Raw genomic sequence first — 144179 nt, 5'->3', positions numbered from 1 at the left:
CTCACGTAAGCCCTAAAACCTGCTTGGAAGGGGGATAATATATTGTTCTCCGTAATCCATGAATGAATTCTATTCAAACCCAATCTGGCCATGATCTTTTGCGTAGAGTCAATCAAGCTAACAGGCCTATAGTTGTTGGGGCTCGAACGGTCCCCCTTCTTGTAAATGGGGAGGATTTCCGCCCCCCGCCAGGAGTCAGGAATAGATGCTCCGCTGGCAATTGCATTTACAAGAAACAGTATATACCTAAACCAGTTTTCTTTGTCAGACATAAATAAAGCAACTGGGACGCAATTGGGACCCAGGAGCCCTACCTATGGGGGCCGAGGTCACAGCTATTTCAACTTCCCTTGAAGAAAATTTTGCCGGTATCTCTACACTTGGGGCTAAGAATGGGGATACTTTTCCCGTGACAGCAAATTGGCCCTCAAAAAAAGATACCCATTGATCAGGGGCAATATGATTTGACGGGGTATTTCCTTGGCCTCCTCGTCCCCATTTAACAAGCTGCCAGAATGATTGTGGGTTTTTTCCTTTGCTTGCTATCAGAAGATCCTTCCATCTTTGTTCGTCCCAGGCCCGTTTTGCAGAGTGTTGGGTAGATTTATACTGCTTGCGGGCTAGTCTTATCATATTTATATCTTTTGATTTAATCGCCCAAGACAGCTGTTTATATGCTAACCTGCATGCCTTGTTGTACCAGTGGTCACGCTTTAAGTATGATCTCTTTGGGGTTTCGTATGGTTTGGTAAAAAAACTCCTAATATTTTCAAACAGGGCTTCATGTATATGTGTTATATTTTTGCACCTCAACATTCATACTTATGATGGAACTTTCTTTTTCAATTACCCGGGACCAATTAACCCTCCTCATATCGTTACTAATAACAGCATTGGCAGTCTCAGTTAACTCTATTGGTGGCGAGGGTCCTACTTTAGCTAAACCTTTTACGTCTAGCAGTAGTGGATTTTGATCGCTTTCGATCCTGGTACAAACCTTCATATCTACTACAGAAGACCAATACTCTCCCTTTATAAAGATATAATATAATCTATGCGGCTACTTCTCAGGCCGTTGTTATATGTGTGGGATCCTAGGCGATCAGATGAAGTACGACCATTTACTGCTCGCACACCTCTCTCCAAACTAAAAGCTTTCAACTGGAGGGCTGCCTCAGTCCATTTATAGATTGGTGGAATTTCCAGTTGGGGAATACCCCATTGAGCGTCTTCATCTACACTTAATTGGCTGTCCTCATAGTCCAATGGCTCAAAAGTAGTGTTAAAATCACCAGCTATAATTATGTTATACCCTTCTCCTTTACTGGCTAAAAAGATATTAAGATCTGTAATAGTCTTTGAGGACCTACCACCTACCAACCCCGAGCATAAACGTTGACTATAAGAGTTTTAGGCGGATTTTTAGTTCTAATGAGCAACGCCATAATATCCATATTATCAGTCTCAAGTTCAGTTATCTTAAAGGCGGCGGTCTGCCTTACCTAGATAGTTAGGCCTCCAGAGGGCCTTCCCTTGTGTCCGCCCAATGCGGCTTTATGGAAAGTAAGATAGCCATGGTGAAAGACCGGCGCCACCGCCCAGGTCTCCTGAAACGATACAATATCTAGCGTGTCAATAAAATCAATCCAGTCGGATGAGTTAATCTTACTAGTCAACACAGCTATATTCCACAATGCAAATCTCATTAGGGATGCATCGTGGTTCCCCAATTTGTTGCCTGAGCTAGCCACAGATGGTACACTTATTACAGTAGTGGCTAAGACTGAAGGCTGCTTAACTTTTGGGTTTAGATTTCCCAACTTAGAATGGTCTACTCTCAAAGTGCTCAAGTTTGTCAATGGCGGATCATCTTCACAGTCCACCCCTGCTGAACTGATGCCAGTGGGACGGCTCATGCAAGAGCTTACTGTACTATTTCTAGTGCTGGCCCACACGAATCCTCCCTGTAAATTCATACCAGTTGATGGTCAGTCAATATTTTGGAGGGATGAATCCCCGATTGGCATTCTTTCATGGGTATTGGATGAAAAATGAGTAGAAAGATCTGGGGGGTTCAGTTTCAATCTAATATTTGTATGGATAAGATGTGAAGTTCTTAACTCAAAAGTCAACAGATTCTCTACCAGCAATGGTGAAACAAAAGTAAGGCACACATAATCGGTGTCTCCGTCCTTTGAACAATATCTTGTGGCAGAGGATATATCCTCCCTAATTAATGATCTACACTTACGAACATGTCGTAGCCAGTGAATGCTCTTATTAATCAGGGACTGTTCGTCCTCTCTAGTTAGACTGGGCTGGATCTTGGGAACGTTGGTTAAAAAGATATGTGACTTTGTAGGCCCGGGGCGAGAATACTCAATAGGACTTGCTCTTATGAGGGGACTTGACCTAGTCTGACTTGAGGGAGAGTACTCATTTTGGATTTCCCTTCTATTTGGTATATTATACATTTTACCTGTTCTACTTGCTACTTCATTCGTAGCTACATGTTTCCATATAGGTTTATGATCACTAGATGGAGTTTTGGGAGCTCTTTCCATTTGTACGTTAATTACATTCTTATCAGTTGGACAATTTAAATTTCCTTTATTGACATTTGATACACTAATCTCTTGAGTGTGGGACAGATCTTGGGTAGCTAAGTGCTGTTAATTAATACTTGATTTTAGTGCTAGATTAAGGCTAGCCAGCATTTCCTTAAGTAACTTCCACCATAAGATGCTTAGTCTGATCTTTTAGGTCGTTTATCTGGTTTTTAAACTGAGCTGAACAAGAACATTTTACAACCTTATTCCCTGGAGATACTGACTGAGCAGTCTCTTCCTGGGGAATTTGTAGTAGAGGCAAAAAGCGATTCGAACAGGAAATAGTGAGCTCGTCTGCACAAGTTGGCGCAAGGCAGGGACCAAGCAGGGAAGAATTGGTACTTTCTACGTGCGAACAATGGGCCATGTTAGGGAGCTGCTTTTTGAACATATCTGGTATAACTGAAACTGGTTGCTTTTTACTTGTGATTGGCATAGGGGAGAGTTCACAGGCCACAGCAGGGGAACTACACAACCCTGTTTGAACAAGAAGAATTTCCTCACATTCTCCAACAAGGTTGGCAATGCGGTCCATGACAGCGTGAGGTTTATTCAGTGTTTTTTTTTTTTTGCTCTTTTGCCTTTCTTTAAGTGACCGCTCTCCCCACTATCCACAGCTTTCCTTTTCCCCATTCTAATGCACATAAGGTTACACTTGTTTATATTGACACAAACTTACAATATTACAATAAACATTTGTATCAAATGATCACATCACTTTAAGAACTTACAGTTTTAACCAGTACACCTATTGGTAGTACTTTGATAATTTACACTGTTGTAATGTGGTACTTTAGCCACACACTCAATTAATCAGGGAAACAGAGGATGTTAGTCCAATAATCGCTGCACGTATAACAGAACCTTGTAACCTAATAACCAGAGGCTCTGGGGGTGGTGGCCCTGCCCTACCGCGACCTAGCGCGGACGGGCACAAGCAGGCCTGCCCTATATACTAGATAGCGAAAGTAACAACCAACAAGTATTATCTATCATATATGAGCAGGAAACACAACTTGAGAGCTCCTAACAGACCTTAAATCTGCGTTCTTACTTTATACAATGATATCAATAGGGTGGCCGAGCCCGGCCTATTATGGCCCCTGACGGCCTCAGACGGTCCCGCCCTTGTCCCGGACCTCTCCCGGCGCGTCCCGAGGGACCCAACACACCTTTATGCGCCTCCAGGTACTGGCTGATGATGGCCGCGGCAATCGGGGGTGATGGGATTTGTGGTCCCGGTATGGCGGAGTCAAGCCCGGCCAATAGCAGCGGCGGAGCGAAGCCCGGCCCGGAGTTCTGATGTAGGCTGAGCGTTCTATTGAAGGCAGAGGGCAAAAGGCAGGGAGGCTCGGCGGAGAAGGTCCCGGCCAAGCAGAGTGGCGAAGCAAAGCCCGGCCAGCAAATCCGCCCCCCAGCAAGGTAGAAGGTTGCCCCTTTTCAGTAAAGGTATAATTCAGAATAAAAGCTCAGACTAAAGTCTGAGAAGTAAACGGTGATGAACTTGGAAATGTAACACCTATTTATTTGCTGATGTAAAGATGTGATCCATCACTACAGAACCTTTATGTTTCTCCATGGGGAGGCAACTTATCCCAGGGAGAAACCACTCCTACAACAAAGGCAGAAACCTTTGAAGTGTTCCTTGTTTTTTCCTTCGATGGAGATGGATTTATTGTGACTACCTTCAAGGGAGGAAACTATCTGCAGATGCCCATTACCTGGGTTTTGCTATTGTTTGCTGGTGTCCCTGACCTGGAACACCAGCAAACACACCCATGATAAGATTTAGTCAAACATAAAGTCACACATTATTGGCATAATTTAAATGTAAATACATCTATTTGTTAGTCTAAATTTCCATTTTGTGAACCATTAATGTGAATTCTAACCTGGAAGTGAAAGTATTTGTTTTACATCTAAATGAAACGTTGCTATGCAAATTCCCTATTTTATTGGCCCGTTAATTTCGATAAGTTGACTTACTACCGGCCTAAAGATAAATGACTTCTCATTAGTCAGCTGAACTAAAACTTGGAAATTATGATCAAATGTGCTATTTAGCAAGGGACAAGTTAAATATGTTGACATTTTACCCTCCTCTTAAAATAAGATTCTCTCATTGAGCTACAGAAGTCAAGGAACAGCAACTACTTATTTTTCTCTATTTTATTACTTTCATTCCATTTGATGTCTCAACCTTACAATTATTGAGTAATAAGGAAGCGTTGATGGTAAAACTCAGTAAATTCTAATTCATGGAAAGAGAAATAAACACAATAAACTATCTGTCAGCAAGCGTGGTGGAGAACATGTTTAAAGAATAACAAAAGACCCTCTCCCGTGAACAATACAAGAAGGTGGTTCATAATACAATGTGCAATTTAATGTGGCAAGGGACAATTTAAATAGTTTGACACTTTAACGTGCTTTTAAAATAACCCACAACACACATTATTTATGTTCTGTAAAAGTGGCGGTAGGACATTTAAAGTCATGTTGAGAGAAAAGCCTGGCCCCTTAGAGTGCAGACGCATGACAAGTGAACACCTTCCAGGCTGGCAGCTGTGACCTGGGAGGGGAGGACTGGGAATGTATTTCAGAGCTGCCTTGAGAAGCATAAGTCAAGGAGCATGTTGGGTGAGTAACAGTATGAGAACCTAGTAACATATCTGGTGCTACATGGATGCAACAGCTTGTTTCTGGGAATTATTTGCCATTTGCATCCAACCAATGTTCCTGCAGTGACATGTCCTTTCACATGCTCATCACCATTACTAAATGATGCTGTCTGTGATGACCATTTGCCCCCCATGACTGAGGTCCAGGGTTGTGGCTGTTGATAGGGAGCGTAACATATGATTTGAACAGTTGCGATGTTTAAACATTCCATCTCCCAAGAATGACTCCAAGCAGAAGTGCTGCTGCTACATTGCTGATAAGCATCCCTGCACTTGCAAAAGGGCCTCCATAGCAGCAATCCAGGATAATTTCAGACCTGTCAGAGGGAGCCGGTCCACCATAACATTAGTCTAGGAACGTTCTGCGCAGAGCACTTCAGCCACCCCCCCCCCCCCCCCCACCTTCACAGTTACTTATAAGATCCTCAAAATTACAGCAAACGCGACTATTGTCCCAGGCTCTTTAGGCTCCTTGATCTCTATGAGTAGCTGAAGGGGAGAGTGACGAATTGAGGGAAATTGATTTCCTTTGCAATTTCTTATTACTCTATGAATTCTTAAAGTTCAGCCTCAAAATACCTGATTCTTATGCATCCCCGAATGTAATTAGATTTTTAGCCTCATAGATACTGTATTTACACCTCCTTTCTAGGGACATCAATATGTAGCCCAATATGAGCTTTTTTCTCATGACCCCAGGGGTCACAATTGTAAATTCTATGGGCCTTTTTTTAAACTCAACATTTCTTTGGAAGATCACTTCCAATGTTTTTATCACTTTTCACATTAATCGATTAGCAGCATGCACTTGTGTCATTGATACTAATTTACAACAACAGAGGGCCAGATGTACGACCTGTTTTTGCATGCACCAACGGGTCTGCTACCCGTTAGCGCATGCAAAATCCCTATAGGGCCATGTACAAATAACTAAATAGCGTTTGCGAGTCCTTATTAGGAAGGGGCGTTTTAAGGGCGTTCCTTCCTAATTGTGACTCTGAGCCCTATGAATGACTATTTTTGGTTGCAAATTACCACCTACTTCAAGTAGGTGGTAATGCAGTCGCAAACGGGAAGGGGTTCCCAGGGGACCTCTTGCCCTTTGTAAATACATGCGAAAATATTTTTTAAGAGAGGCCAGTGGTCTCTGCCCTTAAAAAAATGAAACAAAAACGTTTCATTTGTTTTTTTAAATGCATCCCATATTCCTTTAAGAAAACAGGCTGCTTTTAAAAAAAAAAAAGCTTGCTTTATTTAAAAGCCGTCCCAGCCATGGGGGTCTGCTGAGCCCAGCAGGCCACCTTCCCTAGGAGGGCCAGCCATTCTCAATGGGGTCGCAAAATGTGAGTGCCTCATGAAAATTGATGAGCCTTGCATTTTGCGACCCCAATGCGAATCGCTAAAAGTGTCTCTGACACTGTTGTACATTTGGAAATGTGAGTCGCAAATTGCGAGTGGCAATTCCAAATGGTCGTACATCTGGCCCCTACATTTTTATAAATTATTTGGCACCAAACTGAAAAAAATTCAATTTGTAGAACCACACATGAAGTTTTTTCAAGATTTAAGTGAAAATAATGCTAAAAAGCACAAAGTGGCACTCGCAGTTACCTGATAGTGCGGAACCGGGTGAAAGTCATAAGTTCAGGCCAACCACGATGGAGTGGGTGGGATACAGGGAGCCTGTCAGTTCCGCTCAAAGAGTTATCTTCACAGTCTAGTTCAAAGGGTTCTGTTCATGGTGGAAGGGGCCTGGAATCCTCATGGGTGACAGGTAGTGCTAAACAAATCCACCTTGCATTACACTACATACATTACAAGGGGCCAAGAGAAGGAGGGAGAGTGTTGCAGGTAGTCATTGTAGTAGCATGAAGAGCAGACCGGGCATCACAGGCGGTTGTCGCTGTACTGTGAAGAGCAGGCTGGGCATCGTGGATGGTTATTGCTGGAGCTTTGCATTGCCAGTCACTGTAAACGGTCAATGCTGTAGTGCAAAGAGTTGGTTTGCCAGAATTTTGCTTTACCAGGTGGCATGCACGATAAGGTCTTGGCTCGAATGGGCCCATTTGCATTTACAAAGAGCCCTACAACTTCAGGAGATCTCAACTGAGGCCAAACCAAGGGTCCTGGATCTGAGGGATACCACTTAGGGGTCAGGAACTCACTCCAGCTCGGGCTACAGACCATATGAAGCACTCATCTAAACCTGAAAACAACTGGGCTCCTCTCCGTTGGAGAGTTGTAGCCCATACCAGGTACCATTTGGTCCTGGTATGCAGAGGGAACCCAAAGATGAAGCATGCCACCCTCGGGTGGGTGAAAGGTCTTATCCTGAAGAAAGCATTTTCTCATGTACAATAATCCCCTCTGTTAACCAGACCTACTCTTGTGTGTTCATATCCGCAGCTTCCCTGTCATTCCTAACCTCTACTACCATCGTTTCCTGTATCCTGGCACATGACAAGTGATTTACAGTGATAGATTTGTGTTCCGCCTTCTTTTCCATATCCATCTGTGAACATAGTCAATTTATGTCCATGTTATCATTTGGAAAATCTCAGCTGCTGTGGTGGAGACTCTTTCATGGCCTTTTAGAGTCTTCTTTGGTGTTTTACCAAGCTTTAAAGAAAGTTGTAGACACCTTAGCCTTTCCAGTGAACTCTGGTTTGGTTCAGTAAATTGATAACCTTCTGTTTGTCTCTGTTACATTACACCAATGCAAGAACAAGGCTGACCATCTCAAGATACCAGGTCAGATAACCATCTCCTACATACAAACTGTCTTGGATGTGACTTTCTATTGTAAACAGTAGATTCTTGGGTATACCACTATGGAAAAACCTTTAAAAAATGATGTTGAAAAGGACCTTTGCAGTGGTCTAACGAAGCTAAACCAACAGCTTTCCTCTGTACCAGTTTGGAACTTCTGGATTAAGCAAAACTGTTTACACTGTGCTGCAGTGAACAAGATGGATTTTCCCCTGGAGTTCTGGAGAAGGATCATGGTGATCAGAAAAAGCTCAAAGCTTATTATTCCTCTTCATTAGACCCCATAGTGGCAGGACTCCCTCCGTGTCTCTGCTCCATAGCAATTGCTTCCCACCTTGTTGAAGCCTCTGAAACCTTTATATTGAGTTCTGCTTCAACCATGGCTGTTCTCCAATCTGTTGTTGCTCTTTTCCTCATTACCTAGACCCAACCTCTTTCCACTGCCAAATTGTTCCGATATGAGATTCTTTTGACCTGTAAATCACCCCAGTCTACTGTCCAACTCTCAACTCTTCATCCTTATTGCTGACTGGTGAAGAGGGAAAAGTTTATGAATGTCTTGTGGCAACCAACTCCGTAACAAAGCCCAGCATTGATCTTACAGATACACCAATACCAAATTATGAAGCAATCTATCTCCCCAATAGGTTAACATGGGGGAGGTTGAAACATCTTTTAAGTGTCATTTCCTATTGGGGTAAGGTAGAAAATTGGAGCTTGGTGTCTCTGGACTCAAAATTTAAGACCACATATTTTGGTAAAGGTGGTTTTTAAATTTAAGGTATGAAAATGCTGCTTTTAGAAAGTTGGCATTTTCTTAATTCGACGATTCTGTGCCTCTGGCTGTCTATGAATACGTGTCTTTGTCAGGATGACAGTTGGGCTTTGTGCATTCACTCTGGATAATCACACAAAGGGAGCCGAGGTGTGTCCTGCATATCCTGGTGGCCCATCACCAGGCGGATGGGTCCTCCTGAGCTAGATTGGTGGGAGGAGCTGACTCCTGTACCTTAATAGGGCTGTGCCTGTCTCTACACAAAGAGCTACCTACCCCCCCCTAGAGTGTCTGGAGACAGGGCCAGGAAGGGCAGGGTAAGTTAAAGACTTTTCATTGAAGTCTCCCTATTTCAAAGGCTAAAATGGTTATAAGGACCGGACCTCTGACACCATATACTCAGAACACTTCTGGAATGAGGGCATTCTACCAGGAATATGATCTGTTGTGCTGCTAGGAGGGCCTGCCACTTTGCTGGTTGCTTTGCTGTGTTGGCCCAGCTGCTTCTGTCCTGGGAGTGAGAGGGCTGGACTTTGCTCTGAACATCCTGCTTTCTAAAGTTTCTCCAAGGGCTTTATTTAGGCTTTCCTCCCGTTGGAAGTCTCAAGGCTATCATAGATTTAATCTGCAGTCCCTGGGCTCTTCCGCTGAGAGCTCTACTCTGCCAGTGGTGCCAAATCCAGTTCTGGGTCCTTGCAGGTGAGTTTTTGTGCTGCAAAAAGAGACCAACGCATCAACTCCAAACTTCACTTCGGATCCGGTACATCTCAGTGAAACCGACGCATCACCGCTGCCTGCATCTAAGAAGTGGTCCCCGCTCGCTGAGCGTGTGATGCAACAACCGTGAGTTAAAACGCAAGCCCCGACTTTGCCGCAGCACTGCAGAAGAGTCACCACTGTGTAAGTCTGGAGAACCACTTCATCAAAGTCTGTGACGCACCACTCCGATTCCGATGCAGTGCCTGTGGCCCAGTGGTTTGACATCAATGCCATGGAATCAACGCATTGCAATGTGAAATTGACACATCATCGAAACCACAATGACTTCTGGAACTGAGGTCTCACACCTGTAACTGCCGCATCACCTACTCTGAGCAATGCAACGTCCTCGGGCATTAGCGGCTCAATGATTCAGCACCACCTCCAGGCACCAATGCTTCACTTGTTACAGTGACATATCACCTCCTTTGTGCAATGCATCACCCCCGAGCACCAGCATTCCAACAACCCTGCCCTGCCTTCAGGACCTGACACATCAACTGCCTTTGCCATGCGACACTTCCTCTGCATTCCGCATTGTGTTTGAGTTCTAACACATCCAAGGTACTTTGACCGGGGTCTGCATGACTCCTGTATCCGGCCCGTGCTCCATCATGGTCGGACTGAACTTGTGGATTTGTCACGGTCAGATGCAACCAGATAGTCCCAGTTGGAGCTACAGTTTTCTAAGCACTATCATTTTATTTAAGCCAGCAAAATTCCTATCTTGACTTGTGTATGTTAGATATTTGTCGTTTTTATCAGATAAAACTTGACTATTTTTCTAAACTGGTGTGGAGTACTTTTGTGGTGTTTTGACTGTGTTACTGTGTGAGTGCTCACAAATAATTTACAAATTGCCTCTTTAGTTTAGCCTGACTGCTCTGTGCCAAACAACTAGAGCATCAGCACAGATAAACGTTTAGTGTGTACTCCACTTACCCTGACCAGAGTGGTGGTTCCTGCGTGTACAGGGTATATACTCTGACAACAAGAAACCCCCTTTTTTACCATCAAACTTTGGTGGCAAGTGGCATCCCCTGGTAGTTGCAGCCTATTCAGGGGCCTAAATTTATATCATTCTAGTCTGAACTTTGTTTTATCACTTACAGCATGTAAACCCCTCGATCCCCTGCTGTCCCCTCTTGATTATCCTCTTTCTGCCCCCTCCCAGGCCCCAACTTGATGGATGTACTTTATTATGTCATTTACCCTATGTCTCCCTCCAAGACCCTCCCAACAGTAAGTACTATGACCGTCAGCCCCTTGAGTTATTTCTTATCTGATGTTCACCCACTAATGCTTATTTCAGAGAGGTTTTCCTACACGTTCAGAAGGTCAGAGGAGACTGCTACTAGTGCAGTCTCCATACTATGTAATGCTCGTAAACATTATTGTGAGCGGTCCAAAGTGTTGTAGACCTTCTGGAAGGCAGCTAGTTGTTTATATACATGACTTTCACATGCTTTTCCTAGTGCAGAATGCAAAGAAATAAGAAGGAGATTAGAAAGGATGCTGCAGGTTTCTTTAGTTTAGTAGACACTTGAGTGGAATTCCATTCTGCCGGAAATTTGGCTGAGGCAAATGATAAGTTATAAAGAGCCATCACTGAAGGGGCAATAGTGTGGGCAAGGCACATAACAATCCTTGGAGGACATAACTCCACAGGAGTTCCAGATTTCACATGAACCATCATATTCTGAAACTGTTCCAAAGAGAATGGTTCAAATCTTTCCAAAGTATTGGCGGCATTAGGTGGAAGCTGGTTAAAATCAGCTACATCCTCCTGCTAGTCATGGTTGACTGAAAAATTAAGAAATATAGCATCTATTTTATCCACATAAAAGTCAGCCAGAAAGTTACATAATGCTTGCAAGGCCAGGATGGTGTGATTACAGGCTTGAGGCTCCATGAAATCATTCGGTGTCTTAAAAAGTTCTTTAGTATCATTTCTTAAATGGTCAATTATTTTTATAAGATTGATAGGAGAAATAGGACAATTAGAAGTGCAGTCTATGGGGGACTTTGCTGGTTTGCGAATAATGACAATTGTCGCCTCCCTCACGTCTCCTCAGGTCATTCCCCCATTTGGGGTGATTCTTTGCAAATCACATTTAGTTATTCTACCAATACACTGGCAAATTGCTTATAAAATTCAGGGGTGAATATGTTCATCCCAGGGGCTTTCTGGTTGATCAACTTACCCCCGATGGGCATGGCATTAATCGCTGTGTATATCCCTGCATCAGAAATGGGCAAGCCCAGTGTGTCTCATAATATGGAGATGTCATGTTCAGTCACAGGAATTGGAAGCACTTTGTGTAACTTGCTATTATCTGCAAATGTGTCAGCCATGTCTGTGTACTTAAGGTCTTATTTACAAGAGGCCTGCACCACTGTTGAGTCACTTTTTTTGAGGCTGCTGTGGTGCAGGCCTCTAAATCATATGTAGGAGGCAACACTAAGCCGCCCTGTGTGGCTTTGCATGCCCTCATAGATTTGGAGTGTGCTGCCTTGCCTTACTCTGCCTCAAGGAGGAGTTAATTTACAAAATCACATAAACCTGGGGCAGGGCCAAAAACTTACCCCTCCCCAGAGCAGGTGTAATGAGGTGAAATATTTTCATTTCTCTGAGGGGCATATTATCAAGCCAGGCGATAAAATTATCGCCGCTTTAGCGGCAGGAAACTGCCGCTAAAACGGCGATAATGGGCTTGATAATATGCTCTATGGAATTCCAATTGAAGCCCATGTTAGATGTGAAGGACATCTAACCTGAGCTTCAATTGGAATTCCATAGCGCATATTATTAAGCCCCATTATCGCCGTTTTAGCGGCAGTTTTCTGCAGCTAAAGCGGCGATAATTTTATCGCCTGGCTTGATAATATGCCCCTTAGTTTTTTCCTCTTTCGTCTTCCTGCACAAAACCAATGGTGCCACCAATGTAGTCACCCTTGCACTATGGTGCAAGTGTGCATGCGCTGGCACTAAGCTGCAAATTGTGCGCTGGCTGAAAGGATTGGAATGCACCCTATCTTGTAAATATGTTGCATTCCTGCTCTTTTGAATTGGTGTAGGGCAGCGCAGCAAAACGACTTGTGGAGCTGCCCTATGCCAATTCATTGGTTTCTGAAGCCATGCAAGGACATTTGTGTTGAGTATTGCAACGCAGCACAAATGGCTGTTTTGCATTACTCTGTACCAGGGAGAGGTTTCCATGGTCATTGAGTGGATTTGACACATTCCTAGATTTTCCAGAAGTAGAAGACATGGGAATGCAACAAAAACCTACGCCTCTATAGGTGAGGCGTAACAAGGGGAAATATGTTTATTTCTCCTCCTTTTTTCCTCTTTCTATGTGTGTATGCAGCACACATAGAAAAGGGAAAAGTATCAGGATTGTTTTTGTGCAGGAAGGTGCCCCTTTCTTCACAAAAAAAAACCTCCCTACAATGCAGGTACCCTTGCAGCATGGTGCAAGGGTGCCTGCTTTGGCGGTAGGCAGCCAAAAGGGTGCCAGCGCAGGAGAAAAGGTGGGAATGTGCCATATTGCCCTACATAAGGTGCATTTCTGTCCTTTCCCAGTCACGTAGTGCAGCTGAGCAAGATAACTTGCTTTACTGCACTGCATTACTTGGCCTTAAATATGTATTTACCAGGATATGCAGATTTTAGTGCGATAAGCACCAGCATCTGCATGTTATTCCCCAAAAACATGAAATAGGTGAATATTATCCTGTTTAAAACATTTTGAACACCTCAGGGACCAGTTTTATCATATGTGATAATTATTGCAAATGACACGGGGAAGGTTTGATTAGGAATGCCCAGTGTTGGATGGACTAATTATTGCGTTCAATAAAATCTGATATTGAGGCACTTCTCAGCAGAGGGGTATTTTAGGGACAGGTTTGTCCACATTCTTGTTTAGCCCTGCCAAATGATCCAGGCAGCTGACAGAACATTTTCGGAAAACTCTGGGGCCTATTTATAAGCCCTGTGCCCCTCCAGAGTCTACATTTATTTGATGCCCTTGCAGCTCACACTGCAAACCCATATCTACAAGGCCACACACAGCCACCCTGCATGGCTTTTCATGTCCTCATGGATATGGTGTAAGGCAACGCAGCGTAAGTCACTGCGTTGCCTCACACTGCGTTGGGGAGGTGTGTCATGGGCATTGCGGTGGGTGGTCCCTGCAACACCTATGGGTTTTGGCACATACCCAGATTTGCAACATAGCGTAAATCTGGGAATGCATCCCACGGGTGGCGTAATGAGAAATAACTTTATTTCTCCTCTTTTTTCCTCTTTCTATTCTGTAGCACAAATAGAAAGAGCAAAATTGCCTCCAATTGTGTTTTTGTGCAGGTAGGTTTCGCTTCCTGCAACAATTATTCCTACAACATAGACACCCTTGCGCCATAAGGAAAGGATACCTGCGTTGGCTCAAGCCAGCCATTTGTGCGTCAGCGCAGTGGAAGAGGACAGGAATGCCCTGTATCTCATAGATAAGGAGCATTCCTGCCCTTTTCTTTTGACACAGGGTAACACAGCAAAGTAGTGTGCAGTGCTGCCCTGTGTCAAAAAAGATGTAAATGAGGCCCTCAGTCACCACATTGCCTGGGGGGTTTCGGATTCCCACTACCACGCTGAGCTCCTGGTTGCGATGTGCTAACCAGTCAAAGAGCGAATTTTTTTAATACTCATATCGTATAGGCAGTGTTGGGATGTGACCCACAGTCTCTTACCCTTCGATAGTAGTAGTTCTAACAGCCTCTGTATGGTGGTGCAGTTCGTCCATCCTGCAGTGGTGTGGTGTTGCCTCAAGATTCAAGAGCTATGTAGTCAGCTCATTAATGTCACCTTCCACATCATTATGGTGTCTGATAGTTATGGAGATAATATATCCCCATATAGTTGCCTTCATCGCCTTCCATAATATTGTGGATAATGGGGTGGAAGTGGTGTTCACGGACCTGAAGTCCTCAATGCCATGCCGCATGTGGTCAGTGAAGCTACCATCAGTCAATCTATTGGTATTTACTCATCAATGATGGTCACACATTCTGGGGAGCCGCCTAAGAGTCATTTCCACTGGAGAGTGGTCAGAAATATACCTGGGGAGAATGTCTGAGTATCATGCATGAAGAAAAAAATGGTCTGGTCTGGAATGTGAGACATGTGCACCGGAATAGTAAGTGTATACCCAGGTGTTGTACTGTACACATGTCTGAGAGCTCCAGGGAGGTGGCCCAATTCAACAGCAGGATAGTGGCAACACGGTTGCCTGGGGTACGGACATCTAGTGTTAGGATATTGCCTATTTAGCCGCAGGATGTTCCGTGATCAATTCCGAGAGTGTATGCAGTGTGCTGTCTATCAGTGCAGGGAGCAGGTATATACTTCAGAGGACCAGGTGGTGCCTTCTAACTGTCCAGACACCCCTATATAAATGTCCAAGGGGTCAGCATGCATTGTTGTAACTGTGAAGGAAAATGAATGATGTAGTAGACCTGCTACCCCTCTAGAGCCTGAAGTAAATCCTACGTGGTTTACGCAAGAGAAGCCAAATCGACCAAAGCACCCACATTTGGTAACCAACAAGTTGGTTTCCTGCAGAAATGCGCCTGGGGATTCAGCTTTTTAAAGTATTGCAGCATAGTTCCTCTTTTATTCTTATTATTCAGCCCATTAATGTTCCAAAGAGATTATTTAAAAGTTGGCCAACATGGGAATAGTGGGTGCAAAGCTGTGTGCTGTAGTGGGTCAATCCACTCGGTGAGTTGCAACCTGGGACATCTTGTAGCTGGGTTAAACACAAACTCCCTCACCTTTCCCCTCAAATCCCCATCCCATGCTACCTAACTTGAAGATCTTTTGCCCCAAAACTCAGCTTTTCTCTGGTCTCCAACGTGGCCGTCTAAGTGGATATATGTTCATGCAGCCTGGCATACTTGCTATTAACTGTGGCAGCTCCATAGTTCATGTCAGTTGCAACCTGTTGATCCCTCTACCCTTACCCCCATACCAATTTCTGGGTTTCCCACCCATGCCCTCCCTCGCTTCATGAGTTCCTTCATCACCGCTGGACTTGTTTTTGTAAAATAAAAGACAATAGTTTCTTCAAGTTACCCAAAGCATAAATCTCATGTTTTTAATAGGCCAAAAGATGTTTCTAATATCATTTCCAGCCAGAGGATTGAAGGTCTTTCCACAGCACTGTATTGTTTCCAAAACAAATACCAGGTCTCAAGCCGAAGCAAGTAACATTTGTTAAAACCAAATAGGAGCCGTTATTTAAAAGTTCATGATGTATGGGAATGAATACAAGGGGGTAAACAGATAAGACAACTTAACCCTGGCATTAAAGTGCTACACATTCATTTTAAAGATATGGGCCACACAGAATGGAGTGTCCAAAAGGATTTCTGCAGTTTGCTATACTGATATACACAGGCTCATTCTCATTTTCATTTAATTAGATGTGGATGGAAGAGAATTTCCGTCACTGTAACAGTTATGAAGTGTGCATGGTTTCATACCAACCAATGGAGTTATATTTTTGACAGTCATGAAAATGAAAAGTAGTTATGGGTAAGGAAATTATACCATGTATAGACCAGGTAATAAGCGGTGTGCCACTGACTGTAAATGGTGCATCTTCAATTTATTCCATATTTAATAGGGTGTATGTAGATTCTTTCTTAGCCATTGTCTTTTGAGTGATTGTCGAGTTCAAATAAAGCTGTTTCATTAAGGAGTGGCCAAGACAGAAACCTTCTCTAATTTTTGTAATGCCCAATTTAATTGAACAATTGCTCTTAACCGAATCTGCCCATGCTGTAGCAACTTCAGCTCACCTTTCATGAGGTCTAAGGCCGAGGACAGAATTTTATATAGTGAGTATACTCTTTTAGAAACTGTGGGCATGACATTGTCAATATATTTGAAAAAATGTATGTTTTCCTAACCTATTTGCCTAATTCTTTTTGCAGCTTCTTTTTCAGAATATATTTGAATTCATTGTATGTAGAATACACTCCTGTGGCAAAGAATCTTTTATCTCGTAAAAGACATGGCCTTAAAAGAAAGTCGGAAACATTCATATTTTCATTAATGGAGGAGAAGAGTTCTTTTACAGCTAGGAGACAAGAGTGTTCTAGCTATTTGTGGCATAACTTGCCTACACTGTATGTGGTAACCACTACAGGTGTTTGTGTATTATAACATGTATCAGGGCGATTAAGATTAGGTCCAAGACTGTTGGAAAGAAAATGCTGCATGGATGTATTAGAATGAGGGGGCCATAAGACCAATCCCTCAACAAAGAATTGTGTTGAGTTACAGGATTCATTCTATATCATATTTTTATATCTGATTCTAATTCAGATATATTCATTAGAAATTGGCAATTAATAAACATAGTCAGATTGACTTTTGGAATAGAAGGTTTGTTTAAATCCTTAATCGTTTGGAATCCTAGACAAGTAGCCTGCTGGATAATTTTGTTTAGAAAGACCATTTCTTTTGGTACTACTCAGGCTCAAAATAAGACTTCCATACCTTCAACACACCCACCCCCTCTGATGGTGAGCCCTGGAATTCCTCTAACAGTTTCAGGACTCAAATGAGGTGCTGGTGTTGCTACTGATTCATGTTTAAGACTACCATAGTTCATTTTGCACATCTTCATTTTCTATTTTCGATTAATTGAAAACAGCTGCTGGCATATTTGATCGAAAATGATTCACAGCACCACATGGTAACACACCAGCCTGATATTTACAAGCCTTGGCTGGTGGGGTTACAAGGCTTTAGCCACCCAAAAGCAAATTTCTCCTATTTCCCAAAACAACAAGCAACAACTAGACCAAACCTGGCACAATGCCATGATCCTGTCTAGATTCAAAGCCCAACTTTCGAACAGAGTCAAGTCACTTGGCATCACCCTTGACACAAAGCTCTCAATCAAGGAACACACTGTCAAGAAAAACAAAGACTGGTACCAGTGCTCGAAGTACCTTGACACCAAGCTCTCCCTCAAATAACACATTGCCAAGAAAAAGAAGACTGCTTGGTACCTGCTCTCAAATAAATCTTAATACTAAGCTCTCCCTCACTGTACACATTACTTGGTACCAGCACTCGCTACTAAAGAAATTGAACCCGATCCTTCCCGAAAGCAACTTCCGAACTTCAGTTCACGCTATTGTACTCTCACATATGGATGTTGACAATAACCAGCTCTGTGGACTCCTGTGGATCTAAAGTCTACATTTAAACTTCAGGTCTAAACTTAGACTTCAGGTCTAAACTTAGACTTCCGGTCTAAGTTTACCTTTGTGAATCAGGCCTTGTGACTCTTCACTGGCCCCCCCTTAAAGGTTTCATCCTGTTATATTTTGCCTTAGACCCATTAGACTGCATTTTATTAGTAAGTTTACAAGTGCGGAGACACCGAAATCGGGGCTGAGTACTCCGCACATACAAAGCTAGGACAGGCCAATCTTTTTATGTGTGAAGTTCTATGTCCGGATTGCAAAGTCTCCGCACTCGTAAACTTACTATTAAAATACAGTTTTGTGAATACTGAAAAAGAGTAAACTTACATAATAGTGTAAGCTTACTTTTGTGAATTAGGCCCACAGGGCTTACCCCTAGGTAGGATCAGGTCTCGGCAATAAAAATACCACCAACATGAATAACTGAATTTGCCTGTAGATTCTTGTGAACCCAACCAATCTTAGCTAAGGTGGTCAAACCTGAGAGACAGAACTCCATACCTGTGATGGGCACGTGTAACTGTAACAACTACATGAAAAGTTCCCAGTCTCATTAAAATCAAATCCCATATCTCACAAACAGTGCAATCTGCCAACAGAGAAATGTATTAACACACTTGGCATTGTCTCTCTCATATCATTCAACAAATACAGTGGACTCTCACAAGTAAGTGTTTACTTTCCAACATCGCATAGCATTACAACTTGCTGCACATTTACTCATAAGGTAACTTTATTACTATTTGATAAAGTTCTAGCAAGTAGTGTAACATTAAAAAGTCATCTTATATTAGGGCTAATTAAAATCTCCTATCACATCATATTGTTTACTTATGTAAACATAACAGCCCATTAAACTTCTATTTTATCTTATGCTGGGACAAAATCCTGATCAATAAAATCAACAAAAAATCTACAGAACAAATTAGTAAATTGAATCAGAAGAAACCAGCAACCTGCAATATTGCAATATGGAAAGCAGCAAGATACGGGTATCTTAAATCATGTCCACAAATGTTGCTACTGCTTACGCTGAAAAGGTAACTGTCACTGTAAGAAATGCATCATTCACACTATGACATCACCAAACATCACTCAAGCTTCTGACTAGCAGTGCATGTGCGCTAATCTCATGACAAAGAGGGAAGACTAGTGCAATTAAGTTCACCTATTCCTAATCAATAATTAGACAGAATTTTTCTTCATATCTTTTGTCAATTTATAAATCACTGTGCACTACCCAAATTAATTCAGCACAAAACTGTAATACATGTCTCTTAACCCCCGTTAGAGTTGAGGAACCTGCCACCCGCCAGACTATCTATAGCCGTCAGTACCTTCTGCAGCATGATGGGATGAGTAAAAATTCCTGCTTACCTCCCACCGCCCATGGTGGGGTTATGTCATCCATAAAATTGTCTTTGTGGTCCTGGGGTAGTGTTATCATGTGGGTATATAATTTGTGGTTAAGAAACAGGAATGTGTTGTAATCTCAAATAGACACCATCAAAGTAGTTGAAGTACCAAGGTATATGTACTTTATTGCGAGCACAGGAGTAGCGTTGGTGTTCCCAATGCAGCCAGCAAACAACTGCCTGAGAAGGAACACATCTACAATACATGCCATGGCAACCTTGGAACATGAAACTAGAATGTGCATTTAAAGCACCATACCCCAGAAAACATTTAAGTAAATGCCAAACATAACATATCCTCTTCCCTTTATCACTTTTCCCAAAAGCTATACAACAAACATCATGTGAGCTACTACATAAAAAAACAAAGACACAAGTAAATTGAATACTTATCTATCCCCACATACATAGTCTTTAAGGTACCTCGGTGGGCACCTAGATCTCTGCAGCCCCACTCTATTATTGATACCCTCACCCCGATCTTGATTAGTCAGAGCAGATTGATTTTTACACATTTCCTCATCATTGATGAATAAATAAGGATTTAAATCACTATTATTTTCAACTGTCTCATCTTTTCCCTGAGTGACATCCTTCTTGTACAGAGCGACTCTTCTCAGATTCCAATTCTCTCCATTGTACAATGTAACATGCCTACTGTGCACATTTTTAACTTTATATGGACCTCTAAATTTGGCAAACCCAGCCCCAATCTGTCCAGGCTTAACCTTTACCCAATCATTGGGTCTTATAGAAATATTATGTGGAGATGTTTTACTCTCCACCCCTTTGTCATAATCTAGATTAGCTAAACCAATACATTCCTTCATCCATGCTGGAGTTAATTTGGTACTGGCAGGACGCCCTCTCATGACAGCAAACGGAACTTTCCCTGACACCGTATTCACTGTTGTGCGATATGCCCACACCAAATCATTTACCATAGATTTCACATCCTTCCTGTTTACTATTGCCATTTGAATAACACCTTTCACCATGCGGTTTGCTCTCTCCACCACCCCATTTCCCTGTGGGTTATAAAAAGATGTTCTAGTGTGGACTATCCCACAAGACTTCAAGTAATGAGTCATCTCATGAGACGTCAATTGTGTGCCATTATCCGTAATTAACCTAACAGGGTTATCCTTCTTCTTTGAAAATATTGGACAAAACACTAATGGTATTCTTCGTAGTGATCTCCCTTACAAACTCAGCAATTAACCATTTGGACATCACATCAACAATCATTATCCCAAATTTTAATTCTGTACTCAAACCAACAAATGGGCCAATAAAGTCCAAACAAATAGTATGCCACAGTAACTCTGGAACATCTATTTTACCTACATCATGTTGAATGCCTACTTTAAACCTTTTGTCACTTTCTACACAGTCAGGACACCTCTCAACCCAATCAGATACTTGCTGGTCCATTACAGGCCACCAAAAATGTTCCCTTAACCTTTTCTTTGTAAGAGTTGCCCCATATGACCTTCGTGAGCTAATTTAAACAAAGAAAACCTCAAACCTTGTGGAGGAATACATTTGTCATCCTTCATGATGATATGACCTTCTTTATCAAACACCGAAAGCTCTTCCAAAACCTTCACAAAAGGCCTCACACCAATTGGAACTGTGCTCTCCCTCCTATTTCCCTTGGTAATTAAATCTTTAACTCCTTGAAGGACTCCATCCTTCACCATATTGTCATTCCATTGATCCCTATCTATAGCACCATTACATAATTCCACTAGCTCGTCAACAGCTGCAACCGCACCTTCATTTTGGAATGCCTCAACCTTCATTTTGTCCACTTCATTCCAAGGTAAAGGCAGTCTGGACAACCCATCCGCCTGACAATTTCTCCATCCCGGAATATACTCAATCCTGTACAAGTATTCCTGTAAACGAGCTGCAAGTCTAGCTAGCCTTGCCGATCCCTTGCCTGCCCCACCAGGAGATAAGATCTTAATAAGAGGTTTGTGATCTGTCTGCAACGTAAACTGAAATCCCCACAAATACATACGAAAATATTCAGCACCCCAGGCCGCCGCCAAAGCCTCTCTTTCAATTACCGAGTAATTTCTTTCAGAATTAGTCAGGGATCTTGAAGAAAATGCCACCGTTTTAATACCAGATGTATGTACCTGTGCCAATACAGCTCCTACACCCACCGCACTAGCATCTACCGTGAGAACTGATTTTAATTTTGTGTCAAATGGAGTTAGAATCTTTGCTTCACAAATCTCTTTTTTAATCATATCAAAGGTTCTTTGTTGGTCTATATCCCAAACAAATTTGTGACCCTTCCTTAGAAGTATTTTAATTTTCTCTGTCTTCTCTGCAAAATTCTGTACAAATTTTGCATAGTACTCAATGAGTCTTAAGAAGGATCTAAGCTGATCTTTGTCTGATGGTGCTGGAGCTTTCCTTATAGCCTCCACCAAATCACGTTTTGGTTTAATACAATCACATGACAAGGTAAACCTAGATACTCCACTTCTTCTACACCAAATTTGCACTTTTCTTTTTTAAGTGTTAAGCCCGCATTATCCATTTTGTGCAATACCTCTTTCAAGAACAAATCATGTTGTTCTTTTGTTTCCCCAAATACCAAAACATCATCTTGAAAATAAACAACATTTTTTGTATCTTCCAAAACTGAACCCATCATTCGTTGGAACACTCCAGCAGCGGATGCCAACCCAAACGGCATTCTCGTGAACTGGAAAATCCCCTCAGTCGTGATGAATGCTGTCAGTGGTTTCGATTCTGCATGTAGTTTTATTTGGTGATACGCACTGCGCAGATCTGATTTTGAAAAATACTTCCCTCCTTTAAGAGATAGAATAAGTTCATTTATGTTTGGTAACAGGTAATTATCCACACAATATTCTGATTTAGTGTGCGCAAGTCCACACAAAATATGTATCTTCCATCAGGCTTGCCTGTGATAACAACTGGTGAAATCCATCTTGATGTCTCAATCTGTTCTATAATAGCCTGTTCTACCATCTCACCTAGCATTCGTTTGACCTCTTGTCTCGCAATGATAGGTACCTTCCTAACCTTGTGTTGCATTGGTATAGCATCAGGTTTCAATATAATTTTGTGAACATACCCTTTAAGTTCACCAATCCTATCTGCAAATATACTACTCATTCCTTCCACAATGGTATTCGTTGTAATCTCATCCACAATCATCACTTGGTGTTCAGCTCTCGGGTTTAAAATTATGTGTAAGTCGTACTGGTGTGCCCAACCCAAGATAGGTGGTCCACTGTGAGCCACATACACTTTCCCCTTTACCCATCTTTCATGAAAGTGAATATCCGCAACCATAAATCCAATAATATCTATTTTTCCCCTTGGTACCCCCCTGGGTTGATATCTTTTGGGAGTAATTTTTTATCAGGCCAATTTTGTTCAAACAATACCCGGGGAATAATCGTCCAGAAAGACCCTGAATCCACCATTAATTCCACTTCCCTTCCGTGAATTGTGAATAATGCCTTTGGTCTTATTCTTCTTCCTACCGGGTCTACAACATTCTCGTCATCTACACACAGGATTTTATTTTTCCCTTCCACATCGCATAGTGATGTAATATTTCCTACCTCACTCTGCACTATTGACACCTTGGGTTTGTACGTTTTGCACATCTTATAGAAATGACCTTTATGACCACATTTCTTACATTCCTTGTCAATGGCATAGCACCTCTTATAATCTGCTGTATGGTAAGTGCTTCCACATCTAGTACACATTTTTTCATTCAATTTGCTAGTGTCCGAGTTTGAACTCGAGCTATTAGTGTATTTCTTCCCATATACACCCTTTTTACTATTGACATCAGTATTTTTATTAGCACTTAGTGCTGCCACCTCATCCTTATCTAAGTACGTCACTTCCACCGAGTTTTCTTTCTTTTCCATCTCCTTCATGCATGTCTCAGATTGCTCTACAACTTTAGCTATATCAATAGCATTGGACAATGTAGGATTCTTAGCCGCCCATAACCTTTCTTGCATTTTTTTGTTCCGACATTGTACAATAAATTGATCACGTATCATCTCTTCCCTCATGCCACCAAATTGACAATATAGAGACAATTCTCGTAATCGTGTTACAAATTGGTCAATCGTTTCATCACATTTTTGTGGTTGCGTATAAAATTTGTGCCTACACATTACTATGTTTATTTCTTTAGCATACTGTTTCTTAAGTCTTTCTTTCGCTTCTAAATAAACATTAGTTAAAACCCTTCCTTCTGCATCCACGCCAACTGGCAAAAATTTAAAAGCATGTTGTCCCTCTTTTCCTAATGTACTTAATAACAAAGCTTTCTTCCTTGAAGCACTGAAATCCTTACCATCAAGAGCTTCTATATAATTTTCAAATATTTCTATCCACTCATCCCACTCGATAGGAGGATCACCAGGTTGTTGTAGGAATAACGGTGGCGCTATTACAGTGGGATTATCCATTATACTGTATGATAAAATTCAATTCCAACTATCACCCCGTATAATGGTTTGAAACAACTATACACTCAAGGAGAGAAGAAAGAAAAAAAAAAATAAATAATAATAATTTCCTTTGCCTATGCTTTTTTTTCTTAACACCAAGAGTATTCGATATTCATTTCAACCAGTTATTTCAATATACCCATATGGTGGATGTCAAACCAATTTACACACTCTCGACAGACTGTGCAAGCATCGATGACTCAATGTTCTGAAATTCAGGCTTGAATACGAGCAATATCTGCGTAGTACTGTTTCTTTGGTAGAAGTTTGTTTTCTTTTAGTCACACCAATGTATCCGTAACGCTTGCGTGAATGCGCACAAAAGATTTGTTTCCTAGGATACAGCACAACAAATATGGCCGCACACCTTACGTGATCACGTATTCACGCTTAAACGTATGCGTTCCAGTGACTCTCTATACGTCACAGTAGCTTGAGAACTCTGGCATGAAGACACTCATCAGATTCCTCCCGTCGAACTTTCAATCCGCGCGCCGATGTTATCTTTCAGAAATTCAGGTAACGGTTGCACTCGTAGTTTTTTTTTTTTTTAATCCACGAAATCACCACACCAATTGCTTCCGAAAACTGAGCCACTTCTATAGTATCAAAGTCACATTACTCACTCCGATTTCCTTCTCGGATATACACCAAGTTAGTAAATCAGTCACGGTGATATGTTGGACATTTTCGTTTCTGCGAATACTTTCAACGCCTTCACCTTCCACTCGATTCACTTATTTTCCAAGAATTCGTCGTGTTAGGTCGATTCCTTAACACCGCGTGAGTTCGAATCTACCAACGCTGTTTTCGCTCCGTGCACTACTTGCTGGCCGACTGTCGCCAATGTTGTAATCTCAAATAGACACCATCAAAGTAGTTGAAGTACCAAGGTATATGTACTTTATTGCGAGCACAGGAGTAGCGTTGGTGTTCCCTATGCAGCCAGCAAACAACTGTCTGAGAAGGAACACATCTACAATACATGCCATGGCAACCTTGGAACATGAAACTAGAATGTGCATTTAAAGCACCATACCCCAGAAAACATTTAAGTAAATGCCAAACATAACAGAATGCCTGTACTATCAAAGCATTTCCCATAATGGGTTCTCTGTTGGCTGTGCACAGGGATCGAAGCACCATTCTTGGTTGCACACATTTCAGTATCAGCAAGAGGACATTCCCCCCTCCACATACATCCCTGCTCAGGTATGTTTCCCAAGGTAGGCCATTTCTCTAAATTTTGCAAACAGGAAATCAATTGGGCAAGTGCGGAGGTATTGGGAGAGATATTGTATCATTGTTAAGCTACATGTAACTCCCTCTTGAGACTCCGAAGCCAGGTCCACATGGATTTAAGGACTTCTAATGCTCTGAGATTGCTGTACCTCATATGTAAACTTTAAATGCTTCCAATTGATTGTAAGAGGCAAGTGACCCTACATTCTCTCCAAAATATTCATCTATGGCCTGAACCCTTTGCTCGGAATACCTCGTCCCTTAATGCTGCTGATGGGAACACTCAAGGTTCATGTCTTTATAGTAAGTCGGGTAATAAATGGCAAGTACAATGGATAAGTGGTCATGGGATTGGCAGGGTTAGTACTCAAGAGACTGGTCCCAGGGGACCTCCTTGGGTGACTGAAGCAAGAAATCAGTCCTCAAATACGTGTTGGTGGCAGCTGAGCACTATGAGTAGGCCTTTTCTTCCCCCCGTAGCTCACACCATACATCCACTAAACCCTCATGCTAAAAGATTTATTGCAAGGCATAAGCTTCACTGGCGGGCTAGCCATGTCTCTGTGTCCGCTATCGAGTTCTGAATTAAGAACTAGGTTAAAGTTTTAACCCCAAAATAACACCTATGTCACCATGTCTATGATAATGCTGCATAATGTCCTCGAAAAACTTTAGAAAGTGGAAGTTAGGTGTGTAGGAGTTTATGACTGTGATGGCAAAGTCACAAACTAAGCCAGATAGATAAATTAATCTGCCCAAGGAGTCTCAATGAATATAATTAAATGAGAAAGATGTTTTATGAATTAAGAATGCAACTCTAGCCATGTATGAACTATAGGAAGCAAAGTGATGTGTGGTACTCCTGTGATGCACAAAGCTAGCCCTGTCTTTAGGTATCAGGGGCATTCCTTGAAGAAAAGCTACTTCTGCCCGTGTCTTTCAAAATATACGAGTATCAATCTACATGTTTAGGGTTACCAAGTTACTGTACATTCCATGTCAAACACTTGATTATATGTGCTACCCTTGAAAAGGAGAAACATAGCGCACAAATATCCATCAATTACAGACGGCTCGCACCTCAGTGAATGCCACCAATCCAAAACTGCAAATAAAACCAAACCCCTTTTATCCCAGTTCCCTTACTGATAACACAACTATCAGTGACAACTGAAAAACTCAGCAACTCAGTTCAGAACAGCATATCTGTGCTTAGCACAGGAGACAAAAAAGTTAGAGCCAGCTACCCACACACAGCTCAGTGAAGCACAACTGTGATTTAAGATTAAATACTTGGGGCATATTTACAAGCCCCTTGCGCCACTGGAGTATCACTTTTTTTGATGCTCCGGTGGCGCACAGTGCAGGCCCATATCTACAAGGCCCCGTAAAGCCACTCTGCATGGCTTTTCTTGGCCTTGTAGATAAAGTGAAAGTCCATGCAGCACAAGTTTTATTCCGGAAAGGAGGCGTGCCATGGGTGTTGCTGTGGGTGTTCCCATGCAACACCCATGGATTTTGTCACTGCCCTAGATTTACAACATAGCATGAATCTGGGCAATGCCAAAAAAAAGTATGCCTCCCCAGAGCAGACATAGTGAGAAGAAATGTTTACATTTCTCCTCGTATTTTCCTCTTTCCATGTGCATTCTGCAGCACACATAGAAAGAGGAAAACACCTCTTGTGATTGTTTTTATACAGGAAGGTGTCCCTTCCTGCACAAATATAATCATGCCAACAACACAGGCACCTTGCACCATGGTGGTGCAAGGAAGGAAGGAAGGAATGAAAACCCTGACCAGCCACCAGCAAAAAAACGCAGCCAAAACAAATAACTTCATCCCTGCAGTGGATTGCGGTGAATGCAATCAATCTCAGCAAAGGTGGTCAAACCTGAGAGGCAACATACCACACATGCAATGGACATATGTAACTGCAATAACTATATGAAAAGACCCCAATCTCATAAAATTGTATCCCATATCCCACATAAAGTGAAATCTACCAAAATAGAAATGTGCCAGACATTGCATAATCTCTCTAAAATCAGACAACAAATACAGTGAACTTTCACAAGTAAGAAATTACTTTCAAGCAACAATTAGCATTAAAACGTGCAGCACATTTTCACAAAAGTAAACTTTCTAGCTATTTAAAAAAGTAGTGTAACATCAGAAAGTAATTTCATATCAGGCCTGATTAAAATCTTCTAAAACATGCAGTTTTCAGTTAGGTAAATATTACAGCCATCTGAACTTCTATCTCATCTTGTGCTGCAACAAACTCCTGATCTATAAAATTGATGTAAAACCTACCTATCAAATTTGTAAAGTGAATCCAAAGAAACCAGCAACCTGCGACCTTGCTCTATGAAAAGCAGCGAGACACTGGTAACTTGAATCACATCAACAGGTATTGTTACTGCTTATGCTGAATAGGTCACAATGAGGAACCCATAATTCATACTATGACATCACCAAACTTCATAGAGCTCCAGGCTAGCAGTGCAGAATGCTTAATGCCATGGCAACAAGGGAGCACTGGTACAGAAAAATTCACCTATTTCTAATGAACTATTAGACAGATTTTCTTTTCATATTTATTGTCATTTTATAAATGAATGCCCACTACTTAATTCAATTTAGAATGTACCTTAAAAATAATTTAGTAAAAGGAAGACCAGTGGATAAAAACAAAGAGATTCTAAGGGCCTCATTTACAAACTTTTGATGCACTGCAGCACTGCAGGCCTTTCTACTGCACTGCTGTGCATCAAAACAAAAGGGCAGGAATGCGCTGTATCTACAAGATACAACGCATTCCTGCCCTTCTCCCCTGCGATAGTGCACAAACTGCAGCCGTGCGCAAACACAGACACCCTTGCGTCATGTTGCAAGGGTGCCTGCATTGCAGGTGTGTTTGTTTTTGTGAATGAAAGGACACCTTTCTGCAAAAAAACAATAATTCATGTCATTTTCCTCTTTCTATGCGTGCTGCAGAATGCATCAAGCATAGAAAGAGGAAAAAGCTAGGAGGAGTAAAAGTATTTCTCCTTTTTGAGCCACTCCCACGCCTCCCATGGGGAGGTGTAGGATTATGACGCATTCCCAGGTTTGCGATTCCTCGTAAATATGGGAATGCTTCAGATTCCATGGGTGTTGTGTGGGAACACCCACAGTAACACACATGGAGCACACCTTTAACGCAGTGTCCTGCATGAAAGGGGCACATATTTGCAAGGCCATGAAAAGCCATGTACGGTGGCTTTGTGTGGCCTTGTAAATATGCTGTGGCACTTTGTGCCACCAGAGCATCAAAAAAGTGATGCTCCAGCGGTGCAAAAGTGCCACTGGGGCCTCGTAAATGAGGCCCCAAGTGTCCAACTAATACACCCACAGAAGATGTAATAATCACTTTTCATAAATAACACTGTACACCGCGCTGTCATAGAGACATACCCAAGAAGAAAAAATCCTTACATTTTCAAGTGCTACTTTTCATTCACAATTAAGCACATGCAGATTTATACTTCATTCAATGAAGTTCCTGATATATTTTTTAACTATCGTACGGCTGCCGGTAGCACCGCAACAGCTTGACTTCCTAATCTGGTGCTCATGTAAAGCACACTAATCCCATTGGGCCAAGTTTGCACAATATAAAACTTCAAGAAAATAATAATTTAAAAAAGCATAATAGGATTTTATCCCAAGCAGGAAAAGCCAAATTCAATGACTCAGTAGAAGTCAGTGGTGAGCAGGTGCACTCATCCCACTCTGAACAAGCGGAAGGGGCATCAGTACCCTAGACATTGGCAAATAAGGCTCCCAGGAAAGGCATCTGTGTGTTGTCTCACATGCCACCTAGTTTCAATCTGTGATCTTGCCGAAGTTCCTGACAGACTGTGGGGCTTTGTCGGCTTACATACTACTGTCCACATAGGATCACTTCAATTCTGCCCCTCCACAGCCCATCTCACAGTGGTCGCCAATAGGTTTCAGGCCTGCTAGTTACCAACCTCAAGTCATCAATTACCTGGTGGGACTGTGAAACACAACAGCCACACCATGGGAGAAGGGGAGCATCAGGGGCTTCTACTCTTTGTTTCCTCAAGCAAAGAAGAACATCAGCAGGACCTAGTACTCATAGTAATAATACCACCCGTCTGTCTACCAGTGTCCTGCTGTCAATTACAAAAATGAGACTGCCGTCACTCCTAGCTTGTGAAAGTGCAGCAAAGTTGAACCAGTGAAGAGGTAGGAAAGTGAGAGCCACAATGCACCCTAGTATCAAATAAGAAGGATAGGCATGAAATAGCAAAGACAACATTGTGTGCTTGAAAAAGGTGTGAGAAACTAATTCTCATTTAGAAAAATAATGCTTAACATAGGTTTGGTTCAGTTAGCATAACTAGGCTCCAATGAGCCACATTCCAGAATATTGGTTGTTTATTTGTTGTGTACGAGCTGTGCATATGCATGTTTTACATTGCCTTTCAGAAAAACATTGACATTTAACTGCAACCACAGTTTCTATCTTTGAGTTTTGAAATGTAAAACTGTAACTCACTTCTACCTTCCATGGTTGAAGCTTTATGATTTGCCACATTACAAGGCTTTGAGCTAAATGTCTATTGTTTTGTTGATGTCATAACAGTTCAGAACCAGTCCACTGTATTCTACTCTTTTGCATTAATAAAATGTACAATTTATTAAGTGCAACATGTTCGTGTTGGGGGCTGTGTGAGTGACAAGGTTTAGACACTAACGGGCCAGGTCGCAGTCGGGAAGAGCCCAAGAACATCAATTCATTTCCACTGAGGCCCCACCAAGGGTCCAGGACTTGAAGGGCACCACTGGTAGGTCAGGGGCTTGCTCCAGCTTGATTTGGGTGCTGGTTCAGGCGGTTGTGAGCCTGTTATTTCCCTGTAGACTAGTTCTTGGAGCCACTTTGGGAGTCCTAGGTTCAGATGCAGGTCCAATCAGTCTGACTCACACAGGAGGGCAGCTGGGCAATAGAGCAGCAGTCCAACAAGGCAGCAGTCCGGTAAGGCAGTAATCCAGCAGGGAAGCAGTCTAGCAGAGTAGCAGTTCTATCAACAGCCCAGCATTCCTTCTTCCTGGCAGAGCCTCCACAGGTCAAAAAATGTATTGAAGAGTTGGTGTGTCTGAGGTCCAATATTTACACCTGGTGCCTTCTCTGAAGTGGAAACAACGTCTAGAGGTTTCCCTTTGGAGTGCCAGGCTTCCTGCCTCCCCAGCCTTGGCTGTAACTAGCTTCAGGGGTATGTAGCTCTTTGTGTGGAGGCAGGACACAGCATATTCAAGTGGATTTAGGGCTGTGGCCAGCTCCATCCTCCTATCCTGCCACTGATGGCCCGTCCAAGCACACCTAACCTTTTTTTGTGTGTGGAGAAATACACAAAGCCCAACTGTCTGCTACACCCAGTCATGTGACCCAGAGACAGGCTGCAAAAAACTAAATGGTTAAGGCAGGAAAATGCCAACTTTCTTAAAGTGGCATTTTAAAAATTGTAATTTAAAATCAATCTTTAATGTACAAGAGGATCTTTCATCACAATTCCAAAGACACAAAACATGAACTGGGTACCTGTTTCCATTTGGAAGTTACAGCTAATTACATGTAATAAGGTAAGTCCAATGTTATCCTGTGGGAGAGGTAGGCCTTGCAGTGCCGAAAAATGAATTTAAGAGTGTTTTACTATCAGGACAAGCAACAGAACGTGCCAAAATTTTAAATATACTTCACCTTGCCCTCAGAGCTCTCAAGGGCCTACCCTAGTGGTGACCTATGTGCATTAAAAGGGATGGTTTGGGCCTGAGGAATTACAAGTAAATTAAATATTCCAATTGTGGATAAGCCAATCTGACCATGTTCTGGAGAGAGAGCACAAGCACTTTAGCACTGGTTAGCAGGGTAAAATGTACAGAGTCCTGAGGCCAGCAAAACAGGATCAGCAAAAATGGAGGAGGAAGGCAAAAAGTTTGGGAGTGATAATGTAGAGGGGGCCATTTCCAACACGTTGTCTCGACACGTTTTTCTCTGCCCCTCCCATCTTGTTTCTGTCCCCTTGTGGCTTCCCCTGTCTTCATGTTGGTCTATCTCTCTATAACCTTCTGTGCTCTCTCAGTGTCAGTGCTGCTCTGTCTTGCCGTGTGCTTCAGTGCTCCCCTCTATGTTCCTTGGTCTCATCATGTGCTTCTCTGCTCCTCCCATGTTGTTTTGTCGCCTTGTCACTTCCCCTTTCTCCATGTTGGTCTATCTCTCTATGAGCTTGTGTGGTCCCTCAGTGTCTGTGTTGCTCTGTCTTGCCGTGTGCTTCAGAGCTCCCCTCAATGTTCCTTGGTCTCATCATGTGCTTCTCTGCCACTCCAATCTTGATTCTGTCCCACAGGTTGCTTTCCCCTGCCCTCATCCCCAATTTCACTTCTGCATCAGGTCCTGTTTGCTTCCGCACCCCTCCCTAGCATTTCTTTCTTTTTAGTAAGTCTGTATATATCTAAAAAATCATTTTGTGGTACGCACAACTTCAACATGACGTGGCTATCCACATCCAAAGTTATCCCAAGCAAGTTCCCACCAAGTCAATTTTTCAATGCATTTTTGGGACTCCTGAATAATTATTGACAATATTAAATTATTTGGCAGTAGGCACAGAAGGTAATACCCATCAAGCCCAACTCAAGATAAATTATTTCAACAGAGCAGAAGGAGCTTACACCAAGGTAGCTCTTCCATGAAACAGATTCAATTTTGGAGATAAACAAAGAAAGCGACTTTGCTTCTATTCCATATAAAGCAACAGGAACCACGCTAGCAATATACACCTTAGACAGCAAAAAATGTCCCTCCTTCTTTGTACATTAAAAAAATGTGTAAGGCCAATTCCTGTAGGCTTTGATTTTACAGCCTGAGAGGTATTATATGGGACCCAAGACAAATTATTTGAGATGTTTGCACCTAAAAATGTGTTTGCTTTCACCACCTCCAATTCTTTTCAATAAAAAATATATCTCTGAGACTTTTTTAAAAAAGTCCCAAATCCGGTAGAATTGAAAAAAAAGATGTGTACAGAGCACAAACATGAAAATATAAAAGATTTTCATTGACAGAAGTGGGAGTTTTGATGTGATCTCTACCCAAACTTCTGGTTATTATGAGCCAGAATTTACGCATATTGCAAGAAGAATCCACAGACTGAAGATCAGACCATAACTTTGCGTCTTTTGTTGATTTATTAATTTTCCTTTCTAACTTAGAACATTTGGTAGCTCTAGATCTCTGAGAGATATCCAGATGCCTAGGAGTCCCGGTACACATTTTTTGTTTCATTGCAAAGGTATCAAGAATCAAGTACAGGAAGCGACATAGAAAGAATTCTGGTGGTATTACTTGATCTGCACCTTAACTATAAGCAATATTTGGTATGGTAAACAGTCATAATATCCAAAAAAAATATTGACTGGACAGAATATCGAGTTTTTAATATAGAATGGACAGAATATCGAATTGCCAAAATATAGTGGTGAAGAATATCGAAAATCAGGTAAGAAATATCGATTTACATAATATAGAAGTAAGTAATATCGACAGTCATAATATAGTTGTTAAAAATATCGATTTTTTTTCATTGTGTTTTAAGTGTTAGTATATGTGTTAAAAGTATGAATTAATTTGGAATGTATGTTTGAATATTTTTAAAATAATGAATTTTATGTTATTTAATTTTTGTGTAATTTAATTCCGTAGCGGGTTGTGGGTTTATAGGGGAATAGGGTGGGAAGTAATTTATTTATAGTACATTAAATAATAATTTTTAGGAATTATTAATTATTTGTAATTTAATTTTGAGTTTTACTTCTGTAGCGGGTTGTGGGTTTATAGGGGAATAGGGTGGGAAGTAATTTAATTGTTATTAAGTAATTATTAATTGGTATTGAACATTATTTGGTTGTTGATTAGTTATTAATTGGTAAATAATTTGTATTAATTGGTAATTAATTTGTATTAATTGTTTAATTGATAATTATGTTAATTGTATTAATGTATTATTTGTAGCGGGTTGTGGGTTTAGAGGGGAATATGGTGGGAAGTAATTTAATTGTAAAGAATTAATTATTGAAATAAATTTTGTATGTTGATAATAATTTATTATTTATTGGTATTATTTGTATTTATTAATTGTTGGTATTGAAAATTAATTGGTTGTTAATTAATTATTAATAGGTAAACGATAATAAAAAAAATTATTGGTATTTATAATTAATTAATTATTAAAGATTGTGTGAGTGGTAATTAATTGTAATACTTTTTTGGTATTAATAATTAAATTATTTTTAATAAAATATTAAATTATTATTTTCCCTACAATTGCACTCACTGGAGTGGGAATAATAATTTTTACCCCTACGCTATCCAACGCTTTCCCTACTATTGCACTCACTGGAGTGGGAATAATAATTTTTACCTCTACGCTATCCAACGCTTTCCCTACTGTTGCACTCTTTGGAGTGGGAATAGTAGTTTTTACCCCTATGCTATCCAACGCTTTCCCTACTCTTGCACTCACTGGAGTGGGAATAGTGAATGTTACCCTCCCGCTATCCAACGCTTTCCCTACTGTTGCACTCTCTGGAGTGGGAATAGTAATTTTTACCCCTACGCTATCCAACACTTTCCCTACTGTTGCACTCTTTGGAGTGGGAATAATAATTTTTACCCCTACGCCATCTGACGTTTTCCCTACTGTTGCACTCACTGGAGTGGGAATAGTAAATTTTGTCCTCCCGCTATCCAACGCTTTCACTACTGTTGCACTCTCTGGAGTGGGAATAGTAATTTTTACCCCTACGCTATCCAACACTTTCCCTACTGTTGCACTCTCTGGAGTGGGAATAGTAATTTTTACCTTCCCGCTATCCAACGCTTTCCCTACTGTTGCACTCTCTGGAGTGGGAATAGTAATTTTTACCCCTACGCTATCCAATGCTTTCCCTATTATTGCACTCTCTGGAGTGGGAATAGTAATTTTTACCCTCCCGCTATCTAACGCTTTCCCTACTGTTGCACTCTATGGAGTGGGAATAGTAATTTTTACCCTCCCGCTATCCAAAGCTTTTCCTACTATTGCACTTACTGGAGTGGTAATAGTAAATTTTACCCGCCCGCTATCCTACGCCCAAAATATTGAATATTTTTAAATAATATTACGTTAATATAGGTATACATTTTTTTTTACTTACATTAATTATTTATTAATTTTAAAGTTTTTAAAGTATTTTTAAGTATGTTATAGTTAATTATATGTATTATTTCATTAACTTTACATTACTTTTAAGACATTCAAAAAATTCGACATTTTGACCAAATATATTTTTTACAACTATATTTTGGATTCTATATTTTTGTACTTACCTGTTTGTAGATAGGGATTCGATATTTTGGCATTCTATATTTTTTCTTCGATATTTTGGCAGGTCGATATTCTTCTTCTCAATATTTTGTCAGTGATCCGTTTGGTATCAAGGCAAGTAAAAGCAAACCAGCTGCTACTTGCATTTGAAATCTTACAAAAAAAACTCAGTGATAAATCATTTGCTGAAAGTTGTAGCAGCTAAATTCTTGCCCTCAATCTCGTACGGATCGAAACTGCTTAAAACTAATGATGCATCAGGTTTGAACACAGCTCAATCAAGCTTTTTCAAGAAATTATTTTTAGTCCCACGATACACTTGACAAGCTCACATCAGGCTGGAGTTCGGAGTAAAAAAACAGATTCAGGCAGGACAAGTCACCCTCATAAAATTTTACTTGAGAATGAGGGCAGCAGAGGCAAACTTCCTTCGCACATCATTGTTGGCTGGAAATCGAAAAAAAATCTACACAACATAACTCAGTTCACTATGCTCTACTGCAATCACTTTCATCTCTAAAGTTAGAAGAGGCCTGGCACACAGTATCGGTCTACTCCGAGTTCAAACCAACTATAACAAAGCCATCAGGTTACAATGACTTCTAATAATAAAAGCAATCTTGACGAAAAAAAGCTATGCGTGGGTGGTGATACCAACATATAGAACTCTAAAGCCTCAACTGTACTTCCTGAACCACTTCTCAAGATCAAAAAATTTCAACCTGATGTTAGTGAGGCTCGGAGTCTACCCATCGAAAGGTTTACCACCAAAGTTGAAAAGGTTTTTGCCAACCCTAGAATGTCACCTCTGCTGTTGCAGTAACAAATCATTGCTCCATCTATTATGCACTTACCTGGCGTTACTACCCCTCCAGAAAACTCTTTTACAGCCACCATAGAAGCAACAACAAATAAGAACCTGCAGATCCATCGTTATAAAATCATTAGGAGAATTGACTGTCCAACTGGCATGCAAGGCTATGAAGTTTCTGAGCTTTGCAGCAAAGGAACTAGAGAAGAGAGCCAGATGAATCAAGTCTGCCCGCTAGGACCAGCATTAAGCCTCGTAAAGTGAAGTTTTTAAAATAACAAGTCAGTTTGAGCCATGTAAAAAATGAGGTAATTCAAATACAGCAACCCTATAGTCACTGAATAGAAAAGGAAATGCAGAGAGGCACACTTTTCACACAACCAACGTCAAACTTAAACAAACCTAACACAAAATCAGAGAACTGACACAGGGACACAATCAGCCAACACATAGGCACATTGCCTACTTCGGACAAACATTTTCAGTCTATGTGATTATTGCATCAGCACTTTATTCCCTATTTACGTCACAATATCACCTGTAAGCTTTCACTTAAACTCGTACCCATTAGATGTGTCGTCTACTGACTTCAGGGCTGGTAGCCCTAGGCTTATAAAGAAGTCATAGGAAAGTTGTTGCATTATCAGCTTTAGACCTTATATTAACTAGATTGTAACCTAATATTTTAAACTAGCACAAATGTCTAATGATTTTAAGTACATCTTTGGCTGTATCGCATTGCTTTTATAATTTTAAATGAAATCGAACAAAGCATATTTTTTCATCTTCTTCATGTTTCTCACCTCTTCTTTCACTTCCAACTGACTTTTCTTATTGGGTCCTTTACTATTCTGTTGGCATTTTTCACCTGCCATTGGGTGTAGAACTCTAAAGCTGTGTCCTCACATGTTTGATGCAATGCTTACCCAAGAAATCTCTCATCCGGTTAGAGATCAACTGTGTTCCACTGTCCATAATCAAGTACTGGGGTACACAAATATATTCTTGAGTACTTTGATAGTACAGTTGGTAGTGACAGTCCTCATAAAAACACATTCCAGCCATTTGGAATGAACGTCTACAATGACAGCAGCATAAAATTGGTAATTAAACAGACATGGGAACATGTAAACGGTTCAATGAAATCTAGACATACCTTCACCCAGGGTGCACCCGGTTCACCAAGATGTTGCTCTTCCCCACCCACTGCTACCTTTAACCTTTTCCCACTCTCTCTGCATACCAGATATCTAATCACATACCCGGATACCTCTACCTCCATCCACCAGACCCTCTCCTTCAACTTTTTCTTTGTCATTGGCTGTCCCAAATGACCTTGTTGTGCTTATTTAATCAGGTTCCCTCTCACCTCTTGAGGAGGTACAGATATTTCTCCTCTCATGATCAGTTCTTTACCACATATTGTCAACTCCTCCACCACCTTGCGATATGGCTTGACGTACTCAGACACTGGACCCTCTCTCAATATACCCTTGTGAATCGTCTTCCTGGTTTTGTCCTTATCCATCACTGCTAACCATTGAGCATTAGTGACAGCTTTATACACGCCATCTTTTCCATCACCCAAACATGTTGTTTTAGAGTACTCAAGCCAAAAGGGTTAAGGAGTGGACGTGCAAAGGTTGTAGACATGATTAGCCAATGATCTCCTTACCCTAAAGGTAAGGAGATCATTGGCTAATAGCTTCTGATCCCAGTAGTGCCCCTAAAATTGGTATTGAATCCTTAATCCTGAGATTACTGATGACTTTTGTAGAAGAGGTCTAATGAGGGCCATGCAGCCATGAAGACAGAAGGCCACAACTGACTTGGCCCAGGCCTACCGGCCTGCCTGCAGTCCTCAGAGTCCCTGCAAAAGAAGAGTGACTCATCCCGCAGCCCAGCAACCCCCAGAACCCTCTGAGGGGTGCCTGCCTTTTAAAAGGACTCCTAATCTCCCGTACACAGAGGACCTTCCAGAAGAAAAACAACTTTAAATACAAAGTGCTCTGCCTGCGGTACCATGAAACCGACTACCTCTGTACCCGACGCTCACGGCCCAAGTTCCAGTGGCCCACCGATCCAGCAATGGTTCTCTAGCAATTTAGAGCAAGAGTCCACCATGGGTTGACACCTTCCAAACTCTACTACGACACCTGCAGCCTCTGCACGACAACCCCCCAACTGCGACCTGCAATGGTAAACTGATTTCCGAAGTCAAATGACACCCATGCACCCGGAGTCCCTGGGCTTTGGGGAGATCATATGATGGTGTCCTGAAGCTCCAGCACAACCAAACATAGCTGTGCAGCCGTAGTTTTCTGTTGATGGGTCTCCTGGCCTGAGCCTGCAGCCTTTTTCCAACTTTGAGATTCTCTATTTGATTGCATCGGGCGCCTGATGCTGTGTTGGCCCTCTAGACCCAGCTGCCCCTGTGGGTGTTAGTTTGGTGCTACCTTGTGTTCCCCCCCCCTGTGCTTACCTTGGATTCCGAAACTGTGCTACTCACCTGCACGTAGTACCACTTTCATTGCCCTTTCTCCGTGAGGTCCTAAGTTTGACCTCTGCACCCAGTCGCCCCAGTGCCGCTGGTGGTGCAGTTTTCTCACAAACCTGAATCTTGTCTGGTACTGATCCATCCTCCAAAAGCTCAATAACACGGTCTGCCATCGCACCATAAAAACACGCCTTCAAGAAGCCGGGATCCATGAGAAAGCACTCAGCTGGACCACATCCTTCCTCTCCGGCAGAACCCAGATAGTCTGACTCCCACCCTTCCTATCCAAAGCCACCGACATCATCTGCCGCGTACCCCAGGGATCATCACTCAGCCCGATGCTGTTCAACATCTACATGGCCCCCCTCGCACAAGTAGCCCGTCAGCACAACCTCAACATCATCTCCTACACTGACGACACCCAGCTCATCCTCTCCCTCACCAAGGACCCGCACACGGCCAAAACAAACCTCCACGAGGGAATGAAGGCCGTCGCCGAATGGATGCAGAGCAGCCGTCTGAAACTGAACTCGGACAAGACGGAGTGTAGAAATCAAAACCTAATCTGGGGCTTTACTGATACACCTGGTCCTTTTAAAGCAACAAAGAAGAGATTGGCACAGAAGCTGTAATATAAAAGACACCTTTTTATTTAACCTCTAAAGAGGGAAAAATGCGTCATACAGAATTCTCAAATCACTGTAGGAGAAATTTCTAAGGAGTACAGAGAACAGGGGCATTATATACCCACGTAGGGGCTGAAAAAAGGCAGTACAAGTACACATGAGAAGAGTTATGCACATAGATGGTCATACAGAAACTGCACAGTCAACAAGTAGGAGGAGTAATAAGTTGCCGACATCAGTTAGAACAGCCTGACAGTTCTATACTAGGAACAGGTGCACTCTACTAGCTAAGCACATCTAAGCATGTGCAAGAATCTGATAGAGGGAAACAGCAAATGGCCAGCACATAGCTAACTAAAATGGCTGCCAAGTACAAAATGGCTTTCAGCTCATGCTAAGAGATTAATGCAATCTTCAACAGATGGTCCTTTTAGCATGTGCTAAAGACATTCCTATAATCCAGTAGGAAATATGCATATTAATGTTTATCATAAAATTTATCAATATCCTAATTCATTGCTAGGTGGGCATTTCTCATTCTAAATATTGTTAAGCTGGTATGCATAAGGTATAAGCAGGAGTACAAAGGGAACAGAGAATTGGGTCATACAGATAGCAGGAGAGAGTAATTACTATTATCAGAAACAGAACTATTAGCTTTCTAGTCCTAAGCAAATCCTAGAACCATCCAGTAAAAACATTTTCAAGGCTCCTATGCATTTCAGTGACCATAAATTTCAACTTCAAAATAGCCAACAGCACATATCTAATAAAAACATTTTCCCTAGACTTTTCCAGTGTTTCCTTTATCAGGGCTAGAGTATCAATCAAGGAAAGGGTAAAGTAACATTTGTCAATTGCTCAGATGAACTTTTCTCTCGCAGAATAAACATTATTCCTAATACAATTATGAAAGCAGTCAGACATATTATTACAAAAATGATCCTGGATCCAGAGTACCAGGAGGACCACACAGGACCATGAGGATTAGGACGAAGAGCTGCAAAGGGCTGCTCCTCCTCAAAAATGGGACGACCAATGGGGTACATTTTCAACAAAAAAGAAAAAGAAGTCCTTGGGAAATTAAAGCCGCTGTACAACCAACCAGAGGGGAGTCTTCTCCCTGTGTCCGTTTTAGCCTCACAGGCAGGCTCTTGTTGTTCCCACGGTGGAGCTACACAACTCGCAACTCAGGAATCACGGCCCAGTTTCAAGGGAAAAGTTTATTCTTTCAGGATAGGGCAATCACCCACCAGGGCAAAGGCTCTCAGCGATCCTGTCCAGTGTCTCAAGCAGTGCACCAGTTTTCTTCACTTTAATCTAACAGGCACCAGAGACACAGCACCTGTACCTTGAACTCAAGTCCTTCCCTAACTCCTGTATTGCTCTGCTGGTACACTGCGCTTTCGTTGGGGCAATAGATTGCATTCAGTGTGCCCAGGTATCTCTTGACCAACAAAGGTGAAGACTTTACAGCCACTTTGGGACCAGGATTCAGAGGCCTGATGCTAGGATCTCTGAAGCAACCCTTGTTTCAAAGGGGGTTACCTCAAGCAAAAACTTTCTCTCCTTCCTGGTCCGTCTGTGACTCTCGGCTGGGCATTGAAACTTGATCCACGATTTCTCCTTTCTGATTTGGGACCCCGTCTTTCGCCCAAGACAGTGGCAGGGGTACACACTTCACATCCCAGTGCTTCCGGCCTTCTACCTTCACTGAGGTCCTGGTTGCCAGCAATGCCTGTGCTGGTTACCTTCACTTTGACTTCAAGCTGGACTGGTGCTGACTCTCCAAGCTGGATCTGATGTCCGCGCCCCTCTGGCAATGGTTGTAAGGCAGCTAATATCTATTGGTGGACAGAACAAAACGTCTTTAGACAAGGCACAGAAATAATCTATCAACAGAGAGGTTAGTCTCAGAATACTTCCTAGTCTAGGGACGCCCCATATATTAGCAAGGCACCCAAGAACCACTTTCATCTATGTGAGAGTAAAAAAAACAAGAGCCTCGACCTTCACTGAGGTCCTGGTTGCCAGCAATGCCTGTGCTGGTTACCTTCACTTTGACTTCAAGCTGGACTGGTGCTGACTCTCCAAGCTGGATCTGATGTCCGCGCCCCTCTGGCAATGGTTGTAAGGCAGCTAATATCTATTGGTGGACAGAACAAAACGTCTTTAGACAAGGCACAGAAATAATCTATCAACAGAGAGGTTAGTCTCAGAATACTTCCTAGTCTAGGGACGCCCCATATATTAGCAAGGCACCCAAGAACCACTTTCATCTATGTGAGAGTAAAAAAAACAAGAGCCTCGACCTATTGGCACTCTTTGGTGAACTGACAAGAGTAATACGTCACCCAATCCCAAGCAGCCAAGGAAGTCTGTATTCATTTACTAAATTCTGAGGAAAAGAGAAAAACAATACAGACATCCTTACATCTGTATATTCCTATCTTAATCATCTAAAGACCCTCAAGAAAAAAGGAAATGTTCTACACTTTTACTCATAGACTTTGCATTACTTGTACAGGACTGCAGACACTTCTAAAATGATTTCTCTTAATAAAAGCACCTACATTGTATGCTTAGGACCATGCTCTCATGTTATAGGAGCAACAGGCAAATCTAAAACTGCTAATTTAACAGGGATTCCTATTACATAAAGAACTAAAAACTTCAACATAATGGGTACATTTTCTCCAGCAGAACATCTTGTGACAAACAGACTCCTATAAAACAATATTTTCCTCAAAAATGTTTGCTAAGGATCACATGGGCATCTTCCCTGCATTCTGTTTTTCACAATCCAAACTATGCAACATCAGCTCTAGTAAGAACTATCAGTTTATTTACACGGACTAGCTAATACAAACTAGCAATGCCCTTGCAAAACTGTATGTAGCATGAGAATAACAAACAATAGTGGTGTTATCACCTGAGAATTTCAGAACAAAAACTACCCACAGCTAGTTCCCCTTAAAGATCAAATAAGGAAACCACAATCTAGACTACTCATCCTTTCATAATTTCATCAGACAGGATGGGCAGTAACATAGCAAATTTATTTATTCATTTTATTAATGCTAATAATGTTTAAAACAGTATTACTGAATAGCCAATTAAATGTCTCATGGCTATTTCACAGACAGTTTAGACAGGCTCAAAAGAAATTAAGAAAAAGAGAGAGAAAACATAAATTTGCCTACCCTTAATTTGTAGAGGAGCTAGCCTCCTTCCCCCATTTTTGACAGTAGGAAACCTGTAACAGGTTTCATTCTGTCAACACTATCAACCCCAATTTGTAGCAACTGGGCATAAACAAACTCTGAGGAGCTAAATAGCACATTGAGCTAGCTAAAGAACATATTGCTTTAGCAAATGTACAAGTGTAACACAAGGGCACATGAATTCAAACTAAATCCTATTGCTTCCTTAATTCAGCCCTAAAAGCATTAGTGCTATACATATGGCAGAGCCATTGTCTTAATAAGAGCTCACATATACCATTATTATTCAATCTGTTCATATCAGTGCACAAAAACTTGCTTTTGCCAAAAAAAGTAAGCAAAACCTCTTTCTGTCCCTGCCCTGCCATTTCGTCTTTCAAATGTCGAAATGTCAAAGCAAATGTTGCGCTGAGCCCTGCTTCTAAATGTAGAACTTTGACATTTAACCTATTCGCAGCTGTCCCATCTTGCGTGCAAGGTTTTCATGCAGTTTTACCTTTACCAATTCAAAGTGACCCTGGAGACTGAGAGCTCAACAACCCACTCCAATCCTGTCTACCAGCAATTCAGAGGTAAGCTTAATAACTTCTGCCAGTTTTTTGTACATATTTATATTTGTAAGCAGCGTGCTGAGTGCTTGTCTAGCAGTATAGATGTCAGCTATTGATTCTATACTTACATATGTGCATTTACTGGAGCCTAAGGCAGTTTAAACGCTGCTCTGATTGGAATAACCTCATTTAAATAGTGAATTTTACTCAATTTCGACTTTGATGTTGGGGCACTTAAAAATGAATATCCTACAATGTTTTTGCATAATAGTCATCCCCAGAATGTCCTCTACATATCCCAGAGATGTGGCATCAGAAATGTATAATGTATACCCTTATAAAAATAAGTGTTGTATGCCTGGGTAAAGTGACATTTCACATGTAAGTGACCCTCTATTGCTGTATTGAACGGCTTAAATTCAATTTGGATGCTAGGAGGTCACAGCATCATTAGTAGGCATTATAAATATTAAAAAACGAATTTAATGCACCTATTTTAAATAACATTTTTTATATAATCAAAATAATAATATATATTTTTTAATAAATCCAAACATTTTGATGAGTCCACATATGAAAGATGCATCCCTTTGCCTATCATATTTAAACACATTCATTCTTAGCCCTAAGCACAGAAGCTTAACTTGAAACATCTTAAGTCTGCGCCACTTTTAAATGAAGGACAGTCATTATTATTTAACATCAAAAACCACTCTTATCCTTATTTAAAAAGGCATTAAGAAAAGAAATCCCTACTGTCAATCTATCCTCTGTTTATCAAAAATAATGAAACTATATTTCTAACTTTTAAAACAGCAGTCTGAAATGCAGGATTTTACACCGTGCTTGCACTGACTTAAGGGGTAGTGACGTCAGCTGTTTTCTGTGGCCGGAGTCAGAAATAGTCTAATGTTTACACAGCTGCTTGACACGTAAAGGCGTCGAATTCATACACCTTTCAAGTTAGCCTTTCCACAAATCTGTCATTCTGTAATGTGTATTCAGGTCTGCAACAACCAACTCACTCAGATAATGTGAATGCCTGTTAATACCTAATACAGAAAGATAAATGCTGTGACATTTTGTATCTTAATTTTATCTATTGCAAAACACACAATTTCATTTTTTGAAGCTTTTTTATTCCTATTAAATGTGGATTCTAATTGTATCTTTAACATTGTGGCAATTTGCACACATGTATAGTGTCTTACTCGGTCAATTTAATGATAGCGTGCAGCTATTTAGCATATATTATATGATTCATTGCTGGATTCTTTTAAAATATATTTTATTTTAATGATGTTTTGCATAACAGAATGATGACAAAAAAAACATTGAGCTCATTCCAGACATTTTCAAAACGGTGTCAAATACTCAGAACACATAATACAGGGCACTTAAGGCTAGCCATTCTTGCACCAAGAGCGCAATCGCTACTTACAAGTACCACTAATGACAAACCATAGACATTGAAACACACATTTAACCCACAGATCAACACTTAGGACAGAAACAAAAGACAGCCCACAGACTGTACTTAAACCAAACTATTTGTAAATACTAGTTGCAAGTCATATTCACTAGATTTGGCTGGCAGAACACCAAGAAAAAAACGCTCTGCATATCACCACTTATGAATGTTACTAAGTGCACAGACCAGGATCCTTTCTACGTACATATTTAGTTCCTCGGGGTACTAGTCACCAAGGAAGAAATACGTTTCTATACCTTAACCTAGTTAAGTATCCCCTCTAGGGGAGCCGGCTAATTCAATACAAGCTCCAAGGGTACCTACACAAATGCAACACATTCTACGATGTGTGCTAAGAACAGGCATGCCAAAAATATTGCAGCATATACAATATTATACACAAAGTAGCACTTAACTCAAAGTGTGGCATTCAAGTTTACAAAAGTTTCTCATTACCTGCCTACATAAACTGCAGTTTACATATTTCCAAATTCCAAATATTGGCCAATTTCCATACAAATCCAAGAAGCGTCGTAACAAACGACCTTACCAAGCACAAGTATCCAGATTCTAACTGCCAAGTTCTGAGTGACCAAACAGTCATTTTTAGAATACTCACGCCAAAAAGGTTCTCAGTCAGGAGTGGTAAGCAGTTGGAGGAGTCCAATCAGGAAGACCAGAAATATACTGGGCTGCAGAGACAGAATCTCAGTTTTAGGGTACCTTTTTACTAGAGTCCTGTTCTGTCCTCCTCAGTAGATTCCTGTCTCCCATCAGGATCACTCCCTTGGATAGCCACTTCTCTGATGAGCCTCACAGAGGGCACCAATTGTAGAAATCAAAACCTAATCTGGGGCTTCACTGATACACCTGGTCCTTTTAAACCGACAAAGAAGAGATTGGCACAGAAGATGTAATATAAAAGACATCTTTTTATTTAACCTCTAAAGAGGGAAAATGCGTCATACAGAATTCTCAAATCACTGTAGGAGACATTTCTAAGGAGTACAGAGAACAGGGGCATTATATACCCACACAGGGGCTGAAAAAAGGCAGTACAAGTACACATGAGAAGAGTTATGCACATAGATGGTCATACAGAAACTGCACAGTCAACAAGTAGGAGGAGTAATAAGTTGCTGACATCAGTTAGTACAGCCTGACAGTTCTATACTAGGAACAGGTGCACTCTACTAGCTAAGCACATCTGAGCATGTGCAAGACTCTGGTAGAGGGAAACAGCAAATGGGCAGCACATAGCTAACTAAAATGGCTGCCAAGTACAAAATGGCTTTCAGCTCATGCTAAGAGATTAATGCAATCTTCAACAGGAGGTCCTCATCCTCAGATCCACCCCCTCGGCCTGGGACTACTCGTGGTGGCCTACAACGCTGGGAACGGCACCCAGACCTACCGACCACACACGCAACCACTGACTCGTCCTCGACTCCTCCCTCTCCATGTCGAAGCAGATCAACGCCGTCTCCTCCTTCTGCTACAACACCCTCTACATGCTCCGCAGGATCTACAAGTGGATCCTGTCCGAAACAAGGAGAACTGTTACACAGGCCCTCGTCAGCAGCAGGCTGGACTACGGCAACGCACTCTACGCAGGAATCCCAGCCAAACACCTGCATCGACTACAACGCATCCAAAACCCCTCCGCACGTCTGATCCTCGACGTACCCCGACTCAGCCACATCACCCCCCGCCTGAAAGACCTGCACTGGCTCCCCGTTGACAAGAGGATCACCTTCAAACTCCTCACCCACGCACACAAAGCACTCCACAACACCGGACCAGCCTACCTGAACGACAGACTCAACTTCTACACCCCCACCCGCCAGCTCCACTCAGCAAACCTCGCCCTCGCGGCCTTCCCCCGCATCCAACGAAAGACCACCGGCGTCAGATCATTCTCCTACCTTACCGCCAAGACCTGGAACACCCTCCCCACCCACCTACAGCAGACCCAGGACCTGCTCACCTTCAGAAGACATCTCAAGACCTCGCTCTTCGAGCAGTAGCGGTTTCCCCCTCCCTTCAGCGCCTTGAGACCCTCATGGGTAAGTAGTGCGCTTTACAAATTCCTTGATTGATTGAATAACGTACGTTGTTTACTTACCTGAATATTGCTGATTATGTTTCCTCCCATAAGATAAGACTGTATTGATTGAAAAATTCACTGTGCCCACTTTTTACTTTGAAAAACAGAGATATTGGAAAACGTATTTCACTGCAACAAATTTCCTTTGGTTCTATGAAATAAACATAAAAAAGGTATTATTTTTACAAACCATTGGTCTCAGATTTAGTCATGGAGTTTGTGTAATCACTTCTTGCCTGTGTGTGTACAATAAATGCTTAGCACTGCCCTCTGATAAGCCTAACATCTCACCCACACTAGCACAAAAGAGAACATTAGTATTATCTGGTAAAGTATAAACGGAGCCAGCTTCCGACATTGGTGGATCAGCTCTGGGGTCTACGACTTTGCATTTGCTGAACCACTCTGACACAAAGTGGGCACATGACAACAATCCAAAATTGCCTCTAGATTCAACTGTATTTTTGAAATTACAATTTTTTCAGACTTTTCAAATGAAGTCCCTTTCGAATTTTTAAAAGTTAAAAGCCCACTTTAGGTAGAGGATAAAAGTGCCTAGAAGATTTTAGTAATTTTATAAAAAAGGACCCAACTTTAGTAAAATAATGCGAGATACAGAGTATGTAGTTGTGGAGCTCTAGCTCACCCCTTATTTCCATCTTGGCATAGAAGAGCTACGGACCCTCTGTAGACTCACAAACCTCCTCCCAGCAGGAGAAGGTAGTGATGAGGGGTACCATACCCAACCTCCTCACCTAGACGGAGAAGTTATGGTCCCTGTACAAAATAAGACATAACAGGGTCCCTGAAAATGTCACTATTAAGGGGAGAACCAGGGAGAGGAACAACAAGGAACTAAAACAATTTGTTACGATATCAGGAATGGCAATGTCCCACAGAGTTTACTTCATTTATTATCAAAAAATATATTATTCATTTAAAAAAAATCACATCATACTTATATATAGTGAGCATATTGCTGAACAAATGGACAAAATACATACGTAACATAAGAGCCCTATGCATGTAGAAAGATACAGAGTCTGTACATGTCTCCAAAACATAACATACACAAGAACAACCATTCATTGAGAAAAAACAACACAATATTACATTAAACAAAAAAGACAGGTTACAAATTACAGACAATATAATATTTAATACATAGACAACGGGGAAATAAAATAGTTGTCTATGTATTAAATATTATATTGTCTGTACTCACTGTATATATAAGTATGATGTGATTAAAAAAATATATATATAATATATTTTTGATAATAAATTAAGTAAACTCTATTTCTGTGGGACATTGCTTACTCCTGATATCGTAACAAATTGTGTTAATTATTAGATAAGGGGTAGTTTTTGTTCCTTGTTATGGTCCCTGTATCCTTCATTTCAAGAGTAGTGAAAGAGTACCTAGCTCCCACACAGGTGGGGCAGGCACTCCAAGCAGTGCTGAGGACAGCCTCAATGAGGAGGACATCCTTTTAGCAAGAATGGCTCATAGTATTACCCTGGAGGATACACTCCTAGCAATAGAAAGAGAAAGAACAGAAATAGGCCTAGTACCCATAAATGGTGGCTGCAACATAATTTCTAAGGACAGAGGGAACATTTATGAACCTAAAATCCCCAAAGAGATTGTCCCCAAATATGAGAAAGGTGATGACATCACAAAATGGTTCACAACCTTTGAGAGGGCCTGTGAATGGAGACATTTGAAGAAGTCACACTGGAGAGCATTGCTTAGGTAACTGTTCACTGGGAAGTGCAGGGATACAATACTGACACTCACTGTGACAGATGCAGGGTCCTATGACCTCATGAAGGGTGCCCTGATTGAGGGGTTTGGACTCACAATTGAAGAGTATAGGATCAAGTTCAGGGCGGCTCACAAAACCTCAGTCCTGGGTTGACTTTGTGGACTACTCAGTAAAAACACCAGATGGCTAGTTAACGGGAAGTAATGTGCATGATAGACTTTATAATTTGATAATGAAAGAACATCTATTTTTGCAGGAAAGGTTGAATCAAAACCTAGTAGACCTAGGGCCAGTCTCTCCCCAAGAGTTAGGGAAGAAGGCTTATCATTGGGTAAGTACCAAAGTGTCCAAAACTAGATATGGTGGGGGTGACCAAAGGTTTGAAGTCAAAAAGCCCCCCCCCCAAGAAAAGACAGTAGTGATCCAGCGGGTTACCAACCTGAGGTACTCAACTACCATATACTCCCCGGGGCCCATAAACACACACACATTCACATAGGCTAGTAGATACTGCTGGGGTCAATTTGTTGTACTAATACAGTATCTCTGTATCCTTTCATTTTTAAACTTCTCCTGCGACGCTTGGATTTTAACTTGTGTGTTTTAAAAAAAATAAGCAATCTTTAGGCACTGACACGCTCACCTGCACACCTCTGACACCCTGTAAACGCATTCTCCCCGGTCGACCACAGGATTCCTTTCCCGAGTGTTGTGGAGGGAGGCGCGGCATATTCTATCTCTTCCGGGCTAGAGGTGAGGGGGGCAGAGTGTCATTGACTGCTAATCACCTGTGCAGCACAAATTGGGAATGACACACCCCTCGCGCAGCAGACACGCGCTCTAGCGAGAAACAGCATCTCTGTATTCTTTCATTTTTAAACTTCTCCTGCGACGCTTGGATTTTAACTTGTGTGTTCTTAAAAATATAAGCTATCTGTAGGCACTGACACGCTCACCTGCGCACCTCTGACATCCTGTAACCACATTCTTCCCGGTCCACCATGGGATTCCGTTCCTGATTGTTGTGGACAGAGGCGCGGCATATTTTATCTCTTCCTGGCTAGAGGTGAAGGGGGGCGGAGTGTCATTGGCTGCTGATCACCTGAGCAGCATAAATTGGGAATATCACACGCTTCGCGCAGCGGACGCACGCATGCCAAAAGCAAGCTCGTCTGCGCCTGCCCGCGGCCGTACGGGGCCAGAGGTCACAACCCCTGCCCGTTTTTCCCTGCATCTCAGGAGTTACAGCCCCCACTCCCTTCTTAATCTCAGAGCAGCGACCCCTGCTATCTGCTAACATTCTTGGAATGTGGCAGATGAACACAACTCCTGCCCACACTGTGGATTCCATTTCCAACCCACCCACCATACCAAAAACACCCAGCGAAGTATGCACCTTCTAAATTGGAGATCACTCCCCAAACACTCCACTAAAATCGCTATGCTCTTAGAAGAACTTACACCAGATGCCCTATTCCTGACAGAGACCTGGCTCAATGCAGAGTCAGACCCTGATCTCATCCCAACCCTCCCCCATGGGTATCACATACAACGAGAAGACCGTAAAGAGGGTAGAGGAGGAGGCCTAGCAGTTATCTTTGAGGATTGCTACAAGTGCCTCAGCTCTCCCAACCTGGTACCAGACTGCGAAAGTCTCTCCTTTGCCATTGATTTCTCCCCCATAAGTACCTTCTCTGGGCTACTTATATATCGCCCACCCGGGGCTCTGAGACAATTTCTTAATACCCTTCCCCCCATCACAGACGAACTGGCTTGTAGGCCGTCTAATTTTACACTATTAGGGGATCTTAATTTAATATCCAATTTGTCGATGCCACTGACCTCATCGGCAAAGAACTGACCATGAGCCTCTCCGCACTACAACTTAAACAATTATTGTTCAAACCCACGCACACTGAAGGCGACTTACTCGATCCTGTTTTTAGTAACTGGGCAGATCTCACAGGGGAACCCCTTTCCCGCTCCCGTGGTCAGACCACTTCCTGATCCCTCTCTCCTGGGCCATCCTTGAACCCCACTTAGCTACCAACACAACCACTCGTAGGGAACGGAATTGGTCTAAACTTCTCTTGGATTGCTGGTTGACGGCCCTTGAAATCTCAAGACCACCCAATAACACCAATCCCATCCTAGCCAATGAGGACTACAACAGCTGGATCCATAACTCCTTAGACTCCATACTCCCCATAAAATGCTCTCAATCAAAGCGCAGCAGAACAACTGCACCCTGGTATTTCCCCAAATTACGGGAAAGGAAACTATATTGCAAAAAATTAGAGAGGAAATGGCGACTGGATTATTCCCCTTCCAGCAAAACCGCATACAAGGAGGCAATAAAAGCTTACCAAAATGAAATGAAAGCCTCTCAATCAACTATCATCGAAGAAAAAATTAAAGCAGCTGCTTTCATGCCCAAAGAAATCTATCGTATTGCAAAAACTCTCCTCAAACTCCTTGAGAAGCCGCCAAACCTATCGATGCCTAAATTTGCTGCAACAACCTGGCAGATTTCTTTTTCCAGAAAATCCAAACAATTTACACCTCCTTTCCCCCCATTCAGCCCGACACAACTTCTGCCAACTGCTCAAGTGCAGGACCCCGATCTTTGGCCACCCTGGACACCCTCCCCTTCTCAATCCCACCACATTAGAATGCATTATGCACCAGGTGAAATCTGGCTCCCCCAAGACCCGGCACCCCCACGCACTCTGCTGCCAGCTAATGGCAATATTCTTCCCACCACACTTGACCTGCTCAACACCTCTACCTCCTCCTGCATTGTCCCTCCCCCCTGGAAGCGCGCCAAGGTTAAGGCTCTCTTAAAAAAAAAAACCTAGACCAACACAACCCCAGCAATTACCGGCCAATTTCCCTGTTACCATGGCTGAGCAAGATCCTGGAGAAATATGTCAACTCATTACAGGTAGAGTTCCTGGAGAACAACCATTTACTTGACTTCTCCCAGACAGGATTCCGTCCCATGCATGGGACTGAAACCGCTCTCCTCACTGTAACTAAGGAGGCCAGGAAGATCCTTGATCAAGGAGGCTCTGCAGCAATCATCCTCCTTGACTTAAGTGCTGCATTCGACACTGTAAATCATGACCTACTAATCCACCAACTTTCCAAAGTAGGCGTTTCAGGAAATGCAATCATTTGGTTCACATCCTTCTTGGCAGACCGTTCCTTCCAGATTTTTGAGGGCGATATCACCTCCCCAGCAAGCCACTCAGCTGTGGTGTGCCTCAGGGCTCCTGTCTGAGTCCCACGCTATTTAATGTTTATATGAGCCCCCTAGCTGAGATTGTCCGTACTTTCGCCATAAAAATCATCACTTGAATACATAATCGTTATTTAGATATAACACAGATATCTTTAAAAGAAATTACAAAATTACAAAATTTCACATTAAAAACCAACTAAAGTGGAAATTTTCTAAATCCTAAACCGCCTGAGTCAATTACAGTTACATAATAGCAAGCGTTTAAAAATTAATGTAAAAAAAGCTATTCAGACATTGCTTGTTACGATGACTATAAAAATACAACATACAGATTAAAACAAGAATTGACCTATTAGATTGCAAAGCATAATAGTATTTTCATTTCATTTTCCATAAAGTTTTTGTTAGCAGGGCCTATTTTACATAAAAATCATCACTTATGCCGACGACACTCAGCTAGTGGTGGCCCTTAACCAACCAAACACCCCCTCTAACAACCTGAGTGGAGGTCTGGAGGAGGTGGCCAAATAGATTTCACTCTCCTGTCTAAAGTTGAACGGGCACAAAACTGAGCTCATGCTCTTAGGCAAAACCCTCAAGCTTAATATAAACTCACTATGGCCCATCTGCCTAGGTCCTGCCCCAGCGCCATAGGACACAATCAAGAGCCTGGGAATTTGGATGAGTAACTCCCTTAACTTTAACCATCAAGCAGCTAAACTCTCAGCCACCTGCTATGGTCTACTAAGGCTACTTCGGAAAATTCTTCCCCTACTTTCCAGGCAAAACAGATTATGGTCCAGGGTCTCATTCTCTCATGCCTGGACTATGGGAACGCCCTCTATCTAGGGGCCCCTCAATCCACCTTGCACAAACTCCAGGTCATCCAAAACTGCGCAGCCCGAACACTCCTTCAGATCCCCTGCCGACTCCCAATCAATCCCCGAATAAGGAGCCTCCACTGGCTCCCAGTTAGGGAATGAATTGAATTCAAGGTCCTGTGCATTGCCCATACGGCTTTTTGGAAAATGGGCCCTGTCATTAGACAATCGCTGATTACTTCCTACCACCTGAATAGACAGCTCAGATCAGCATCTTCCTTCCTCGCCCTAGTGCCCAAGATCAAGAGAACTAGAAGTGGTGGCCTCTCCTTTGCTTATAACTGGGCTAAACTCTGGAACTCTCTCCCCTTCCACCTGCGGGCAGAGCCCAATCTGCTCCCCTTCCATAAGGTTCTAAAAACTCTGCTCTTCAACAAATCTGTATAGTTTCTAACTTTCTTTTTGCACGCGCTTGTCTGCAGCACTAGGACGCTTCAGGGTAGCTATCGCGCGTAACAAATGGTCTTTTCATTTCATTCATACCTGTAAGATGAAATTATCTTTTTATTTCTTACCAAACCTTTCTGACCGAATGTACTTTCCTCTGGTCAATGGATCTTTTAGTTAACTGTGTAGCTAACAATTGACATAGAATAAAACCTTCTTTAAATACCCACAGACTCAGGAGAGTTTTAAATGTTTATCTAGTTAAATTCATGTGAGCCAAGAACCAAAATACAATTAGAACACCATTTTCCCCAAGTAAGGAAATAACATTTAAAATAGAATAACGGTTAAGCAAAGTTGTTACGATGACAGTACCTGAATAGGGCGAAAACAGAGAGAGCTGTTGAATGATAAACTATAAAGAATTATTGTTACCTAGGATGGTGCAGAAACCAACCCCTTGGCCAAGGAGCTAGAATGGGTCCCCAGAGACAGATCAGGTGACCAAGGCTCAGGACAGGATTCAGGGACAGGATAGATGACCTCTTCTAGATACGACACCTGCGTGGCACCCCTCTCTGACAATATCTTCCTCCTCGATTCTTCTGCGAACTTCTTCTATTATGTGCCTTCTTGGTTCTTCCACGATGTTCTTCTAATTAATTGGCTAAAAATTCTAAGTCTGGAAAATGGTCCTTCTTCAGCATTTATTCAGTTCTCGAACAGCATCCCGGTCTTTCAGCATTCTGGTCTCGCTGCGGTCTGTTTTGTGATTTTAAAAAAACTGACTAACTAAACTACCTCAATTATACCTTTCTAATGGCATGTACCACCCCTAAATGTTTCGAATTAATGAGAATCCTAACTCTGATTGGACAGGAAAGGGGAGATGATCATCACACCATGCTAAGTTTAATACTTTTCTTTTAGCCCATTGTTCATTGCTCCCGCCACTTAATTTTCTTTCCCAAGCTTTATTTCCCACCCACATTCACATTTTCATCGATCAAAAATATACATTTAGTATTTTCTTTATTCATCAGTCAGGAAGATAACTTCTTTCCCAGGACATGTAGCGGTCGTGTCCTTGGCTGAGTTTCAAGTACATCTTTATGGTTCCTGCCGGGTTACAAGTGCGCTTGTGCGGAGACCACGTGGGGTATGGACATCGGTCATCCTTTGAGGCCCAAAATACAAACTAGTAAAGAAGTCAGAAAAGACATTTTAAATTCAAAATAAAATGATTTGACTGTATAACACCTATCTCTACTCTAACCCCCTTTACTTTTATAAATCTTTCGCATTAGCATTTTATTACATTTGCATGGTTTAGATTCAGCAAAAGCATGCGCTTTACCATGTGAGTTCCAAGCGGCCATCTTGAAAGCGATTGCGCTGCTGCAAAGATTTCCCTCCAAGCAAGAACTCGTCATTACTACGTAGATGTAGTTGACGCATGCACAGTACAGAATTTTGCATTAGCAGCCATTTTAGTCGCACTTGGGTTACTTGTTAGTACGACACATAGGCAAGCTTCCCCTAAGCTTAAATGTACGAATTGTAATACATTATTAGTATGTACAAACACAATTATTATGGTATTACGAGTTATCTGAGAAGAGTGCATCTGAGCAAGTCTCTTTTGTACGAGTCCTTGCTCCATCAGTGGGTTACCCTGAAAAAGATAAAATTATGATGTCCCCTGTAGGCCCCCAAAAACCTGTCCAAGAGTGGGCCCAGAGACTCTTCACAAACTGGAAATGGGTACCATGGTAAGAACTGGGGCCCAGGAAGATTTGGTGCCTTACATGTAACAGGACAGGGCACCTAGGCAAGGACCCTTGCTGTCCTAAAAACTAAACCCCTAGTGTAACTTCAGCGGTTGATAGCATAGCCTTTGAGGATTGTTCCTCTGATGAGGTAGTCCTCCTAGGCTTCAACTGGAAAGGAGGCCCAAAAGGTGAGTTGGAAATTCCAGAGGGGAGTAGACACTTCCATCATCTACTGGTGAATGGAACCCCAGCCATTGCCCTGAGAGATATCTGTGCCAGATGGTACATGACAGGTTGGGACTCTCAAGCTAGTATGTCCCAGGGGAGACAAAAAGAGTAAGGGGTATCTCAGGGGAAGTCACTGTTAGACCTGTGGCTGTAGTGCGCCTAGCCATGACTGGGACCCATAGATAGAGAAGGGTGGGAGTCAGTAGAGACCTTCCCCTTGACTGTCTCCTTCTGAATAGCCACCCAGAAGTTGGTCTGAGCCAAAGTGAGGTACTCGTCTAATGCCAGTCCTCACCCAAGGAATCTGGGGGGTTGAATCTGCAACTAGTGTAGGTAGGATCCAAAAGAAAATGAAGAGAAAGTGCAGGAAGGGTAGGCAAATGTTAGCCACAGTTCCAGTGAGCTAAGGAGATTCTATACCAGTAGGGGAGTCCTCCAAGTTGGCACTGGTGATAGAGTTGGTGGCTCTTCAACTGACAGAAAAGAGAGTGGAAGTAGGGTGCTCACCACCGGAAGTCATGACTCCCTAATCCAAAACAGCAGGCAGTCAACCTGAAACCAAAAAAGACTGTACATTTTCCCCTTCACCCATCAGTGAAGGTATGGTTTTGGGCACTGACAGCTGACAGGGGCCACTGCTGGACGTTAGCCTTTATGGCTACACTACTCCTGGCATGGTGGCCTAACCTCATGCCAAATAGCAAGTTAGGTCCCCTGACCCTGTTGCTCATAGTGGGGTTGCTCAATTTGTGGATGACCTCTTTGGGTAAGCTGTGTTTTGTCCTGGCTAAGTTAGAATTTGCAGAGGTGGACACCTCTGACCCCAAACTAAAAAGAGTGAGTAAAGATACTAATGAGTTAGAAAAAGGGCATTGTGAGTAAGGTCTTGAAACTGTTGAGGTTGGCCAGCTCCCCACAGGAACTGACCTGCACAGAAGGACGTAAGTCAGAGTAGGCCCTACAACATTCAAACCACTTCATCTACTCTTCTTCACCTGATAGATTAGGAAGACTCTTCCAGGTTTGGCTTAGTCTCCTGGCCTGTCGGGACTTGTGAAGGAATGGGTTTTTCTGTTGCAGCACCCTCAAACACTTTTTGCTCCATTATCTGCTGATTAGTACAGTGACAATACCTTGTAAGTGAATATTTATACATTCTCTCCACTTTGGCGGTAATTATCATTCCCATTATTTCCAACTCCAGGTTGAAGGCTTTAGCATTCAAAAGGGTTGAAGAGGAAAGTTGATTGATTAGATGCGATGCCTGAATGAGGTCCCAATGTGTGGCATTTGAAAGAAGGTGATTAACATGAAGGATAGTGCACAACAGAGGTCATTTCAGCTGCTAAATCTGACCTCCACACATGCCACTCAACTGGAGAAGACCGTTATCCAGGCGAATTTAACAAAACAACGAACTCTCTGCTAGTCCCAATGCTCTACAAAGTTTTCAAGGAAGCTCAAACCTCTGACTCCCTGAGTGTCCTCTCAAATGAAAATATATATTCCTACTACCTGAAGCTGGTAATGATCCTCTCAGATGCCCCTACTGTAGCTCAATATCCTTCATTATTGTGGACATTAAAATTCTTGCAAAGAGCGTAGCTACTAGGCTTAGTAAGGTGTTACCACTGGTAATCCACAGATCACATATTGGTTTCATAGATGGTAGGGTTCCTAGGAACCACTTTGCATGCTATCACATCTCCGTCAGGACATCATGGACCTCTGGATAGAGGTTCTGGCTTTGTCGACTGATGCGAAGAGGGCTTTCGGTAGGGTCAAGTGGGTATACCTTTTCCACACCTTCGAGAGTGTGGCTGTCAGTCATCATTTTATCACTAAAGTGCACTAGTTGTTTAAAGCAGTTTTTTTCTAATTTATAAAGTACTGTATAGCGCGAACATGACTCAAGCGGGTATCAGAGCGCTTCACATAAGAGCAAGGATAACAGAGAGGGAGACAAGTAAGTAAAACTAAAATCTGACAGTGTAGGATAAATGAGTAAACAAGAGTACCGTTATGTCGGAACAAAACATAAACACAGTAAATGAACATATGTGTGAGGAGGGAGCCTCAGATCATTGTTTCAGGGGAGAGTAGGTACATAACAAGTTCAGAGAGTATGCATAAGATGTGCTTTGACTCCTTTTTTGAAAGAGGACATTGAGGGATTCAATCTGATTTCTGGAGGCAAGGCGCTCCAGATTCTGGGGGCAATACCGGAGAAGGCTCAGTTATAGGTTTCTTTCTTTGAAAATGTTGTAGTTTCAGCAGCAAAGTGCTAGAACACCTCAAAGATCTGCAACCACTCGAGAGTAGCAGTTTCCGGGCGATTCACTGAGGAGTGTTTAGGTGAAGGGCTTAGTGGGACATGCAAGCAATTTTAAGATGAATCCTAGCCTCAAAGGGAAGCAGGGAAGCCAGTTTAGAGATTTCAAATCCGGCGTGATGTGGCTATTTCTTTTGGATCCTGTGATGAGCCTAGCCCTTGAGTTGAAGAGGCCCTAAGGGGTGCCAGCTTGTAGCTCAGAAGACCACAGAGAGTTGAACTCCCATTCTCCAATCTGGAGATGACTAGTACTTGAACAGCAGACTTGAAATCTTCCGGAGGAAGGAAGGGTTTTAACTTTCTTAGTATGCTCATTTGGAAGTTCTCTTCTTTTCTGGCAGCGCTGATGTGCTCCTGCATGTTCAGAGCATTAACAAGTATTATTCTGAGAGATTTAGTAGCGTCAATGATGTGTGGAACACAGTTGAGAGCCGTAAGTTGTTTAATGTATTCCACAACAATACTGTTTAGGAGGAACGATAAGGAGGAATTCCATTTTAATGGATTTTATCTTGAGATGGTTGGAAGTCAGCCAGTGTTGGCTTTTGAGTAGGGTTGAATTGAGTAAATTGATATTATCGGGGGAGGACATTTTCAAGTACAGATGGGTATCGTCAGCGTACATGTGATAGACTATATTGGATGATTTGAGCATTTGCGTTAAGGGCTCCATGAACAGGTTGAAGAGAGTGGGTGAGAGAGGGGACCCTTGAGGGACCCCCAGGGTGATCGGAGTAGAGTTGGAGAGGGAGTGATTGATTTAAGTCTTTGTGATCTGTTGTGAAGTAATGAGGCAAACCAGTTCAACACTGATCCTTAGAGACCCATCCTGCGTTCCAGTATATCCGGGAGGTTGTCATGTTTGACCGTATCAAAAGCCAACGAGAGGTCAAGGAGGATTAAAAGGCAAGCTTCACTCCGATCCTGCAGTTTTGGAGCATCATCCATTATGTGGGTAGTGGCTATTTCAGTGCTATGACCCTGGCAAAAAACCCGATTGGGATTAATCAAGAAGCTGGAATCGAACAATGTGGCTACAAAGTTGGACATGGACATATTTCTCTAGCAGCTTCGATAGAGTAGGAATGTCAGTGATTGGACGGAAGTTGTTAAGGTCGTCTGCTCAGTAGTACGTTTTTTGAGAATGGGTTTAACCTGTCCAGACTTTAGACAATCAAGAATCACACCTTGCTGTAGAGAGGCATTTACAATCTTGGTCCAGATTGGAACTCGGGACCTCTTCATGTCATTGAAGAAAATGGGGGGTAAAGGGTAATTGAAGTGGTTGGAGGGTTTAAGTGTAGTACGAATGTTAAGTATGGAGATTTCGTCAAAGGGAGTGAAAAGGCTCCAGGAGGCGTAATCTTTGGGAGTGCACCCTGGAGCAGGGGGTAACTAGGGGATGAGGGGTAGCTAGGGGATGAGTCTGTCAGCTGGTTCATTGATGTCTGGAGCCTAGTTTTAATCTTATCCATCTTTCCAAGGAAGAAGTCAGCAAAATCATCACAATTTGGCTGTATAGCTGAGGCCGTTGGCGAAAGAATGGGAAGATTGTTGGATTGGAGTTTAATTAGTTCAAAAAGCATTTTGGGCCTGTTTCTGGTTATCCAGTTAGCTTCTGACGAAGTTCGCTTCAGCACTGCTAATGTTTTTATTGTAAGTGCTCCTCCTAGATCTCAGGAGTATAAGACGTTCAAGAGATGGCAAGCCTCTCCAGGATAGTTTGGCAGGTCACAGTTTGCGTCTATCTGTATTTAACCCCTTGTTGAACCAAGGTTTGAAGTCTTTGGTGGACCTAACTTTTTAGTTTCAAGGGGGAAATAACGTCCAGAATAATCAATCAGTCCAGTCACATTGAATAATCAAATCAAGTTGAATGAAGTTGGGTTTAGCGATAATAAGGTCCATGATCAAGCCCAAGTTGTGAGGGGCTGTCTCATATTTGAATCATGTTAAGGTCAACTAGGAAAGTTTGGAGGCTATTCACTGCGGGGTCATTAAGGTCATTCCAATGAAGATTGAAGTCACCAAGGAAGTCATGATCCACATTGGAGGAGATGGCTTCCACAATTTTATCTACAAAAGGGAAGTTATCACTCGGCGGATGGTAGAATGTGTGCAAGGTGCATAGAGGCCTGAGGTTGTTTGAGATGTCAATGCACATGAATTTGCAAGATGGGAGAGTGGCGGTAAGTGCCTGTTTCACAGTAAGACTGTTCAGATATGTACAGGTGATCCCTCCAACCGGTTTGACTGATCTATCAAGTGTGATTACGTTATGGCTTGAAGGGACGAGGGTGTCAAGGACTGGACCAGAAGACTCCTTTAGCAAGGCTTCCATAAGAATTAGAAGGTCAAGGTCCTGCGCCAAGATGAGATCAGCGATAGCCGCGGCGAGTTTCACAGCAGATCTCCAATTGATAAGTATTCATTTCAAGTGGCTAGTTGAGTCGGATTAAGTAGATTGCATGATGAGAACTTTTTTGACGTTGGAGGTGTTTATAGTATTAGGGTTGTGTCTGGGTCTTCTGAGAGAGTTAGGGGGAATAGACTGAATATGGAGATTGACTGCATGGATGGAAGGAGTTATATGTAAGAAGGAGGGAGTGAATGTCATTATCCGTTAAAGAGATCGTGAATCTACAAGGTCTGGAGGCAGCATTCTAGCAGGGAATGGTTCTCTACCTTTGGGGGGGGGAGAAGCTGAGTAGGGCGTTAATCCCATAAATTAAAGGGGCAATGACAGTGTAGCAGTGCAGTAGTTAGTAGCTGGTGCTTTATTATGTCTGTTCTTCCCTAACGACCTGTAGGCCAAAAAGTCATTAGCCAATTCCGAGGTGATGATAGTAAGCTTTTGTAGGTCAGCTCTAAGTAGTAGAAGATCCCACAAGATCTCAGCTAGGCAAGAAGCGGGGGCGAGGTGATGCTCAGATCACAAGGTGTGTACATGGGAGCCCACTTGTGGGGAATAAGAGCTGATAGCGGAGTTCGGCTGATGCTGGTCTGTGAGATCCAGAAAAGGGGAGGTTGAGTTGGAAAGATAATCAGCCTCGCTAGGGAGTGATGGGAGACTTGTCAGCTGACTTTTAAGTGATACTGGCGTCGTATGAGTACTGCTGTATTTAGGGAGGATACGTTCAGGATTCAGATAGGTCATCCTGTGAGCCATGGGACGTGTGAAGGTTGGGACATATTAGTATGGAGTAGGCCGGGCTAGTGCAGGATGTGTGTGTAAGTGTAGTGTCAGAGGGAGAGCCATTGCTGTGACTGCCAAGATTAGGGGGTGGGCAGTGAACTGGGTAAGATTACTGATAATCATGAGAGAGTCAGGCCCAGTAGACAGAGAAGGGAAGATGGGAAGGTGGGAACTGCTCGGAGTGAGGGTGCTGAGGAGGGCACGGGGAGGGGTGAAAGGGTGGGAGGAACTATGTAACAGGATCACTTGGGGGAGCTGTGATGGGGATGTGGGGCTAAGTCACCTATTTGCAGTATCGAGATCGCTGTTAGTAATAGACTTCCTGATGTTGTGAAACGTTTCTTCAAAAGTACCTAAATGACGGTCAGCAGCTTGGATTAGGATTATCCTATTATTTTATAGTTTTATATGGTGATGGTAGCGTCAGCATTGAAAATGGAAGAGGGGAATACCAAAAGCCTTAGTCTGTGTGCAAAGTTTGTGGAGGAAGTGTTCATGAGTAGCGAGTGGAACGCTTTCCTCTATTTAGCTCTTCTCTCCGAGTAGAAGATGAGGTCATTATGGCAGCTATAAACAGTGGCAGGCATTGATCTCAACCATCACGATCCAAAGGGACAGCAGGCAGGGCTACCCATTGTCCCTTCTCTTTTTTGCATTAGCCCTGGACCCGCTGTCTTCGATCATTCGTTCATCAATGTCGATATCAGGTTTGCCCTCATCCACTGGTACTATCAAACCATTTCTATACGCCCATGAAATTCTCTTAACCATTGTAAACCCATTAGCCTCGCTGCCCAGAAGGTTGTCCCTTATCCTGGAATGTTCCCAGTTCTCTAGATGCAAAAATAGCTGGATGGAATGCGACGCTCTTTCCCCAACAAAGATCATTACTAAGGCGAGTCTCCATGGTGATCTAGTGAGATAGATTGCCAGGCCCATGACCTACGTGGAACTGCCTCAATCAATCAACTACTCAACAGCATTTGTAAAGCGCACGCTGTCACCCTTACGAGTAGCTAGGCTCTGAAGTTTGCCAGCGAGGGGGCTTTGTTATAATATTGCCTAGATGTGCCTAGAAGCCGCCAATGTATATAGTTTTTATTCTTTGGCTATATTGCTGCATCATTTAACGAGACGGGATTGTCAGTACTCTCGACTGCCCCTCCCTTTTTGACACCTTTTCCTTTAATAGTAATCCCATCGTCGTCTCCTTGCCCATGACTTCACTACTTGTTTTCAATAAAGAGTTGTTGCAAAAAAGAAAAGAAAAAACTGATTTTTGAACAGTGCGGATCCTGGCTCATATTCAATAATGAAGAAAAAGGCGCTAAATAATGAAGCTGGAAAACAGTGTTTGGCCCACGTTTTCTGGTTTGACATTGTGTGATTTCTCCAGAAGGGTGTCTCTTCTCTTTCCTGTTTTACATGAAAGGTTTGTTTTTTGTTTTTAATCTGTGGTGCAGGAGGTTAGAGGATGATCCAAGGGGGTTTCACCATCTCCATATTGCCTAACGCTCGTCGCAAGCACTTTTGTTCCGGCGTTCACCTGTCACTTGGATTGCACTACTGGTGGTGACATTTTTCACCATGTTATTCACCATATCATATGTATAATCCAACATTTTGTACTGATTGTTCAGTCCAAACTTCAGTGAACAAATGCACCAGCACCATGCAAGATCCCAGAGCTCTTTGCGTGCATTTGCATAGTTCGGTATATAATCCCAAAGAATAGGCACGAAATTTCCCGGGGGCTGTTGATACACGACCAACCCCAGTTTTTACTTTTGCCTGTGTTGGTCTCACTAGTGAGGGGGTGCCCTGTCTGCCTCTCTTATAATCCAGACAAAGAGGCATAAAGGGTATGTACCTTGGGCATCTGAACTTGCAACGAAGGCGGCACACCAGCAGAGGACTGCCCAGGCCTTTCTCTGGCTCGTGAACTTTCCTTTCTTCCTTAACTGTGGAGAAGTGTGGCTCAATGGTTAGAGCGGCAGACCCTGATGCAGAGGTCTGGCCCGGGACCAGGGTTCAATTCCCCGCCTTGCCGGGTCTTGGGCTCAAAAATTCCACGGACCTGACAGTTCTCGCCTCGGTGCCTATTCCAATCATGGAGTCCCACTCTGCAACTCTGGGCAATAGCTTTCTTAATCTCCACAACAGCCCCCACAACGCGAAAGATGCCTGGCCTCCACCTTGGGGGTGCCCAGGAGTGGACACCTCACAGGGAAAGCCAGGATGGGTTCCACTATGGTATTTGTACAAGCACCTTGAGACCCTTGCGGGTGAGTAGTGCGCTATACAAGTATCAATTTACAATTTACATTTACATCCTCTGCCTTCCTTGCCTCATCCAAGTGACCAGGCGGCCAGGGCCTCAGAAGGCTGGAGTGCCCAGCAGAGGTGACCCTCCCTCGTTGGCATTTTGTCTCCTTGTCCCTAAGGGCTGTTTGTACAAGATGCACAGACAGTATCTGCGGATGTTCGAGCAATGCCCTGGCCTCGGGCACTGGCATTAACCATGGCGACAGGGCGCTGACTCAGCCTCCTGCCTCTGCTGAAGGAAGAAAATGTTGGAACATCTATTAGAGATGAAGGTCCCTGCACCTGTGCTGCATGTTTAAAAGGGCAGAAGGAATGAAACAGCTCGGGCATTGAGAGCTGTTTCAAAGTGCCTACTCTTCAAATGGAAATGGAAGCCTTGGCAGTCTGCAAAGCAGTGGTGCAGCCCTACAGGTGAAAAATGGTTATTTTATGCAAGAGGTTTTGTTTTAAAGTCATATTTTATTTGCTAAACTCTATAGCATTAATTGTGTTACGTATTAGGATGTTCTCACAACAATAGGGCACTGTGATGGAAGGGAATACTTTAATTATTCTTAGCCACTGTTAAGTACTCTAGCTGCCATCCCAATCCATTGTTTTTAGCTTGTCTGTCCCATTACATACTGGAGTCATAAAGCGTTACTTAGTATCGCACAGTGATGAATACAAGCCCCAGCTAGGCCCGCAAGAGACAAGGGTTCGCTCTTCTGTAACGAAATGTATAAGGAAGTTGGCACGGAAACTGCAAAGTACAAAAACAATGTTTATTAACCCTTAAGGGTGGTCCTACAATCCACACAACACTCTTCAGTATTGCAAGGAGTAGCACACAGAACTTGCGTACACAGTCCCCTTTTATACACAGCAAAGGGGCTCATAGTGGGTGGATACAACATGCGGTTTGAAGAACATTACCATTTAGGGTCATTCTCGATACTGAATCAATACATGGGCGGAGCTAACACACTCCTTGGGCCCGCGAAAACACATGGTCAAGCAAAGCTAATTATAACAGATGTGGTCAAGTCTGGGCATGCGCCAGACGGACAAGGGAGAGCTATTTATAAACTGTTGCTAGGCAGATTACAAGAGCAACTAACACAGAGGTCGGACTCTCCTCGTGGTGAACACGTGGCAGCATGCCAACACAAGATGGAGTCCGGACTTCGGCCAACATAATGAGGAAAACATGATAAAAGGGGAGCATTAATGTTTACAGTAAATGCTTAATCACATTCTGCCTTAATTTACAACAGACGACCCTTTCAGCATTTACTGAAGACATCTGGTTTCCAAGAATAATCATCGTATATGTCAATTATCATCATTCCTTTAACCTCTTTAGCTAGACCCTTCTGGCGGGCAACATCGGCAATAGCTTTCTTATCTGGAATGCAGAATGAAATGCATACGGAACAGCACAATGGTCCACATTGAATACACATACAGAGAAAGAACAGAATTGCTATAATAATGCAGAGACCAGTTAAGACCTTCCATCCCCAGGCAGTAACCAACGCCCAAAACCATCCAGAAAAGGACCAAGTGCCGGTTTCTGTGTGGATTTCAGCTGCTATTTTATGCAGCTTGTTAATGGCGTTATAAACGGATGGCGTATGATCAGGAATGAACACACAGCAGCTACTTCCAATAATTTTACAGGCTCCTCCTCGATCAGCTAGCATTACATCCAATACCATACGGTTCTGCAATGCAACAATTCTGGTAATCTGTAATTCTTCCGTAAGATTCCCAAGAGCAGCAGCAGTCTGATTAGTCACAGCTTCTACCACTCTCGTTAATCTTCGGATCTTTCTACTATTCAAAGCAGCTCCAACAAAAAAGAACAATCCTAAGTTAAAATCAATATACTGTTGCAAGCTGGTATCTGTTTGATCCACCTCATCAATTGATAGAGTACGTTTATATCTATTTACAGTCACATTATTCAACAGTTTTAAATCCTTATGATATGACGCGGGTGCTAAGAATACAGGAGGTAATAGGAATGATACATAGCATACCCCAGACCACCCAGCCGGCAAACGGTAATAACCTTTATTTCCACATACAAAGTAGGTATTATGGGATGCTAGGAAGGTGCTGTTATTTAACCCATCGATGTTTAACACTGTTATGCAATCACTGACACCAACAGGGATAAAACCCACACTCTGGACACACAGGTCCGCTTGGGCTTGTGCTACTTGGATTATGAATTTGTCCTTCCCCACAGTGTCTCTGGTGTTCGTGAAGATATAGGGGATGGATTCATTGTCCGGTCGGTACTCTTCCCATTCCCAAATTGTCCCATTCGCTTGTGGATATCCATTCTTGTCCTGATGGCATTCTTTATTAAGTCTGAAAAGCAATCGTCCCACTGTCGGTTTCCGAGTGGCAAACAACAAAGTGTACCATGCTCTACAAGAGCCATTGTGAGAGAAAGGAAGTGGTATGAATGGCGTACCTCCTTTCTTCTGATGGGCTGGCATCATCCCACATATCCAACAGTTCGTAGCATTTGTAGCAACGTGGGTGTGATGCAGCATCTGAATGAAAGTGTTATTCAAATAGGATTGTCGATGCTTCAACTCTTGATATGGCAATGTATAAAAGTAGTGCTCCGCAGGCACTGGAGTCGTCAACACAAGCGTCTCTCGAGCAGGAGTTGCCTCCTCCACAAACCATGTGGTTATACCAACGATAGCTACTGTTAGCATGAACCCCAACGCACAAAGAATTTTCTTCTTCTCCATGTCAAAGGAAACAATACCCTGATATCTTCCTGAAACTAAAAAGGTCTGTCAGAACTCTTCCCCTTGGGCAGCGGTTGATTTCTTCACCAGCGGGCCAAGACGGGTGTCGCTACACTAATGCAGGGCTGATCCCCCCCCTTGCCTCATTGGCTCTCCGTTTCACTAACCCAAGGGCCGTTCTGACAGTATGTCCCGGTACTGGAAATCTCACTTCCTTGGTCGCAGATGATATCGCCTTCCTCCAGAAGTCGTGTGGTCCGAAAAGAGCTCCTCAGTGTCGTTTGGCTCTGCAGCACGGCCTGTCTCTGCTGCTAGGATGTCTCGTTGATCGGTCAGCACGGCAGACTCCACCAATCCGGGCGGTACCTTTCGGCAGTGCAAGGAATGGATCCAATTCTTCCTGTTCGAGACTCGCACTGCCGTCCTCGTTGCAAGAAGGACTTGCTCAGGTCCGACCCATCTCGGCTCCAAACTGTTCGATCTGTCGAAAACCTTTATCATTACATGATCTCCAGGCCGGAGACCATGTCCTTCGCCAGTAGACCGATCAGGGAGCGCCTCTCGGACCTGTTGATGAATAGAAACCAAGTTATCCGTTAACTGTGCCAGATAATCACTCATCATCACACAAGGTACATCATACACAGCCTTAGGCCTTGGTGGACCCCAAATATTCATTGGGCGTCCAAATACTATCTCATAGGGTGTAAGGCCGGTTCGAGAGTGTGGCACCGACCTAATTGATAATAACGCCAGTGGCAAGGCGTCTGGCCAAGTCAAAGATGTTGAAGCTTGGATTTTGGCGATCTTAAGCTTCAGCGTACCATTATACTTCTCGACTAGTCCTGCAGACTGGGGGTGGAACACGGCGTGGAACTTCTGGGTGATGCCTAGGCCCTTCAAGACATACTTTATAACATCCGCTACAAAGTGAGGGCCATTATCACTCCACAGAAGTCTACAGACGCCGTATCGGGGGAAAAACTCTTTCAGCAATAGCTTCGCTGTAGTCATTGCAGTATTGTCTTTCGCAGGGTACGCCTCAACCCATTTACTGAAGGCGCAAACCACTACTAGAACATACTTCAAATTGTTACAGCGCTCAAGCTGAATGTAATCCATCTGCAGAACCTCAAAGGGTGCAGTGGGCGTCGCAAATCCTCCTGCTGGAGTTCGCGTGCCTTTCCCTGGGTTATACTTCAGACAGATCATACAGGTCTGCACCACCCTCTTTGCCGTGCTAGCAATCTCTGGATGCTCCCAGACTTGGGTAAGCAATTTCACAATTGCGGAAGCTCCAACATGTGCTAGCCCATGTGCCATCTGAACCATAGGTTGTACAAAGGCCGTGGGTAATTTCCATCTATCCATCTGCTTATTTCTCCAGCAACCCTCGTCATCCAGTTCTCCTTCGCTAGCCCATTGTTCCCGCTCTTTGTCAGAAGCGGTCTTTTGTATTTCTCGCACTTCCTCCTTCGCATCATGCCATCTCTCCACCTGTGACTTCACTACATACATGGCAGTAGTACCGGGCTGCATCGCAGTCTCCCGTGCTACTCGATCCGCTAACGCATTCCCTTCTCCAACCTTATCAACTACTTTCCTATGGGCACTACACTTAACAATGGCAATTCTCTTCGGGTATGTCAATGCAGTTAAAAGATTGTGGACTAACTCTCCATGCATTATCTGTACCCCATGTGACGTTAGAAACCCTCTCTCCTTCCAGAGTAGGCCGAAATCGTGCGCTACTCCGAAGGCATAGCGGCTGTCTGTATAAACATTCACACACAATCCTGTACTGAGCTCACACGCTCGTGTTAACGCTATCAGTTCCGCTGCTTGAGCTGATTTCTGTGGTATGCGTGCTGTCTCCACTATCGTCTGCAACGTGGTAATTGCATACGCTGCTGAAGTCGTACCATCTGGTAGCTTCAGGCATGACCCGTCTACCCACAACTCTCCATCTACATCTGAAAAGGGCGTATCCTGGAGATCAATACGACCCTTTGTTTGTTCCTCAGTCACAAGAATACAATCATGAGCTTTCTGCGCCTCAGGCTGGGTCTCGGGGTATGGCAACAATGTGGCCGGGTTTAATGTCACGCACCTTTTCAACGTAATATGAGGAGCTAAAAGCGTCAACTCATATCCCGTTAAACGGGCACTGGTCAAATGCTGCGTCTTTGTTTGATTAAGCAGGGCATCAACAGCATGGGGAACTAACACCAACAGTTTATGGGATAACACAATTCCTTCACTCTGCCGTATTGACACAGCTGTCGCCGCAACCGAGCGAAAACACCCTGGCAATGCTCGGGCGACAGGATCAAGTACAGCCGAAAAGTATGCACAAGGGCGCTGCTTATCGCCGTGCATCTGCACTAAGACTGATAATGCACATCCATCTTTCTCATGCACATACAACAAAAAGGGTTTTGCATAATCAGGGGTCCCTAACACTGGTGCTGAACAAAGGGCCTGTCTCAATTGCTGAAAAGCAGCGTCACACTCATCTGACCAGGGGATCGGGATGGGCGTGTCTTTTGTCAGGAGAGCTAGTAATGGCTTAGCTATGTGTGAAAACCCCAATATCCACTGTCTACAAAAAGAAACAAGACCCAAAAATGCACGCACATCCTTCTGCGTGGATGGCCTCGGTGTGTCCAAAATTACTTGGATACGATCTGGTGTGAGTGCACGTCCCTCCTTAGACAAAAGGTGACCCAAATAAGTCACCTTTGGTCTACAGAATTGCAATTTCTTCCTAGAGACCTTGTGATTGTGGGATGCTAAAAAGGAAAGTAAGGCTAACGTGCTCTGCTCACACAACTCCAGGGTGTCAGCCGCCAACAGGATGTCATCGACATATTGAATGAGGGCGACCCCCTCGAGTAAGGCAAAGGAGTCCAACTGTCGCTTCAAAGCCTGACTATAAATACTAGGGCTTTCTGTATAGCCCTGGGGAATTCTACAAAAACGATAAGATCTATTGTTTAATGTAAACCCAAAAAGAAATCGGCTATCCGGGTGAATGGGAATAGAAAAGAAGGCATTTTTCAAATCAATCACTGAGAACACGGTCGCCGTAGGCGGGACCAAGGTAAGCAACGTCGTGATATCAGAAACCACCGGGTACTGAGGTATCACGATCTTGTTTACCTCCCTCAAATCAATTATGAACCGATAGACCTTTGCATCCGTGTCCTTTTTCAGAATAGGGAGAATCGGACTGTTACAGATATTATAGGGAACTTCTTCCACTACCCCTACTGCGATCAGGTCTTGCACAATCTGTATGAGAGCCTCCTCGCCCTCCTGGGAAATACGATACTGTGGGAGGCGTGGTAGGACCGCCCCCTCCTGGACACTAATGTGGACCGGAGGAATCACCATTTGTCCGACATCTGTGTCCGAAGTCGCCCATAAAGTTCGGGGGAGGGTAGCCAACAACGCATCCTCTGAGATCGTACACATCCGCCCAGATCGGGGGTAGTTGTCATTTAAAATCACCCTCACACCCTCAGGGGAACAACGAATTGTAGCCCTAAAGTACTTTAACATATCAAGGCCCATAATGTTATCCGGTGTGTACGGAGCAAGCAGAAACGGACAAGGCGCAGAAAAACAATCAACTTTAAATGCAAGGGGCTGTGAAAGAGGGCTTCGGGAGAGTGTACCGTCAAACCCTACCGATGTAACTATTGAGCCGGATGGGGGAGCCCCCGGAACCAAGTACCTAGACAATGCACTACGTGTCGCTCCTGTATCCACTAGGAACTGATCGGAAGAACCTAAAACCTCAGCCGATACATAAGGACCCGTCTGATCGACCGGCACCTCAACTGATTCAGACCCCCATCCAACGCATTCCTATGCATGCTGAGAATCATGATATCCCGATCGATCGATGTCCGATACATGATACTGGTGCTGGCGATCAAAAACATTTGAGCTATCTCGGTGCTGTCCGGCAGTATCGAAACGGGCATTATCGTTGGAATTCCCTCTAAAGTTCGAGAAGCCCCCTCTACCTCTCGGGCCACCCGGAGTGTGCCCCTGACGCGAAGCACGCAACGCTGGGCAATCCCTGGCCCAATGGCCCAACTGCTTGCAATACGCACACTGGTTCCTATTCAAATCAGATCGGCCCGAAGGGGGACCATAAGATCCGCCCCTTCCTCTATTATTATTACCCCGGCGGGGCGGGCCATATACTTGTGCTCACATCACTTTAGTTTTGAGATCTTTCGATTTTTTCTCCTCCTGGCCCTTCGCCTCGTGCTCCTGACGCTCATAATACTGGGCGATGGTCAGAAGGGCCGTCGGTGTCGCGGAGGACCAAGAACTCTCACTCGCTTTTAACCGGGCCGCAACTGCCGGCAGCAGATTAGCCACATATTTGTCCGCGAAAAGGTGGCGGCCCGTGTCGTCAGTAAGCGACTGGCCACTAAAATCATGAAACGTCTCCTCAAAACGCGTAAAGAAGTCCGCGACTGACTCGTCAACTTTCTGTTTACACGCAGCTAACATATTCCAATCAATCTTTTTAGGGGGGATAATCGTCTTCAACTTAGCCACAATAGCCGCAGGGAGATCTAGAATATTCTGGGGTGGTTTCTGTGCGGGCTTCCGTTCCCTATCCTCATCCTCAAGGTCAGACCACCGGGCCTTGAAGGCAACCGCATCATCTACCTTTCGGACAGAGCGCCACGTATCCGGCGGTAGGATAAGGCCAAAGAACAAGTCTATATCCGCTAAGGTCATAATGCAAGAATTCAAGGCCCCCTCGACTTCTTCATAGAAGGCCGCTGGATTCTTGCGGGGGTCAGGCAGCGCATTCTTTAATGCCATAACATCGGCCCTATGCCATGGAGTATAAACCCAATTATACACAAAATATCCCCTAGCATCGACAGAATTAATATCCGAGCTAGTCCCTGCTCCCTTGGGAGGAACATACAAAGGCGCCGCCTCTCGCATTGGTTTAACATGCACTATGTCATCCTTATCTGACTGGGAGGCGGATGGGTGGCCCCCTGCTGCAGACGAATCCGACTGCTTCTCCTCCTCCGTTTGTTGACGTGCTTTCTCTCTAAGGGCCAGCACCTCGTCCCGCAAAGCGAACAGCCGCCGAGCCGCCTCAGAAGCCTTAAGGGGAGAAAAAACACCATTACGTAATGCTCCGGCATCCGAAGACACTTCGTCAGGCTCAAGGATACTAGAATATTTTCGGAAAGCAGCAATTACTTCTTCTGAGAAATGAGACAGAAAATACACCCTCTCTCTATCTTGCCACGACCCCCAAGTATGGAACAACTCATCCTTAGACATCTTGCCCTTAAGTGCACGGAGGGAAAGTTTCCGAAGCTCAGCCATATGCTCGGCCGATAACATGGACCGTGTGTCGACCTTACCCGGAGCCGGGCCAGAATCTTGCGGCCGCGGAGCAGATGCGCCAACATAAGGGGGCGGAGAGCGATCTAGTAAATAAAAATCGTCATCAGGATTATTAAGGACAGGATAAAGCGGCTGACGAACAACATATTGACCCGAAACTTGTAGCCTACGCTCTTTCTCTTGTCTGTCCGTTTGCTCTTTGTCCTCCCGACGCTTCGCTTCCTGCGCTCGCATATGATCATTCTTCCGTTGTTCTTTATCAAACAGCGCTTTCTCACGTTTCTCTCGCTCACGCACTTCCTTCACCCATAATCGCACACACTCAAACATATCCTGACGAGCACGTCGCTTACACATACACTGTTCCACATACTCAATCTTACGCATATCAAACGATCCATACAAAGGCCATCGCAACTCAGGATCCTTCCTCGTATATTTCCTCCATAACGTGCTGTACATTATGGAAGAAAGACCATGCTTCACGTACATATCCCTATTAGGAGTCCCCTCTGGGGGAGCTGGAGCAGATTCCTCGAGGTTCAACCGGTGTCCAAAACAGCAGCACCACTTACGGAGTGCGCTAAAAGCAGGCATGCTAAGAATAATGCAAAATATGCAGTATTATCAAGAAAAATGGCACTTAATCGTTGCGCCGTTCAAAGTTTACACAGCTCCGGAGAAATTTCTCCACATTACCTGCCTATATGTGTTGCAACGCATATATTTTCACAAAGACAAATTCAAAATATGACTAGTCACCATCAATCAAACTCAAATAGCCAGACCAGGCTTCAAAACTCGGAGCAAGTACCGTACAACGGTTCTTACCAATCAAGAGTCCAGGTTCCAACTGCCAAGCTCCACAATCGCCCAAACGGCTCTCACGGCAGGACCGACAGAAGAGGTCTCAGTCGATGACCGGCGCCACCCAGACGGTCAGCTCGGAAGGGAAGGAAGAAAAACCTCGGGATGCCAGGGCTAAGACGCCGCTGGCAGTGATCACGTCCCCGGCCAAACTCCTCACCTTCGTCGCGACCAGTCCTTCGAGCATCCGAGTCGCCGATGAGCCCCACGTGACGGGCGCCAATTGATGAATACAAGCCCCAGCTAGGCCCGCAAGAGACAAGGGTTCGCTCTTCTGTAACGAAATCTATAAGGAAGTTGGCACGGAAACTGCAAAGTACAAAAACAATGTTTATTAACCCTTAAGGGTGGTCCTACAATCCACACAACACTCTTCAGTATTGCAAGGAGTAGCACACAGAACTTGCGTACACAGTCCCCTTTTATACACAGCAAAGGGGCTCATAGTGGGTGGATACAACATGCGGTTTGAAGAACATTACCATTTAGGGTCATTCTCGATACTGAATCAATACATGGGCGGAGCTAACACACTCCTTGGGCCCGCGAAAACACATGGTCAAGCAAAGCTAATTATAACAGATGTGGTCAAGTCTGGGCATGCGCCAGACGGACAAGGGAGAGCTATTTATAAACTGTTGCTAGGCAGATTACAAGAGCAACTAACACAGAGGTCGGACTCTCCTCGTGGTGAACACGTGGCAGCATGCCAACACAAGATGGAGTCCGGACTTCGGCCAACATAATGAGGAAAACATGATAAAAGGGGAGCATTAATGTTTTCAGTAAATGCTTAATCACATTCTGCCTTAATTTACAACAACAGCACAGTTATAGAAATGCAATACATGGTATAAATACTGTTTACAATCTTGAGACACTACACCTTTCTGTTTCCAACCCCACTAATGGAGTTGGTAGAGTCTGTTATCCCTTGTATCTAATCTTGGATACTGCACACTCTATGTGCACTCAGCCACCCCCAAAGCATATGCACCCAACAGATCAGTTCCCTTTTATCTTCGTGGATTTATACTTAAACTTTGATCTATGTTCAGTCTTTGTTTTCACATAGTTTTCAAGCCCCACGGTTACCTACATTTGCCACGTCTTGCAATTTTATTCCTCTATGAAAGTCTTAAGCTCAGCAGACTTGAATCTGGCCTCCATACCCCATCACAGAAGAGCCATAGTGGCTGAAGTTCTTTTCGTGCCCTTGCTCCAGCCCTATGGAACTCATTGCCATCTTCGCTAAGAAAGACTCAAAACCACTTAAGTTTTCAGGATTAACTAAGGACTTGGTTGTTCTCTGCTTAGCCTAACCCGCCTTACTCTTCTGCTGTCGTCTTACTTGTGACCGGCACCAGAAAGCACCCTTCTGGGGACAGCCGTGCACTTTAGAATTCTTTCTTTAACATAACATTCGCATGTTGCAGTTTGGGCATGTGTGAGATGGCCACGTGCTATGGTCCTGCTCTTGCAGTTTCTGAGCCTTTATGGCTGAGGGGGTGAAGTTGCTTGGAATTTGCAGACTTCAGGGATTTCAACACATCATTTCCCTGAAGCATCTCCCTGAGCATTCACTCCAGAGCACCTACTGACCCCTGCCTGATGCACATCATCAACAGTGCCACACTGCCATCGCAGCCGAGTTATGCTGAACTATCAACTACTGCCTCGAGACCGCCACATTCCCCGACGACTGGAAACACGCTGAAGTCAACACCCTCCTAAAGAATCCCTTTTCAGACCCGACTGATCTCAAGAACTTCAGGCCCAACTCTCTGCTACCTTTTTGCAACCAAAGTCATCGTAAAGGCTGTCAACATCCAGCTAGCACACTTCATAGAAACCACCTCTAAATCTGGATTCAACAGCAACCACAGCACTGAGACCTTCCTCATCGCCGCTACCACCAACATCTGCACCCTTCTCGACCAAAGCCACACGCCGTCCCCTCATCCTTCTGGACCTATCAGCAACTTTTGACACTGTCTCCCACCGCATCTAGCCACCAGGCTCCACGACGCCGACATCCGAAGAATAGCTTTAGACTGGATATGATCTTTCCTCTCAGATAGAACACAGAGAATAAGACTCTCACTCTTCCTCTTGAAGTACTCAATAAAAATCCCAAGGGCCGCACTTACCAGTGGCCCACAATATCCTTCAAATAATAGTCAGTTGGCAACGGAGAAGGTTAAGAAGTTTTATTGGCCAAAGCAAAACTCTATATAGAGGAGCCTCGTCGATCCTCACCCATCACGTGCGCCGAGGAAGACTGCTGGCTCCTTGACAAAACCACATTTATATACATAACAGATTCAGCATACAAAGCCATACAAGTGGAAAAATACCAGTTAGTCCATGGGCTCCTGGATGAGCTCATACAGTGTTCAGTTTCAGTCTCACACAAAAGGTTGCTATCTATACAGTGGAGGCCGGCAGGGTGACTCCCTTTTCGTCCCAGGGCCTGAAGGAATTTGCTTGATACTCCCTACAGCAGATGTGACCTTGGGCCTCGGCCGTAAATACAACTAACCTGCCTCTGGGCTGGTACGAACTAAATCATGAAGATGGTAGGCAAAGGAAACCACGTGATCTGACACGTGGTCTACCACAAACCAAGATGGCTACAGTATGGTTTTCGGCCCTTTTTGTCGTGCAGTAAGAAACGATTGAAAACGCTTCTTCTAGAACATATCAATAGGTGTCTATGTGATCAGAATTACCATCATAGATACATTGTGCTAACTTTACATGGTGCGAATAAACAGAACAAATGATTTTTATCCTTCAGATCGGCCCTTTTAGCTTAATGTAGCTAACATACCGACTTAATTTTCAAAGATGCCTTCATCTATCTGCATCATGTCGTATATTTCCTTCTGTACTAACTGAGTGCCTGTCTTTGCTGGGTTTGGTTTAGATTCGGGAAGGGCAAGAAGGAGTCGATTAGTGCAATAAGAACAACAGGCAGGTCCACATTGTATGCAGACACAACAGGTGAAGAGGAAACCCGCTATACCCAAAAGGATCATGAGTAATTTCCATCCCCAAGTGGTAAAGAGACCCCAGAACCAGCTAGAAAGAGACCAGGTACCGGTATCTGTATGAATTTCAGATGCTAAGCGGTGCAGTTTTTGAATGGCTAAATGCACAGAGGGGACGGAGTCAGGTATATACACACAGCAAGAACTGCCAATCACTCTGCATGCTCCTCCACGATCAGCTAAGATAACGTCTAAAACTATACGGTTTTGAAGCGTTACAAGCCTGGTCGCTTGAAGCTCAACAGTTATGTTAGTTAGTATTCCTGCAGTGATATTCACTACTCCCTCTACTACTCTAGATAATCTTCTGATTTCTTTACTAGTCAAAATGGGTCCCCATATGGGCAGGACTCCTTTCATTATGTCCACAAAGTGTTGTGCAGGGGTATCGGTCTGATCAGTAGCATCCCCTGTAGTAGCTTGTTTTCCTAAACTCCGCCGGTTCAGCGAATGGGTCTTATGATAGTCTGAAGGGGCTATACAGACTGGTGGGTATAGGAAAGACAAATAGCATCTGCCTGACCATCCTCTGGGGAGCCATGTGTAGGCATTTTCCCCGCACACAAAATACACATTCGGAGGAGTAAGCATTTGTGGGCTGCTGAATGTTCGTAATCTGTACGTATAATTGCATTTACTATATCCAACTGATAGGTGACCAGTACCATGTATAAAAAAGGAAGATGACGTATTCAATACAGGGACCGGAATGACCTTATCATCTGATACATTTCGTTCCTGAAAATATTTAAAATACTCAGTGAAATTGAAAGACATAAAATCCAATACTTCATCCCTTAACCAAGTGTCATTTGCATATTCAGTATACTCGTTCATGCAAGCAGTTGGGTCTAGAGTACCATCTGTACCATCTTCATTCGGAGTGAATCCCTGATGTACTTCTATATATGCTAGAATCATTTCATAATCCTTTTCTGAAAATCTGTGCTCATCAACAGTATAGTGCGTATATATCATTGACAGTAACTTAAACCAGGCTTCACAACTGCCTAGATATGACAAGGGCATTGAAATAAAAAGGTCATGTTTGTGCATAACCTAGGGGAGGAGGCCACAGACCCAGCAATTTGTAGCATTAGTCGAGCTATGGGTCTGGTGCAACATTTCAATAAAGGCATTCTTTACATATGTCTGACGATGTCTTTCCTTATGCAGGGCGAAAGTATGGAAATGATGCTCTTCAGGAGCAGGAGTAGATGTTACAAGGGCGTGCACAGGGTGACTACATTCTAAATAAATGAACACACCTAAACATGTCACTAGTGATATAGTTATTATAGTTATGAATACTATCTTGATACGCAAACTCCAAGTAGAAAACATAGGCAGATATGGGTGCAAAGGACGTGGTGCTATAGGTCGCTCCTCTTCGGGAACAAAGCGAGCAAAAGGATACATTCTTACTAAAAGTTCAAATATAATCTAAGGGGAATAAGTCTACTTGCAGTCCAACCTGCCAGAGGGTGCTTCTTTCCTGTGTCCGTTCCAGAGCCTCACAGGCAGACTCCTATTGAACATAAAAAAGAAAATACAAAGAAAGAAAAATGCAAAAACTTCTCGAGTTGGAGCTGTACTTGACACAACTCTTACTGAAGGACTCCACCTGGGCCCCACTAACCAATCAATGTCTCTATTTTCTTTCTGAACAGAGCTTTACTGAAAGTTCCGAGCCCTCAACTGGTTCAGTCCAGTGTTCTTTGATTATACCAGGACTTACTCAAGTCTCTCTTCTCTTTCTTTAGACTGAACCTGGTATCTTTGCTTCTTGTCGGGGCCCCAGGTTATAGCGAACATGACCAGGTGTTCTGGGATCAGGGAAAAGAATGGGCACAGTAGGATCGAACAAAATACTGGATGAGTGATCTTTCTGATCAGATGCAGCATTACCGGGAGCAGAGCTGATAGTTGAGCCAGCTGCCGTAGGCGTTTCTGAACTCACAGCGCCTCCCTCTCGCCCGTCCACTTCTCCTTGGGCTTCAGAGAGAGGTTAATCTTCAATGAGCTGCTCACCGTCATGCACTAACCCTTTACTCTGAACCTGCTGGTCATCCGGCAATGGGAGAGGAACTCTTTTTAAGTGTGACACGTGGATCCAGTGCCGCTTCCCTTCAACCTTAACAGCCGTTCTTGTAGAATGGAGTATCTGATGTGGTTTGGTCCATCGTGCATCCAAACTGGATTTTCGCTGGTAGTTCCGGATCAAAACCCACTGTCCAGGTTCAAGACGATGTCCAGGACCCTCCGGCAGGGGCTGCAATACTGCTGATATCTGTTGGTGAATGGAACGAAGATCTTTATTTAATGCGTAAAGATAATCTGTCAACATCGGGTACTCAATGTCTCTAACGGATTTCGGTCTCGGTACACCCCAGATATTAGCGGGCCTACCAAATATCACCTCATATGGTGATATTCCAGAACGAGAGTGAGGAGTGGTTCTTACAGACAACCAGGCTAGGGGTAAAAGATCAGGCCATTTCAACCCTGTAGTGACTTGCAATTTAGACAATTTCAACTTTAGAATCCCATTATACTTTTCTACCAACCCCGCTGATTGTGGGTGGCGGGCAGCGTGAAATGTTTGCTTAATGGATAAACCGTTACAAATGTGCTCAATAAGGTTGGCATTAAAATGGTTTCCGTTGTCACTCCAAATTACGCGTGGCAAACCATAGCGAGGGAAAAATTCCTTTACTAAAGCTTTGGCTGTGGCTAGAGCGGTATTTTCCTTGGTGGGGTATGCCTCCACCCATTTACTGAACGCACAAACCACTACTAAGACATATTTGAGATTGTTGACCCCTCTAACTGAATGAAGTCCATTTGTTAAACTTCAAAGGGTAAGGTAGGAGGCGCAAAATTACCTTTCAGAACAGGGCCACTACCTCCTGGATTATGCTGTAAACAGATCATACAGTTCTGGACCAAATGTGTTGCGGTCTTATTGATATTGGTGTTATACCACACAGGATCTAGTACTGCACAAATACCTTTAACACCTATATGCGCAGGGCCATGTGCCATGGATGCTATTACATTCACAAATGCATTTGGCAGTAACCACCTGCATTTGTCTGACAGGTCAATCCAACATCCATTTTCGGCTAGTTTCCCTATCTGCTCTTGCCAATGTACTAGTTCTTCAGGGGCCGCTCCTTGTTGTATTTCTCTAACACTATCCATAGTGCTATTAAATATTTCTGTTTCTATCATTCCTCTCGATGGACTGGTTACAAACATAGATTTGGTGTTTGACTGGGCAGTTTCTTTAGCAATTCTGTCAGCAAATGAGTTTCCTTTGCTCACAGCATCGATCACAGCTTTGTGGGCACTACATTTAACAACAGCAATTTCTTTTGGCAAAGTCAGGGCAGTCAACAGTCTTAGAACTAACGGGCCATTCCTTATTTTCTGACCATGCGAAGTAAGGAAACCTCTTTCTGCCCATATCCTACCAAAGCTATGTGCTACACCGAAAGCGTATTGGCTATCGGTATAGACATTTACTCTCAAACCTTCACTTAACTCACAAGCTCGAAGCAAGGCTACTAATTCGGCAGCCTGGGCAGATTGATAAGACACTTTAGCTGTTTCGACTACAGTTTGGAGAGTGGTGATCGTATAGGCGGATGTGGTAGTGCCATTTGGTAACTTAAAACATGAGCCATCGACATATAACTCTCCTTGTGGGTCAGATAAGGGAGTGTCTGTCAGGTCTATACGTCCCTTCGTTTCTTCCTCTGTCCGAAATAGACAGTCATGTATGTCCTGATTTTGCTCTTCCGAAGGGAGGGGTAGTAACGTGGCAGGATTCAGAGTGGCACGTCTTTTGATAGTGATGTGGGGTGCAAACAGGGTCAATTCATACCCTGTAAGACGCGCACTAGTTAAGTGCTGAGTCTTGGTCCTGTTTAACAATACATCCACAGCGTGAGGCACCATCACTGTGAGATCAGTATTCAGGACGAGCCCTTCTGATTGTCGAATCGCCACCTCAACAGCGGCCGTGGCTCTTAGACAACTGGGAAGTGCTCTGGCGACATTGTCCAATACCGCCGAAAAATATGCACAAGGTTTTTGCTTACCACCAAAACCCTGTGTTAACACAGAAAGCGAGCAACCGTCCACCTCATGCACGTAGAGTGTAAAAGGCTTCCGGTAGTCAGGAGTGCCAAGCACAGGAGCAGAACACAGAGCAGTTTTTAGAGAAACGAAAGCATCCTGACATTCAACAGTCCAAGGTAAAGGTTCATGCACATCCTTAGTCGTTAAATATAGAAGGGGTTTAGTCAGAAGGGAAAAATTAGGGATCCACTGGCGACAGTAAGAGGTTGTGCCAAGAAAAGCGCGGACATCACGTTGCGTGCAAGGCACAGGCATGTTAACTATAGTCGTTATACGATCAGGAGTTAGTCGCCTACCCTCCTTCGACATGAGATGACCTAAATAAGTCACCTCCGGTCGACAATATTGAAATTTAGACAAGGATACCTTATTACCATGTTTGGCCAAATGCCGCAACAATTTAACTCTAGCATCCCGGCAACCATGTTCAATATCCGAAGCCACCAATAGATCATCCACGTACTGTAATAGGACATTACCAGCAGGCAAAATCAGAGTATCTAATAGGGCTTTCAGCGCCTGACTATAAATACTAGGGCTCTCTGTATAGCCCTGGGGAGCGCGACAAAATCTGAAGCTTTTGCCTGCTAATGAGAAGCCGAAAAGATATCGACTATCAGGATGAATGGGAATACTGAAGAAAGCATTCTTTAAATCAATCACAGAGAAAAATGTGGCTGTGGGAGGAATCATAGTTAAAATGGTGGTTATATCAGGCACCACGGGATACTGAGGGACCAAAATCTTGTTAATTTCCCGCAAGTCAATCACAAAACGATATGTATCAGCATAATCAGGATTTTGATCTATGGGAGCCCTTTTAAGAATAGGAAGAATGGGACTATTACACAGATTGGAGGCTGTTTCCTCCACTACTCCAGTGCGAATCAAATCGTGAATAATGGACAACAAGGCTCGTTCACCCGCAGGTGCAATTTTGTATTGCGGTATCCTTGGTAGACGAGCATTCTGTCTCAAGGTAATCGAAATTGGGGGTATTCTCAACAACCCCACATCTGTGTCTCCTGTAGCCCAAAGCCGTTTTGGAATTTTCGCAAATTCAGGAGGTAAGGTGTCCGTTTTGGAAAAGCATTGCACCGAAGGGGAAAAAGGGTGTTTAATAGTCAAATAGACACCATCCGGAGAACAATATACACGAGCATTTAATCTTTTCAATAAGTCTATACCTAATAAATTCTCACCATATTGCGAGGTTAAAAGGAAAGGTGATCGATAGAAATAGGGCCTACAGTGAAAGGAAGAGGTTGGGAAATGGGGCTCACCACCGGAGTTCCAGAGAAACCTATGGACACATTATTCTGGCCAGACAGAGCAGCCCCAGGGACAAGGGCATGTGAAACAGAACTGTTCATAGCTCCCGTGTCAACTAGAAACTTATCCGATGCGCCCATTAAATGTGGATTAACATAAGGTCCGTTTTGATCTATAGGAATTGACACACGTCCCCCACTCTGCCTTCGGCTATCCTATGCATGGGGATAGCCTGCCGATGCATCGCTGGCACATTCTTCGTTGAAGTACTGTTTTCCCTGACCATGATCAAAATAGTTTTGACTATTCCCACCTTGTCCAGACTCTTCCTGCCTTGTATGTCCACCCCGACTACCACCAACGCGTCCTCTCCCTTGGCCTCGCGAAGTGCTGTGTTGCGCATATAACAACGGACACTGGGAACGCCAATGTCATTCCTGTTTACAGAATGCGCATTGGTTTATTCCTAAATCAGTTCTCCCTCCACCCGGTACTTGGCCCGCCCCTCGTGGAGCAGAGGTCGGCACTCCCCGACCCCTTCCACGGCCTCTCTCAACCTGCTGTAACAGGACCCGCGTTTTTTCTTTTCCGTTTTATCCTTACTTTCATTCTCTCGGTGCTCATAGTATTGAGCCATGCTTAATATAATCGAAGGAGTAGACGTCGTCCAAGTACTTTCTGCTGCCTGGAGTCGGGCAGAAATTTCAGGCAGTAAATTAGTTACAAACCTATTGACAAACAAGCGTATACCACCCTCCTTGGATAAATCTTGGCCACTGAAGTCAATAAAAACATTTTCAAATCTAGTGAAAAAATCTGACACACTCTCATCTTTCTTTTGTCGGCACGCTGTCAATTTATCCCAATCAACTTTTCTAGGAGGGATTAACAAATGCATGTATGTAATTAGTTTGTCAGGTAACGTTACTATTTCAGCCCTGGGCTTATCTCCTGGTTTTCGATCTCTATCCCAATCTTTCAATTGATCCCATGTTCCCCCAAATTCAGTCACATGATCTTGGTCATGTACCTGACGCCATATATCCACTGGTACTAATAAAGCAAAGAATAATTCTATATCGGCCAACGTCATTACCGCTGATGAGGCGGCTTCAGTAAGTTCCTTATAATATGCTGTAGGATTTTTCCTAAGATCGGGTAAATGAGCCTTTAATGACAGTACTTCACTGCATTTCCATAGGGTGTCCACCCACTGTTCCTGAAAACGAGCATCTACTCGCGGGCGGGTAACCACCCCTGTTGCATCTACTATTTCAGTAATTTCTGGATGATAAATAGGGTGGACTTCACGCATTGGGAAATGTGTGGAGCCCGCAGGAACAGCAGAGTGAAGTCGAGTTCTATAACTAACCATTGTTCCAATATTTCTGTACACCTCCTCCGGGCTTAAGTGAAATTTATGCGCTTGGTCATGAATATCATACAATATTGCTGGAGCCTTCCCCCCTGCATGAACCTGTTCCCATAATGATATCAGGCGTGCAGCCATATGGTCTAACGCATACTGTTGCATCACGGGCTCATAGTCTTTCATAGTGCTCCATATATCGGACAAAGTATAAATAGGCTGTCGTATCCATTGTGATGCTTGTTGCGCAATGACCTCCTTTTCCTCTAATCCTAAGGCTGACCGGGTAAACAGTTTCTTGCCCTCAAGAAAATCGGGCGGATGTACCAGAGTGGAAACAGCTGGTAAAGGGGTCGCACTCGCTGAGGAAGAGGTCAACACATGAGGAGAATGGGTTGACCCGGGTGACAGCTGAAGAGTTTCAGCTGCCGCAGATGACAACAAATTGGGCAATAAAGTCATAATCTCTGAAACACACGAGGACAACCGGAACAAATTGGTTTGAGGCGCAAGGAGGGGAGGGGCTGGAGGCGCTGACACAGTAGGAGCTTCTACCGACACAGCTGAAACTTGCGCAGGAACAGCTGGCCCCGCAGCGGCTGATACCGGGGCAACTGGTGCTGCCGGATATAACCGTTGCGGAACATATGGGGGTGGTGGACGCATGTCCAACAGATCTCCTATTTCATCTTCAGCGTCAGGCCGAGCCACATAACTTTTATCGACCTGTAATCTATACTCACGATTTACACATTCGATCCCTTCTTCCGTTCGGGTTCTGTCATAGGCAACAGCCTTCTGGGTAATAGTTTGCCCTGCTTTGACTCTAGTTAGTTTCTCTTCTCTCATTCGCCTTCGCTTCGATTCCTTCTGCCAGGTGTTTAACGCTTCAAACATAGACTGCCTACTGCGTCTAGAAAATAACTGATCCTGTAAGAAAGCAATTTTCTTTTCATCAAAAGAACCCGTTTTAGGCCATTGCAATTCTTCATTACCTCTGGTATACTTATGCCACAAAGTATTAAACAATAAAGGAGCTATTCCATGTTTTATGTACATATAATGGCTAGGACTGCCTTCCGGTGGGGCAGGCTGGCTTTCGGCCGGACGAGAGCCACTAGTCCGACAACAGCAACCAAAACAATTCAATTTACTGAAGCACGGCATGTTAGTTTGCAGACAAACACCAACAATATACAAACAGATTCTTGTATCACATATAACACATATTGATGGTTCTTATATAATGTTTTCTGCAGTTCAAACTCAACCTACTTATTCAAACTTGATGCATCCAAACAAACGAACCGAGACCGTCGACTCCCGTTCGTGGAGAATTATTCAAAATACCGGACCGACAGAATCACAAGCAGTCTTCCAAAAGAAGACTGGCAAGAGGCAGTCAGACAGGTGCGACCACGGACTGGACTACAGACCATCCTATGACCTCCTTGGTTCACCACCGAGACTGTTCTGATGTGGCGCGAGCATCACCTCAGGTATGTCTCATGGCTACCCAATTACAGCCACAGGCTTTTCCGAATACAATCCGGCCGTGTGTTACACACAGGTAACAACTAGGCATCTGATCAGTGTCACTAAATCACAAAAGATCCATGGAGTCTCTACAGTCAGTCCCTACCGGACCACCCTGCAAGACCTCCGTAATTCTCCTAGGGTACTCATGAACCCCAAATCAAAATACAGTCAACCGTTCCAAATGCACTGCTCAAAGCGTGCGTCAAACAAACAAATTACTCACCGGGTGCACCCAGGTACGGACGTTCGTTCTCCGCTGCCAACGTCTTGAGACCAACACGGTCAGCTCCTGGGTTAAGCCCGTAGGACCCCGGTGAAGGGCTACTAGCAGCAGAGGACACCCCAATCGGGAGTGCGGAGTGGAAGTGTCAAAAATCAGGGAGAAGGAAAAAATAAAATCCCTCTTCTCCACCCGCCCGACCAGGACGCCCTCAATCCTACCACCCGAATATGGGGGAGGAAAAAACCCTATCACGGGGTCCCACCAGAGTCGCCAACTGAAGTACTCAATAAAAATCCCAAGGGCCACACTTACCAGTGGCCCGCAATATCCTTCAAATAATAGTCAGTTGGCAACGAAGATGGTTAAGAAGTTTTATTGGCCAAAGCAAAACTCTATATAGAGGAGCCTCGTCGATCCTCACCCATCAGGTGAGCTGAGGAAGACTGCTGGCTCCTTGACAAAACCACACTTATATACATAACAGATTCAGCATACAAAGCCATACAAGTGGCAAAATACCAGTTAGTCCATGGGCTCCTGGATGAGCTCATACAGTGTTCAGTTTCAGTCTCACACAAAAGGTTGCTATCTATACAGAGGAGGTCGGCAGGGTAACTCACTTTTCGTCCAAGGGCCTGAAGGAATTTGCTTGATACTCCCTACAGCAGATGTGACCTTGGGCCTCGGCCGTAAATACAACTAACCTGCCTCTGGGCTGGTACGAACTAAATCATGAAGATGGTAGGCAAAGGAAACCACGTGATCTGACACGTGGTCTACCACAAACCAAGATGGCTACAGTATGGTTTTCGGCCCTTTTTGTCGTGCAGTAAGAAACAAAAGAAAACGCTTCTTCTAGAACATATCAATAGGTGTCTATGTGATCAGAATTACCGTCATAGATACATTGTGCTAACTTTACATGGTGCGAATAAACAGAACAAATGATTTTTATCCTTCACTCTCAGAACCAAAAGAGATCAGATGCGGAGTCCCCCAAGGATCCTCCCTCAGCCCCACACTCTTCAATGTCTATATGGCGCCCTTCGCACCCATTGTCAGAAACCACAGACTCAACATCGTCTCCTACGCCGATGACACCCTGCTCATCCTCTCCCTCATCAAGGAACCTGACATTACCAGGTACAATTTACAAGAAGAGATGAGCAACAGCTGCCTGTAGATCAATGCAGAGAAAACAAAAGTCCTCATCCTCTTGTCCACCCCCTCCGTATGGGACATTACCTGGTGGCCTCCCACCCTCGGACACCCACCTACCCCAATGGACCATGCACGCAACCTTGGCATCATATTCGACTCTTCACTCACCATGAATCTGCAGATTAACGTTGTATCCTCCACATGCTTCAGCATTCTCCGCATACTTTGCAAGACATTCAAGTGGATCCCCCCAACTCCAGGAAAACCATCATCCACGCATTCATCACCAGCAGACTGGGCTATGGAAGGTCCCAGTGCTCAGAAGCTCACTATAAGCAGAGTCCTAATCTCATACATGTGTCACACATTCACAACAAGTGCACAACACGGCCAGACACACACACACACACACATATATATATATATGTATGTGTGTGTATTATATACTGATGGCCATCATTAGGTAGTTATAGTTAGGACCTATTTTCCATAGGAAAAGCATTTTTAGGTCTCGCCTGATCCAGCGCTTGCGCTGATCTGGCCGAGACATTTTGTATACAGGCTTTTCGAAGTGCTGCCGTGGCCTAAAGCTTCAGTGCACGTGAACGTGCACACGCGCAGCGCCATGTGTCTTTGCTCCGTAGCGATCACTTTCACTTTCGCGGCCGCGCTGCCAAAGCTTGTTGTACTTGCAATTGTGTCACTGTGTCTGGCGTCACAGGCTGTTAAATATTTTGGCGCGCTCTTTCTATATTAACCTTCCGGTTTCGGTGCGGTTTATGCTATATTCAGAGTACATATCTGTACATATACACAAGGATCAAAATGCGCGGGTACAAACATTATTCCTATTTCATTTCACTGCAACAATACGTGCGAGGGCCTCTAAGCACTGCCTCTTTCTATATTAACCTTCCGGTTTCGGTGCGGTTTATGCTATATTCAGAGTACATATCTGTACATATACACAAGGATCAAAATGCGCGGGTAAAAACATTATTCCTATTTCATTTCTCTGCAACAATACGTGCGAGGGCCTCTAAGCGCTGCCTCTTTCTATATTAACCTTCCGGTTTCGGTGCGGTTTATGCTATATTCAGAGTACATATCTGTACATATACACAAGGATCAAAATGCGCGGGTAAAAACATTATTCCTATTTCATTTCTCTTCAACAATATGTGCGAGGGCCTCTAAGCGCTGGCTGGACGGCATTTGCGTTTTATAAATTGTGCAATAGATAAATAAACATGTGTGTGGACTAGTTATTACTAGGACCCCCTTGTGTAGCACAAGCAACAGGCGCCCATCTCTCCGCCCCAAAGAGAGCGCACAAGAGGTGACCGCCTACGGCAGAGCAGTGTCACAGACTAATCTCAGCCTTTCAACCTCGGGAGGACGACAAAAGCAGTGCCACTGAGTTGAATAATTATAACAGCTGTTGTTTTCGGCGCTGCTCATAGTTATTGCCAGAGCTTATGATATTTCTCGCTTTGAGCCCACGCCACACATATTACTCACTTCAAATCACTTACAAGGCCCGTCACCTTTTGAATGAAGTATTCACAGATCTGCACGCTCGTACGTACTACATGAAGGCGAACCTCTCCCCCCCCCCTCCGCCCCACTTTGTGGCTCCCGTAAAGTGCCTAGAAGGGGCGCCAGCCTAGAATACAAAATGTCACAGTTAGTAGAAGAATTGCATGGAAGGCCAGTGAGTGACAACGCCGATGACACTGTGAACCTGCCAAACAGGTATACAGCAACAAAGGTGGGACACAAAGCGCTTGGGCATGAAGCGCTATCATTTCTTATTTGCTTGTGAGAAGCAGAGCAGTAAAGTTCCTCCACAATGTTTTTTTCACCGTCTCGGCGCGAACAATGGCGGCGTGCCTTGCTGCTGTTAGTTGCGATCTCATGCTGTCTGGTCCGCTCTGATATGCACTGATAATAAAGTTTGAAAAGTACTGAACGAGCACCGTTGGGGCAAATTGAAATAGCCTGCTGTAAAGTAGCTTTACAGCAAATCTATGTGTGAGAGATAAACAGAAGAGGTCTGCTGCTTCAGCGGAGAGTTAAAAATCTATATTCTTATCGCAGCTGACTGTAAAAAGGGACTCATTAGGGGCATATTAGCAACAACCGGCGATAATTATCGCTCAGCGCACTTAGCGCTAGGATAATTATCGCCGGCTAGCGTGGATTATTATCGCTGAGATAGTGTGCTATTAGCAACGCTTATCTCAAAAGCGATAAAAATCCTAGCGCTAACTGCCTAACGTGAGATTATCGCTGGAAACCCAGCGATAATCTAACAAAATGTGGCGTTAGCTTGTTGAGAGGGCCTCACAAACTTAGCCATGATATCCGCCTTCCATAGGATATCATGGCTAAGTCAGTCCTGAAGCAGGCGTAAGGAAAGTAGCAATAACAGGGGTTATCGCTACTTTTCCTGCCACTATGCTTCATAGCGTGGGGCTTGATGATAGGAGAAATGTCGCTTCCTGTCATGTCAGGTCAGGAACGCCCACTTTGCATCTCATTAGAGATGGAAAGCTGGGCGTTAGGAATCCCCACGCTAATGCAAGGTTTCACGCGTTAGCGTGGCCTTGCTAATTAGGCAATAAAATTATCGCCGCTTTTCGGGCGAAAACGGCCACAAAAGCGGCGATACTTTTTGATCGCCAACTTGTAAATATGCCCCTTAATTGTTTTGGTTCGGCTCTAGGCTGCATCTCTCGGTTTCCTTTTTTGGCAGAGTTGCTTGTGTGTGCTGAAAGGCGTGCTGTCTTCATCGCCCCAGCAGCCTGAGGCTAAACTTACAGCCAGAGGTAACCCTCGCCTCCCCCCAAATGCAGTCCTCTCCTCTGCCCCTCCCTCCTCCCTCCCCGTCCGCCTTCCTGCCCCTGGTGTATTAATTAATGGCTGCAGCGACAGCCTTGCAGAAGAATCAAAATGCATTTTCGAAAGTTTGAGCTGTTGGCATTTGTAAATGACAATGCCTTTTATTTATATGTTGATTTTTAAAACTGATAAATAAAAAGCATTGTCATTTACAATGCCAATAGCTTAAACTCCTGCAAATGCGAGACCTATTGCATTGTAAATGCTTGTTTGCTATGCTAATAACCTTGGTGCAGTTTGATCAATCTTCACAAACTTTTCAAAGCTAGTGTGCCAGTCATTTCAGCTGCTGTTCTTAAAGCTTTGTGGTGATACGTCAAGCGGGGGCTTAGAAAAAGTCAGGTCCCAAAACGCATTTTCACTGTGCAATTTCCTACAGAGAATTTAGACCTGACTACAGCCCGAACCGCTAAATGGAATGACACCAAATTTGGCAGAAAGCTAGATCTTAGTCCAGAAAGAGTGCTTTTGTAAATTTGGTGTAAATATATTCAGTAGTTTTATAGTCATTAGAGATTTATGTATATCTAGAGATACAGATTTAATCCCAGATCCCCGCGCCAAGACCAATGCTGGCCACAATGCTGGCCACAATGCTGCTGCCATTTTGTCAACCGTGATACGGTTCTTGGGGGGGGTGTAAATAGGATATAAGGATACATCTATCTTGACCCCATGGCAGTGTGGCCCCCCTCCCTTTAAAAGAGAAAGCCTTTAGGGATGGGGTCCCCCAGGGCCTAATGAGTTATGTGGAGGGGCCCCACGTGGCCCTTAATCCCATTTCTTAAAAACAGCCCTCTGGGTGGGGTACCAGGGACCAATAAGGCTCAGGGAGAGGGCCACTTGGCCCCCTTCAATTAAAAAAGGACCTGGGGATGGGGTCCCTAGGGCCTAATAAGGTTCAAGGAGGTGTTGCCATATGGTCCCCAAGGAATGGGGTCCCCAGGGACAAATATGGCTAGGGGAGAGGGTCACTAGGGCCCCATCCCATTTAAAACAAAAGGATTTGAGGGATAGGATCCCAAGAACTTTGGGGAATATTATCAAGAAACGGCGTTAAAATTATCGCCGCTTTAGCGGCAGAAAACTTCCGCTAAAGCGGCGATAATGGGTTTGATAATATGCCCTTGAGAATTCCCATAGAAGCCCATGTTCTGGTGTCAACATGGGCTTCTATTGGAATTCTCTGCAGCATATTATCAAGCCCATTATCACCGCTTTTGTGGCAGTTTTCTAATAAGGCTCAGGGAGAGGGACACTTGTACCCATCCCCTTTCAAAGAAGGACCTGAGGATGGGGTTCCCAGGTCCTAATAAGTTTCGGGGAATGTGGACACTTGCTGGCACATGCATCAACAAAGACTTTTGCGATTCCTTAATTGCGATTTTTAAGGAATCGCAATTAAGGAATTGCAAAAGCCTATGCATGTAGGAATCGCTATAAAAATAGCGATTCCTACAAATTCCTTAAATGCGACTCGCAAATTGCGGGTCGCAATTAAGGAATGCCGTCCCATTCATTCCTATGGGCGCCCAGGCCCATAGGAATGAATTGGAGATTGCATGAGCAATTTGCGAGTACCAGTAGGTACTCGCAAATTGCTCATACAATTTCAAGGGTGCAAGGGTGACAAAATGACACCCTATTGCACCCCTGAAATTGATCTGTGCACATATGTTGCACACACACATGCTCTAAGGCCATGTGTGTGCGCAACATGAAACTTTGAAAAATGCACAAAAGTGCTTTTTTCAAAGTTTTTGCAAATTACCATGAACTTCAACTTCATGGTAATTTGCTCCCCCTATTAGCGAAATCGCTAATTTGTTAACTTTCATGCATTGCATTTAAGGAATCTCAATTTGGGATTCCTTAAATGCAATCGCAATTTAAGGAATCGCAATGTAGAGATTCCTTAAATTGCGATTTTTCCATTTGGGATGATGCATCCCAAATGCAAAAATACCGGTCGCAAAGGGGCAGATTCTGAGAATCTGCCCGTTTGCGACCGGTTTTTAAATAGATGCATGTGCCTGTAGGTCCCCCTGCCCTATGAAAAAACATAAGGCCCTCGAGGATGTGTTCTCCAGGGCCGAATGACACTTGGGGAGGGAGGCCACAAGTCAGCCTCCCATTTAAAAAACAAATAAGGCCATGAGGTATTAGTTCTTCAGGCCTAATAAGGCTTGAAGAGGGGGCACTTGGCCCTCCTCCACTTTAATTAAAATGGACCTGTGGGTGGTGTCACCAGGGCCTAATAAGGTGCGTAGAAGGGGGCTTATCTCACAGTTAGCCCTGCTAATTATAACTGGTAAATTTATGTGTTTTTTAGTAAAAAATGCTAATGATGTTGCTGACATATTCACCTAACTAATATGCTATTTTAACCTTTGGTATTTTTCAGTGAATTTATAAGCTTTTTTTAACATTAAGGTGCCGATTCCGATCCGTTAAAAAAAATTACCGTACGACTCGTATCCGTATTTTTTTACGTACGAATCGTACAAGTCCCGTACAAACGTCGAAGTACGATTCGTACATGAAAAATTCATACGAATGACTTCGGGAAAAGTCTACGAGACGTCCCCGGACAGTTTTACATACAAATTGTAAAACTGAAGTCCGAGCGCGCAAGTACGATCCATACCAGCCGTCCTAAAACACAAGCGCATGGAAAAGGCCCCGTACGGATCGAACGCCGTACCACTCGTATCCGGGTAAACTTGTGCCCGGGATACGAGTCGTACAGCCCCCCCTCGCCCCCCATATGTCTGCACCGTACCCCCCCATGTCCACACTCTACCCCAGCCCCGTACATGTGCGCACCGTACCCCACCACCGTACCCCAGCCCCGTACATGTATGCACCGTACCCCACCACCGTCACCCAGCCCCTTACTTGTACGCACCGTACCCCACCACCGTATCCCAGCCCGTACTTGGACGCACCATACCCCAGCGCCATACCCCATGCCCCATACTTGGACGCGCCGTACCCCACCACCGTACCACAGCCCCTTACTTGTACGCACCGTACCCCACCACCGTACTCCAGCCCCGTACTTGGACGCACCGTACCCCAGCGCCCTACCCCAGCCCCGTACCCCAGCGACATACCCCAGCCCCTTACTTGGTCGCAACGTACCCCAGCACCCTACCCCATGCCCCTACGTGGACGCACCGTACCCCAGCACCGTACCACAGGCCCGGACTTGGACGCACCGTACCCCAGCACCCTACCCCAGTGCCCTACCCCAGCCCCGTACCCCAACACCGTACCCCGGCACTTTACTTGTACGCACCGTACCCCACCACAGTATCCCAGGCCTGTACTTGGACGCACCGTACCCCAGCGCCGTACAACATGCCGCTACTTGGACGCACCCTACCCCAGCGCCGTATCCCAGGCCCGGACTTGGATGCACCGTACCCCAGCGCCCTACCCCAGCGCCCTACTTGTACGCACCATACCCCAACACCGTACCCCAGCCCCGTACTTGGACGCACCATACCCCAGCACCTTACTTGTACGCACCGTACCCCACCACCGTATCCCAGGCCCGTACTTGGACGCACCATACCCCAGTGCCGTACAACATGCCCCTACTTGGATGCACACTACCCCAGCGCCGTACCCCAGGCCCGGACTTGGACGCACTGTACCCCAGCGCCCTACCCCAGCACCCTACTTGTACGCACCGTACCCCAACACCGTACCCCAGCCCTGTACTTGGATGCACCGTACCCCACCACGGTACCCCAGCATCGCGTATGTACGAGCCGTACAACAACATTGCATATGTGAGCACTGTACAACAACATAGCGTATATACGCACCTTACATACGCTAAAACGACTCGTACAGAACCAGGACACTGTAAAACAGCGCAATGAGGGTCAATTCGACTCGCACAACACCACAAAACACGTCTACAGTACAAAACACATCTAAAAGACTGACCTGGCACATCCAAACAGGCAAACAGAGGCCCAAACTCACAGCCACCTCTTATAACACACCCACCAAAATTTCAAACCCAGCCGCACCCACAAATGGACCAATAAAAAGGGCCCACACTCACAAACCATGAGCCTTTGCAACAGACCCACTGCTGACAGACACCACACACAAACAACTGCACCCATACACCTTAACTTACACACTTTCACACAACCACCTTCAAACATACTCCCTCTACACATTCACACACACACCTACACATTCACACCCACACACCCACAACCATCCACACCCACACCCCACACCATGCCCACAGACAAGAATCCAAAGTTCACAAGGGAGGAGCTGGACATCCTTGTCATCAGAGTCGAGCCACAGCTCTTTGGAACATTGGTCAGACAGACCAGCATAGCCGAAAAATCACGCCTGTGGCAGAGGATCGTCAATCGGGTGAATGCTGTTGCGCCCATCAGAAGGACCAGGAATGAATGTTAAGCCAGGTGGTACGATCTGCGGAGGGCAGTCAAGTGCAAAATGAACGAGGACTACGCCCAGAGTAACATCACAGGAGGTGGGCTGCCCCGCAGACCGGTACATTACCATCCCTGGGAGGAGAAGGTGATGGCCCTGCTTCCGCCGGTGGGAGTACACGGAGTCGAAGGAGTTGCCGAGCCTGGTGAGTACACCAACAACTTACGTAACATGGGGGTAATGGCATCCACACCCCAACTACAACAAATGCACTCACCTACCCCCAAGCCCTCACCGGACACAACCACACTAAAAAACAACGCTCATGCCACTAACATGTGTATGCCCCATTCACAAAGCAAGGCCATGCCATGTCCCAGCCTACACAAACCACAAACCCAAGACTGGATGTCCGGGATGCTGGGAGTGTGGGGATCACTAAACATATTGTGCAACTCAGAAACAGACACCATTGCCCTTAGCCCATATGGCCCAGGTACATACCCATGCACCATGCACAATGCACAGGGACTGGCAAAGTACTGACAAGGTAGCTGACACTTGGCTCTGCTGTAGGCAGCACAAGGCCTTCCTGTGACAACTGCAAAATCTAACACAAACACAACCAGCTCAGATATCTAGGACAGGAACTCACACTCACTGACATGGCAGCATGCTCAATGGGGGAACAGATACATCACCTGGGAGACCCACTGCCAAATCACACTACACCCACCAGCAGGCACCGTCAATCAATCAACAATCGATCATGGTACTTGTAAGGCACGCCACTTACCTGTGAGGGTCTCAAGTAGGCCTGCGCTAAATTTCCGTTCCGCTCGCGGAAATTGCGATAATTTGACATTTTCACATTCCACAGAGAGCGCGAAAATATAAAAATTTTGGCATTCCGCAGCTTAGCGATAATTTGTTTCTTGCTCGCGCTGTAAAATAATACATTCTCGCGCGCGCGCGATCGCCTTACCTGAATCCCCGCATTCGCTGACAAGTTTTCCCGATCCGGTTGCGTTCTCCACGAGATGTTGGATTGTTGGTAGCCATTTGCGCTGTCTCGCGACAGTTCGCGCCCGCAGTAATGTCATTGGTCGCGCGATCACGTCTTTCTTCTCGCGATCATGCACCGCGAGAAGAGTGAAAACAAGATGGCCGCGCCCGTGAGCAACCGCATGGGTAAGTTGGCGAGCCGCGACCACGCAGAAAATACCGCAAACGGGCGGAAAAAAAACTTCCGCATCTTCGCGATATTTCCGCGTGTTTGCAGAGATTTTTAACATTTTCACGATAATTTGCGAAAGTCACTTTCGCAAATTCCGCCCTCCCCTATTCTCAAGGCGCTGAGGGGGGGGGAGTTCCACTACTGCTCGAAGAGCCAGGTCTTGAGGAGTCATCTGAAGGCAAGTAGGTCTTGGGTCAGTCGTAGGTGGGTTGGGAGGGTGTTCCAGGTCTTGGCAGCGAGGTAGGAGAAGGATCTCCCGCAGGCGGTCGTACGTTGGATGTGGGGGATAGCTGCAAGGGCGAGGCTGCCTGAGCGGAGCTGGCGGGTGGGGGGTGTAGAAGCTGAGTCTGATGTACAGGTAGGCTTGTCCGGCATTGTGGAGTGCCTTGTGTGCGTGGGTGAGGAGCTAGAAGGTGCTCCTCTTGTAGATGTGGAGCCAGTGCAGGTCACTCAGGAGGGGGGTGATGTGGCGGGGGGCGTTGACGATCAGTCGTGCGGAGGTGTTTCTGAAGCGTCGTAGCCGCCGTTGGTGTGTGGACGGGAGTCCTGCGTAGAGTGCATTGCCGTAGTCCAGTCAGCTGCTGACGAGGGCCTGTATCACTGTGCTACTTGTTTCGGTCGGGATCCACCAGTAGATCCGGCGGAGCGTGCGTAGGGTGTTGTAGCAGGAGGAGGAGACGGCATGGACCTGCTTGGACATGGAGAGGGAGGATGCGAGGATCTGTCCTAGGTTGCGTGCGTGGTGGGTGGGTGTCGGTGCTGTCCCCAGAGCGATCGGCCACCAGGCTGATGGTGTGGGTCCCAGGATGAGGACCTCCGTCTTGTCCGAGTTCTGTTTCAGATGGCCGCTCCGCATCCAGTCGGCAATGGCCCTTGTGGATGTTTGTTTTGGCAGTGTGAGGGTCCTTGGTGAGGGAGAGGATGAGCTGGGTGTCGTGGGCGTAGGAGATGTTTTTGAGGTTATGGTGGCGGGCCACTTGTGTGAGGGGGGCCCATGTAGATGTTGAACAGCGTCGGGCTGCGGGATGATCACTCACCCCTTACACAAGCACACATCCCCTGGGCAGCCAATGGAGTTACCCACTCTCATAATGGACATGTGACACAACAAGATCAAGCCACAGCCAAAGAAGAATCCAACCCCAAATTCGACATGTCAAACACCCTGGAGAACATTTCAATCAGTCCCCTGCAACATACCCATCCACAAGTGAATATTGATGTGAATGCTAGGCACATACAACTACCTGGAGGTACTGTGGCAACTAGAATATGTATGAAACATGGATGTCGCATTAAACAGCATTCACATTGTCTCTCTCTCACACAGGGCAACGTCATGGATCTCCCCCCAACAATGGGGGGGAAGTACCACAGTCCCAGGCTAGGGAGGAACCGGATCCCACAGGCAGCGACACCTCACAACACTCCGTAGATGACCCCAACCCACCTGGCCCCTCTGGTGTCCAAGGCTCTGCAGCACCTGCTTCAGGTACATCTGTGCCAACTACCACCCCCATTCCTGCCACATCCCAGGAGACACCCAGAAGCCCTGCCCACACTGAACAACTGAGCCAGTCTGACCTGGAGGGACAAGGTTCACCGGGCACCCAGGAGGAGGCAGCCAACACCGACACTGCCATCCCTCAGGGGTCCTGTAGACCCGATGTGCCCACAACGGCAGGCCAGGCTCGTGTGGGCAAGGGTGGTGGGAGTGGAGGCAGGCGGATGCGAGAACCTGAACCAGACAGCTGAAGGGGCCGGTATGTCACACGTACGCAACATCATGGAGGCATACCGGAGTGACACCAGGGCCATCAGTCAGGTAGTGGCGACCCTCACAGACATTAAGAATCAGCAGGCCGAGCAACACGCCAGTCAACAACAACACCAAGGACGGATGGAGGCAAGACTGGCTGAGCTCCTGGCGGTGCAAAGGGACATAAGCCATTTACTCCGTCGGATCGCCGACAACATGGGCAACCCTCCCTGTGACACCAGGTGCAGACCAGCACCAGCCACAGGGAGAGAGGAGGAGGAGGAGGATTCGTCCGATGGAGCATCCCAAGCATCGTCAAGGCCTGCATCTGAGGGTCCCCGGAGGAAGGTGGGTCGTCCACGGAAAAGACCGTGAGAGGCAGCGGACTATCCACATCTCCCAGGTCACCTGGCCTGGCACCTGGCCTTCATGCGCAACAGCAGCACATCATTCACTGACATTCACTGCCACATGGACTTGCTGGTCACAGTCTGACCAATGATGACCAATACTGTGGTCTGGACTCTGATGACTTCAAATGCAAAGGATCCCATCTCCCCCTGTGAACTTTGGAGTCTATGCACCCGGTAGAGCACCTTATTTTTTGTACCAAAAGACACACCCCACCGAGAATAAAACAATGTATTTGTCAGGAGATGTTACAGTCATTTTTCATTAGTCCACAACATACATGTGGGTAAATGTCAAACTATGCCTGAGTGTTGAACTAACTCCAGCCATCCATATCCTGGGATCAGAGTCCGGTACAGGACACACATGGGTCACAATGTATCATCCGATACAGCCTGGGAGCCCAGTACTCATCCGTGATGGCCTCAAGCTGCAGAGGGGGGGCTTGAAATACTGTGCGGACACACCGATCAGGAAGAGGATGATGAAGGCCTAGAGGTCATGGCTCATGTGGAGGTTCCTGGGGAGGGAGTCCCAGGTATGTGTGTCCAGGTGTGAGAACCATCTCCTTCATGCTGGAGAGTTGTGGATGTGCAGAATGGTGGCCAGGCCAAGTTCGGATGCATAGAGTTGGGCCAACGGGGTCTTGGATGACAGACGTACAAGGTTGATTTTGGGGTCTGGGGTTGTTGACTGCCTCCTGAGTGTGTGTGAGGAGTGTGAAGGTCATCCTGCAGCACACAGTGATCCCTTGCAGCTATCTCAGGTGGACGGTGATGTTGATGGGGTGCGAGATGTTGAAGCTGAGTTGTGCAGATGCACCCTGGATGTGGACAAGTTTCCCGTGAGTTTGGATGTACTTGCTCCGTAGAGGGCGGGGCAGTAGTTGACACGGCTGGTGTCGTGGACCTGGGGATGGTCTGTATTTCTTTGGAGTGGATCTATCTGAGGATCATGTGCATCATGCAGAGGGTGTTGCAGCATGAGGTACAGATGATGGTGATTTGCATGGCAAATGTGAGTGACAAATCCATGATGCACACAATCTTGTGTGTGTGGCCACTGGGTGCTTGTGTAGGACCCCTGTGGGTGGGACACAAGGAGTTGAGCCAGCTGTAAGGGGACAATCCTCAGATGTGTACCTCAGTCCTGTACAAGTCCAGCCTCAGGTGGCTGATGTTCAGCCATTAATCCACGGACCTCATGCCTTCTTGAATGTTGGAACTGGCAATGGCTGGGTCTTTGGTGAGGGTGAGGAGCACCTGGGTGTCAATGGCATATGACATGATGATGAGGTTGTGTGCGCATGTGATGGTGGAGAGGGGGGTCCTGGACACATTGAAGATTGACACGCTGAGAGATGATCCCTGGGCCATGTGCCAGATGCCACCACTATACCACATGCTGAAGGCTTGAGTCCCACTCCCATGGCCTTGCTGGTGGACGGAGCCAGTGTGGAGCAGGAGGGACATGATCTGGTTGGTGTGACAGGGCCTGGAATGCGGGGCAGCGCTATGTATGCAGTTGGAGTTGCACAGTCAGCATGCAAAGGTGTCGTGTGTGCGCTTAGGGTTTTCCTGAGAGCAGGTGGTTGAGTTTCGGATAGACATTGCTTGGAGGGTGGCTACAACATCAGACTGTTGTGTGATGTGGGTCATGCAAGGACATGAGGGTCGTGCAATGTGCACGTTGCATGTGCTGACGGTCCTGCCTTTGGCACCGCGTGGCCGCAACAGTGGCACAGACAAGATGATAACAGCCAAATGAATGGGTGGAGGGAGGCAGGGAGGAGCATCTTTGAGGCGTGTGTGTTGCAGAATCCCGCCACTTTGTGGGCCCTTGCTGCAGGGGCCGCAGCAACAGGTGGCATGTCCTGGAAACTATGCCAAAAGTAGCACACAAAGACAAGGATGTCAGAAAGGGCAACTGCAACAGGCGTATGTAAAGGAAGGAGTATCCGGTTACCCATGGCACACCCAGAGAAAATGGATGCACAATCACCAAAGATGACTGACACAGGATCAGGAAACAGAAGACCGAGCCGCGCACAGGAGACACACCCTCAGCAGGTGTTGACTACCCGTCGTGGGGACCAACATGCCCAAATACATACACAACCATGGACTTCATGCACAATAGAGATTATAACCCATGAAGAACTGCATGCATGTAGCCAAACTACACATAGACTCATATGCACAATCTTTGACAACTATGCCAGAGATGCTGCATGCAAAGTGGCAAGAGACCTGCATTGACAGAGATGAGGCACCTTGAAGGGTGAGGAACCCCTTTATTACTCAGGCTCACACTAAGGGAAATGCATCAATATGAACAGACACACAGGTCATTTGGCAGAACATGTGGGACCTACACTGGACACCCCCTTCACAACACAGATGTAGTAAATCCTAATGGCCTGGCACACAAGTTAAGGGGATGACCAAACACCCCCTGCTGCACACGGAGAGGCTACAATTCCCCATTGAGCCTGTTATGGGGATGTCCCACACCATGTCCACCCGTAGCATCCCGTAGGTTTCTGAGGGAAGTTACACACACATTGATGCCTTCATCAGAATCCACAAACCATTAGAGATGACTGTCACGAAGGTTGACTATCAATTCATGGGAGTCATGCTACATGTCATGTGCCCCATGGTGAGTCGACATGTATGCATGGTAACACAACATGCACAGGAGCAGTCCCCACACATTCCAAACACGTAACACCCCCGAAATGCCTTGCTGCAATCCTCACTCAAAATGACTTTTCCCCATGTCCGTGCATGGAACGCTGATTCAGCACACGTTGCAATACTCATGAGGAAAAGCAGGAGGCCAACGATGACACGACCAGACAACATGCGCAAGAACCTGTGGATGACAGACACACAAGAAGTCAGCTAAAAGATTGTCATCAGCATACATGGTCATTTACTCTAAAGGAATGATGTTGTCACCATGCGATTAGAAAAATTAGGGTCACAGCTAAAATGAGTGGAATGACATCATCACTCCAGTGATACATCAGAACACACATCTAAGTCACTTAGCATACAGTCAGCTGGACACACACATTGCAACACATGCCACACAAGGCTCCAAGCGTGCACACTCAGACCCAGTGACTCACCATTATGAGAGGAAGTTGCATATGAGCTGACTCCGGATATCCTCCTCCTCCTCCTCCTCACTTGCCTTGTGACCAAGCCCTTCATCCTTCACGGGTGGATGTTCCTGCTCATGCTGCTCCAGGATGAGTGGCACTGCCTTCTCCACTGCCATATTGTGCAGCATGCAGCACACGAGGAAGATTTTGCAGACCTTCGCTGGTGCATATGGGAGGGACCCGCCTGTCTTGTGAAGGCACCGGAATCAGCTCTTCAGGAGGCCAAATGTCCTCTCAATCACTCGCCTGGTCTGCCCGTGTGCATTGTTGTAACGGTGATCTGCAGCTGATCTTGTGTTATGGAGAGGCGTCATCAGCCATGGCATGTTGGGATAGCCAGAGTCCCCTACATGGAAACATCATGTAAAAAAGTGGGTCAGGAGATGCCGTAAGATACAAAGATACCGCAAAACAGAGGATAAACAGAGTATACCCACCAACAAGACATGCTCATTCGTTGTGCAGCCGCAGCATCATTTGTGGCACCCTGCTACGCCTCATGATGTAGGCATTGTGTGCTGACCCTGGAAAACGTGCACAGACATGGGAAATCAGCATGTTAGCAAGACACACCACAAGGGCATTTATAGAGTGGTAATGTTTACGGTTGCGATATGCGACCTCCTCTGCTTGTGGTGGTACCAAAGCCACATGTGTCCCATCAATGGACCCAATGACATGGGGCATCCCTCCCAGGGCATAGAAATCACCCTTGACACCTGTCAACTCCTCAGGAGTCGGAAAATGGATGAATTAATCCAGGTGCTCCAACATGGCTGCCAAAGCATCATGCAGGACACGGCTGAACATCATCTGGGACATGCCACCAACATCAGCTATGGTGAATTGAAAGGTACCTGTGGCAAAAAAATGTAGGGCTGCCATCACCTTCATCTTGGGGGTCAGCGCTGTAGGATACCTGTGTCGCGGTTGGAGGTGTGGTGCCAGCCTGTTTGTCAGGTCCTCAATCAACTGTTGGGTGAATCTGTAACGGCGTATGCAGTCACGTTCCCTCATGGCACCCAAGTCTGGCATTGGTCTGGGGACAGGCGGTGCCCTGCAGAAAATTGGAATGAATAACGAAGAGTGAGAACATAACAACATCAATGTCAATGAACTGAGCACATGCTCAACTGCTAATACACATCTGCTAAATACAGAGTCTGGCCTGTGCAATACATCCAGGACACGTATGCCAGCCAGGTGATACTCCTACGAAAAGCCAGCTACACCCGTTGATTGTCAAGTCTACATGACGTGCCCTGAAACGAGCTGTGGGCCAGTGTCAGTGAACAGCCAGAGACATCACAAGAGTGACATACATCCACATATCAGCATTTGAAGGATGTCATCTCATACAGACAGCTGACGGCAAGCTAGACGCACAGATCACATGGAATGTAAAATGTACAGATCACACACATTGCGATGAAGGGGTACACGTGAAAACAGAAAACAGAGACATTGAGAGGACGCAGATATGTCCTCATGTCAAAAGTTCAAGTTCGATGCATCCAGACACACGTTACGTGGAAATCCACATGTGGCATGGTGTGCGTAGATGTATGCCATGCCCATCTAGACACAGACACATGTTGGATGCAGCAACAGCAGATGCAGTTGACGGAACACCAACAGCAAGCTCATGGGAACACATGACACACACATGACATAGTCACATCGGTGCACGCTGGTCGTTAAATGTCAGTTGTTAGTGTCCCTGTCCCTGGCATCAGGGGACAGTTGCGGGTGGTGGTGACTGTGCCATACCATTGATGCTATGCTTGATACGTTTGTACTACATGCACACATGTGCAAAGTGTGAAGGGGAAGTGTGCCACATAGTGCCCCATCACACATGACATGTGTACACAGGTCATCACACATCAATTGTGCAAATACATGAGGAGGCATGTGCAATATCACTGCCTGACACACCTAGGCCCTGCACATGTAGGACAGCAATGACAATGACTTGATGTACATCCTTGTGCGAGTCTGAGACCTCCATTCCTTTCGTGTGCGCATCCTATCAACAGTGTAAGCGTGTGAAACACACCGTACACACGCTCTGAGGGCGTGTGTACGGTCCGTATCACTATAGTAGTGGTGCCGTAGGAGCACGTATGGTACGGACCGTACACACGTACGTGTACTACCAGTACGTACATGTACGTGTAGGCACTGGTGGTACACGTACCCATAGTGCCTACACGTATGTGTACTACCAGTGCCTACACATACGTGTACTACCAGTGCCTACACGTATGTGTAGGCACTGGTAGTACACGTACGTGTAGGCACTGGTAGTACACGTACGGGTACATGTACTACCAGTGCCTACACGTACGTGTACTACCAGTGCCTACTCATACGTGTAGGCACTGGTAGTACACGTACCCGTACGTGTACTACCAGTGCGCACCCGTACGTGTACTACCAGTGCCTACACATACGTGTGCTACCAGTGCCTACACGTACGTGTACTCCCAAGGAATCACAATGTATTTCGTTTGGGTATCCAAAGTACTTACAGGACTCTGAGTGTGGGGACACCTTCAGCATTGAGGTCTGTTATTTAGCCTTGGGTGCACCAATACTGTTTCGTTCACAGTACACAAGAGGTGGCATGCCTTCAGTATTGCTGTGCTCAACTGTTCCCAGACACTAGCTTTGCAGTATATTTCGATATCAAGTTATTTGCTGTTGTGTCCTATTTTTCCTTGTTTCCAAGTGGCATGGCGGGTCAACCAACTGGGGAGTGCAGGGCTTACATATGTGCGGAGTCATCTAGATGTTACTCATGATGCATCGTCTGATATGCACTGTGACCTATTTTGTTTGGACTCATGTGTCAGATGTATACAGGTGACTGATTATTTTCTGTATCTTCACCTTGCCCACAGCATCATCGGAGGACACCGAGGGAGACACCTGCACGGACCTGGAGGAGGGATCCAGCACCGGTGTCACCACTGCTGGGGAGTCAGGCAGAGGACCTGTCTGGTGGCGACACCGACTACGACGCTGACGGGTCCGAGGCTGAACTCCACGAGGGGGCGGAGGCTGCTACAACACCTGGCAGCAGCACAACCTCTGTCCCCACCTCCTACATTCCCATCACCGGCCTCCCAGTTGCTCCAGTCCCTTCTGTCCGTGCAGGGCACCACCATGTCTCCTTCGTGCCAGGCACCGCACCCCCTGCCCCTGTCACCCCTGCTGCCCTCACTGCAGAGTCTGTGGACATTCAGCGGCAGTTGCAGGTTGGCCAGACATCGATGCTGAATGTCCTCCATGGCCACACCAGACTGCTGAGACAGATGGTGTCGTTCATGGAGGGTATGTCAGCAGCGATGTCTGACCAACGGATGTTGCTGAGGTCCATGGACTCTTCACTGACGACAGCAGTGAGTCTCCTGCAGCGCTTCGTCCCCCCCCACCCCAGCCCCATCCACACTTCCCACTCCCATGCCTGTCCCATGCACACCCAGACATTCCTGAGCACGCACCCCACCAGACACAGGCAGCACACCAACACGTAAGGGCAAGCACATACCTCCTGGTATGCACACTCAGGGGGATAAAGGCACACCCACTGGGTCTGGGGCACACAGGCATACACGCAGCCACAGTATGAGTCCGCATGCCTCACTACCCAGTCCCTCCAAAGGCACTCCCCTTGGCTCCCCTGCCACACAGTCAGACAAGGAGAGCTACTTGTCTGTGATGGGCCTCAGCCCCACTGGGTCACAAGCCCACAAACGCGCAAGGCACTCCCTGGGTAGGGGAGTTGAGTCCCCCCCATGTCCACCCCCTCCCCAGTAGCGCTGCACCCCATCCCTCCGACCCCCCCCTCCTTTATGCCTGTGGTTTCTTCCGGTGCAGGGGATACTCTGGACGCCCTGCCAGAAGTGTACAGTGCCGAGCTCACCTCCACCTTTGGCGCTGCCCCACCCCCTGTGGTGGAGGCATCCGTCCCTGCACCCACCACACCTACCCTTACACCTCCTGTCCCTGCAGTGCCTGGTCCTTCCCCACATGATGCCCTCCCCCAGTCGACGAACCTAAGGGTTCTAATGTGCAGGCAAGCTAGGGGAGACACTTGCCCATGTGTCCCCCCAAGGACTTCTATTCTGGACTGGCCATTGGCCTTTGTCTATAGTGTTCTGGAAAAAAATTATTATCTTATGCTGATTAAAGCATTTTCTTTTTACTTTGAACACAATTGCATTTCAGGTATTGATGTTGGTGCTGATGCTACAGGAGTTGGGGTTGTGGTAATGTGTTATGTTTCGGGCAAAGGTTCGAGTCTGATGGTCATGAGGTGGCCCATGGGATCTGCGTGCCATCGCAAGGTCTCTGCAAAGGATCTTTGGTCGTGTGTGTTATTTCTTTTTGAGACATATGTCTGGGCACTGCTGGGAGTCCTCTGCACCCACCCCTCATATGTCTGGGCACTGCTGGGAGTCCTGTGCACCCACCCCTCATATGTCTGGGCACTGCTGGGAGTCCTCTGCACCCACCCCTCATATGTCTGGGCACTGCTGGGAGTGATATGCACCCACCCCTCATATGTCTAGGCACTGCTGGGAGTCCTCTGCACCCACCCCTCATATGTCTGGGCACTGCTGGGAGTGATATGCACCCACCCCTCATATGTCTAGGCACTGCTGGGAGTCCTCTGCACCCACCCCTCATATGTCTGGGCACTGCTGGGAGTGATATGCACCCACCCCTCATATGTCTGGGCACTGCTGGGAGTTCTCTGCACCCACCCCTCATATGTCTGGGCACTGCTGGGAGTCCTCTGCACCGACACCTCATATGTCTGGGCACTGCTGGGAGTCCTCTGCACCCACACCTCACATGTCTTTGTCCACTGCTGGGAATCCTAGGCAGCCACCCACCCACCTGCACCCTTGGTGGAGTACACTGCTGTCCTGGGCATACACACACCCCAATATACTGGTTTTATGCTGCACCAGGCCCTAAGCCAACATTCGTGGCGTGTGTACGCCTTGTATCACAAATGTACTGGTGCCCTAGGGGTACGGGTGATGCGGTCCGTACCCCCGCATTCATAGGTTGGGTACGGTCCGTAGCATGCGTACCCCTACATCACCACTACAATGGTGGTACGGACCGTACCCATGCCCTGAGTCCGTGTGTACGGTCCGTACCACCATTGTAGTGGTGATGTAGGGGTACGCGTGGTACGGACCGTACCCATGCCCTCAGAACGTGTGTATTGTCCGTACCACCATTGTAGTGGTGATGTAGGGGTACGCGTGGTACGGACCGTACCCACGCCCTCAGAGTGTGGGTACGGTCTGGACCACGCGTACCCCTACATCACCACTACAATGGTGGTACGGACCGTACACAGGAAAATTATGCTTCTCCAGATCATCTGTCCTAGAAGATAAACGGGTTTTATATAGAGCCCCTATTTTCTCCTGTCGCTTAATGGCCTCTATGAGTTTGTGCGGTATCGACACTATGTTCTGTTTACCCAGAAAATTCAGAATCTGCAAAAATGTAAAAAACTGAGTCTTGGGTACCTTATATTTCGTTGCAAAGTCCGAGAAGGAAGGATACTTCCCTCCTACCTCGTAAAAATCTCCAATTTGTGAAATACCCTTACTTCTCCAGCTTATTGCCACCTGATCCCAAAAAATCGCTGGAAGTATCCCTGTGGCATTAGTTGGTGTATAAAAAGTTAAAACGAGTTCTTTTGTAGTAGCTACCATCTAGTTTTTTATATTGACAGGGCTTCTGCTGGATTGCTGACCTCTTCTCTCGTCAATAATATCCACATATTGGATAAAACAGAGGCATAATAATAAAATGTAAAATTGGGGAACCGACCAACCACCCCTCTCTCTTGGAAGAGTCATAAATCCTAAGGCACGTCTTGGTTTTCCCGGAGCCCACAGAAATTTAGCACAAAGTGCCTGTATATGTTGTAGTTGGGTGTGCGACACTTCTAGGGGAACTGATCTAAAGAAGTAAAGAACCCTGGGGAGTATAATCATTTTCAGAATGTTGGCTCTACCCACCAATGAAAGGTGAAGGCACTCCCATCTTTCTAAAGATTGTTTAATACTACCAATATTCGGCCCCCCAATTAGCCTCAACCAGCTCTTTCATAGAAACCCAAATCTTAATACCTAAATATGTAGCTTCCCTTACCTCTCTTAAATCATTAGGCATACAATTATTTGTACACAAAATTTGCGTTTTCGCTATATTCAACGTATAGCCAGATATATCACCAAATTCATGTGCCCGACGCTACACCTCCGGTATAGCCATGACCGGGTCCGATGGGGTGATGGCTATATCGTCAGCATAAGCAAAAACCGAATAATGAATTCCCTGAACAGTAAAAGGTTTCACCAGGGTACCTTTTTCCAGCATATTTACAAAGGGGTTCATATATAGAGCAAACAACAGGGGAGAACAGGGATACCCCTGTCGTGTTCCTCTAGATATTTTTATAGGATCCGGTACCAGCCCCATAGAACATATCCTAGCAATAGATGATCGATAGAATACTTGTATAGCTTGAATAAACCCCTGACCAAACCCCACCCGTTGCATAATGCCCCATAAAAAGTCCCAAGCAACGTGATCGAGCGCTTTTTCCGCGTCCAGTAAAATCAACCCTAGATCCCTAGATTCCACTTGGGCAATATCAAATAGAGTCACTACTTTGTTGATATGGGATACCGTTCCTCGACCAAGAATGAAGCCAAGTTGTTGTAAGGAGACCAGTGGCGAGATGACCTTTGCCAACCGATTTGCCAAAATTTTAGCATAAATTTTCCCATCACAGTTGACAAGTGAAATCGGTCGGTAAGAACCCGGGAGCTCTGATGGTTTTTCCTTCTTCCTAAATACCACAATACTAGCTTCATCCCAGGACTGTGGTGCTTGCCCAGTTTGCGCTGCTTGAAAGGTTGCCAACATATCAGTTTTAATATTCTGAAAAAAGGCCCTATAAACCTCACCAGGAAGCTTATCTGGCCCTGCAGCCTTACCAGTCGTCATATTATTAATAGCCATCTGTAACTCCTCCATTGTGATAGGGTTGTCCAGTATCTCTAACTCCTCCTGATCTACCTGCTCCAAATTGTGTTGAAACCACAAATTGCTTGTTGAATCCTGTGATTTCTGCTCCATATATAATTCCATGTAGAACTAATGAAAGATTGTGAGAATCTCTTGGGGATCATGAACCATATTCCCTACCACATTTTTAAGACTAGCAATTCTATGGGAGGCCTCCTTTGATAGTAGCCTTAAAGCTAAGCATCGACCTACTGCCTCACCGTACTCATGACATTCCTTTTTATACATTAGATATTTCCGGGCATTTTCCTTATTCCATAAAAAATTAATATTAGCCCAACATCTTGCCGCATTAGTCTGTAAATCAGCAGTATCATTGTGAAGCGACATCCCTTGAGCAAGTTTTTTTCCGCTATTTTTAATTTAGTATACAATTCCTGTAATTCTAATTTTGTTTTCTTTTGATGATCCAGCCCAAAGCTCAGGACTTCCCCTCTAAATCAAGCTTTAAAAGTATCCCAAAGAACCGCAGCTGATCACGCCCAGATCAACGCCTTACTCAAGAAACCCAAGGTGGATCCGAGGGACCTCAAGAACTTCCGGCCCATCTCCCTGCTTCCGTACCCCGCGAAGGTCATCGAGAAGACCGTCAACAGACAGCTGACCTGCTACCTCGAGGAGAACAACATCCTGGACCCGTTCCAGTCTGGATTCCGCAGCAACCACAGCACCGAGACTGCCCTCATTGCTGCCACCGATGACATCAGGGCCCTACTGGACAACGGCAAAACCGTGGCCCTCATCCTCCTGGACCTATCTGCCGCCTTCGATACTGTCTGCCACTGCACCCTACCCACGTGCCTCCACAACGCAGGGATCCAAGGCAAGGCTCTGGATTGGACCACCTCCTTCCTCTCTGGCAGAACCCAGAGCGTCCGCCTCCCCCCTTTCCGCTCCGAAGCCTCTGAGATCATCTGTGGCGTACCCCAAGGATTATCCCTCAGCCCGACATTATACAACGTCTACATGACACCTCTCGCCCATGTCGCCCGACTGCACGACCTCAACATCATCTCCTACACCGATGACACCCAGCTGATCCTCTCCCTCACCAAGGACCCCCTCACTGCCAAAACCAACCTCCACAAAGGAATGAAAGCCGTCACCGAGTGAATGAAGAACAGCCGTCTGAAGCTGAACTCAGACAAGACAGAGGTCCTCGTCCTCAGATCAAGCCCCTCAGCCTGGGACGACTCCTGGGGGCCGTCCACTCTGGGAACAGCACCTACACCCACCGACCACGCACGCAACCTGGGATTTATCCTCAACTCAACGCTCTCCATGACCAAGCAAGTCAACGCCATCTCATCCTCCTGCTTCAACACCCTCCGCATGCTCCGCAAGATCTACAGGTGGATCCTCACCGAAACAAGAAGAACGGTCACCCTGGCCCTTGTCAGCAGCAGGCTGGAGTACGGAAAATCCCTCTACGCAGGAGCCTTGGCCAAACTCCTGAAACGACTACAACGCATACAGAACGCCTCCGCACGCCTGATCCTCGACATCCCTCGCCATGGCCACATCACACCACACCTGAAAGACCTGCACTGGCTTCCAGTCAACAAGAGGATCACCTTCAAGCTCCTCACCCATGCACACAAGGCACTCCACAACACCGGACCAGCATACCTCAACAGACGACTCACCTTCTACACACCAAACCAACAGCTCCGCTCCGCTGACCTCACACTCGCCACCGTCCCCCGCATCCAAAGAACGACCACCGGTGGCAGATCATTCTCCCACCTCGCCGCCAAGACCTGGAACACCCTCCCCATCCTCCTACGGCAGACCCAGGACCTACTAACCTTCAGGAGGCTCCTCAAGACCTGGCTATTTGAACAGTTGCAGCACCCCTCCCCCCAGCGCCTTGAGACCCTCACGGGTGAGTAGTGCGCTCTACAAATGTCTGGATTGATTGATTGAAGTGATGTAGAGTGTCTATTATTCTGAAAAAAATCTTTAATTCATATCTCCATATGATCTCTAAAAACGCTATCAAGCAAAAGCTTCCTATCAAATGAAAAAGTTCTTGGGGTTCTACCTAATACAAGTGAGGGGATTTCTAAGACTATTGGTGCGTGATCGGAGGTAACTCTGGAAAATATATGCATCAGTGCACCAGTGAGTAATGTGGAAGATATAAAAAAGTAGTCGAGATGTACTAGCTTCTGATGGGGATGAGAGTAGAACATGAACCCAGCCGCAGTCGCTCGGAGAGATTTCCAGGCATCTACAAAACCATGATCCCTTAAAAGATAATACAATGCCTTAAACACCCTGGGTTTCCTCCCTTTTTACCCTTGAACACCAAACTGTAATTCATTATTAATCAAGCTTATAATAAAATCCCTACATAATACCAGAGGAGTCGGCCATAGTGCAAGTTCTAGATTCAATTGTTCCAAAACTATAGGTTCATCAAAATTGGAACCATAGACGGTACATAATGTAAATTTTGCACTCCCTAAACTACATTCTACAATTGCCCACCATCCCAATTTATCCACTAACATTCAGCCCAAGGTCTGGATAGCCGGTTTAGCAAGTATCGCCACCCCCCTCGTTATTGAGGCTTGTTGTGAAGCGGCCAAAAGCACAAGCCCAAGATCTAATAGCATTTTGTGTTTCCCCCTAGGTACATGTGTTTCTTGAATAAATAATATATGAGGTTGAATCACACGGAGTTCAGCAGTGACTCATTGTCTCTTATTATGGTTGTTAAGACCACATACATTTAAAGAGCAGATTCTAATTCCCATTCTAGCCATTAAAGAAGAAAAAAGGGAGCGAGTCCTTACTCGTACTTCTAAGAGAAACATCACATCCTCAAAAATCAAACAATTTGCAATACTGTGGATTATTTTTTGAATTTTAGCCCAACTAGCCCCTCCTGGAGCTCCCCCCATCACCCATGCCATCCCCAGACCCCACCCAACCCACCCAAGCCCCCCAGCAACACCTACCCCACCCCTTCAAGGGGGCTTTAGGACCCAATGTCCTTGTGATGACAAGCTCCGGGTCACCCGGTGCTCACGCCCGCAACCACCCTCCAGACCCATGTGGAAAACAGCAATAAATCAGTGATCTACATTGCATTTCATGCATCTGCACTCAAATTCATTTTTTTACCAATAAGCTAAAACTTCCACATGGGGTGAAAAAAATCAGCGAAACCTAAAGAGAAGGATAGTCCATTTCCAATCAGCGAAAAAAATAGGTTGATATTATCCCTATCCAAAGATGTTCAACAGACAAAACCAAGAGAGAAAACCCCCCTAAATCAAAGCTACCAATTACAGAGAATTTAAAAACTCTTTCACTGAGACCTCTGTTTTGAAGAATCCAGTATGATCCTTATAAATGACTTTGTGCTTTGTTGGATTCAATAAGAATACTTGCGCCCCTTTAGACTGAAATAGCAGAATAAGCTGTTGTAGCTGCCAGCGATTCTCGACAGTAAGATGACAAAAGTTGAGGCGTGGCTTGGCCGGCTGCAAAATGGCCGCACTCTGAGTGGGCTCAGCCAGCCAAGCTTAAAGATCCGTCATCATCCTGCAGGCTCCTGCTTCTTACCTGCACTTCAACACTGGCTCCTTAATCCCCTGGCTGTGAGGCGCTGATCGGTGCCGCGCCGGCTTTCCTGCTTGGCCGGGCGGCGCCTGGTCTCCATACCGGCTCCCGTGTGGGCAGCAGCTGCCACCTCCGGGACCGCCTTGACTTCTGGCGTCTCCCGCTGCGGGCCTGGATCTCTGGATCGGCCGTGGAGGCTCCCGGTGAGTGACGCTGACTGGGGGGCGATTGCTTGTTTGGTAGGGGGGCCACGGGCTGAACCATCGGGTCCAGGACATTGCGGCATTGGTGGGCCCGCGCCACTGTGCCTCATCCGGCCGCCTTTCATGGTGGCCGCCGATGCCCGGACCTGATTGATGAGGGCGGCGGCCCTCCCGTGTCTCCTTGCAAGCCCTGCCCCCTGAGTGTCGTGCGCCCCCTGCCTTCCATCCACTGCGGCCCTGCCGGGCGGTAACTCTCTGTGCTGCTGCCTCTGCTTCATTTGTCGTGCTGCCCGCCTGGTCTCTGCCGGTGATTTCCTCACTCCTCCGGACCCGTGGCACTCCACCTTAGCGCACCATCGCTTGGCTCCTGGTCGGGAGGAGGGAGTGGAGAGCGTGTGTTTAGTGGCTGCCATACTGGTGTGGATTCCCGGTGCCGGCCTGGTGGTGGGCCCCACGCTGGACTCCTCCTTACTGCTGCTGGCCGCCGCTGCCTCTGCGGGGTTCGCCTGCACTGCGATCACTAACTATTTTGATCTGAACATGGGGTCTGTTGACTCGGCTTCGGTGCTTTGGGAGGGGTTCAAGGCGGTCATCCGGGCAAGTGTATCTCTAAACAGGCTGGTGTTCTCCTATCGATCCGCAACTCGCTTGCTAGGCTGGAGGCCGAGATTAAGGAACTGGACGCCTCCCATGCTGCATGCCCCGGGCCCGAGACACTGGCTCTTATACGTCAAAAACATACTGAATTCTCTGTGGAGGCTGACCTCGAGCTCTCCTTTCTGGGTAGGGAGGGCCGGGCTCGCCGTTTTGGGGCGGGGGATCGCCCTGGCAGAACCCTAGCCAATCTGTTGCGTCCACCGCGTGCTACCTCCTACATCACGGCCCTTGCCAACACTGGTTCGGCCAGGACTACCTCCCCGGAAGAGATCAAGTCCCGTTTCCTGGACTTTTATTCGCAGCTTTATTCGGCCAGTTTACCCCCGTCGCGGGAGACTTTTGATCAATACTTTGAATCAATTGCGGTGGTCTGGCGTCTGGCTGGAGGATTACCATCGAGTATTCTTGGACGTGCCTTTCACTAGGGAGGAAATACTCACTGCCATCAATGGGCTTCCTGGTGAAAAGGCTCCTGGCCTGGATAGCCTACCGGCATGGACATTCTAGAGCCACATCTGGTTGCCATGTATAATGAATCGTTCGATAATGGCCTCCTTCCCCAGTCTCTCCGTGAGGCTATGATAACCCTGATCCTTAAGCCCGATAAGCAGGTCGATCATCGTGATTCCTACCGCCCCCTCTCTTTAATTAACATTGACAATAAAATCTTTGCCAAATTGATCTCTGCCCGGCTCTAGCTACTCATGCCCCTCATCGCTCTCCCGGATCAATCTGGCTTAATTCCCGGCAGAGCAACCTCGCACAACCTCCATACAATTTTTTCGGTCCTACATCAAATCAATCCTAATCTCCCTGCGGTGGCTACCCTCATGGATGCAACGAAGGCGTTTGACACGCTAGAGTGGCCATTCCTCTTCTACCTCTTACCACGAATGGGCTTCAGCGAACTCTTCATTTGCAAGGTTCGACTCCTCAACACCAGCCCCTCTGCACGCCTCTGCATCAATGGACAGATCTCGGACCCTATTTGCATTGAGCGGGGTACCCGGCAGCGGTGCCCCCTCTCGCCCATGCTCTTTGCTATTGCGATGGAGCCATTGGCTGCTCGCCTTCAGCAGCACCACACTCACAGGGGAATTGTTTTTTCAGCCCGCTCCCTTCTCGTCTCCATGTACGTAGACGATGTTACACTGTATGTTCGCCACCCCCAGGAGCACCTTAGCCCCTTGGTACGAGAAATTATACGCTTTGGCGGCCTTTCTGGTGTTCAGGTCAACTGGAGCAAGACGGTGTTGTTTCACTTGACGGAGGCCACACAGCCGTTTACTCCTGATTTTCCGTTTTAGTGGGCAACTGGCCCCACGCGCTACCTGGGCATATGGCTCAGCAGGGATCTTAACGAGCTGTGGAGATCCAATTTTGGTCGTGCGGTGGATTGGCTGGAGTCTAGGATCCCGATCTGGAGTCGTCTTCCGCTATCCCTGGCCGGTCGGATCGCAGTCGCCAAGATGGTGGTCCTTCCGAAGTTTCTTTATTTATTCTTAAACTTCACCATACTGCTCACTTCTCACTTTTTTCGTAAACTGTGCTCTTTGATTATTTCACTGCTTTGGGCCGGCAAGCAGCCAAGGGTGGCATACGACATCCTCACTCTTCCCATGTCAGTTAGTGGCATGGGCGCTCCCGACTTTAAGATTTATGCCCTATGCGCCCAGGCCAGCTTTCTTCACTTCTGGATTCATCCCACCCCCTATCAGCCACACGTGGCGGTCGAAACGGAGATAGCATCCCCTTGGCCTTTGTCCGCGGCATTATTTGTGCCGGCATTGCGCCCGTGGGCGGAGGTTAATACGGTCGAGATATTACGCTGGGCCTCATCAGGTCTGCGTCGGCTCTCTACTCTTCCTCTACTCTCCGCGAATGCCATGCCGATAGTTCAACACCCTGATTTTCCTTCATTTCAGCCTTCTGGCATGCATAGACATGCGTCGCGCTTGGGTCTGCAGACTGTGGCGGACCTATATCCAGGGAACACATTTTACTCCCTTCCGGACGCCTCGGGTCCGCTGGACACTATTTTATTTTACCAACTGCGGGCGATTTGTCGGAAACTACATTCCATGTTCCCTCGGCCCCCTCCCACTGTGCCGGCTCTTGATCTTCTTTACACATCCCCGTTCCCACGTAAATTGGTTACCAGACTTTACGCTTCTACGCTGACAGCTACTGCTGTCTCTGCGGACCGGGCGTGTGTGGAGTGGGGTTTAGACCTTGGTATGGACATAGTGCAGGAGGACTGGCTTCACTGCTGTAATCAAACGAAGAAACTTTCGCCAAATTACCGGTTGCGACTGATACATTTCAAGTACTTGCACAGACTCTACCGCACCCCTGTTCAGCTCCACAAGCTGGGGCTCATACCTAGTGACTCCTGCATGCGTTGCGCTGCCCCCGCTGTGGACTTTGCGCATCTGGCGTGGCTGTGCCCTAAGGTTTCCGAGTTCTGGCGGGCAGTGTGCTCCGTCCTCTCTAACATTACCGGCACCACGGTGCACCCTGACCCCCCATGTGTCTTCTAGGGTTTGTTAAATTCTGTCCGGACCCCTCTCGTCGTCTGACTGCTATGCTGCTGGTCCTGGCCAGATGTAGGGTGGCCATGTGTTGGGGTCGTAGACCTGCCCCTAAGGTCGGGAGTTGGCTGGAGGATGCCACTAGGTGCCAAATATTGCTATCGGAGTTCTGGGACCTCTTGCCCGCCAAGTCCCATCCAGCTGACATTTGGGGCCCTCTGGTGACTTATCTCCTTGCCCGCTCCCCCCCGGTGGTGCTGCCTCTCCCGCGCCTACCCGCCGACGCTCCGCCCGCGGCGGTCGCCGGTGTTGGTCAGTGATCGTTCCGACCCCTTTCGCTCTCCCCTGCCTTGTGGTTCTGCTCCCCCATGCTGTGGCCGAGTCGGTTCTCTCCTCCGGGTTGGGGTCCCCACCGTGAAGAAATGTAGTGATTGTAGCCTCCAATGTTTTCCTGTTGTTGGGAGAGTGCTGCTGATTTTGATTCTATAAGTCCTGGGTTGTGCAACACTGTGCTCTTTGTGTTATAATGTAGCGCAATGTAATGTGTTTGTATTGTCTATCCTTAATAAAGGTTTTGGAAAATTAAAAAAATAAATAAAAAAATTAAAAAGATGACAAAAGTCAGGCCTCACAAAAAACTCAAAGTCTTTCCCTGCTCTCTTTTTATCTGGACGAGCCAAATGGTTGACACCTTCTCTGGCCAAAAAGCTATTAAAAGAGATAAAACATGCTCTAGGTCTATCAGAATTTTGACCAGCTCTGGGACGAAGAACAAACGGAAAACAGTGTACTCTTTATATTTCTCTATTCTAGTCCCATTTAGTCAGCTCAGGGAAGGCATCTTTAAACAAGTCAACAATAAATTTGCGAGGGTCTTGTCCTTCCCGGCCTTCCGGAATTTTTAAGACTCTGAGATTTGTCCTACGAGAGCGGTTCTCCAAATCGGCCAGTTTCCACTGTGTGTCATCTTTCATAGATCACAGAGATTCAGTCAGGGCCTTCTGTGCAACAAGTTCGTCTTCAAGACCTGAAATCCGAGTCTCCGCTTCATTAAATCTTGATGTAAAATCAGAATAGGTTATGGCTATACGTTGTACTGAATTTTTTAGCTTTCAACATAAATTCTGGACTACTCATGTCTCCTCTCTATGAGACATTATAGATTGATAAATTAAGGCTAACAAAATATCTTCAGAAGGGTTAGTTAAATTTTCTGTCTGTAATCTGTCACTATAATCCTTCTCGACTCCCATATTGCTAGTTTTATTGTCCAACTTTTTGCGAACTGTTCGAAGACTATCTTCCGAAAACTCGCCCGTGTCTTCTAAATAAGCACTGCTATGGTCACTACCAGCACCATCAACTTGAGCCTTAAGTATTGACTCTTAAGGTATCCGGCATAGACTGCTTATCCTGTGCACCTCCCGTATCGCGAATGCCCTCAGTAGCTTGAGCAGTTAAAGAGAGGGAAAGGGAACCGTCATTCACATCCCCATTTACATTAATACCCAAGTCTTTATCAATCCCACATTGTTCTCCTGCCTCATCCAGCTCATCCACCTGATGAATATGCATGTGCTTCCCTTTCCCTTTATCCTTGCTGGCAGTGAAGAGTTCGGGGATAGTCCTCTTACCAGAATTTTCTGCCACCGCCACATTTTCCCCCTTAGCAGCTGATTCGCCTTTTGCATTTTTAGAACCAGTGGACAGGGCATTAACCAGCGTCTTGAGCCCCCCAACTCCGCTTCCATCTCCCACGGAGTCTTCCTGAGGGCGAGCTCTCCCTCTAGCAGCTTTGGGAGGCATCGTCGCTACCACTGGATCCTCCCACCTCGGGCTTCCGTAGCGTCTTAGAGTCGAAAAGGAAGCTCAGCGCCGATGTAGTGGGACCGCCCAGTAACCCGAGGGCAAGCACAGGAGTCTCTTTGAAATCACCGCCGCCAAGATGCCCAGCATGCCGTGGAAGCCAGCACTCGTCAAAACGGAGCACAAATACACCGGTGAGTAGCTTTGTCCGTTCGGTTTTCTTTAGGTTTTTGCCACAACTACATCGCCAACACTTGTAGACGTGAGCTCCCAGGAGCGGTCAGCTCACAAGTCCGAGCTTGCGGACTCCATCTTGCCTCACAGAATAGCATTTCAGATGATTATTTTGCATCCATTAAATCATGTTAGAGGGACATTTTTGAACATTCAATTCTGGACCGGTTGATCCCTTTTCTAGAGAAAGGCACAACTGGGTGTCATCCGCATAGGATGTAGTTGCTATTCTGAGATTAGAGGGGCATTATAGATATTAAAAGGGGCAAGGCTAAGGAAAGATTCTGTGGTACGCCCCTGGTCATCCGTTTTTGTTCTGAAGAAAATTCCCCTAAGGCAACCATTTGTCTCCTATCCCATTAGAAATCATCTAAGCCAGGACAGTGCTTTGTGGGAGATCTCTACATCTTGAATTCTCTGGAGAAGACTGTCATGTGAAATGGTATCAATTGTTGCAGAGAGGTCCAATAGTATCATTGCTGCATTGTTTCCAGCATCCAGGGTCATTTTAATGGTCTCTGTGACATCAAGTAAGGCCGACTCAGTAGAACGTTTAGTCCTAAAGCCCGATTGGCATATGTCGACGGTGTTGGAGCTTTCCAAAATAGTGAGTTGCTGGTTCACAAATTCAGTCAGTATGGGCAGCACAGAGGTAGGCATAAGATTGGGCAAAATGGTGGGTTCTACTATGGGCTTTTTTGTAACAGCTTTACAACTGCCAAGTTCTAAGCTTGAGGGAGTTCATAAGTAGCTAAAATGTTGTTCAAAATTTGGTTGATGAGCGGATTGTATTGCTTTATTATAAGTCTATGGTGCTATACTGTAGTCACGCTCCAAAATATCAACTTTACGTTGGCTCATCATAGAGAAATATTTAAAGTCACTTTCTATATGTCTAAAAATATACAGAGAACAAGTAGAGTATTAATTTGACAATATTTGCTTTTCCTCATGTACTTTGGGTTTTGAAGTATTATCCTGAGGCAATTGTTAATAGGTTTCAGCCTATGAACTACTAAACTGGGGCACACTAGTTACTTTTCTCACTAGCAGGTAGATCAAAGCATCCTTCAAGTAACAGGCAAACTTGCAGGTGTTTAAGCCTGCTCCTGGTAGAGAAAAAGTGTGAGGGAGAACTCTACATAGTCTGGCAAGTGTGGACATGCCTTTTCTAAAGTGACAGAGGTGAGCAGGCAGATCTCTGGACCCACTAATTGTAGGCACTCTCGTTTGAAGTCTTGGAGGGAAATAGCAAGTTTGCAGTGGCATTTAAAGGTGGGGCTAAGGACAAAGTTGAATCTATCATTTAGAAGAACCCCCATGATGCTGTGCAAATGCATGCACCAGCCAGTGACCTGCTCCTAGAAAGTGTTTGTCAGAGGTGAAGGGGTGATGTGGAATTTCTGAATTGGGCCAAAATTCCCACCCTCTTGAATGTTCCACCTCCACTTTTAACCTCCTGCACAAAGGAGGAACAGAGAAAAGTGGCACAACTACAGAGGAAAGAGCCCTTGTGAATTAACCTCTATTTTGAGTGGAGAGTCACACTGCATGTGCACGTCGAGGGTCTTTGTGGGCTCTTTCACCAGGGCCAGTTGCACTTGCCTCCTAAGTATCCCAGAGGGGCGGTAGAGAGAAGACTTGTGAGAAACCCTGATGGAGATGATCCCGTGGACGTCTGTGGTATGGGCTTATAGTGGGTATGTCTGGAGGAGGGCCACCTGACTCCTGCTTTAATCACAGGCACTCTGCAAGTGGCCAGGATACTGTGAGTGTGGGGAGTTCAGGAAGCCTATGTAATCTGCCCTGAATACTACAGGGTGCTGCTCAAAGAAGATCCAAGGCAAAGAGATCACCAGGACCACTAGACAGGCTTGGCCTCCAGGGTATATTTGCATGTGCTGCAACCCTAGGCCAGGGGCACCTGTTAAAAAAATCTTAAAGTCTGGGGGAAATGGCATTTTATACAAAAAGGAGAACAATAAAGGCTCACAGTCTGAGACAGCAACAAAAGAATAGACATGGGCCTGATAAAGCTACACATGACATAAGCCCTTTCTAAGGGTTTCAAAACTTGCATATTTGCTGTGGTGGCAGCCCCAAAGGCCAGGAGTATCACCAGATGAGGGTCCAGTATGTTTGAGGGACTTCCAGGAGAGCATCAGGCCTGTCTTCATGGAGCCCCATGTTTTCCACTTGTCACACTAAGGGGCCGATTCCGATGGCCGGTCGGACAGCTGTCCGTAGCCTTATCGTGCGACCGACACGTACCCGGAGCCGGTCCGTCCTGTTGAGTAAGTACGATGCGCATAACTGCCAAAAACACGACCGACACGTAGGCTGTGAATCAAGCCCCATTCTCCGTCCGAGCCGTAACTCCTAAAGAGGAACCGAGTCGCCCGGAAGCAGTATCCATAGCAGTTTCCGGCATGACAAGTATGATGCGTACTTCCTACGCGCCGGACCGGTCGTCACATACGGCATGTCACAGCATTCGGAAAACAAGCATATCAGCTACGATTCGCGCCACAACTCAATCCACGGCTACGAGACGGACGAGCTTGCAGCGGGTACGAGACAGAGCAACAAGCAGCGTGTACGACACGAACACATCATGAATCCCATCGCACAGGTCATAGCAGTACTCTACATCTATCAGGGAATGACGTGAACGGCGCAGACGGTAAGTCAGACACCTACAACACAAACAAACGACATGTACCCGCAAAATGGCACACACACAGTGGATCCACATCCTGGCCACTAACAACAGCCCACCATAGGAGTTGCATGGCCAGCACCACTAACACCCCCACCCATTGGGGGCCTGTTGCCCATCACTGCTGCCACTCCCACTCACAGGGGACCTGTTGCCCATCACCCCTGCCACCCCCACTCACAGGGCTTATGTTGCCCATCACCCCTGCCACCCCAAATCACAGGGGACCTGTTGCCCATCACCCCTGCCACCCCCACTCACAGGGCGTATGTTGCCCATCACTCCTGCCACCCCCAGCCATAGGGCTTATGTTGCCCATCACCCCTGCCACCCACACCCATAGGGGACCTGTTGCCCATCACCCCTGCCACCCCCACCCATAGTGCTTATGTTGCCCATCACCCCTGCCACCCCCACTCACAGGGAACTTGCTGCCCATCACCCCTGCCACCCCCACTCAGAGGGCTTATGTTGCCCATCACCCCTGCCACCCCCAGCCATAGGGCTTATGTTGCCCATCACCCCTGCCACCCACACCCATAGGGGACCTGTTGCCCATCAGTACTGCCACCCCGACCCATAGGGACTATGTGGCCCATCACCCCTGCCACCCACACCCATAGTGCTTATGTTGCCCATCACCCCTGCCACCCCCACTCACAGGGGACCTGTTGCCCATCACACCTGCCACCCCCACTCACAGGGGACCTGTTGCCCATCACCCCTGCCACCCCCACTCACAGGGCTTATGTTGCCCATCACCCCTGCCACCCCCAGCCATAGGGCTAATGTTGCCCATCACCCCTGCCAACCACACCCATAGGGGACCTGTTACCCATGACTACTGCCACCCCCATCCATAGGGGCTATGTTGCCCATCACCCCTGCCACCCACACCTATAGTGGACCTGTTGCCCATCACTACTGCCACCCCCACTCACAGGGCTTATGTTGTCCATCACCCCTGCCACCCCCAGCCATAGAATGGGTGATGCGCAACACATACAGCATACGCAAACATCAGGTATGTCCGCAAAATACATCCCCCATGACATCATGACAACAGTGTGTAGTCTGTGACAAATGCCCACAACAGTGATTATGGCTACAAGCATACAATGTAAGTAACAGCACATGTGTGACCAACACATGAGTGTGACATACAGAAGGCAAGCATCACCATAGCACTGTGGCAATGTAAAAAAACACCCCCTCACTGTGTAGAACAGAAGTTAAGTGGGGGCTCACAAAATGCAGCAGATGTGGAGCATTGTGGTGATGGGGACCAAACCCCCCTCATCACAGTGACCAAAAGGTAAGTGTCATCATGGTCAAAGCTGCAAATAACAAACAGCATGTATGATCCCTGCTCCCAACACATCAAACACTTCTGGGGCAAACTAGTGGTTGTGTCCCATACACACAGAGATGTGGTGAGGCTAACAGTGCTGTGAAAACATAACACTCTCGGCCATGTGCAGACAAGCACCACACATGGGGGCTGACAATGCATACAGCATACAATGACACAACAGCAGAAGTGACCATCACCAAGCATGCACACATCTCGAAAATAGACACACCAATCAAAACAACATGTGTAGACTGTAGGTGTCAGATCACAAACTCACATTCCATGCCAGCAATGGCATCCAACAAGCAGGATGAATGTGCACAATGATGTGAAATGACTCACAGGGACAGCATGCAAAATCACAGAAACAGCATCCAGACCAAGGCCCACAACAGCAATACCAATGCACTGGTGCAGATGCACAAACATGCAAACTCACACTGCACATCGGACACAACATGTGTGTGTGTCACAGTATCCCCAGGCAACTACACAACACATGAGGGGGGCTGAACCACAGTGACACAGATGTGTACACAGTGCCATACAAAAGTAAACCATCATTGGGACACCCTAAGTGGGAAATCAGGCATTGGGAGATGAGAAGAAGCACAACAGACACATGTGACACAAGCTGGAATGAACACCAACTAACACAGCAAGAGACTGACACACAACACCACTACCCCCAGGGACCAGACAGTGGGGTGACACAAGCATGCATGACACTTCCACTGTGATGACAAAGGCAGATGTCTTACAAACTGGGAAACCCAGACATGTGTCCTGTGCCACAAACGTACATCACACATACACAAACACAAATCACTCAGCATGGCACCTCATCCTTGGACAAACGGGAGCTAAGGGACCATCCATGCAAACATTCACATCAGTCCATCATCAACACCACACACCTGAACTGCAAAAATGTGTATCTGTGAAGTCCACATGAACAGGTGACATTGCACATGCACCCATGACAAACACGGCAATGTTGGCAGGAACTAAGGTGCACAGACACATCACACAAGGACTGTTTACAACCCTGGGTAATGACAGACATACTGCACAGTATGTGGTACATGGCCATGACCTCAAAGGTCATGTAACCTTCAGAATCCCTGCCACAGTCCCAGGACTATGCAGATGCCAAGGAGAAACACAAGGCACCCATGCTGACACCTGTCAGCATCGCAGCCGTGAACCCAACAAGTGGGAGCAGTCACACACACATACAAATGTCTCAATCACTGAAAACTACCACCTAGGGACAACTACATGATATTGCGAACAAACAAGTGCCTTGAGGAACCCTGACTGTTTCCCATCTGTGTCTGACAACATCATCACCAGTCAGAACTGACAAATCCCAATGATGATACACCAATTAACAGTAGTGTGTCATGCACCCACACATCTGGTAGCCCATTGGAAAAGTAGTGGGATGAACCCAGTACCACTCAGCAAGCATCAACAACAGGAACATATCAAGGGAACACTGTCTGTGTATGAACAGGGATGTGGACACTCACACGTGCCCATACAACACACACCGTTGGCCCAGGCCATGTCACTGGACAACACACTAACTTGAGGGGACACAACTCCTGTGGGAGCCCGGCTGTGCCAAACATATTCACCGCAAGTCCCACTCATGTCTGCAGAACACTTGGTCAGTCAGCTATCAGTTACCACACAATGAAGGCTCTGGTCACAACAGCCTGGGTACGTGAGTCTCCCCTAAGTCATCTGCACATACCCAAAACATATGTCTAGCAAGTTGCACAGAGGCCCCAGTTGCTCCTAATACAATGATGCCCACACCTGTAGGTCCAGTCTTGATGAGCACGAAGTATGTGGAAGTGACAGTTTTGACATTGGGAAGCACATCATATGTGCAGGGGTGCAAGCCACAGATGTGACCATGCCAATGAAATGCTCACAGAGAGATGTACACAAATAGTTGATCCTGACACACCCAGGTAGCTGCTAAGGATGACATGGATACCGACCAGAATAGGATACATATCTCATGGACCACAGGGAAAACCTCACATCAACACATCAGTATGCAACATTGTAAACCAAGCATTACAGGTGCAAGGGCATGTAAAACAACATCAACATGATGTACAGCTAAATCAAGTTCACAGGGATAAAGAAAAAAGCTTTATTCAGCATAATAAAAGTGAAACGTCTGTTCCAACAAAAGGCCAATGGCCAGTCCATGTCCAAATGCCAAGGAGTGAACTAGAGTGACAAATTCAGTATATGAAATTCTAAACGTCTGTGCAAACAAACATCCAATGGCCAGTCCATGTCTAAATGCCAAGGAGTGAACTAGAGTGACATCTGTCACAACTTGCTTGCCTGCACTGCTAAGGACCGGGGTCATCCCCTCGGAGGGGCATACATGGGGGCAGGCCAGGCACCGCAGGGACAGGATAGGGCGCAGCAAAATGAGGCGGTGAAGAGGTGAGGGATGCAGGCGAGACACTTGCAACTGCAGTGGAGCTGACTGAAGTGGTGGGTGCTGCCACAACTGTGGGGCACAAGTCAGATGGGGTGGGTGCCGGCACAACTCCAGTGGGCAGGTCAGATGGATTGGATTGGCTCACCACTGCAGTGCCCAAGTCAGACGGGGTGGTTGTGGACTCCAAAGCAGTGCCTACATCCATGGGAGCGGAATGGGGGACAGGTGAGGTCAGCAGGGCAGGGGGGGATAAACGGTCCCCACATCAGTTGCACCAACTGTCTGACCAGGTGTGGAGGAGCAAGTGCTAGGGGGGATGGCCTTAGCATTTTGGGGATGGTGTATCTGTGTGTGGGGGGTCTTGCTCTTCTTGCGCCGGGGGAACTTGCGGGTCAGCGTCTTGGTCTGACTGCGCCTGGGGGAGGGTGTCCGGGTGTGAGGGACACTCCCTTCTGTGTGTGGGGACTTCCTCTTCCCCTTGTAATCAGGATCTGCAGGGTCAGTGGGGAAGAGGCCAAGGTCACAGAGGAAGAGCTTCTGGGGGATGGGGTTGCAGGTGAGGCAAGGGAAGGGGGCTGGGAGGGAGAGGTCTCGGAGGACTGTGGAGTGGTTGTGGATGATTTTGTGTGTGTCAGCAAACCAGCCCCTGTGAGTGTGGAATCAGTACCCTGCACTTGCTAGTGTGCACGTCTAGCCCTTGGTTTGGGGGTTTCTGTGCTTGGGACAGGTAGAGTGCTACGAATCGTGGGTGGTGCAGGGGTAGGAGGGGTATGGGACTGTTGGAGGAGGGACACTGCTGCCGTCAGGGAGGAGGCCACGGACTGGTTGGTCCTCTGTAGAGCAGACATGCCCGAGGAAATGCCCTCCATAAATGACACCAGTTGTGTCAACAGACCTGTGTGTGCATGGAGGACCTTCAGCATCGACGTCTGCCCTACATGGATCTGTCAAAGTAAGTCCACAGACTCCTCACTCAGGGCAGCAGGGGACACAGGGGCAGGGGGTGTGGTGCCTGGCACAAAGGAGACATGCTCACGAACACGGGAGCCCACCGGGACCTCTGGGATGGGAGCCGATGGGAGGGGGTTGTGGTGGTGGCGGTGGCGGAGACAGCCTCACTAGCTGGGGTTTGGTGGCTGCTGACACCCGACTCCACAAGGGAGTCAACCTTAGAGCTGCTGTGGTCTTCAGCTGGGGGGTGGTGCTGACGACTCCTCTGTGTGGCTCAACTCGCCCTCCGTGCCACTGGGTCCACCTGACTCCTCTCCTTCTGTCCCTGTTAGGCTCTGTGGCTCCTCCTGGTCCGTGGAGCTGTCCCCTCCTGTGGCCGTGGATGTATCTGGATAGGAATGGGAGGTAACAGAACTACATCAGTCACCTGCATCGACTGCACACACCACAGTGAGTACATCACATCACAGGACAAGCCCTGGCATCATCAGCTGAACACAGCTCAAAGTGCCAACACTGTTTAGGATAAGACAATTGTCATTGTCAACATCAACCATGGCACACATATCCCTCCTTGACTTTCACACATATGTCCACTGCTTGTTGGATGCTAACACACCAACGTGCCAACATGCACCACCCACACATTAGTTGTACATGCAAGTGAACATGTAGGAGTATGTCACTATACACACAGCACATCTCTTGCGACTGACTCAGTACAGGTGTCCGGATGAAGGGATGGGCAGAGACTCATTTCACATGCTTGGGATGCATGCCAGCAACACACACTATGATGTACTCGTGTCCTGATGGGCAAGGCCACAATGGGGTGCATGGTGCACACTTGAACACAACGCAGGCTCACTCATAGCAAGTTAAATGCCATGGCACTGGGATGCCCTGAAAGTCAGTCAACACTGTCTCCTGTCACAGGGGCAGGGCATCCAGACAACAACAATATGCACTGACTCACAATCCTATCTCAGGTGTAAAGCTGACTCTGCAGATGACTGGCACACTTGCCCATCCCATGCAAACAACATATCCAGGACCCAGAAGACCCCACATCATGCAAATCATTCATATGAGTCTCAGAAAACACAAATCCATGTACATTAACACATCACAGTCTGCCATGCATGTAACCCAGATGCATGAAGGACACAGTTGCATACACCATTCTGCGCTGTCAGATGATCACACACCTATATGTCATACAGGTCTTGTCTCCCACAGTCACATTGCAGATGTCATGCTGACCCTCTGAATCATGGACACCCCAGTTGTACGTAGCAACAAGCCACACCCTAATGACACAGAGGCAGTCACCTGAGGGAACATTTCACTAAGCAAAACCTGCAATTTCATACACAGGATTGGGATTACAGAGTGTTTCTGAATGCCTTTGAGGGGGCAAGACTGGGCAGGACTGAGTGAAACAGTGTTTTGCCCCGGACAGTAGGCAGGTGGCTAAGCAAGTGTGACATACTTGATATACATACTCCTGATGCCAAAAAATTGGAGTCCCCTGCTGCATGGGTTTGTTTGGAATACCCCAGACACATGTTGCGAGTCAGACCAGCAATTGGTACACATCTCAAGGGCACACACAGTTCACATGTCAGATCTCAGGCATTGTGTAAACAATTGACCCACCCATGAAACACACAACAGAGTCACGGGAATTGATGCTGACCGGTACCTGAAGCATAGCCGACTGCAGGGACACAGTGCCCTAGTGACACAAGCAACAGACTGAGGGGCCACACTTGTGGAAGAGATGAGGAGGGTGCATCACACAAATGAGGGACCTGAGTTTGGGACTACAAGACCTACGTAATGTGGAAGTGTGACCAGGACAAAAGACTGTTATTTTCATGTCAGACAGTACACAGATCAGGCATGGACTTACCCCTTTCCTGCTGCTGTCTGGCCTTCAGCTGCCTATCCAGGTCCGGGAAGACCACCGCCAGTATCCGGAGCATGTGGGGAGTCAGGGTCCGGTATCCGCCCCTCCTGCGTGGAGGTGGCAGCTTCAGCTGGACTCTAGCTATCCTCCGGGTCCAGCCCTGAAGGTCCTGCCACCTCTTCTGGCAGTTGCGGATTTGGCGCTTGTAGACCCCCCACAGAACGAACAGCCCGGGCGATGGTCAGCCAGATCTCCTGCTTCTGGTGGGCATCAACCTGTGAGGATGACAAAGTGAAAAGTACATTAACACACATGCCCCAGATTTGTGCAGCACAAAATTGGGTGTACATGTCATCATCACAAAGCGAAATAACTTACACAGGTAGTGCAACCATGGGGAATGAAAACTCACATGCATGTCTGACATGTTAACAATGCCTGGATAGCTTAAGCTTACAATAATGCAATTTAGCAGCAGGAAAACTATTCATTACATGTACCTACACACTTTGGTGGATGAAAATAGTCAGTGAGAATGCTTGCCACTGGTGTACACACTGCTAGTACTGCTAGTCAGACAACATGCATAATTATGAAGGCAGTGGACAGCACACTCACCTGCTCCCCTGGTGTCCCATTGAGCTTTCTGTACTCTGGAAGGAGCCCGTCCAGCAGGGCCTGGTTCTCCTCCTCAGTGAAGGCTGGGGCCCTCTTCAGAGTACGTGCCATAGCAGGAGCCAGAGGATGCATAGATAGCAGCAATGGTAGCAGGGATGTGGTCCAGAAGCATGTAGTGCAGGCAAGTGAGCTCCCTGGGGGCCAGCCAGCCTTATATCTGTGCTGCAGAGGCAGACTCTGTGCCATGTGTCCCAAGTGATAGGTCCAACACGGTTGCATTCTATGAATCTGGCCAATCCATTCAAAAGTACGACTCGTACATGCCTTCCGCATCGTTCAAATCTTCACCTTCATGGAACACTTGAAATTGCAACATTGTTGTAGGCATCCAACTGAATTTCCAGTGCACAACTCGTACAAGTTTTGAATCTGGATCGGTCTCCATGACAGTCCTGAGCCAATGGGTGCGCCCGGCTCGTTCAACTGACTGTACAACGCGTATTTTGAATATACACATGCACCCGTCTCCATACGATTCAATGACCAAGGCGTATGCCTGTCTCGGACCATGCCTGTCTGACACGTATGCATGATAGTCACCCGAATCGGACCTCATTGTATTCAATGACAAAGCGTACGCATGGCTCAGTCATGAACCGTGCAATGCGTATGCATTGTCACCCGCGTCGGACCTCATTGGATTCAATGACAAAGCATACGCACGGCTCGGTCATGAACTGTGCAATGCGTACGCATTGTCACCCGCGTCGGACCTCATTGGATTCAATGACAAAGCATACGCACGGCTCGGTCATGAACCGTGCAATGTGTACGCATTGTTACTCGCGCCAGACCTCATTAGTGTGACTATTATACGGATGCAACCCACATATATTGGCCATGGACACCTGCACACACCTGCCACACTATAGCATTGGCCACACAGTGTCCCATGGCATGTAAGGCTGCATTCCCTGGGTGTTTGGGGGGGCCACAGCTTTTTTTTTTGTCTGGCACTTTGTGCAGCCACTCCCAGGCTGTTATCTTGTACATGGGGGCAGAATCCTTTGTGTGTTGTGCACATTACCACTGTCATGTGCAATTGGACAGTAATGGGCATGAGTGAAGGCCACAGTGTCAGGTTGGATATGTTTAAGACATGTCACTTACACCCCGAGTCCTGGGGGTGATGGCATGTAAGTCACAGCGAGACCTGTAGCCCCAATACTGATTAGCACCCACAGTCTGTATGCATGTTGTGTCTCAGGTGTGTCTGATCACATGTTACCAATGGGTGACAGTCTCCACATCCATGTGGTATATGCATCAACCTTGATGGGGTATGTGTCTAAGAGACATACATGTAGGGCCGGCAGGAACAACAGTGACCACTACCTGTGGGACTTACGCTTGCCTTGTGGTGTGTACGTGCTACGCCATGTCCATTGCTGTGTTGATGTGACAATACAGGGAGCCTGGGTTTCTGCATGGCAAAGATCTGTGATGCCTGGGAGACATGAGTCCTCAATTGTCACTGGGGTGTGTTTTTTTAATGTTGCAGCAGCACATAGGTTGGGTGACACAGCCAGATGATTGGCCCATTGCACGACATGACACTCATGTGGACATGTGGAATTGAGTTGTGAGGTGGTGGTCTTGTAGGTGACATATGTGTCCATTACCAACAGCACACACTTCAGTACATTGTGTAATGTCATGAACTAGCATGTGATAGTGATCGTGGTCATGGCCACATGGGTGGATGTACTGACAATCTTCCTTTGTGCATCTCTGTACTGCAGGGCACCAGCTGTCCATCGTCCGTTCCCAGACCTTGCAACCATGCAGGAACGCAACTGCATCAGACAGTACCACTTCACCAGGCCACTGATTGAGGAGTTGGCAGAGCAGTTGGCACCACATCTGCTACCTGGCCTGACATACCCTACAGCACTGACCCCAGAGATGAAGGTGATGGCAGCCCTGCACTTCTTTGCTACCGGTACCTTCCAGTACACTGTGGCTACTGCTGGTGGTATGTCGCAAACGATGTTTAGTCGGGTACTACGCGATGTCTTGGAGGGGATGTTGCAATTCCTCGACCTGTATATCAAGTTCCCGAGCCAAGATGAACTCCCTGAAATTAAGGATGCCTTTTATACACTGGGGAGGATGCCAAACGTCATTGGATCTATTGATGGGACACATGTTGCCCTGATACCACCACAGGCACATGAGCAGGCATACCGGAACAGGAAGCACTACCATTCGATCAATGCTCTGGTGGTCTGTCTTGCTGACATGTTGATGACACATGTGTGTGTACGGTTCCCTGGTTTGGTGCACGATGCCTACATTATGAGGAGTAGTCGCATTGCAACGCTGATGTCACAGATGCCAGCTCAGCGTGCCTGGCTTGTCGGTGTGTACTGACTGTTTCTCATTGTGTGTGTTTGTCAGTGTTGTATTCCGCACTCCTACAAAACTAAGCTACTTGTTCATTTTTGTGTGTGTAGGTAACTCTGGATACACCAACATGCCGTGGTTGCTGACACTCCTCAGGAACCCTGTGACACCAGCCGAGCTGAGCTACAATGAGGCACATGGTCGTAGCAGGAGGGTGATTGAGCGGACATTCGGCCTCCTGAAAAGCCGCTTTTGCTGCCTGGACAAGACCGGAGGGGCCCTCCCATATGAGCCTGCAAAGGTGTGCAAAATCATACTGGTCTGCTGCATGCTACAAAACATGGCGGTGCGGAAGGAGGTGCCTCTCATCCAAGATGACGATGGCCAACGTCCAGCATCCATGGAGGATCCTGGCCTGGGCCAAGATGCCAGTGATGAGGAAGATGATGGTGACGTCCGCTCCCAGCTCATCAACAACTTCTTCACCTGAATGTGAGTTTCCAGGGTTGTTATGTGAATGTATGGAGGTAGCCTGGAATGTGTTGAGCCAGCTCTGTTGCTGTCTGAGTGTGTCTGTGTGCCACTTTAATAGATGCGTGCTGTGATGTGTCCATTCAGGTGGTGTGTACTCCACAATAGGGTAGTACTGCTAAGTAGTGTTTGTGTAGGTTTTTTGCAACATGTTTTGTGCATGTGTATTGCATTTTTCTCCTGTTCTTCTGTGCTTTTGACTGTATCTTGTCTGTCCTTCCCAGGGTACTTTTCCTGTTGTGTGGTCAACACTGATCCTCAACACCCAGAAGCCAACACCAGTGTGGAAGTTGACAAATCCCATCAACTGATGTACCACACATCCCTGGACTTACATTCTCCAACACATTGTGAGCGTGTGTCCACTGTTACGTAGAATTACCGTGCAACTAGTGTGGAATAAACGTGTTGCTGATTTGTAATGAACCTGTTCTACACTTTGTTATGTGCGTTGTCTGTCTTCCCACATCTGACTGACATCTGCTTACCTCACCTGTGGACTTGTTACCACTGACTGTGCTTGCTGTTGTGTCTGTGCATGCCAATGTGTTTCAGGTCAACATCATTGTGTGTGATGAGTAACATGGCCATGGTGAGTATGTTTTGTGTTGTCATAGTGGTGTTTGGCATGCACTGTGTTGTGTAGCAGATCGACATCTCCCTGAACATGACAAGTTGGTATCACAACTGAGGATATTATGGTGTACTGGTGAGTTTATTTACAAACATGTGTGAGTGAAGTGCACAGGATGGTGGGTGCTGTACAGTGGTTTGGGAATCCAAAGTTCACATTGGAGTTGGAAGTGCTGGTAGATGAAATTTCCAGAGTAAAGTCCACAGTCGTCTGCTACATTGGCCCAACATGAATGGCAAGATGGCTGACTGTGTAGTCCTGATGTATGATGTTGGCCATTTGCCATCATGGCCTTGTGCTCCCCTCAACAGAGCCCAGTGTCAAACATCTTGTCAGTCCCTTCTCACTCCCTGTGAGGCGAGTATGTTTCAGTTTGATCTTGCTGGGCCATGTAAGTGGGTGTAGCTTGTCTGCGACTGCGAGTCCCATCATACTCGTGGCTACACCCCCCTTCCCAGCATACCCATGCTTCCTCCCCCTTGACTCTACTTCCCTGTGAGGAGATGTGACAGCAATGGCAAGATGGCTGACTGTGTAGTCCTGATGTTTGATGTTGGCCATTTCCCAGCATGGCCTTGTGCTCCCCACAACAGAGCCCAGTGTCAGACATCTTGTCAGTCCCTTCCCACTCCCTGTGAGGCAAGTATGTTTCAGTTTGATCTTGCTGGGCCATGTGGGTGGGTTTAGGTTGTCTGTGACTGCGACTCCCATCATACTCTTGGCTACGCCCCCCTTCCCAGCATGCCCATGCATCCTCCCTCTTGACTCTGCTTCCCTGTGAGGGGGTGTGACAGCAATGGCAAGATGGCTGACTGTGAAATCCTGGTGTTTGTTTGGCTACAAGTCCCAAGTGAGCCCCTGTGCTTCACACAGCAGCACCCAGTACAGGGTATCTTTTTCTGATATTTCAATGAGGTGTGTGTCAATGCATTGTACCCGGTGAGTTGTGTGGAGTTTGTGTTGAGGGGGGGGGTGTCTCCCCAGGCTGAGTAGTCTGGTCAGGGCTGTCAGTTCTCCTTCCCATCATGAAACGTGCCTCCATTGTAGAGCGTGCAAGTTGTCTTTCAGGATGTCAGTCAGTGGTGTACTGCTTCTGATTTGCACACAAGCCCTAGCAGGGCCTTGTGCTCCCCACAGCAGGACCCAGTGTCAGCCATCTTGTCAGTCATTTTCCACTCCCTGTGATGTGGGCATGTATCCGAGAGGTCTTGATGGGTCAATCAGGAGGGGGAGCATTATCTGTGACTACAGGCCCCATCATGCTTTTGGCTACACTCACTTCACCTGCATCCCCACTATTCCTTCCTAACAGTCAGCTGCACTGTGAGGTGGTGTGTTTGTGGTGGCAAACTGTCTTGCAGTGTCTATTTGGCTTAGTGCCACTGGCTTGCTCTATTTGTTTGTAGGTTGGTGCATGTCATGACACAGTCCCCAGTCACTATAAGATGGCAGGTATTGTGTTTGCCTGACTGGCATACACATCTTGGGTTGATTATCTATTGGTTAGTGTAGCTTTGCTTGCGGTGCATGGTTTCACTGTCCCCTTGCCACACAATCTTGGGTATATTGTTTGTGTACTCACCAGGCTCTGGGATGTGTGTAAGGCCATGGGCGCTCTCTGGTGGTAGGATGTACAGCATCTTCTCCTCCCAGGTCCTGAAGTAGACTGGTTTGGCAGGAGGGCCACTGCCGGTGCGCTGACTCAAGGCATGATCTTTCTCGATGAGTTTCTTGACCCTCCTGCACACGTCATATTACCGGTTCTGTATATCGTCCTTCATGCACAACGTTGGTGCTTGTGCGTTCACCTTGTCCACAATCCTCGCCCACATCTTGGTTTTCTGTGAGATGGGGGTCCTTTGAACCAATGTACCAAACAAATGTGGCTCTACTCTGATGATCTAGTCTACCAGCACTTCTAACTCACTATCTGTGAACTTTGGATTCTTCTTTGGAGGCATGGTGATGGGTGGTGGTGGGGGATGTGTGTGTGAGGGTGCAAGTGATGTTAGGTTGCTGTTGGTTTTGCTGTGTGTATGTGTGTGTGCGTTTGTATGAGGTGCTGATGGTGTTTGAGTTGTGTGATGGGTGAGTTGTGAGTGTGTCTGTGGTTGCTGTGTACTGGTGTTTACTGCTGGCTGTGTCTCCTGTTTTCAAGGGATGATGGTAGTGATTGTAGTCCTTTATATAGTTGGAGTTGTGGGTGTGTCTTTGTCCCATGCTTTTTTTTTGGTATTTATTGGCTTAGTCATTGCTTGTTTGGTCCTTTTTTTGTCTTTTTTCATTTGTGTTTTGTAAGCATGAAGGAGACGTTCATGTGACGGAAACGGACGCTGCTGTTGTCTCGTGCGGGCTTCTCCGCCTCGTTCACGCTGCCTGTCTTCTGTGTTTGGTATGCGTCGTTCGCGGCGGTCTCTATTGCTTGTGTGCCCAGTTGTCTGTGCTTGTCGGTCGTGCGGCTTGGTCTCCGTGCGAGTCGGTCTGGTTTTACACACATTACATCGTACTGCGCTAATCGTACATCGCGGGTACGGGTCGGTCGGGTTCATTCCGGGTTCGTGTCGGTCGGTGAAAATCGCGTCGGTTTTCCGGCCGGACCACTATTTTCCCTCCGGCTCAGTCGTACAGCTTGTATTCCGTACGTGTTGGTTGTAATTCACTCACGTTGCATCGTTCTGCACGGGTCGTACGGCGCTGGTCCGTGTCGGTCGGTATTCGGTCCGGGTCCGTGTCGGTCGGTTCATTTTGCGGCCGGAATCGGCCCCTAAGTCTCCTCTGGCTCAAAATGTTTTGGCTGCAACACAAGCACTCCTAGAATGGTGACTTTTGCCCAGCAGCTCTGTTGGCAGGTCCTGTAGTTGCTTTAGAACATTATTAAAGGTAAAGAAATGAACACAATGGTGCCAATTCCGATCCGGTAAAAACCGGGTACGAACCGTCGGACGGAGCCTTTTCTCCGTCCGACTCGTACCCGGTGCGAAATCCATCCGAAAATGCAAGTACGATTCATACGGAAACACCATTTCCGTACGATTCGAACAAAACACCGACCGAACAGAAACTAAACACAATTCCGATCCTGAAAGGAGCCGACGTGACGTCGGTACGCATCCAGCCTACGTTTCACGAACCAGGAAGTACGATTCGAACCGACGTCATCCCGCACGGAAAATATTTACCGGCTGCCAAAAACTGCCGGGAAATCAGGACGACACACGCAAGGAGCAGCTGGACGCGACGAACAGACATGGACCCGAACCTACGTGCCATCCCTGCCCTCCTAGCAGTCCACCTGGCGTACAGGAACCGACGCAGACGCCGCAGAAGGTCAGCACAACAACCAGGGGCAAAGGGGGGGGCAGGGGCAGGACACACAACACCAACACATGGTACCAAATCACACATGGCCTGGACATACCTGACCATCAGGGCCTGGTCACTTCCAGGGGGTGGGGGCAAGGCCAGCAACGCAAGCGTCCGCCACAACGGAAGTGGATGGTCACGCGAACCGGTACGTACCCTACCCAGGCCGCAAGAGCGTGGGTACGGAACGTACCACGCGTCCCCCTACGTCACTCCAACAATAGCGGTACGGCCCGTACCCACGTCAGAAAGGCCTTGGTACAGCTCGTACCAGCATTGCTGGGGTCATGTAGGGGTACGCGTGGTACGACCCGTAGCCACGCCCCCAAGGCCTGTGTACGGTGCGGACCCCACGGCCCGCAACAATGGTGGGACGCACCGTACCCACACACCAAAGGCATGGGTACGGCCCGTACCCAGGCACGCAGAGCGTGGGCAGGGGTATGTACGGACCGTACCCCCACCCGTGGAAGTACGGCCCGTACCCCCACCCGTGCATGTACGCCCCGAACCCCCACTCGTGTATGTACGCCCCGAACCCCCACCCGTGTATGTACGCCCCGAACCGCCACCCGTGTATGTACGCCCCCGAACCCCCACCCCAGCAGAGTATGTACGCCCCGAACCCCCACCCGTGTATGTACGGACCGAACCCCCACCCCAGCAGAGTATGTACGCCCCGAACCCCCACCCGTGTATGTACGGACCGAACCCCCACCCCAGCCGTGTATGTACGCACCAAACCACCACCCGTGTATGTACGCCCCCGAACCCCCCCCCAGCCGTGTATGTACGCACCGAACCACCAGCCGTGTATGTACGCACCAAACCCCCACCCCAGCCGTGTATGTACGCACCGAACCACCAGCCGTGTATGTACGCACCAAACCCCCACCCCAGCCGTGTATGTACGCACCGAACCACCACCCGTGTATGTACGGACCGAACCCCCACCCCAGCAGAGTATGTACGCCCCGAACCCCCACCCGTGTATGTACGGACCGAAACCCCACCCCACTCGTGTATGTACGCCCCGAACCCCCACCCGTGTATGTACGCCCCGAACCCCCACCCCACCCTGGTATGTACGCCCCGAACCCCCACCCGTGTATGTACGCCCCGAACCGCCACCCGTGTATGTACGCACCCAAGCGCCACCCGTGTATGTACGCCCCGAACCCCCACCCCACCCTGGTATGTACGCCCCGAACCCCCACCCGTGTATGTACGCACCAAACCCCCACCCGTGTATGTACGCACCAAACCACCACACCAGCCGTGTATGTACGCACCAAACCCCCACCCCAGCCGTGTATGTACGCACCGAACCACCACCCGTGTATGTACGCACCGAACCACCACCCGTGTATGTACGCCCCCGAACCCCCACCCCAGCAGAGTATGTACGCCCCGAACCCCCACCCGTGTATGTACGGACCGAACCCCCACCCCAGCCGTGCGTACATACACGGCTGGGGGGGGGTTCGGGGGCGTACATACACGGCTGGTGGTTCGGTGCGTACATACACGGCTGGGGGGGGGGTTCGGGGGCGTACATACATGGGTGGGTGTTTGGTGCGTACATACACGGCTGGTGGTTCGGTGCGTACATACACGGCTGGGGTGGGGGTTTGGTGCGTACATACACGGCTGGTGGTTCGGTGCGTACATACACGGCTGGGGGGGGTTCGGGGGCGTACATACACGGCTGGTGGTTCGGTGCGTACATACACGGCTGGTGGTTCGGTGCGTACATACACGGCTGGGGGGGGGTTCGGGGGCGTACATACACGGGTGGGTGTTTGGTGCGTACATACACGGCTGGTGGTTCGGTGCGTACATACACGGCTGGGGGGGGGTTCGGGGGCGTACATACACGGGTGGGTGTTTGGTGCGTACATACACGGCTGGTGGTTCGGTGCGTACATACACGGCTGGGGGGGGGTTCGGGGGCGTACATACACGGCTGGTGGTTCGGTGCGTACATACACGGCTGGGGGGGGGGTTCGGGGGCGTACATACATGGGTGGGTGTTTGGTGCGTACATACACGGCTGGTGGTTCGGTGCGTACATACACGGCTGGGGTGGGGGTTTGGTGCGTACATACACGGCTGGTGGTTCGGTGCGTACATACACGGCTGGGGGGGGGTTCGGGGGCGTACATACACGGCTGGTGGTTCGGTGCGTACATACACGGCTGGGGGGGGGTTCGGGGGCGTACATACACGGGTGGGTGTTTGGTGCGTACATACACGGCTGGTGGTTCGGTGCGTACATACACGGCTGGGGGGGGTTCGGGGGCGTACATACACGGGTGGGTGTTTGGTGCGTACATACACGGCTGGTGGTTCGGTCCGTACATACACGGCTGGGGGGGGTTCGGGGGCGTACATACACGGCTGGTGGTTCGGTGCGTACATACAGGGCTGGGGGGGGGGTTTGGTGCGTACATACACGGCTGGTGGTTCGGTCCGTACATACACGGCTGGGGGGGGTTCGGGGGCGTACATACACGGCTGGTGGTTCGGTGCGTACATACAGGGCTGGGGGGGGGGTTTGGTGCGTACATACACGGCTGGTGGTTCGGTGCGTACATACACGGGTGGGGGTTCGGGGCGTACATACGCGGGCGGGGGGTGGTGGGGTGTTCGGCGCGTATGCGGGCACATGTCTCCATGGTTGCTATGGGAGTTCGGTTCGGACGGTGTTTTTTGCGTACGGTTGTGAAATGGGGAGGACGGGAGGGATCGTACTTGCGCAGTCGGACTTTATTTTTCCGCACGGTGGGTTTCTCGCCCGGGGACGTGTCGGTGACTTTTCCCGACCCGAGGACGTGTGGGGAAATCTTCCCAATGCGATTCGTATGGACTTTTTTCCGTTCGAATCGTACTTGGCAGTTTGTACGCTACTTTGACGATTCGGACGGAAAAAAATCCGGATACGAGTCGGACGGGGAATTTTTTTACCGGATCGGAATTGGCACCAATGTTGGGTAATGACCCTTTAGTGAGATATGCATGCTTGACAGTAAATCATTGCTTAGGTTTTCTGATGTTTTAAAACAGATGTCCCATCTTGAAAGTGTTTTAATAGTGAGATGTGTCATCCTTGAGAACATTTATTTCATATTTCATTCTTATGGTGATAGCCTCACAAAGTTAGTAGGAATGAGGTCTGTATTAATGCATCACTTATGTTGTTTTAGGCATAGGAAACTATCAAATCTTATACAACCAGGAGGAAAAAGTACAGTCCCTTTCTATTAGTAAAATTTGGTGAGGCTGACTTGGAATACAATTTAATTTCAGTCAGATAGAGATGTGCTATATTAAAGAACATTATCCATGTTACCTCTTTACTGGATTTGTGGATTAGTGTAGGTTCAAACAGCAATTTTCATTATATGATTAAGGATAATCAGAAATATTGCTACCACCCTGTGGCACTTTTAGTCAGGGATATCCATGGCACCAAATCTTTCATTTCTCCAAGTGAACCCACAGGAGGATGCTTGGTTATAGACTGGCCCTCCTTCTTTCCATCCCACCCTCCAGGAAAAAGTTTATTGATGCTATGTCCTCTCCATTGAAAGAGTTACATTTATAACCTATTACCAAAAAATATATGGAACAGACAGTGTAATCTGCATAACAGGCAGGTGATAAAGTATTGGCTGATCTCACAATTATGACTAGATACTGGTGAATAAGTGGTAGAACCTGACTGTACCATAAACAAAGAATCAGTCACTGAGAAAACAAATGTAATATCACCCTGTTCATCCAAAGCGCTTCTGGCCTGCCTTGAGGCATGAGTTGCTATACAAGTGATATTAAATGCCCGTGCTGCTCCCATAATAGCTCAGTGCAGTTTAATGAAGTTCATGGTATTGAAACACCCCTATAAACATTGCTCTAACTCGCTGGGAACCTCACATCTCTCCTCTCACCCCTAGTGCACAGGGTCACAAGAATAAAACATTGATTGGTTGCCTTTTTCTCTCTTTTTTTATCCAATGGATTCTAAAGATATTTTAAAATGGAGGATGCTATTGCAAGGCTTCACTTGGACAGAACTGACAATCATATGTGGCCTCCTAATACTAAGAAAACCCACTAGACAGTCTGTGTCTGGGAAAGTTCCGCTGAATTCCTCTCATGCCTTAAGCTCCTGGAATGAACCCTACAGTTCCTCACAATTGATAAACTGTCCATCAGGGATTATCGATTGATCCAAGTCATGTCTATTGCAGTATCTCTTACTGTATGTTGTGTAAAAAGAACACTCATCTTGTTCCTATTTTTGCTGCTACTACAGCAGAGTAATTCTGCAGGCTTTAGCTTGTGCTCTTAAGTCAATTGATTTCTGGCATAGAGATGCTTGACATGCCAATCACCCAGCCCTTTTGCATTCTTCCTGGCTTATTGAAAAGCCAGCAGTGACATTCTCCAATAAGAGCACAACAGTGTGCAAATGCTATTCATTGCAAGTGCCTCATATCAGTAAAGTACAGCGGTGGAAAGAGATTTTATTTCAGACAGCTTGTCCTGAGACTGAAATTGGCAAAGTTAAATCCTTTTAAATTGGGTGAAACAGTGAGCTACAAAAGAAATTGTATGTGTCTTCACTCTTGAGAATATTATAAGGAGGACAGGAAGGTAAACAATAATGTGTAAGTAATAATATGTCTGCCGTAAGTCGATGACACCAGTATAGCTTGTGCATCGAGTGCCAATGAGAAACATCTTCCTGGTGTTGACACAAATCAATCAGGTTGCTAGAGGTGGAGACATGTTATATATTTGCATGGTCTGCTGGAAAATGTCACAGTATTTTCCTTTACACCATATATTTTCTTTATGTACAATGAAAACATATATTTATATAGCACTCTGATTGACTGCCAGCAACATGAGAAAAATTTTCCGACAGCCATTACAAGACTGAGGAACTTAATCCCCTATCCTGAGGGTCTAGAAAAAAAAGATATTTGGGGGCAGGGAATGGGGGTCCAGAGGGACCCCGCCCACATCCGAAAAATGAAAGAAAAGCCAAGAAATGTTGCAGTCCCAAGAGACTCTTGAGGGATTGAAGAAAAATATGGCAGTAGAGCCGCATTTGTTCGATAAGCCCTGGAGAGCCTACCCCCAGGCTCCGTTCACAAAGGGGATGGGGGCTGCGTGACCTACAAAGGCCCCAAGGAGCCCAACACAAGGTCAAAAACAATGTTTATGGAGAGGTGGTATGTGTGGCCCCCCTCCCCATGCCTCAGGGCACACTTGCGGTGCTGATATTACTTTAAATTGGTAGGTAGGGCCACGCTGCCCCCCCTCGCCTTTAAAACATACCAAGCCCAGGGGAACAGGGTCCCCAGGGCCTAAAGAGCCTTGGGGAATGTGGCCGTACAACCCCCTCCCCTTTATCTTTAGAAATGGCCCTCTGGGATGGGGTCCCCAGGACCTAACAGGACTCGGGGGGGCCACATGGCCCCCTCCGATATAATAAAAAAACAAATTGCCCTTGGTGATGGTGTCCCCAGGGCCTGGACTTATGGCCAACACCCTCTGCCATGCGTTACTTTACGTAAAAGAAAAAACTAGAAAGACACTGAAAAAAAAACAAAGGTTAAAGTAATATTATGGTTAGGTGTGGTAAAAAATCTGTTTTGTTTTTTCAAAAGCGTTAGAAATTCACTGAAAAAAACAAAGGTTAAAGTAATGTTATAGTTAGATGAATTTGTCAATGTCAACATTAATTTTTTTTGACTAACAAAACACAGTATTTATTTATTTTGAAGGTTTTATATAGAGCGAACATGACCCTTGCGGGTATCAGAGCACTTTACAAGAGAAGTAGTTAGCAAAGGAGACAATATACAAGGGTAACATAGTGTTTCGGAATAAAGTCTTAAGTTCCAACTGGTTATTCTAAGAGTCCGCATCAATATTTAAGTAAATTTCGACATGAGAAGAGATTTTACTTCTTTTTTTAAATAGACAGTTGAGGGGCTGAGTCTGATTTCTGGTGGTAGTGCATTCCAGATCCTTGGAGCAATACCAGAGAAGGCGCGGTTGTATGTTTTCTTCTTGGCAAACCTTTGAGGCTTCAGAAGAAGTTTACTGGCGCTCCTGGATGATCTGTTTCCACACGAAAGTTTCAGTTTCTGGGCTAGATAACTCAGTGTGTTGCGATGGATGGCCTTATGCGTCATGCAGGCGATTTTTTGTTGAATTTTTGCTTCGAAGGGTAGCCAATTGAGCGCTTTGAAGTCAGGAGAGATGTGGCTATTTCTTTTAGAGCCTGTGATGAGCCTGGCCGCTGAGTTGAGAGATGCTCTTAGGGGGGCAGTTGTAGATCTAGGTAGCCCACAGAGAGTTACACTACCATAATCTAGTCTGGGAATTACTAGTGCTTGGACTGCCATCTTGAAGTCGTTTACTGGAGGAAGGGTTTTAATTTTCTCAGAATGCTCATCTGAAAGTTTGCTCTTTTTGCTGCGGCATTGATGTGTTTTTGCATGTTTAAATTACCGTCCAGAGTTACTCCCAGAGACTTTGCTAAGTCAATTATAAGAGGTTGGCAGTTGAATGCTGTAAGTTGTTTAAGCCATTCGTGTATGTTGGATGGATGATTCGGTGAGCTGATTAGTAAGAATTCAGTTTTCAGGGCGTTTAGTTTGAGATGGTTTTCAGTCAACCAGGTATAGTTAGCAGCACTAAGTATAACTTGTGCCGCGTCATGCACTGCTTATAATCTCATATATAAAATAACATCACTTTTGACGTCTTCTATGACATCATTTATGACATCACTGATGAAAGTGACATTAATTTATGGCTCATAATATTTACATGAAGCTCTATTCAATAGAAGCCTAAATGTTCTGTTAAGGATTCCCTGGGACATAAGCATGAAGGGACAGATTTATGTTAGACTTGCGCCACTTTTACGCCACCGTTGCGTCACTTTTGTGACGCAGCTGCGGCATAAACCATGCGCCATGTTGCGCCTTATTTACAACGTGACGCATCTAGGGAGATGCGTCATGTTGTAAAGCCCTGCGCTACATTAAACCTGTGTCAGGTTTAATGTATGCAGGGTGGGCGTTCCGTCGGAAAAAGCCTCGGAAAAGTGACGCAGTGAAATCTACAGGATTTCACTCAGTCACTTTTCCGACGCTGCTGCGTCAAAACCTTGCGCCTGCTTGAAGCAGGCGTAAGGCATGACGCAGCATGTTAGGTATGGGCAGCCCCTGAGCATTGCTGGAGTTGCGTCGTGCTTGCGACGCGACTCCAGCAATGCGGCGTCCTTACTCCATCAGATGCGTCACGCATCTGTTTATCCTTGCGCCACGATGCACTGCATTGTAAATGCGGCACATCTGTGGTGGCGCAAGGGTAAACTTGCGTGACGCATCTTTCCTGGCGCATCCCTGCTGATTTGCAGGGATGCGCCAGGAAACATAAATCTGCCCCGAAATTCTTACAACAAAGAAACATAAAGTGGAAAGACCCATAGATTGAAAGAGTTCACCTACCATTAGTGTGTTAAAAAGTTGTAGCCTATATTATAATTTTAACCCAAATTGGGAATTTTTCACAATATAAGCCGAATGATGGTTCGACATAGATCAGAACAGAGCTTTTCAAAAAAGAAAACACTATTGTGTCAGTCGTGTCAAAGAAACTCTGAACATTCGTGGAGTGATGCCTGAAATCTTACGAAATTGCGTCCATTTTTCAAAAGAGACACAGCATGACGGAAGGCTGTGGAAAGGCCCCGGGGCCGCTGCGAAAGTTTGGCAACGGATGAGAGAATCTGTGAAACTGGCGTCCCTGGCTCCGAAGCTGCGACGAAAAGCATTTCAGAAAGGAGCCTTTATCGCTCCGCGTTTGTGCTGCAGGATTGAGGGGGAGCGGGGCCAATTGAAAGCAAAGCCGAGTTGAAACATAAAGCGGGATTATCTAAATGCCCTTTAAACAAATTAGAACGGATTAGCTGGATTACAGGATAAAAAGGGGGATTTCAAGAGAAGCCCGCGATGTCACTGGGGAAATGAAGACCTTTCGATTTCCCTTATGCTCGCGGGTCTCCCTTGGCCTTCCTGCCAACAATGGCTTCTCCGTTATCTGTTTAGGTGTCTCGATCGTTCTCTTCCCCCATCAGCACTTTGTACCGCCTTGATGTGAATCATATCTTTTTATTTTATTTATCAAAATTAAAATAGTCCCTACCCAAAGATCTCTTTAGGTTCAGTTCACAAATCTTTGCTGAAAAAAATGTCAGAAGTCTTTTTAGGTCTCGCCTACACAGTGCACACGCGCTGAATAGGAAAAAGACCTCTAGCCATCGCTACACTTTTGCAGGCAAAAACGGGCACGCGTTGCATTGCTTTCAATGGCAACGCGTGCACGTTTGGCGGTTCCCTTGTGGGAGCGAGCGGCGCCATCCGGTAGCACTTATTGCGCTCGATCCCGCAAGGGAAACGCTGGGCGTCCCTGCTCTTGGCCGCACTACCCCCACTTGTGAGCGCGACGCGCGCGCAGTTGTTTTTCTTTGACTCCACCATTGCATGCTTTGTTTTTTAATTCCACACCTATAACGGTGAAAAAGTCCAAGACCGTTTGCACCCAACCTAGCGTGTTATATGCATCAGAGTAAGTGCAGGAAATCAGGTCAGCTATAGTGCTGTGAAGCTCGAAAGGGGTAGTAAGCGCTATATATATGCAATCTAAATGTAAACACAAATGGGTGCATCTTATTGGTGTAAAGGCCATGAGGAGTTTTTTTAAAACAGCCCTTTGGTTCTCTCCGTTCCTACAGCGCTTTGTGCCCCACGGCATCGAAGCGCTTTGGAATCGACAGCTGTTGCACTGGTCTGTATGACAGAGGCGGAAACTAGGCCTCTGCCCAACTCTTCTCCCACCACAGGTGGGTCTGAGTCTGGACTTTCAAAGAGTGGGGCCGACTTGAATCACCCTAAGTAATAATATGAAATGCGCCATCACGTCATGCGGGTCCCGCGCTGTGCACAGCAACCCCGCAGAGGAACAGCTTCACCCCCCGTGAGACCCCACAACAGGAGCGGTACTACGTAAGCATTGGCCCCTAACTGCCCGTTCCCTGCCCCAGAGGTGCTGTGACGTCATCTCCTACAACAGCACAGTCACGCCTTTCACCAAAAGGTATGTGCAGGGGGTGGGGGGACAGAAACGTCCTGGAAATCCAGTGCCTCTACAAGGGTGGTAGCCCTATGGCAACGACAGGCCATGCCAGGCACTACACACTTGCTCCATTCAATCATGCATTTACATTACCTACTCCTCTCTTGCTTCAATCTCGACAACGTTTTGATTACATTAACGTCACTTTCGCCTTCAGATCTTTAAAGCGTGTAGTTTGTTGCAGCGGTTGACATTCCATGAGTGCCCCGATCCTGTCTGTAAAGTAGTGCACTGGCAGTAGCGGTCCGTGGAGGGAGTTCGGTGGGGCGGTGAGGTGGGGCGGGGGAGGGGCAGAGTGGGGAAATGTAAACACCGGAATATGGATGAACGGAGGTAAGTACACACAAAAATAAATAAAACAAATTTTGTTGCGTGCGCTGCATTGCATTTTGCGATGCAGCGCACACAAAGGAATTTGTTTTATTTATTTAAATGTGTACTTACCTCCGTTCATCCATATTCCGGTGTTTACATTTCCCCACTCTGCCCCTCCCCCGCCCCACCTCACTGCCCCACCGAACTCCCTCCACGGACCGCCACTGTGCACTGGGATAGTGTACCTGCTGCAGAAATGTGTGAGTCACCCGAAGGTGGCATGACTGCATTCAACCAGACTGTAAAATAATGCCGCGGGTTAGAGCTCCTCCTGCAGGAACCTGTGCGTCACCTGAAGCTGACACGTGTGCACTCATTCTGCTTGTAAAATAGTGCAGCGGGCCAGTGCACCTGCTGCAGAAATGTACGCGTCAACTGGTGGTGGCACGAGTGTACTTATCCTGTCTGTAAAATAGTGCAGCGGGCTAGTGCACCTGCTGCAGAAATGTATGCGTCAACTGGTGGTGGCACAAGTGTACTTATCCTGTCTGTAAAATAGTGCACCGGGCTAGTGCGCCTGCTGCAGGAACCTGTGCGCGTTCCTGGACTGGCATGCAGGGCTAACTCGTCACTTCCTTGTTCTACTGTCAATAAAAAGACTTTCAATCTCGATGAATAACAGAATTTCTGTTATACCGATTCATATATTTTGTAAAGCGCTTAGACACTCAGGAGAGAGTATTTTACGCTATAAATTACAGCTATTAAAATAACTTTCAGCTGTTCTGTCACTCCATGTTTCTGATAAACCACAGTCCTGTTTTGGGGGTGTTGACTATAATAGAGGCCCAAACCGGCTTCAATGGCATCATTGTTCCATTACAATGGATTCCTATTATTGGGGGCGATTCACCAACCGAGGGTTGGAAAACTTGAAACCCTCCTGATCAGGGTAGGTGTCCAAATTCTATTGGGTTAACAAAGGGACTGATTTACAAACTTCATTCTCTGAGTCGCCGGTCTGTCTTAGGTGTGACTAACTCCTGGATTTCAAGGCCTAACTCAGAAAGCATTTTCTGTGAGTAGACAAGTTTCCTCCTGCCTCAGATGTGAATTACGCGGGACCACCCAGGCTGATTCAAAAACCATTTGTATGTGGAGCTGTGTTCCCCCGCAGCCTGGGGTGAGACGTGCCCAAGGCCGCAGACTCGCGAAGCTGTTTTCTGTGAATAATTCTGTTTTACTCCTGGGAATTTATGAGTATGTCACACCTATGCATGGTATAAACCACAACTCACAGAAAAAGATTTGTGAATTGTACTCAAGGACTGCCAGGGTACTCCCGAAAACCTCTATCAGCCACAGATTACCAAGAGAACTCTAGAAACGCAAAAGTAGCTGTGTGTATTGTCCACCAGGAGGAAAATCTGTAGGTGTATATTATGTATAACAGTGCATTTGCCTCCACAGTGGAACGTTTCCCTATTAAGAACCCCTTTCTCTCACTCTCCTGTGAACTATGGCACACCCTTCAGCTGTTCACACAAGTGTGTGCTTGTGTTTCACTGGTGAGAGATAACCTGTAAAATGTCAGTGAACATTGTCAACTTATGTGGAAACCCTTTCTCCCACTTTCCTGTGACCTATGGGCGTGCTCCCTCCCTCCCTGGATGTCCCACCTTCCAGCTGTTCACAGGAGTGAGTGTCTGCTTGTGTTTCACTGGTGAGAGACAACCTGTAAAAGGTTTGTGAACAATGTCAACTCACCTGGCTGTCCCCTACACCTTTCAGAATCAGGTCTAACGTCACTTCTGCTATGTTGCAAACAAAGGAAAATCTGCCCCTGTGTGCACTGGTTTCTATATAGCTAACCCTGGACGTAGTTCGCGAAGTAGCACTTCGCGAAGCTACGCAAAGTGCACTTCGCACGACGCGAGCTACACGTAGCACTTCGCGAACTGCGTAGTACCCTGTTCGCACTGTGCAAGGTGTCGTTTTCAATGATTGCACACTGCGGACAAGCAACCGGCACTGTGCAGTCATTGAAAACAGCAACTTGCACAGTGCGAGCTATAGTTTTCTGCCGCTCGAGTAGATTTTTACTCAAGCGGCAGCTTTCTCAACGCTGACTGGTACTTTCTCATCGCGAGCGGTCGCGAGCATACGCGACCACTCGCAATGAGAAACCTGACCTCCTCGCTTTGAGAATCTCGCAAGGAGGTTTATTTTCCACGCTCGCGATCGCCAACTTGATGTTGCTGATCGCAAACGAGGAAAAAGTCTCGCCGGGATGTCATTTTGCTTGCTCGCGGTCGCCAACTTGATGTTGAGGACCGCGAGGAAGCAAAAAATGACCGCTGCACTACGCAACACTACGCTACGCGTGTTTGCACTGTGCTACGTGCAATTCGCGAAGTAGCGCAAACTTCGCGAGCGTAACGTGGTGCTATGCCCAGGCTTATATATAGCGTAAATCAGCTCAGAAATAACGGAGCGCTATACATCACATGGGGGAATTGGAAGTACTTAATTTGTAAAAGAATGCCTGCCAGGGCTCAAAGTTTTGCTCACAAACCCCGACCTGGCGCAATTGAATGTCAGGGGTGCTGAGTATCGAGGCTGCAGAGTTCTGATTCCAACTCATCCCTCTGTCACCCCCCACTAGGCACTCACTTCCCCTGTAACTCACTCTTTTAGGTTATTTTCCACCCCTGCTTTCTTTCTTTGTCACTGTTTTTCTGACATTTTCTTTTTCCCCGCCTTTTATGTTTTTCTCGCTTTTGTTCGGGGTCAAAGTAGGATGAGGTAAAAAAGTTGGGTCCCCAAAAATGACTGCGAGTGGGTCCCACCAGCAGCCACCAGCTCAAATTAAGCACTGGTAACTTTTATTGTGTGAACACTTTCTAAAAGTTTGTTTGGTTTTCTGCGGGCTTAAATTAAACAAGATGTGTAGCAAAATTCTAAATTGTTACTAACAGGGGCCCCAACCAGGGCCGGACTGGCCATAGCGGGCACCGGGCAATCCTCCGGTGCGCCGCATGGGTGGGGGCCAGTTTTGGGCCCCGGGGGGCCGTTTTTGTTACAGGGCCGTTTTTGCAGCATAGCTGCAAAATCGGCCCTGTAACAAAATCGTCCGAAAACTGGCCCTGGCAAAGAGCTTGGCGGCACCCCACACCTCCCCCCATAGGGGGGGGGGCGGCCGTGCACTTTGCCAGGGCCGGTTGTGTTTCCCAGTCCGGCTCTGGCCCCAACAACTTCTCATCTTGCCCAGAGCTACAAAAATACTTAGGCGGAGACTGCATTACTGGGGGTTGGGAGATTGAGGGGCATATTATCAAGACAGGCGATAAAATTATCGCCGCTTTAGCAGCAGAAAATTGCCGCTAAAACGGCGATAATGGGCTTGATAATATGCTCTATGGAATTCCAATTGAAGCTCAGGTTAGATGTCCTTCACATCTAACATGGGCTTCAATTGGAATTCCATAGAGCATATCATCAAGCCCAATATCGCCGTTTTAGCGACAGTTTTCTGCCGTTAAAGCGGCGATAATTTTATCGTCTGTCTCGATAATATGCCCCTAGATTGTGTACATCACGTGGGCATTGCACAGATGCAACTCATACATTAAATTACTCGTTTTGAGGTACAGGGAGATGAAGTGATTTGCCCAGAATCACACGATGTTGAAGCAGGCAGCGAAGCAGGGATTCCAGCCTGGGGCCTTAGGTTATGAAATCGGCTACTGCTAGATCACACTTACTGCCGCAGAGTGACATTTCAGATTTTTAGAATTCCACAAATCCAGAGTGTATGAATTAGATATCAGATGTGAAGTTATCATAGCAAATTGCATTTTTTGCTTGTAAACAAACACTTTGGTGCAATAATGTTTGTGAAGGCCGCTCATTGCCTG

The sequence above is a fragment of the Triturus cristatus genome, chromosome 3_1 (genome assembly GCF_964204655.1).
Source record: "Triturus cristatus chromosome 3_1, aTriCri1.1, whole genome shotgun sequence".
Classification (NCBI taxonomy): Eukaryota; Metazoa; Chordata; class Amphibia; order Caudata; family Salamandridae; genus Triturus; species Triturus cristatus.
The sequence above is the reverse complement of the archived record's forward strand: the minus strand, read 5'-3'. Positions refer to the sequence as shown.